The sequence below is a fragment of the Pelodiscus sinensis genome, chromosome 21 (genome assembly GCF_049634645.1).
Source record: "Pelodiscus sinensis isolate JC-2024 chromosome 21, ASM4963464v1, whole genome shotgun sequence".
Lineage (NCBI taxonomy): Eukaryota > Metazoa > Chordata > Testudines > Trionychidae > Pelodiscus > Pelodiscus sinensis.
This window is the reverse complement of record NC_134731.1, coordinates 15,109,742-15,250,274: the sequence shown is the minus strand read 5'-3', so window position 1 is coordinate 15,250,274 and position 140,533 is coordinate 15,109,742. Positions and strand designations below refer to the sequence as shown.

Genomic DNA, 140,533 nt, shown 5'->3' with positions numbered 1-140,533 from the left:
ATCTCTTGACACATGAAGCCCCAAGCATCCCTGTGAGTGAAGTTAAGCATTAATAAGTCCATTTTACAGGTAGGGAAAATGAGGCATGGGAGGGCAGACACGACTCCCCCACGTTCACACAGCAAGGCCACCACAGACCCAGGAATAACACCCCAGAACTCTGGCCTGCCAGACCCTGCCCTTTGCTGTCTCCCATGCAGGGGGAGGGAGCCTCGTCGTTGTCTGCCAGTGACAAAAGCTGCATGAGGATGCTACGGTGCATGTTTTTAACAGTGAGGATCCCTTCTGGCCTAGGAACCCATGAAACGGCCGAAGGACCAGGAGTTTCAAAGTACTGGTACATTCCAAGCAAGTAACTGCTCAGACTGACCGGTCATCATCAGGTGAGCCCAGCCGAGGTCGGGGGCCCGTTGCACTAGGTGCTGTACGTACACTTAGCAAGAGACAGTCCCTGCTGCAGAGTAGTTACAATCTAACTCAACAAGGCAGATAAAGAGTGGGGGGAAGGAAATCATAACCCCTGTTTTACAGCGGAGAAATGAGGCAGAGGTCCCATCAAAGTGGCAAACCAGGGAACTGAACCTACAACCCAGGCACCACCTCTTAACCACAAAGCAGCCCCTCTCTCGCTACATACAGTGGCTTACCTATCTGAGGCTAGCAAAGGGTTAACGTTCTAATGAGCTCAGGAATGTTTACTGTCAGATGTTTGTTTGGCATTATCAGACCTTGTAGACTCCTATCCGAGATGTGTTGCCCCAGAAGTGATAGATTTGTCCTGCAAATAGAGCTTTGCAACTATAAAAAGGAAATACGTCTAATCAAATAGGACTGCTGGAAGCCTGAATCTTGCTCAGCGTGTATTAATAAACTTTAAAATCACGCAGGAGAAACCAGCATGCCTTGCCAGGCGGCATGGTAAATCACAGCCACCGAAATTAAAATTCCTAAATAAACCAATAAATACAAAACATAAAATCTCCAACTACCTGAATAAATCTGGGAGGAAATGGTTTTTATTGGGGCTGGAGGGGGAAGGGGAAAGAACTTCAGCATTCGAGCAGTTGGGAAAGGAAATCACATTGGATTCCTCTGCAAGTCGAATCTCTTGCAAGCAGGGCTTCACTGGGCAAGCCAAGCCGTGCAGCCTGGGAGGTGGGCCAAAGGGTCCGTCTTCGTGCTAGCAGCCAAGTTCTTGCAGCCAGTCAGCAGGCGGGCATTACAGATGGGCCTGGAACTTCTCTGCAACTGGAAACCCCTGGACTGTGCCGGTGTTCAGGTCTAGATCCAAATTGCCCTGTTCTCCTGGGCCAAACCAGACACCCGGGCCCAGCCTCCCCCTTCATCCCCTCACACTGAACACTGGGGGAGTTCAAAACCAGACCCCCACAGCTCAGTCGTAGCAGACTGGCCCAGAACCCTGGGACTGCACTCGCCTTCCCTTCCCCTCCTCATCCCCACCGGACTTTGACGAAGTTGGGAACCAGATCCACCCAAGCGCAGCTCTAGCAGGTTGAGCCAAGAGCCCAGATCTCCCACACCCAGCGCAAGCTTTCGGCCAGAACCCGCTTTGCAACAAAACTTTTTTCCCATGCCACTTTGCATGCGCTGCAGAGGACTGCCTAGCCGGACTGAACTCTACCATAGACACCCCTACATGGGGCTCAGTTCCAGGGCTTGCTGCCACTCCCCATTCGTACTAAGCTGGCAGTGAGGTAACAGGGCAATGGCTACGTTATAAAACCCACGATTCGTAGAGAGAAAGCAACAGAGAACCAAGCGAGAGGATGAATGATTGATAGAATTTGTTCTTCCCACACAAGAGAAACAATCATCCCTCGCTCTTAGCAGCAGCAGAGCTCAAAGCACTTTACAAAGGAAATCAGCATCATTATTCCCATTGTGCAGGTGGGGACACTGAGGCAAGAACAGACTTGTCCAATGTCACCGCCCAGCTAAGTTAGGAACTGAACCCAGGTCTCTAGCCACGGCGCTACCCACTAGGCTACACTGGCTACAATAAGCTGCCTTGGTTCCCTAACCCCTGCCAATCGCTCCTCCATTGATAGCTCCCATGGTGCCACTCTGCAGTTGGCCAGGCAGTGAAGCCCTGTGAAACAGGAGCACAGAAGAGGGTTAAGATTGTCCCAGATCAGCTGCTCTGTGTCCTCAGCACTAGGGATCCATCCACAGGCCAAGAACAATCACCCTGCGCCAGTGGTTACCAGCATTTCCGGGCCATGACCACACATTTCAAGGCTCTCCCCGCACAACCATGGAGAGCAGGGGGGGAGTTGTAGGTCCCAGGCTGAGAACTGAAGTTCTGTATTATCATGTGAGGCATGGAAAATGGCACTGGCCTCTGCGTGCGACAATTTCCCCCCGCACTCTGGGAGGAGCAGATTTAGCGCTGCTGTTGAATAAGCCCAGGATGGTGGTTCAAAGAGCAGGAAGGCACATACCTCCCCCCCAGGGATGCATACCACACCTGTCTCCATCACCTCCATGGGCCGAGAGAACCTCTGCCACAACAGCGCTTGTAGCCACAACTAGGGATGTAATAGTACAGTCGATTAACCGATAAGCAAAAGCTTGTAGGTTAATGCTACAGACTACAGGCATTTCTCTCCCCTCCACCAGTACATTTTTTAGCAGGTTGGCCAGCAACCCAGCTCAGTCCTGGCTTGCAACAGGTCCAGGACCTACCCCTGCTGTGGTTCTGCATTTAAAGTGTACTAGGAGCCGGGTAGGCAGACAGCTCAGTTCAGTTTCCCCCTTAGACAAGGGCTGCTGTTACCTCGCGCTGCTGCCTCTTTATCAGAGGCAACAGCACAGGGTGACCAGCACCTGGTCCACAAGGGGAGCTGCTTTTTAAACTGGCTCCCCTCACAGACCAGCTCCTGCCTGGGACTCCACGCTGCTGCCTCTGATACAGAGGCAGCAGCATGGAGTGGCAGGGGCTCCTTGGGAGTGAGGTGCACTGCCTGCCAGCCCCACACATAGCGACTCTAGAATAGTCGACTAACCGATAAAAATGCATGAGGTTACTCGACTATTCAATTAACCGATATTTAACATCCATAGCCACAACCTTGCAAGCCACAGTCACACGCTTTATTGGTTCACTCAGGCAGGCAGCTTCCATCCTCAAGCATCCACAGTGCAGGGTGTAACCCAGGTGGCCTGCTAGAAGTCACCTTGAACTTGGGAAACTCTATGGTTGTGACTGATCTTCAGGGACCAGGAGTGAAGGGCATGTTATGAGGTCCACGCTAAGCCCAAATATCCCATGTAGCATCAGCTGCTGGCTGCCCTTGTACCACTCCCATTCGGCTGTTGATCTGGATGACTACTATGGCCTACAAGTAGTAGGCCAAGCAACATCTGTTAGCAGTATTATAATATCTGCGAAGGACATTTTCACCAGCTAGTATCCACCTCAGGAAGTGACTAATGATAGAAGAAAGCAAACCATGTGATCCCAGTGCCCCACATTGATGTGCTATACACAACAGGAAACATTCCTTCCTGACCCCTGCAAATGATCAGTTTTAAACCCTGAAGCCTGAGACTGAATTGTCCTAGCATGAATAAAAATACACAGGTCCAAATTCAGAACGGGGCAGAGCACCAGCCACTCTCAAGGGAACACGCATTCAGCAGCTCTTAGAAACTGACCTTTGATTAAACTAGCCGCAGGATTTGACTCAACAACCTTCCATAGATGCGAGTTCCGCAGGTGGATTGTAATCCAGGCAAGGCATGCCAGCTGGGCTCTGCCAGGGCCTCTCTCTCTCTGGGGCAGCACATCCTGGAGGAGTTGCAGGGCCGGGAACCTGTCTGAACACTCAGGTGGATCCCGCTGCTCAGTAGACCTGTTGGCCTCTCAGTGGGTCTTTGGAGCCTCCAGCAGCAATTCTTGCCCCAGCAGATGCAGTTGCTTTGCTGCTATTTAGCTTGAGAGCTGATGCACTGCCTTCTATCCCTTCATAAGAGCAGAGGAAAGGCCATACTGGGTCAGACCAAAGGCCCATCTAGCCCAGTACCACATCTACTGACAGCGGCCAATGCCAGGTGCCCCAGAAGGAATGAAAACAATCAAGTGATCCCTCCCCTGTGGCCCATTCCCAGCCCCTGACAAACAGAGGCTAGGGACACCATTCCTACCCATCCTGGCTAATAGCCATTGATGGACCCATCCTCTATGGATTTATCTAGCTCTTTTTTGAATCCTGTTAAAGTTCTGGTCTTCACAACATCCTCTGGCAAGGAGTTCCACAGGCTGACTGTGTGCTAAGTGAAGAAAAACTTCTTTTGGTTTGTTTTAAACCTGCTGCCTATTAATTTCATGTGGTGACCCCTAGTTATTGTGTTATGGGAATAAGTACACAACTTCCTTATTCACTTTCTCCATAACTGTCATTATTTTCTATACCACTAGCATGTCCCCCCTTCTCCTTAGTCTCCTCTTTTCCAAGGTGAAGAGTCCCAGTCTTATTAATCTCTCTTCATATGGGACCCGTTCCAAACCCCTCATCATTTTTGTTGCCTTTTTCCAGGGCTCGTTTTGTGGCCTGCTCCATCTCCTGGATGGCCCTGGTCATCCACAGCGCTGGCTCTGGGGGTGATGAATGCAGCATGCCATGCTCCTGCAGGTATGATTGCACCATGGAGGTGCAGACCGTTGCATTGGGCTCTGCTCAGATCTGCACCTGCTATGGAACGAAGCCTTCTATGACCTCGCCCACTGGCATAAACAACCAGCACCTCTTCGATTCCAAGAGCAGAGAGCAGCGTTTCCATATGGAACCGGCATCAGTGAAACACTTAGGGACCCTTGTGGGCAAACATCACCCACCCTCTCCCGACAAAGCCCACCCATCCTCCATCCTTGAGCCTGTCTGGAGAAAGGGGAGACAAGTTAGCCCAGTAGAGGGACAATCTGGAGCTGTGGCAGGCAGGGATAGGAGCTGAGCAACAGGAGAGAATGGAGAAGAAAACTACAATCCCCAAACCCTTTGTCAAGGTGAACATCGCTTAGTGTGGTCACCTCACTCCCGTGTCATGGCAGCTTGTTCACACCTTTTCACTGCATTCCCTGAATTCAAGCAGTATACCAAGCTTGTGGGTTCCTCGGCACGCACAGAGTCAGTAAAGAGAGCTGGGATATGGGGAGGTGACGTGTCTACCGTCGGGGCCTCCAGCAATCAGAGACCTCTAAAAAGCTAGCCCCAGGTGTGCTGCATTTTGGGGGCGTTCCCTTTCTGCAGAACAAGGATTTCCCTAAACCCCCCCGCATGGGGGTGTATACCCCCCTGAATTCCCCCCCTCCCAGTTTTGTGAACTATGGTGTCATACAGCCCACCTTCACCCTCACGGTCTCACCCCTCATTGGCCCTGTCACCCCCCCCCTGTAAATTCGAACACTCCCCCAATTTCAAGTCCTGGGGAGGCTACTGCTGCAGAATGCCAGTCGTTCATGGCCAGTGAGGTCTGCCAGATTGGCTGGGGATTCAAAGCTGCCCATTCCCAGGTGAACTCCAGGGACAAGAAATACATCCAAGAATGAAACTTAAGGGGAAAGGCTCCAGCTTAGCAGCCAATATAGAAGTGGTCCTTTCACACACGCCCCATCCTGGAAATTTTTGACTGAGGGGCGCACCCAAGACATCTGAGCCAATATACCAAGCAACATTGCTCAGCATGGATGAGGCCCATTGCCAATAGCTCATGTGTGGGCCAGTATATTTTAAAAGTGACTTTTCATGATGAAACCAGAGGTCTGTTGTCACGCCCCCAGCTGAAAGTGGTTCCAATATTTCCAGTTCCCAGTTTAATTCAATGGCTTTCAACCCTCCTCCCCCGGTACAAATAGTTCCTGCAGCGCCCCAGTAGAAGGCGGCTAGAAGATTTGGAGATGTGTGGTAGAGACAATGCACAAAAGCGGCAATCTAGGCCATCTTCACTGATTCCCTCTGTAACTAAAAATACTTTTGAATAAATCAGCTGAAGCTGTTTATTGACAGCTGCCCGTGTTGTATGTGATTAATGTACATGCATAAATACTTTTGCGAACAGCAGCGATCTTATTTCAGTTAGCCTTTTGCTTAAGTCTGCCTGCCAACAGCTTTGCCAGCTCCTTCTCCGGATTCCCAGGAGCTTTGCTTCAAAGGAACGAGAGAAAACTCGGCTTCTGGGGATGGAAGCCAGTTGATTTCATATCTTAGATTGACGAGGATTCTGATGTTCTCTGAGGACGGAGCAGACGCATTTTGTTTTCCTCACAAGGGCATCAATTCTGTGCGCTCGCGATTTCTTTTTAAAGGTGGCAGAAGAACTGATATGGTCTCCCAAAGAGGCTTTCCAAAGCATGACAGTTGACAAAGCGGGGGGGAAGGGGGCATTTGTTTTAAGAAAACAATTCTAATTCCTGCTGGAGAGGATTAACAAATAATGTAGCAAACAGCAGAGTGGTTTTTCACCTCCACATTTTAGTGGGGCTTGAATTATGTGGGGGGCCTAAAAGATATGTGTATTGGACCATACTCCAATATCACAATAGTGTCTATGCCACAATCAGTGACTGAACTGATCAAGTCTTGTGACTCTAAGAAACAGTCCAAACTTGAATCCATTCAGTGAGTTGCAGAATGAAAAGTCTGTCATCTCCGGCTGCGTGACAATCCAATTCCCACACAACTGTGACCCTAAATCAGCCATGTATGCATGAAGTACCACGTATGTAAGAAGCAGTTTTATGCGGCGATGGAGAAGATTTATCAAGGCCTGAGGCTAGAGATTTGTCAAAGCTATAACAGGATGATGGTCCATCTCATTTATACTCATCAAAAGTTTGGGAGAAAACATTTGGGATCATCCTGGGCAGCCAGATGGCAGCGGTCGGGCAGGGGAGAGTGGACATGCAGCAGAAGGATGGGCTAAGGGGCAGAACAGTTGGCAAAGGTGTTTGTAGAATTTCCGTTTTCAGCCATGAGGACAGTAAATCTGCCCTCACTGACAGACCTTGTGCTCAGAACATTAACGTCACCTCTTTATGTCTCCGTATGGCACGTGCAGCACAATTAAAGCAGCTAGTAATGAGGAGGCTTATCCAAGCTCTGGTCAGTTTACAAGCTTCACATTCTGTCTGTCGTGTTTTCTGGAGCATGGTAACATCAATATGCTCTTCTTAAAGCCCCAAGTGTATTTTTTCTCTTTTAATAGGGTTATTAAAACCCTTTATGTTCCAGAAGACACATTTGCCTGTGGGAGCCAGCACTGTTAAAATATACCAGAGTGCCTGTAAAGTCGCTTTGTGAATTAAAGAGAAATTGCAAATTGTCCTGAGCAACACAGCTCTTGCAGAGCAAAGCAGTGAAATGTATATACTCAGGCCATAGGCTGTAGCTTCCCCGTACATAATCTACAGGAGTAGGAAGGAAAAGTCCAGCTTGGGAGGCTAACAGGACATGGGCTGAAAGAGCAATTAAATGAGTGAAAAAACAAAGCAGAAAAGATAGTGGAGTGAGAGCTGCAGATTAGTGCCAATCAAACAGAAATAGACCTGTGAAGCAGAGAGGATGTCTACACTGGAATAAAGACTCATGGCTGGACCAGGGGAAACTTGGAGATCCTCAGTCACTACAGCCCCAAAATTACCTACTGCCACTAGCACTTTTACCCAGGAGTCCATAAGGGAGCGCCATATAACTAAGTGGTGACGATATATCATTACTAATCAAATCATAGAACTGGAAGGGACCTCGAGAGGTCACTGAGTCCAGTCTCCTGCCCTTACAGCAGGACAAAGCACCATCTAGACCCGTGGTCCCCAACACGGTGCCTGCGGGCGCCATGGCACCCGCGGGGGCATTTGCATGCGCCCGCCAGGTGCTCGGGGCTGGCCTGGCCCCGGGCACATGGCGCGGCGCTTGCGGGGAGGAGCGCCGGCCCCAGGAGTGTGGCGCTTGCGAGGGGAGCGCCAGCCCCGGGCACGCGGCACTTGCGGGGGGAGTGGAGGAGCGCCGGCCCCGGGCGTGCGGCACTTGCAGGGGGAGCGCCGGCCCCGGGCGCGCAGCCCTTGGAGGGGGCCCCCGGCCCCGGGGCTATGGGGGGCCCCAGCCCCGGGCACGTGGCTATGGAGGGGCCCCGGCCCCGGGCACGTGGCTATGGGGGGGCCCCGGCCCCGGGCATGCGGCTATGGGGGGGCCGCCCCTGGGCGCGCCGCCCCCGGGCGCGCAAGTGTCCCCGCCCCCTGGCGCCCGGCAGGCGAACGGCCATGCCCCCTGGCGCCCGACAACCTCAAAAGGTTGGGGACCACTGATCTAGACCATCCCTGATAGACGTCTGTCTAACCTGCTGTGACGGACCGGGCCGTATCTGGGCACAGCTTAGGGCGTCCGCTCAGGGCGAATTGCTCAAATCCGGGGCTCCTTTCAGTCCCCCTGACTGGCGACCTCTCCAAACAGGCCACAAACCAGTCTCACAGAGCGCTTCAGCAGCCTGCCTGAAGCCTCCCGAGCAAAACCCCTCCGACACCCCAGCAATATCCGTGCCCCAGATGGCCCCGGGACTCATACACAGGTGGGGGGTCCTAGCACCCAATCCCACCTACCCCGAACAAGTTCTGTCCGGTTCCAAGAAACCAGCCACAGATCCCTGGTCAATTTACCCTCTGGACCTTACCCACAAATCACGCTGGGCCAATCCTTTAGAATCTATATCTAAAGGTTTATTATTACAGGAAAGAAAAGCATGAGAGTAAGGTTATTAAAGTACAGTACGTTACATGCACCGAATCTCCCAGTTCTCGATGCAGGCTCTAGCAGAGATGTTGCAGCTGCTGGTTAAAAGTTCTTATTGCACATCCTACGATCAGGATGGGTTCACAGGTCTTCCGGGCTCTTCAATCCCTGCAATGCTGCCTCTGGGATGAAGTGCTGAGCTGAGAACAAAATGGCATCGACCACATGGCCTCTTTATACTCCTTCCTGGCCTCTTCTAGTCTGCAGCAAGTCACCTGGTCAGAGGCCAATCTCTGTATTTCCTGCTGGCTGCCCTCAGGTGACAAATCCCATTCTTTGGGTGTGTCCATAGCCTATTGAGAGTCATTGTTCCACAGGGCTTTGCTACTCAGCCTGTCCATAGCCATGCTTAACCACATTCACAGAAATATTCAGCTTCCACACAGATTACAGATTCCTACCTACACACACAGACATTATACACTCACATAAATAGTGTACATAAGATTAACAATAAGCTCCCATTCAATACCCCACATGGCTCCCCCCACACCAATTTCTGGGGCCAACACCCCCACCTAGGGGTGCAGCAGCGATCTGGCTGCTTCCCTCCAATTCAGCAACGTGACACCTGCTCTTAAATATCTCCAGCGATGGAGATTCCTCAACCTCTCCAGGCAATTTATTCCAGTGTTTAGCCACCCCGACAGGTAGGAAATTTTTCCTAATGTCCAATCTCAACCTCCCTTGCCACCATTTACTGCTTCTTGTCCTATCCTCAGAGGCTGTTTTTCTCCTTCCTCCTTTTAGGATACTTGAAAACTGCCAACATAATGATGGATTTTACACGAATGCTCCTTTCATAGATTTCATAGAATCACAGAGCTGGAAGAGACCTCAGGAGGCCATCAAGTCTGAGGCAGAACCAATCCCAACTAAACACCCATGAGTTAAGGCAATGGGAAACAAGCTGATGGTCACCCATTAACCCTCCAATTGCAATGAGAGACACAAAAGAAGTCTCACACTCCAGCTACCACCATCAACTTGTCTGGCGCAGCCCTGTCAGAGCTCAGGGCGCAAGGCCTAAATGCCATACCGCCTGATCAGTCCCTGGCTGTCTCCTTTGGTGCACTAGAGAGGGGTTTGCAGAGTTTCACAATATCTTCTGCCTTTTGGGAGGAACTGCATGAGACTGGCTACCTGTCATTCCAAATGCAGAGTGTTGCCAGGTGTTTAATAAAATACTTCTAGTTTATGTCCCTGGCCAGTGGCTTTGCTTGGTTGCTTGTGATGCAGTGGCAAGCTTGAAAAAGTAGGATTTTAAGTGCTCGGTCTCCCATACCAGCACCTCTTTATTCTCTGGATTTCTCCTCCTTATTGGTGAGCTTCGGGAACTCCACAATCAGGGCTGCAGGCCAAGCTCCTAGAGCGGGCTCGGGGGTCTGGGTCCGGTGTGCCCATCCATCAGCAGATCCAACAGCTTATGTTAGCAGTTTAGGGACAAATTATGGGGGTTAACTTTTCTCTAGTCCCTCAGGGACACCCACCTCCTAGCTCCATTGGCTAGTTCTTAATAAACTTGGTTATCATTAAAGTTCTTCAGAACTTTGTAACTGTTCTTGAAATCCTCCCTCCACATTCTGCCTCTAGCACCCTGCAGGGAGGTCTAAATGCAGCTGGGTACGAGTGCCCCAGCCCTCTGTAGCGGATTTCTGCTCGCAGGGCTCAAGCAGGGATGTAGCAGGGAGACTTGGACCAGCTACGCTGCATGAGACACTCCTGCCCCCACCGCTGCCCAAGCGGCAACACCCCGGGGCTGCTGCTGGCATGTCAGCAGGAGCACTGCAGGCTCCGTCCCAGCAGCAGCGTAGACGTGCATGATGGGGCCCGAGCTGTGGAAGGGAGCAGCTGAAATGGCGTTACACGCTGCCAGCTGGCCAAGAAGAGCCACAGGCAGGACCAGCCTTCCTGCCCCCTCCAGGATAGAGACACATTTGATGCTCTAGCCTCGGTTTGTAAGAGCTGGGCCCCAGCTGCCTCCCCCCCAGCCTCGCTGGGCCCCAGCTGCCTCCCCCCCCCCCAGCTTTGCTGGGCCCTAGCTCCCTGCAGCATCTTCTCTGGGATTTGCCAAGTGGCCTTTCCCCAGGCTGAAAACGAGAGGCCTGTTCAGCTCCAAGGGAATCCCCTGAGGCAGAGACTCTCAGAAGCCCTGGTCCCCACAGTACCAGGCAGGTTCTGTCAAAGCAGGCCCCCTTCGTGCTGCTTTGGCAACATCAAGGGGCCTGAAATAAAACAGAAATAGCTCCAGTGGGGCAGAAGTGGCAGCGGGGCTCTAGGCCAGTCTTGGTCTCACGGCCAGAGCCACGGGCCGGGGCTGGAATTCAATTCTCCCCAAAGCCCAGCCACAGCAACAAGGCAGATGCCTGCAGGCCGCTCAAACTCCCTCTGGCACCAGGCAGACCCTGCCTGGCCCCTGGGGTCATGAGGCCCCTGCCTCCAGTCCTGCCCTGCACACAGGGGGGTCCAAATCTATTTTGCAGCAGGCGCGTGGCAAGGACCAAGCAGGCCTGGTAGGTGGGGCTGAGAAAGGCTCACTGAGCTGGGCCTGGCCCAGGTTCCCCCCTCCCCGTGCAGGCTCTCTGCCTCGCCTGGGAGCTTTGAAGTTGGTGTCTCTGTGCCCTGTCTCACCCAGCCTCACCCAGCCCCATCCGATCCTGAGCAGCTTGTGGCAGTGCCGGCCACAAATGCCTTGTGGCAAAGGTAATGAGGCAGAGCTAACGAGCGCGGCGCGCTGTCATTAATTCTCATTTCCTCGAGGGCTGGGGACGCTGACGGCAGTGGCACTTTTCTTCCCCCTCCAATGCTAACCTGCGGGTGATGCGTGTGTGGGAACAGCTACAGCTGCAAAATACCAAGAGCAGACAAATGAGGGCGAGATGCTGGCTGATCTGTCATAGCAGGGCCCCTTTGTGCTGCTCTGGCAATGTCAAGCAGCCTGAAATAAAGCAGAAATGGCCCCAGCCAGGGTAGACTTAGGTATATAGGTAGCAGGTTTAAAACAAACAAAGGGAAGATTTCCCCTTCTCCCACACAACATACAGTTAACCTGTGGAACTCCTTGCCAGATGATGTTGTGAAGACCAGGACTTTCACAAAGTTAAAAAAAGAGCTAGATAAGCATTGGTGGATCTGTCCTCCATGAATTTATTAGCCAGAACGGGTAGGAATGGTGTCCCTAGCCTGTTTGCCAGAGGCTGGAAGTGGATGACGGGAGGGATCACTTGACATTTACCTGCTGTCCCAGCCTGGGGCAGAGAGATGGGCAAGTGGGGCTGCTTTACTCCAGTCACTAGGAGAAATTCTATGGCCTGTAGAAGGGGGAGGAGGTCAGGCTGGATGGTCCTGGTAGTCCCTTCTGGCCTTGGAATCTGTGTCCCCTTAGGCATTCCCATCCTCCAGCTGCACCGCATTGCCCTAAGCATGCTCACCGCACTTGCTGCCCTGCGTTAAGAATCTCATGCTTCAACTCTCATGCTTCACAGCTTCCACACGATGCCTGCAGAGGTCAGGCAGGATGCACAACTGGCCAGATGCAGTCTGGGATTTCTCTCCCGTGTCTTGAGGTGATGCAGTGCTCTGAGGTGATGCAGAAAATCCTCTAGCTAAGTGCCCACTTGTGGGTCTTGCTCACCTGCTGGGTTAAATTAAATTTGAGGTCAGGAAATAATTTTCTCGAAGACCAGAATAGAAGGGTCTTTGGCGGGGCGGGGGGGTTCCATCCATCTCAGCTAAGTAATACCCTGCCATTGCAGGGGCCTTGGCCATCAGCAGCAGTGTCTTGGTCTCCCTGCGCTTGTCTGTAGCACCTGGCAGCTCAGACTTCCGGGGGCTGAAATGCTTTAGCTCATGCTCAAGTCACTGGGCACAATATCAGGGTGAGTGAGTGGAAGTGAGCAGCCCAGGCCGGCAGGAGATCAGCCCCGTGGACTCACAGACCCTGCAGGTCTTGGCCTCGGCTTTCCTCATACCACAGGGCTCCTAAGGGCCAGGGGGAATGTGGTGCCATGGGCAGTGGCAGGGCTAGTTCCTGCCCGTGCACCTGGCAGGGCCAAAGGCAGAGAGGGCAGAGGTGAGGAGAGGAGAAGACAGCTGAAGAGCCTGCTCTTTAGAGCTGCCCTACATGGACCTGTGTAATATGACAGGCCTGCAGGGTCGGTCAGCGCCATGATCCTTTATTCCCAAACAGGCGCCCGACCCCACCCAGGGAGGGACCCGGCGCCGCCCCGACCCCGCCCAGGGAGGGCCTCCAGATGCTAAATTCTACTCTGGGATCTGGCTCTGACTGGCAACAGCATGGCCCTTCTCAGCCTCAGTTTCCCCATCTGCGCAATGAGACTAATTAGGGCTCTGGCGCTTCCTTAGCAGGGTCGTGAGGAGGGACTGCAAAGCAGGGGGTTCGAGCCCAGCCCCACTCCCAGGAGTGATTCCACTGAAACTGGCACATAAATCCTCACTTGGAGACCAAGTCCTGGCTCCGGGCTGCCTGGTGCGCCTAGGATATGGCCGCACTTCATGAGAGACCCTTGGCAGGGCTAAGGCTGGCCCATCTCAGCTCAGTTGGTGGGGGAATGGTCCCCACAGAGTTACTTACACCAGGGCTGGATTTGGCCCATTAAGCCTAGATCTGCTTTTTCCTGGAGAACAAGAGAGCGCCGATCTAATTCACTAACCAAACAAATCATCTCTCAATGGCTCCATGCAGTGTTGGGGGGCAGGGAGGTTGATTTTGCTGGGGAACCCACATGGGAGCAGCTCTTCCATTGGTCTGTGTCCGGACCACATATGCACTGCAGCCTCGTTAGTGAGCCAGGCCTTGGGTGTGTGCGCGTGAGCCGCACTCTGCATCCGCTCCCTGTTGCTTGCGAGGGGGATGCAGATGTGGGACAATAGTGCGAGACTGGCACTGACATCACGTGGGCAGCCGAGGGCTTCCCCACCACAGCAGGAGGGGACTTTGGCTCACGCCCATTAAGCTGTCAGCTAGCACATGTGGGGTCTGAGGCACGTCCGGGCCCCTGAATAAGGGCCATGAGGCCGTTCCCAAGCCAAGAGTATTCCGAGCTCTTGAGGTTGGGCTGCGTTCTCCCTCCATGAAGGTGGCAGGGGAGCTCAGAGCCCCAGGCCTGGGTTTGACGTGAGAACGGGCAGTCCCCTCATGGTCTTCAGTTGAGTTCCAGCCGCATGAAGCCAGCTAGCGATCAGAGTCCGGCCCGCTGACTTGGTATTCGTGTGACAGTAAAATTAGCCCCAGGCTGTTCCTGTAAGTGGCTCCATCCTCACCTAAAGTTAATCAGGCCTGGGTGGATCCGGGTGGGCCACATTGGAACCATTTGCAGCTCTCTATCCAGAGGCTTGTGCTACACCAACCCCGCCCCAGAATATTTTGGAGCAGCCTCGAGGCAGCTTTAAGCGATGAAGGCCCAGGTTTGCTGGGGGCATCGCCCCCCATAACCTGTCCCCTGGTCCTGGGATGAGCAGCTTTGATCTAACCCCATCTCCCCCCATGCTGCATAACCAGAGGATTCCCTTGTGCTGGGGGAAGCCCCCATGGATCAGCTGCCCTGGCTTTCCAGCCCTTTGTGGCACTGGAGCAGGACTGTGGATGTGCTTGAGGTGTCTGTAGCTCCTACCAAGATCTGCATTCTCTGAGTATGCAAAATGTCCTTCAGAGGAGACTTAATATTATAAATCATGTTGTTTTGCTTCTCCAACCTGCTTAGCTATTGCCATGAAAGGAAGAGCATTTGCGAAGGATAAAAGATCATTAAGCACTGAGGCTGCAGCAGTTCATTCAGCAGGGAGAGAATAAAAGAAAGAAGAGGCCAAGCCCGTTCCTGATTACCCTGCGAGTTTGTGTCTCTTCTGTCTACTGAGTGGGCTGGGGTTGTAGTAATTGCTTGTAGATTCCAGTCCCCTGTAACTGTCTGCAGAGAGCCCATAAAATGTTAATGTGGGAAAACAGGAGATGGGGACTGGATGGCTCAGGCAACCTGATACGGCCCTTTGTGCTGAGGTCTCCGATTTGGCTCCAGCCTGGACCAGCAAAGAAGTGGAAGTTGTTCCCGTCTGATGGCTCTTTGCCCCTACAGAAAAAAGCTCTGGTGGATTGTTTGGAGGAAAGGGAGGGGGGGGGGAACCAAGGGGCTTTTGTAGGGATTTAATAGGGGGCCTTGAGAAGAGATTTCTCCAGTGTACAGAACAGAATCAGGAATGAGATCGTCTGGCAGGTTTTGGGACTGGCTTACAGGATCCTGTTGCATGGCTAGAATTCACTGTTCAATTCTACATGGGCCAGGTCAAAAGCCCTGGGCGTTCGTTTGCTGTTCAGTTCCATGGCATCTTCCCAGAGCTGGGCTAGAGAGGGTGGAAGGGGCTGAGCGGAGGGGGGAGCAGCTATGTCCATTTGGCCTCTGTCAGCAGCCTCGGAAGAGACCATGAGGAGCAAGGGGCAGTAAGTCAGCTTCCTACAAAAGCAGATTTTGCAAGTCAGGTGCTGAGCGAGGGCTCAGGAAATCCAAGCTCAGTTCCCTGCTCTGCCACAGATTCCCTAAGTGACCTTGGGCAAATCCCTTATCCTGTAGGCACCTCTGTAAGGCGAGGGTGAGAACTCTTCCTTCGTCCAGCTTGTCTATGTAGGGGGTTGGATTTTCAAGGCAGGCCCAATGTCTTGTGCACAGCACAACAGGGTCCTGAACTCTGCTGGACCTTTGAGGGGCTACTGGAATCCAAGCAGAGGTCCCGGCCGCTCAGGTGAGAGGCAGACTGGCATGGAGATGGGGACATCACCCGTACAACTGCTGTGGCCGCCGGCCCAGCGACAGCACCCCAGGGAATGCAGTCCCTCCAGCAGCAGCCAAATGTTGGGCTTGCCTTTCTGGGCTGATGTCTCACACCTGGGATTTGAGTCTGTCACTCAACTCTATGTGGGTGAGTCCATGTGACAGAGGAAAAACAAAGAAAAAAATTCAAGGCCTGGATTCAAAAGAAAAAAACCAAAAGTGAGAGAGAGTGGAAAACTTCCCAATCCAGGGACAAGCACTGCATAGCTTGGAGACCCCTGGCAGTTGGGCAGAGACCCCTCCAGGGGGCAGTGTCTCTCTGGGCCAGTCGCAGCAGGTGCTAGGATGGAGAGGCCAGAACATAAGAACGGCCGTACTGGGTCAGACCAAAGGTCCATCTAGCCCAGTGTCCCGTCTGCTCACAGTGGCCAGTACAAGATGCCCCAGAGGGGGTGGACCAAAGACAATGATCAAGCAATTTGACTCCTACCATCCATCTCCAGCCTTTGACAAACAGAGGCCAGGGGCACCATTCCTTACCCCCGGCTAATAGCCTTTTCTGAAGCTGGGTGGCATCTCCCAACAAAGCTCTGACGGCTACGAACTCAGCCTAAGCCAAGATCCCAGCTGTGAAAGCCTTGTGCAAATAGTTCCTGCAGACGCTGTGTATGTGAGCAGGAATCAAAGTAGGGATGTTAAATATCAGTTAATCGAATAGTTGAGTCACCTCATGAATTCCTATTGGTTAGCCAACTGTTCTATAGTCCCTAGGGTGGCAGCCAGTGCGCCCCACTCCCATGGAGCCCCTGCCACTCCGTGCTGCTGCCTCTGTATCAGAGGCAGTGGCATCGAGTGCCAGGCAAGAGCTGGTCTGTGAGGGGAGCCAGTTTAAAAAGCAGCTTCCCTCACGGACTGGCTGCCTGTCACTCTGTGCTGTTGCCTCTGATAAAGAGGCAGCAGCACGGGGTGGCAGCAGCCTCTGTCTGCGGGTGGGATCTGAACTCCTAGACCTGGCGTGAGCTGGAACTAAGCTGGGCTGTCTGCCTGCCTGGCTCCTAATGCAGAGCCACAGCAGGGATAGGTCCCAGAGCTGTCGCAAGCCAGGATGGAGCCAAGCTGCTGGCCAGCCTGCTAAAAAATTTACTGGCCGGGGACGGTGGGGGGGGGGGGGGGCGGAGAAAAATGTATGTAGTCTATAGCATTAACCGATAAGCAAAAGCTTATAGGTTAATCCACTACATGATTACATCCCTAAATCAGGCAGACAAAGCAGCGATATGTAATTACCGAGACCAGCCACTAGGCGGAGACTAGGTCCCCTACAACTGAGTTATAATTCCGCCAAGGGGCCACAAACAAGAGGGGGGGTGATCCCCCTTTCTTCATAGCTAGGTGGTCTGGAGGGGCCTGGGATTTATTTTCTGAGGGCACGTCTTCACTGGCTGCGCCGGAGATCGACATTTGGGAGCGTTTGCTGCCATCAGCCTCCCGCTGTGGGGACGCTGCCACGCTCAGCTTAAGGTACGCCAACTCCAGCCACGTATTCTACGTCTTCTGCGTAGCTGGAGGTGTGCCCCTTAAGCCGGGTCTAGTGTAGACCTGGTCTCAGACGCACTGGTCGGGGCCACTGTATGAGACCACATGTGACTTAGGATCCTGCAGAAGTGACACAGAACCTTTCACCCCTTTCGCCTGGATAGCTGTAGGGACAGCAAGTTAGCTCAGTATCATTTGCTGAGTACCCAGCAAAAGCAGGAGATGGTGACCCATTGCCGCAAAGAGCTTTCCATCACAGCTATGGCAGGTGACTGGCTGCGCGGTTGGCTCCACTCTGGAAAGGGCCTTCAGGCGGGATGTGAAGGAGAAGCAGGTAATGGTTTGACAAACCAAGTTGGAGAGAGCCTTCCATTCAAGATGCCTTAGCAGAGGTGGTTGAAGGGTCTACAGAGAGGGTTCATGGTCTTGCTCCAGCCCCTAGAAGAGCTGCAGGCCCTCGTGAAGCCCCTCCTAGCCAGTGCCAGGCTTGCCCATGCCGTCACAAGGGGCAATATCGTGGTTTTGGATTGACTGAAAATGGCTTCCCATGGGCCGCACTAAATGGCTACATGGCGTTAAAGGGGAAGAAGAATGTTTCGGGAGATAGAGCGGGGCTGCTGGCGTGGCTGCGTGAGGATGCCCTTCCTTTCCAGCCATGTTAATATCACTGCTGTATCTCTGCAGTACCCACTAAGGATGATCATGAAGGAGCATGCACGACTCCATCCACGTACACAGAGACATCCCCTGCCTCAGCGTTCATCCTCCCACATAGAGGTGGCAAAGCCCAACCCCTGGGTCATCATCTCAGCAGGTTCTGGTCCTGGTCCTCAAGCTGAGGCCATCAGCAACACCCCTCAGTTATTGGCCAGAGGGTTTGCGAATGGGCAGTGAGACAATTTGGTTCCAACTCTGCCCCCCCCCCGCCCCCCCACACACACACTAGCACTAGCCTTGCAGAGCTAAACCCCCAAGGAACCCAGACGGTGCACTGAAGCTTTGTCTCCAAGTAAAGACTTTGGGATTCCGGCCATGTAGAGTTACAAATTAAATCTCTAGGAAGATGATTCAGTCATCAGCTACTTTTCCAGCAGCATCTATCTCCCAGACACTGTACAATTAACAGCTCCATTCTCTAGAGGAACCGAGAGCTGGAACAGAAGGTCAGTGCTGCCCGAGAACTCCCTCCTCTGGATGCTTTTTAATCTCAGCAATCGCAGGGAAACAATAAAACGCTTTAAATCAAATTTGTCCTTAGAGGAAGGCTGAGAGAGTGACATGCACACACCAACAACTAGATGCTGCTTATGCAAACAAAAAGCAGGGGGTGGGGAGAGAAGTCACCATAGACCCACAGAGCTGGAAGAGACCTTAAAAGGTCATCAAGTCCAGCCCCCTGCCCAAGGCAGGACCAATCCCAATTAAATCAACCCAGCCAGGGCTTTGTCAAGCCGAGACTTAAACACTTCCAGGGACCATGTGGCTGAAAGAGCCATAGGTGACACATCCATTGAAATGATATCACACCAAACACCTGCAGGCCTTTTTATTCGATGTAAGCTTTTACCCTTTGTTCCCTACCCTCGTACCTATGCGCCTTCCAATCGTGCATTCTGCAATGTGACTGCATGTCTGTCACATTACCGAATTGGAGGGAAGCAGCCAGATCGCTGCTGCACCCCTAGGTGGGGGTGTTGGCCCCAGAAATCGGTATGAAAGGGAGCCATGTGGGGTATTGAATGGGAGCTTGTTGTTTTCTGATCCTGTGTACACTGTTTATGTGAGTATATAATGTCTGTGTGTGTAGATCTGTAATCTGTGTGGAAACTGAAGATTTCCCTGCATGTGGTTAAGCATTGGGCAGGGCCGAGCCTGTGGAGCCTGTGGACATGCTAATTACCTGTGGAACAATGGTTCTCAATGGGCCAAAGACACACCCAAAGAATGGGGGCTGTCCTGAGAGCAGCCAGCAGGGAACACAGAGAGGCTGAGGACCAGGTGACCTGCTGCATACCAGAAGAGGCCAGGAAGGAGGTATAAAGAGGCCATGTGGTCGATGCCATTTTGTTCTCAGCTCAGCACTTCATCCCAGAGGCAGCAATGCAGGGATCGAAAAGCCCGGAAGACCTGTGAACCCATCCTGACCTTAGGATGTGCAATAAGAACTTTTAAACCAGCAGCTGTAACATCTCTGCTAGAGCCTGCATCGAGAACTGGGAGATTCGGTGCATGTAACGTACTGTACTTTAATAACCTTACTCTCATGCTTTTCTTTCCTGTAATAATAAACCTTTAGATATAGATTCTAAAGGATTGGCCCAGCGTGATTTGTGGGTAAGGTCCAGAGGGTAAATTGACCAGGGATCTGTGGCTGGTTTCTTGGAACCGGACAGAACTTGTTCGGGGTAGGTGGGATTGGGTGCTAGGACCCCCCACCTGTGTATGAGGCCCGGGGCCATCTGGGGCACAGATATTGCTGGGGTGCCAGAGGGGTTTTGCTCAGGAGGCTTCAGGCAGGTTGCTGAAGCGCTCTGTGGGACTGGTTTGTGGCCTGCGTGGAGAGGTCACCAGTCAAGGGGGCTGTAAGAAGCCCCGGACTTGAGCAATTCGCCCTGAGCGGACGCCCTCAGCTGTTCCCAGACACGGCCCGGTCCGTCACAATGTCCGACCCGGCTTGTTTCTTCTCTCATCCTCTCTCCAAAGGGAGCTGCATGTGGGGTACAGTGTCTTGTTTTGGGAGGGTTGTTACATGAATGGAGCCGGTGCTCCGTGTTTAAGTTAGAAGAGGCAAGATCAGAGAAATCCCCTCGTGCTTGGAGCAGAAATTGTTGAAGTTTGCAATGGCCCTTCCTTCCTGGCAAGTTCATGCCACAATCTTGGACCTCCCAGAGAAGGCTCCATCTCCCGTATGGACACTCTTATAGAGAGTTCCATTGTGCCACAAGAGCACGTGGTCTCCAGCCCGGAGTTTCAGATGATCTTTTAAGTATCCTGGCCCCAGGCCACTGAGCACTTAGAAGAAGAGGACCAAGACTTTGCTGATGTACTCACAGTAGCCTGTGTCATGGAGGAGATGTGCTGCAGCATTTTGTGCTAGTTGGAATGTCCTAAGAGCTGCAGGTTTCTTGCCCAGGTATATTGCACTGATGGAGTCCAGCAGAGAGGGGACGTAGGCATAACTAACTCAGGCCAGGCCTTTGTCCACCCGGATGGGATGGAATCTTCTAGCCAGCTGGAGATGGTAGAAAGCCTTGCGTGCAGCCACTGAGATGTGAAAACAGCCAGGAATCCAAGACGGTCCCTAGGCTAGGGACCCTCAAGAAATATACTTCCAAACAAAAGGAGGCTGCAAACTCCCCAAAATGCTTTCCGCCTCCCACCAGCATCACCTTGATCTTGCTCAGGCACTGCTTCACCCAGCTGTTCTTCATCTATATCTCGGTGGGACTGGGTGAAGGATAGGTACAGCTAGGTGTCATCTGCCTTCTACTGACACTTGAGTTCATGTCATCTGACCAACTCCCCTAGCGGTTGCCCATAGATGCATGAATCCAAACATCTTGGCAGGGTCTGAGACTTAACAGAGTGGTATCTGCAATACCTGCCTACACTACAGGCATATGGCCGGAGTTTGTTGGGTCCTTGAGTCTCAAGAATGGAGGCTGTCACAGTGGCTACGTCTAGATTTTCGTAAAAGGGATGCAAATTAGACATATCGCAGTTGCTAATGAAGCGGGGATTTAAATCTCCCCTGTTTCATTAGCATAAAAATAGCTGCCACTTTTTTTCGGCACAGAGCTTTGCTGGAAAAAAGCGCCAGTCTAGACGCAGATCTTTCGGAAAATAAAGCCTTTTCCAAAAGATCCCTTATCCCTCTTAAAATAAAAAAGGGATAATCCCAGAAAAACTCTGCCACGTCCAGGAAATGCGTCTGCTCTTCCGCTTTTTGTTGTTGTTGTTGTTGCAGAAGAACAGACACGCTCTTTCAGAAGCCCTGTCTTCCTCCTCCCACGAGGAAGAAGGGCTCTTCCGAAAGAGGAGGCTTTTCCGAAATTTGGCCCAGTGTGGATGGGCCAAATTTCAGAAAATCCTTTTCCGATAAATCGGTGTAGTCTAGACATAGCCCTAGACTACCAGCTCCCACTGGAGCGGCTCCTCAGTTGGGGTCAGCTACCTTAGCTCCGCCAACTTCAGCACAGCTATGCCAGTTTCAGGCAGCTGAGGATCTGCCCTGTTGGACAATAAGTACTAGCTGCTAAGCATCCCTTCTGTGTGGAGGCTGGAACAATAGCGGGGTGCTTTTCTGCTGAGCCGTAGAGTTCCTCCAGGCCTCAACAGGAGTCGTGTGTCCGGTTCTGGGCACCACATTTCAAGAAACATGTGGAGAAATTGGAGAAGGCCCAGAGAAGAGCAACAAGAATAATTAAAGGTCTAGAGAACATGAGCGATGAGGGAAGGCTGAAGGAACTGGGCTTGTTTAGTTTGGAAAGAAGAAGACTGAGAGGGGACACGATAGCAGTTTTCACGTATCTAAAAGGGTGTCACAGGGAAGAGGGAGAGAAATTATTTTCCTTGGCCTCTGAGGACAGGACAAGAAGCAAGGGGCTTAAATTGTAGCCAGAGGGGTTTAGGTTGGACATTAGGGAAAACTTCCTACCTGTCAGGGTGGTTAAACACTGGAATAACTTGCCTGGGGGGTTGTGGAATCTCCAGCACTGGAGATATTTAAGAGCAGGTTGGCTAGACATCTATCAGGGATGATCTAGACAGTGCTTGGTCCTGCCGTGGGGAGGGGGACTAGACTCAATGGCATCAAGGTCCTTTCCCGTTCTAGGATTCACAGCAGTATAGCTGAGAGGAGAATCTGGCCCACGGGGCCTGTCCAAATGAAGAAAAAGTAAGGACGTCAGATTGGGGATCTGTTGCTCCGGACCATGGAGCAGCCGCCACTCCAACTGGATCTCCTGGGACCCGCAGGTGCTCAGCTCCCTACGTCCAGGTCCCACTCATTTCTCTGAGGAAGGGGGCAGTGCTATGGTGTCTCTCCAGCGTTGAGAGACGAGGACCAGCAGCTCTGCTATTGTGGTATCTAGGAGATGCAGGTCTAGTCGTGGTGATGCAATAGGGCTTCCAAGACGACCGCTGTCTTGGAGACACAACCGGGGTCTCTGGGAGTGAAGCTACTGCTCACAAACAGCTCTCCACCTTGGGCTGTAAGCGACTCATGCGGCACACGCCCCAGCGGGTTACATCTGGCTGCAGCACAACTAGGCAGGGATGCTACTCTGTGGTAACACTCTGAAACGGCTGTCCTCTCATCCTCCCAGAATACACTAATTAAAACAGCCCTGCCTTGGCCGTGGGGCTTGAGTCAAGCACCCCCACTGTTACCCAGTGACCCATTCAGCATTTATGTCTGCGGCAGGCTCCGCCGGCAGAAGGTAGGAGCAGCATCTCAATAGACCAACCCTTGCAGACAGGAATCCAGACGAGCCTTTGGAATCGTTCATCAAAATGCTAGCAGCCGTTCCGATTTCCAGGCAGGTGCGAGAACAATAAATATTGAGCAAAGAAAGATCTCCCAGAGCCAGAGCAGTTCAATAAATAAAAAAAGTTTCCTTTAAAAAAAAAAAAAAAAAAAAAAAAAAAAAAGAAGTGTGCTGCTCTTTAGAATCAAAATCAAATCGGGCTGGCTGGTCAGCTTCCAGCTGGCTGCCTGAGGAGTGGATCTGGCCATGCCAGATGCCAGCCAAAAGCTCACAAGCCTCTGGACTCGGGGATGATTTGGAAGTCAGTCAAACTGTCATAATTCAAGCCGATGCCAGTGTGGTCTGGGCCAACCAGGAGACTGGTTTTGAGTCCCAGCTCTGCCACTGACCTGCGGGTGCCCCCGAGCATGTCACTGCCCTTCCCTGGGCCTCAGTTTTCACCTCTTTGAAATGGAGCCAATGTTGCTGGCCTCTTTGGATAGTGCCTTGAGCTCTGTGTCTAGCCCATGAAGGCAGCAGGCACCCTTCCTGCACCCCAAATGTGCCCCTCAGCACCCTACCCCAGTGCCCCCGCCCCAATTCCACTCCAGCCCTGTCACCTCAGTCCAGCCCCCTGCTCCCTTCCGATTCTGATACTCCACCCGTCTGCAACCCAGCCCTCGGCTCCCCAGACCCTTTAGCCCCCCCCTCCCAGCCGCATTTCAAACCCCACACAAACCCTCCGCCACCACCTCCCCCAGTCTGTTCCAGCCCCACTTCTCCCCTCTGCCCCAGGAGCCCTGCTCTAACCCCTCCTTCCTCCACCCTTGGCAGCCCCGATTCAGCCCCCCCAGTTCCACCCAGTTGTGCTCCAACTCCCTTCCTCCCCCTCACTCTGATTAGCCTCCCCGCTCCTCAGTTCCCCCCCCCATGCTCCCCCCCCATGGAAAGCAGCCATTGCTTTGACCTTGCGTTCCATTTTGGGAGGAGCCATACCTGCCCTATATGTCCCCCACACCTTCTCCCTGCACCTTTGCTAGCTGCTCACACCCAGGACCTGACGTCAGCCCAGCCTAAGACACACCCCCTCCAGCCACTGCCCTGCCCCAATGGCCCTCCCAGCCCTGGTCTGGCTAGGGCTGTTCAATTGTGTTTAATCAGTTAATTGAGTAGTTGAAGAATTTCCATGGACTAGTTGATTAGTCAATAAGGGGGAGAACTGAAGAGCTGCAGGCGGAGTTAGCTCCCAGCCCTGGCAGCTAACTCTGCTGCAGCTCTGCCCTTTAAATGAATAAGAGCTGCCAGGCTCTTAATACATTTAAAAAGCAGAGGCATAGCGGGGTGGGGGTGGGGGAGACCCGACAAAGCCAGGAATCAGCTGAGTCCTGGCTCACGCTCGGTCCCCTCTGCTATGCCTCTGCCTCCCCGGGATGATGCTGGGGGAAACTGGCTTTTAAGACTGCTCCCCCCAGAACTGGCTCCTGCTCCCCCCCCTTGCTGCCTCTCTCTGATAAAGGCAGCAAGGGGGGTGGGGAGACTAGGCGAGTCATTACTCATCTACCCAACAAGCATTTGCATATCGGGTAGTCGCCAAATCCCTCGGGCTGACTGCTCCATTCGCCCTATTACAGTTATGCAGTGAACGGCAGGAAGCTTCCTGCAGCTTGGCCCTTAGCAAAGCCCTGGATGGGAAGAAATGAGTGGAGTTACCAAGCAAGGGCCCCTGGGTAGGCCAATAAAACCCTTCCCCCCACTTTGTTCCCAGACAGGGACATTCTTATACCACGCCAGTCCACCCAGCTCTTCGCCGGGCACACGAGAAGCCCATATCCCCACAGTCGGGGAGCGGAAAGGCACTGTGGCGTGCACAGACTATCTCAGGGTCAACAGCCGACCTGGCACCAGGAGCGAGGCCTGGTTTATTGAGCCCAAAGTGGCTCTCAGCCAGCGCAGGAGTGAACAGTGGTGAAGCGCTGCGCCTCAGGGGTGCTGGAACAAGTTTTATTACAGAGGGGAGGGGTGCTCCCGATGGGAACCGTGGAAACCATGTAGTTCGTGTTTGTTCTTAGTGCTTCCAGCCAAGGGGCAGCACTCTCAGCCCCCCGTTCCAGCACCACTGCTACTCTATAGACCCTTGGCACGCCAGCAGGGACATTGGGCTGGGGGCTCAGTGCTCGCTGCCCGGAGCCAAGGAATTGGCCAGGTCTAGCAATGACGGAATCTGCCCATTGACAGGTAACCCTGGGGGGTGGAAATGGAAGTGGGCTAGCCAGGGTAGAGCCCATCGAGAATGAAGGAAAAGGGAAAATGGACCAAGCTGCTGTACTCTCCAGCTTTTCCATCCCTCCTTCCAAGGAGAGGCCAGGGAGCCGGAGGCAGGTAAAACACACACCAGGCTTGGTGCAGAACAACAGGCAGGTTTAAAACACTCGACTGGGGGGTCCTCAAACCTCACTGCACCATGACCCGACTTCTGACGAGAAAAATTCAATGCCATTCCCTTAGTTTGTTGCCTCACTCTGAAGGAGAGTGGTGTCTCTAGGGCTTCCCCTCCTGGAGATGTCCTTTGCCCTTTCCTCAGGGCTTTACCTGCAAGTCCATGAGTCTCTCAACAGCTCTCCACTGGGAGGTGTCCCTGTTTCTGCGAGCGAGCCAGCCAGCCACCCCGACCTTCTCCCTTCCAGGTCTGAGCTGTCACTGGTCCTGTAGCTCCTTTTGTAGTCCCTCCTGGCTCCTAATTGGCTGGTTCCTCCACAGTCACTCTAGCTTGCCGGGAGGACTTCTCTATGGCTCTTCTCTGGCCTTAGGGTCCCAGCCCCACTACAATCCCCCACTTCAACCCTCTCCTGCCCTCGCCCTTCAGTGGCCCAGTTAAGTCTTTCAGGCTCTAGGTGGCGTCTAGTTTGGGACAGAACAGATCTCTCACGTTCACTGTCTCTTACTGAGCAGCTCCTTTGATCTGCCTCGGGACAGACCATTCACAAAGTTCCCTTCATCTGCAAGCCGCTTTGGAGCTTTGCCCTGGGTAATTTGCTCACGCTCCAGTCGCTCAGCCACACCAATCCCTGCGACTCATCAAAAGGGCTGGAGTTCAAAAGCAGCGGCTCAAAGAGACCCACATTCCTTTAGCAAACCGCTTACATTCCATTTAAATGATTAGGAGGCAGTTTTGCTTGCTCACTTCAGCCATTCACTAGCAGGAAAGCAAGCGGGGATGGGGGCTTGTCACAGAGAGACAAGAGACCAGTGTGGGGCAGTCTCATGGGTGTACGTGCAGCACTGGCATAGAAAGCATGGGCATAAATACTGTGGCTCCCTTGGCTCAAGCTGTTGGCCAATATTCCAATCTTTGCAGAGTTGATTTTGCTGAGGGAAATCAGAGACAGGACAGGGGTCTTCCTTGGTACAGTCTTGTTTGTTTACACAAAATCCCATTTCCTTGAATCCAGCAGACAACCAGCAGCAGTGGTTTCTTTGCTCAGAAATCCCCAAGTCTGCTACTCCAGAGAGCTCTGTGTCCAAGAAGCCAGATCTCTGGGTCTCCATTCGGGGTCATGCCCACAGACCCTTGTCCAGGCTCTCTTTCTCCAAACACGCACAAGCCGCAACACCAATATCCTTTGTTCGCAAGCATTAAGCTCACTCCACACAGCTCAGCTCGAAGCTACCATGTATCTTGGGCAGTCTCTCCAGTGTTCTGCTACACAGTGAAAATTAAATATTTGTTTTGTTGAGAGAACTGGTTTCCACCAGTATCCCACAATGCATGCCCTGGTGGCTGTGCTCAGTGTTCTGTGATCTTTGCTGCCCTGCAGGCATGCACACCTCTCCTTTCAAAGCTCCAGGAAGTATCTGACAGCTGAGTGAGTTGCTCCCTTTGGGGAACAAAGAACAAATCATTGGAGTGCTTCTGTTCTGCCCGGTTAGGAACACAGAGGCAGGCAGGCTGCTGCTGCAGAGGGAGGGCTGATGAGGCTGCTGTGCTGCTTGGACATTCTTCAGCACAGAGAGCTCACAGAGCTATGAGGGAATCCCAAGAATTGCAGGGATCAGCTCTGACTTCTCACCACACTGCCCTGTGGGATGCTTGGAGCAATGCATTGCTCTGTCTGTCCACAGGGTGCTAGCAGCGTGGCCAGGAAACAGTTGACTATGGGAGGCAGAAAAACTTGTTTGGCCATTTTTCACTTTAGCCAACTTCTGCATGTCGACAGCACTTCTGTCACCAACCTTCCCGGTGCAGACACAGCCTAGGTCTGTGTAGCAGGGCGGTCATCCCGCTCCAGACATAAAAAGGGGTCAAAGAGCCTTGGGAGAGGGCTGTAGCTATGAGCCAATCATGAGATGCCTTGTTGCAGCCACTTAAGAGCTCATGAGGGCCGTATAAAAGAGATGGCTGGCCAGGCTGAGCGCACTCTCACTCCAGCCCTGGAGGGAGAAGGACCTAGATGCCTGCTCACCAGGGTACTATAGATAGAGCAGTGCTGGGGAAAGACAGGGTAAGCCAGGGGAGTTCCAACCTGAGTAGTCCCAGGCTGAGGCCCAGTAACAGGGGCCTGAAGGATACTAGGGCTGTCAGAAGGCAGCCAGGGCAGGCAAAAGACCACACCCTCTTGCCTATGAAAGGTGGCCATGTCAGATGGCAGTTTTCCCGAGGCAGGGGCTAGATGATGACTAGAAGTGGGTCACTGAAGCATGGTAGATGTAGGAGAATCGGGGGGGGGGGGGGGAGGTTCCCTGGGAGGAAGGACCCAGAGTGTGGGGGCTAAAGGGTCCTAACACTAGGTGGTGAAGAACAACAGGTAACAGCAGATAAGACACGGCCAGAAGGGGGTGCTCCAGCGCTGAATTGAGCTAATTCCCAAGCGACTAACAGGAGGTGCCATGGCAATGAGCCGCACCATGTTACACTCTGTGATTGTCTTTGGATCCAAGACTCACCTGGTGGTCGCCATTAGCACCTTTCACTAGAACAATACAATGGGCCAGATTCTCAGAAGCGCTCAGGACCAGCTCTCTCAGTGTTCAGCACCCAGAGATAGGGCCAAGTATGCACGGGCTCAGCGCTCACTCAGGCATCAAAATAAGGGCCAGGTTTCCAGAAGAGCTCAGTTTCTGGTGCCCTGAGTTGCTTTGAAAATCTGGGTCCCCTTGTGTCACTCACCCACAAATTGGGTCCTACATAACAAACCGTGTGAGAGAGACATGAATTCCTCCATCCCATGCAGGATCTGACACCTCCTGTGGCCGTGGCTGGGTCACTTGGAGAAGGTGACAAGAGAAGAGGTGAAAAGGGAAGTTTCCGTGAGTATGAGGAGCAAGTGACCTGCACTGAAAGCCTCTCCCGTTAGTGACCCAGATAACGAGGGCAGAAGCCAGATGGCGACGTTACACTCCTGCCCCTTTCCAAGTATGAGGTGGCAAGTCAGCCATTGCCAGGCTCGATCGAACACGTCCTTGTTACTGATCTACCTATGTAACCATGTTCCCCCCTTGGCCAGGGATGGTGTAGCACCCCTTGCTTCTCTAGCGCCCCCTGCTGACAGAGGTGGGTGAATTGCAGCGGCTTCTCTTTCAGGACTCGGTGCATCCACACTGCAGGGCTTAGCTCAATTTGCATTGCTTATTTCGAGTTATGTCAATTGCGTAGCTTATTTCAAAGTACAGCACCCTTCCTCCCACTTCCCTTATTCCTCGTACAATGACAGTTACAGGAGTCAGAGTAAGAAGTCCTCCAGCTTGACAGTATTTTGACACTATTTTGAAATAGCTGCCTGCTGTGTAGATGTGGACTAAGTTATTTCGGAACAGCGCTAGTTATTCTGAAATAGTGTTGCAGTGTAGATGAACCCTCAGTGCTCTTCCATCTTAGGTCCATCCCATCCAGGGTGGCCGTTGTCCCTGTTAAGACTCCGAAAGCATCCGGGCTTGTTGGCCTCTTTCCCTGGAGCCGGTAGGAGAACCCAGCCCCAGGCTTTGAAGCTCCTGGGGCAAGCCCTGCTGTTCTGTACCCCCACTGGGGCAGCAGGGCTCCTGAGGTGACGCTAGCCGACGAATTAGCATTTTCTCCCACCTTCGTGACTGTTCTCCGTCCAGTCACCGACCTTGGAGGGGCCAGATTCCTGGCAGGTGTCAATCAGCCACAACAGGATTGAAATCAATGAGCCACATCCCCAGAGGCTGCAAAGCATCATGACTCCACTGACACCGAGGCAGCCATATCACCCGACATCCCTCAGTCTCTGGCCTGGGGCTTTTCGCTCCCTTTGTAACAGCCTGCTGTTCTTGTGCTTGGAATGGGAAGCTGCTGCCAGCAACCTTTGCTCTCACCCTCGTGAAGTGATTTGCACCCAGCGTTCTCGGAATGATTTTGAGCTATGGCCACAATTAGTGTTTTGGCACTTGCCTGGGTCTTAAATTACTATGACAGGCTTTAATTACATGGTTAATGCAGGAATAGATCCACGCTCCCTGCAAGCGCAGGCAGTAATTCCCCGGGAGCCGAGCGCCCAGGGCGTAATGAGATGGAACCGAATGGGCAGCAGGAAGGGGTAGAAGACTCTAGGACCTGCGAGCAATGGTCCGGGGGCTTGGGTTCCATTAGTGCAGCGGAAGGGCAGGCCCTTAGGGTCCATGCACGGCTTTGGCTGCGAATGGGGCTGGCACTGGGAGGAGCGCCAGCAGAGCAACACTGGCAAGTGTTCCCCACAGGGCCACGTTCTGCAGCCGGATGGAGGCAGACTGGCACTAAGGGGCTCTACCACAATGCACCCCGAAGTATCAAGTGCAGGACTGAGGTCAGGCTGGCCCCAGGTCAAACACAGCAATGGCAGAAGGGCAGAGGGCATGGGCAGTTCCAGGTGCCATGCTCAGCCATCCAGGGGCCTGGCTTAGTCCAGTGAAGGAGTGATGAGCCAAGCCGGGGGGGGGAGGCAGCACTCCACTACCGAGGGCATTATGGTCTAATGGGCTGAGCACATGGCTAAGAACTCCCAAGTTCTGTGTCTAGCCCTGCCTCCCATTGGCAGGATGGGGCATGTCACCACACCCCTCTGTGACTCAGTTTCCCCTCCATAACAGGAGTTCCGTAGTCGTCACCGTGCAAGGTGAGGTGATGCTAGGTGAGTAGAGAGGGGTCTGAAATCACCATAACCCTGCAGTTCTGAACACCCAGGGTGAGACTCGCGTCCCATCACTCATAATAAGTTAACAGCAGTAGAGCCCTTTGAAGATGGAGGGCCAGGAACTCAGCGGATGTGTCTATGTAGCTCCTCAGAGGCCGTGACACCGTCACTGGCCCGTAAAGCCCCAAGGCTTTTCCTAAAGAGCAGTTGCTCTGTAGCCACTCCAGCCCTTCCGATAGGGTGGCCACGCCTCCAGGGATTAAAGCTTCATCTTTGAGAGAAGATTATGTCCTGGGACGACACCTCCAGGAATATGTCCAGCCATAGCCCCCAGCCTAACCTCCAGAGCAGGGGGCTGGCTGCTCGTTCTCCTTTTAAAGAGGGTTCCAGAGCCCGGATCTGCTGCATGCGCCACATCTGCCCAGACTCCCCCAATGCCCTTGTCACAGTGACTGCCCAGCCTGCCTTGCGAGGCAGAGCCCGGAGAGAGAAGCCGAAAGGGAAAATGAAGATGCCTGCGCACTGCCCTGCCGAGGAAAGCAGAAAGACACCTGAGCAGCTGAGGTTTTCCCCGACATTATCACTGCCGCTGCATCACACCCGGATTCCTGCCGCCACTCCTGCCTTCCTTGGGTTCCTTCGTTCCAAGTGGCAAATTGATGGAGGTGCCTGGATTCCTCTCACTCTTGCGGAGCTGGGGAGTTATTGCTCTTCCAAATGGTTCCTGACAGGCCCTGTCAGCCCCAGCCTTGGGATGGCACCTGGGCTCTCTGCCCCAGCCCCCGGGAGGCTGTCCATCCTCCCTCCTCGGACGCTAGTGAGCAGGACCTAAAAATAAAGGACGACAGAAGCAGCTGACGTCTCATAAGTGCCATTCAGTGCGCAGCCCAGCGTGCTGTGTTCACTCAGCAGAAACGCATCCCTTCGCCATGGCTCAGCAGCTCACTTGAAGGGAGGATGGGAGTGACGGTTCCACTCTGAAGCGGGGTCAAGTCCCCAACATCCGCCTTGGGGCTCTAGCAAGCCGGACCAAGTGCATGCTGGGAAAGGACAGAAAAGGGTAACAGTCGGCCACCGTTCACCCAACTACATCCCCAAAAGTGCTACTCAAACGCACCTTCCCCCACAGCAAGGAAATGCAGCTGCCTCAGGGGTGGGGCCCAGCAATGCTTCCCAGCAGCGTGAGATGGGAAGGGAGGGAGAGATGCTGCAGGCTGGAGACAGAACATGGAGCCCAGAGCTAACCTGGCAGCTGCTCCAAAAAGGTGAGGGGACTGACACAGAGAAGATGCTGATGTCTCACTCAAAATAGACCCTTGCTGGGCTGGACGACCAGAGCAAAGCCGCGCGTCCTATGGCGAGAAGGCCGCCCCACACCCGCAGGCAGTGCTGCAGCCCGTGGAGAGCTCGGAGATGCTGGGAAGGGGCTGTTGTACCGCTCCACTGCAGCTGGGGCCCACCAGCCTGGCCTTTAAGAGGCTCCTAAGTCATAGCCAGGAGGAACCTCAGCCCTGTTAGCTGTGCTGGTGCAACAGGGGCTGGTAGCACTGCATCCCTCCCTGCCCCCTTCTCATAGGCCAGAAGGAAGGGAGAGTGTGTTGGTTGCTACAACCCAGGGCACCGTTACCTCCCTCGGCCGCATACACCAGCCGCCCAGCTCCAGAGCATCAACACCAGGGCACAGGGAGGTGGGGCCCCTTCATGCCAGTTCTCCCAGCCTGGTCCGAGGAACAGGGAGGTGGGGCCCCTTCATGCCAGTTCTCCCAGCCTGGTCCGAGGAACAGGGAGGTGGGGCCCCTTCACGCCAGTTCTCCCAGCCTGGTCCGAACTCATCTCCTTACAAGCGTGGGTGGCAGGGGGAGACGGACTTGCTCTCAAGACAGTGCACTGACCAGGATGCTGTCACAAAGCAGGCCAGGGAGGCAATGGCTGAAGGCAGAGCCACCTCCAGCCAAATCGCCGCTCTTACGCCAAGCCTGGTGCGAGCGACCACCTTCTCACGCTGGCCAGAAGGAGGGCTCACGCCAGCTCCTTTGGGGTGAGAAGAGAGCAGGGAGTGACCAGGACACTGCAACTAGCTATGGTACTGCCAGAGTCCATCATCTTGTAATCGTCAATATATTTACTGTTGCACCTCCGCTGGGAGGTAGGGCGACACTATTCTCCCCACTGTACAGACAGCCAACTGAGGCACACAGAGATTTACCCAGGGTTACACAAGAAGTCTGTGGCAGAGGGGACATGAACCCAAGTAACCACCTGAGCCAAGTGCCCTTGAGCTAGACTTCCTCTTGGTGGGGCCTCTCCCCTTTAAGGCAGTCCTGCCTGTGTAGGGCTGAATCCCATGGGCGCCACAGGGAAGACGCGCTGCGCTGTGCCAGTCTGTGGCTGAATAAAGGGACGGCGAGCCAGTTCTTTTCATGAGCCTCAAATCCCTGGTTAGTTTGGTTTTGAGAGACGGCTCTGTAAAGCCACCATCCCAGTGGTACTTGTTTATGAGTCATCAGCAGCCTCCCTGCTTACGTTTGCTTGCTTTAGGAGCCCAAATTAGATTTCTCTGGCGGCCTCGGTGCTCTTAAGGTGGAATTTCCAACTGCAGCCCTGCACTCTCCCACTGACAGCAAACTCTGCCGGCAAGCTTTGGTGCTGCATGAGGCACTCTGGACTAGCACAGCACACGGCAGATGGCTCTGTCGGCTCCACAGCACCGATAGTTGGAAAACTTGCCTTTTACACGTTAACTAAGAAAACTCTAGTCTGGACAATACTAGAGGTGGCTGCCTTCCATCTCTGGAAGCCACCCAAAGTCACAGCCTTGAATCACAGTAGAGCAAATTCTGCTCTCTCCTACACCATGGAAACCCTGGTCGAGGTGACTGGTAGGATCAGCTATGCCAGACGTCCTGGACTGCCCATGTAGTTTATCAATGTGTGTGCCTCACAACAGGGGAAAGGAAGGTATTGTGGGTAAGCACAAATATGAGACTCAGTAGATCCGGGTTCAGCTCCTGACTGGGCCACAGACACCTCCTATGAGCCCGGGCAAGTCCTTCATTTTCTGTGCCTCAGTTTCCCCTTTTGTAAAATATCCACCTGCTTCCCCATATTTCCCCTGTTCAGAATGTAAATTCTCCAGAGCAGAGCCCATCCCTTATGTACCTCTCAGCCTGCCATGGCCCAGACATGGGCCACAAAGTTGGCTCAAGACCCAAATCAAAGAGAAATAAAATCATCCATGCCAGGAAACAAAGTGCAGTGTGATTCTTCTTGTGCAAACGACCCTTCTAGGAGCCCAGCTCCACGGTTCACTCTTTCTGCTGTTAATCCTACTCAGCAATTCAGGGGGGAAACTCCATGTGTGTGTCAGGAATGCAGGGAAGGAGGGAGCAATTCTTCCCGTTCCCTTCCACATCCCTCCTTCAATCTCTCCTTCGCTGCGATGCCAAAAACCACACTTGACAATATTGCACTCATGACCCATCCTGCTGCCTCAGTGTTTCCTTGTACTGGCTCCTCTGTGTCTGTATCTACCTGGTGGTTCTTGTCTTAGAGCCACAATACTCAGACTGAGGCGAGGGGACTGCAAGTGGCTCTTTAATGCCTCTCCAGAGGCTCTATGCAGCACATGATAGTAAAACCCCACGTGATTTAGTTATTAACCAATCAGGATGCTTTTATGATGTTATTAACCAATTGTTGAATACTTAGTCCTTTTGCTGTGAGATTAATCTTACCTTGTATTTTAGAAATGTGCATCTCTGTCCATCTGTCTGCTTGTTCAAGAACTCCTCCTAAACGTTAAGAGCTAGGACCACCAAATTTGGTGGGCAGCTTCCTCTCATCATAACGCAAGATCAGGGTTTGGTTCTGCCAAGACAATGGGATGTGCCTGGAATGGGATTGTTTCCCATAAAATGGAAAGGGAAGGGTCTAAAAGGAGGGAGTTATACAATAGAATGACCACAGGGGGCAGTAAGGGGCTAGAGATGGGGACCAGAACAGCTATAACCCCATTGGGCCAGCAGGGGGCAGGAATGGAGCAAAGGGCAGCTATTGACTATATATTTCAGAGAGTTTGTGTTTGTTGGTCTATGTGTCTGTCTGTCCCGCAGCCAGGGAATATGCACCCCTCCACCAGCTCTGCCTGCTGGAGCTGCAGCAGCCATGGAGAGGCGCTTCTCACCTAGCCCCAAGCTGCTGCGGTGAGAGGGGGCTAGGGTTGTCCTCTCTCCCCAGAGTAGTTGCATAGAAAGAAACTGTATCTGCAAAGGAAACAGCAGAGCAAGCTGTCCTCATGACTTATTGCTAATAATCAGGAAAGCAAAACCAGCAGCCATCTGGAATCCTTTATCGACCCTCCCGTGCCTTAAACATTACATCACTATCAATAAAAAGCATGATGAGACACTGCAACAGTCCAAAATCAGGGAGTGTTCACCTAAATTAGACCAAGAAACTGCAATGCTCAGCACTCGGTAATGGCTCAGTCCTCGCTGCATTTCATTCACACTGCACACTAACCAGGGAAACCACCACCGGGGGCAAATGGCACACGATGTGACTGATGCAGCAGAATGCAGCTGGATGGTGCCAACTGTCATCCTTTTGGGGCATCCTTCCCAATCCTTTCTGGGAGGTTTGTTTTGTATCGCAGCGTGAATGTCAGCACGGCCCCTGGCTTCCTCAGTGCTAGGCGGAGCCACTGAGCCAGCACATGGGAACTGGTTTCATTGTAAGGTCCCTATCGTGCATAGGACTTGAGGAGTAGCCCTTTAAAAGGTTTGTCTGTCAACAGATCCGGTGTACAGTTAGCAAACATGGTTATTTGGAAGCCAGCTGTGTCCTGTGAGTTTATGTTCTTAATGAGGCAGGACAACTCCTTGTCTTTAAAACTTTCTTTCAGGGACACGTTTTCATCTTGCAATTTACATAATGCCGCTGCATTGGTCTGAAAAATCATCTGAGGATATTATGGGACAGACCGACCAGCCTCTGAAATGTACCCCATGGTGCTTCATTGTGCTGTGTGACTCACAAGTGATAATACAGCACTACCCGTGGGCACTTGGCTGTGTTTACGGCACAATGGGAATCAACAGCTGGCACCCGTTTGTAGTAGGGATGTGAAGGACTAGTTGATTATCTGATAAGTAAATGCTTAACAGATAGTCCAGTGTTTCTCAACCTTTTTTATAAAGTATCCCCTTATATATTTTTAAAGTACCCCCCAGTACGTACAGTTTTCAGACACACACCATTTTTTTTTACCATTGCAGAACATTTGTTTAAACAACTTAATCGTAGCCGGGCAGGCGATGAAATTTTTGGGTGTAAAAAGTACAAAAATAATAAAGTGCTGTAAAACTTAAAACAAAAATTCAGTTTTCTCCAAATTTCAATTGTATTAACGTACCCCCTAGACTTCTCTCAAGCACATTTCCCAACCAGTGGTATGAATACTCTTAGGCTATGTCTACACTATAGGGTTTTTGCACAAAACCAGCTGTTTTTGCGCAAAAACCTGTAGAGCATCCAAACCTCAAGTGCATTTTTACACAAGGAAATAGAGAGTAAAACGGCAAAACAGAGGGCTTTTTCCGGTGTAGGTATACATTCTTCTATGAGGCATAATTCCTTTTTGTGCTACAGCTCTTGCGCAAAAAGCAGGGGTGGATGAGAGTGCCGCGGGGCCCCGGGCAGCAAAATTTTGCGGGTCCCCCCCTTTGACACTGCGCATGCGCTGTGGTGCTAAGGCACATGCGCGGGGCTCAGGAAGCGTGGGGCCCAGGGCAGCCGCCCCGCTCGCCCTGCCCTAAATCCGCTGCTGGCAAAAAGGCATGTGTGGACACTCCACAGGGTTTCTTGCGCAAAAAGAGCCTATCTGAAAAAGCACAGGTGCTCTAATGGCCATTCTGTGAATGGCCATCAGAGCTTTCTTGCGCAAGAGTGTCCATGCAGTGTGGACGCTCTCTTGCGCAAAAGCAATGCACTTTAAGGTGTGAACGCGCTTTTGCACAAGAAGTTTTTGCTCAAGAACTCTTCTGCAAAAGACTTCTTGCACAAAAACCCTGCAGTGTAGACATAGTCTAAGGCTACGTCTACACTGGCCCCTTTTCCGGAAGGGGCATGTAAATTTCACTAGTCGTCGTAGGGAAATCCGCGGGGGATTTAAATATCCCCCGCGGCATTTAAATAAAAATGTCCGCCGCTTTTTTCCGGCTTTTAAAAAAGCCGGAAAAGAGCGTCTAGACTGGCCCCGATCCTCCGGAAAAAGTGCCCTTTTCCGGAGGCTCTTATTCTTACTTCAAAGTAAGAATAAGAGCCTCCGGAAAAGGGCACTTTTTCCGGAGGATCGAGGCCAGTCTAGACGCTCTTTTCCGGCTTTTTTAAAAGCCGGAAAAAAGCGGCGGACATTTTGCACTTTTTCCGGAGGATCGAGGCCAGTCTAGACGCTCTTTTCCGGCTTTTTTAAAAGCCGGAAAAAAGCGGCGGACATTTTTATTTAAATGCCGCGGGGGATATTTAAATCCCCCGCGGATTTCCCTACGACGACTAGTGAAATTTACATGCCCCTTCCGGAAGAGGGACCAGTGTAGACGTAGCCTAAGAGTATTCATACCACTGGTTGGGAAACACTTCCCCTCTTGCTGCCTCTTCCCCTCTTGCTGCCTCTATTAGATAGAGGCAGCAACGGGGGGGAGAGGGGGAGGGAGGAGGAAGAGAAGAGGGAGTGTACTTAAAAGCGGCAGTGCTGTGTGCGGTACTGCTGCTTTGAATGCTGTGGGGAGCCCGGTGTCAGGCTCCTCACAGCATTTCAAAGCAGCCACGCCGCATGGAGCCCGGGATCTCCTGGGGACACAGCTTACTCTGGGCTCTGTGCGGTGCTGCCGTTTAGAAATGCTGCCACAGTGTTTCAAAGAGGCAGCACCACAGGGAGCCCAGGGTCAGCAGGGGAGTCCCCAGCTGATCCCAGACTTTGTTGCTTTTGAAGTGAAAAGGGGGAGGCACCCTACACTTAAAAAAATGCATCGACTATTCGATTAGTCAGTTAACTGATACTTAACATCCTTAGTTTGTAGCCAGTCATGGAAGTCGCATGGGCAAAACATGACCCATCATTAAACTGAATACAGATGGATCATTCCTGATTCCCAGAGGTGTCCGAGAACTTTGCAGACTGTGAGTGGACAAGACTACCATCTCTCCATTCCTGAAATGCAGCCAGTTCTTGGTCTGAACACAGCAGCTGTTCAACATCCTACAGCAATACTATGGTGCTCAGCTGCGTAGGAAAGGAAGGAAAGAACCCCAGGGTACAAACAAAGGAGCAGAGGGGATTGTAAAAATAGGAATCTGACCAGGTGTCACCAGGGGCGGTACTCACTGCTGTGGTGCCTCCTGCTGATAGCTCCAGGGAATTATTCCTTTTGTCAGCAGGGCATCTCCTTCAGGCTGGTGTCTCCCTTGTACATGCTCTACGCCTTTAGTCTGGACCCACGTTGCTCCCCAACCACAGCATCCTCTTCAGGACACTGCCCTCTGGCAGCGCCCCCTACAGTGGTCTCACCTCCCCCTTCCAGGGGTTATTAGCAGTCCTTCATCCAGCACCTGCCAGCGTGGCCAGCTGCAGCCTGAGGCTAGCCCCTCACCTCAGGGGCCAACCACTGCCCTTCCAGGCTGCACAGCAATGGTGGCTAGACACAGTGCAAGGGGATGGAGGTGGGAGGGACCCATGCCCGCCCACTACTCTAGATCCCAACCCAGGGACACTAGCAGCTGCCTTGTCCTGCCCTAGTTCCCTGGGCCACTTCCCCTGGGACTCTTTGCACCCTCCTGGCCCTTGTAGCAAGGCTGAAGCCTGGCAGGTATCAGGCTGAAGCCTCCCTCTCCACCCCCCCTGAGCCTACCCAGCCCTGCTCTTCCGAAGGTGCTGCTTTGGGACCCAAGTCCCACATGTTCCCTGGTCAGGAGTTAACTGATTCTCTCTGCTGGGCAGCTCCTTATATACAGGCCTGCCCCAGCAAGCCACACCCTGATTGGCTCCTTAAAAGCCTCTCCCTGATTGGACAGGGCTCTGCACTGACTCCCTCCAGCCTGCTTTAACCCTTTCTGGCCAGTGTGGGGCAGTTGCCCCACATCAGTCCTGTTCCTGGACACCCACACTTCATGGTCCTGCATTCCTGTTTGCAGCCCATCATGGGACTCAGCTCCCTATCTTCTCTCCCTAGCGGTTGGGCATACGCCACTGCACTGCCTGCTGCCCTCTCTCGCCTGCCACAGCTGTAGGGGGGACAGCCTTCTGAGGGGACGCCACAGCCACAATGCAGCTTGTGGGTCTGGCCCACATTTCTCACATGTGAAGGCATAACACAGGCCCAAACACACAGAAAGCTACACACAGAGCGCACTTACGCACACTCATGTATGTACACAGAGCTACACCAAACACGCACCCCGCCCACTCCCCATGCCATACACATGCACACACCCACGGAGGTACACAAACAATCGTACTGACCCCCAATTACACACCACCCTAAAACACAGGGTGCACATCTGCCCAGCTGTATCAGGCCCACCCAGCGTTGGCACCTGCCAAGGAGGCATGTCTGCCATCACCCCCTCCCTGTGACTTCAGATTGCCGGGCTGCTGGGATGGAGGCAGGCGCCAGGCAGTGACTGCCGTGTGCTCTTTGCTCACCGGGATTAGACGAGGGGCGGTGGGGCCAGTGGTAGGCGGGCCGGTCCAGCCAAGCGAGATTAAAATGTGGTGTGATGGCGCAGCCTGGAAAGCTGATCCCAACCCCCGCTTCACGGGATAATTGAAACGTCTGCTGCTGTCTCTTCTTGGCCTGTGCTAGCGGTTCCGGAGGCCGGAGTCAGATCAATTACCGCCGAGCGAGACCCTGCGGAGCCCTGCTCCAGGGAGGAGAGATACAGTGGCAGAGAAACATCTCTCTCTGATTTACAGCCCTGGAACTGCCTTCCAGCAGAAAGCGGAAGCTGAGCTCCCAGGCACTGACTAGCAACCCCTGGCTAACCCCAGCGTGAGCCATTCTGTCCTGATTTTTTGAACCCCCTCCTGCTACAGCTGGGTGGGAGAATCTGCTACGCATCCTCCTAACGGGGAAGGCACCAGCATCTAACAGCCTGGGCATGAGCCTGGGAATCGGGAAACCTGGGTTCCATAGACCTATTATAGGACCATAGATACAGCCAGCACTCTGTGCCTCAGTTCCCCCCCCCCTCGCCATACCTACTTAGAGGACAAGCACTTTGGCGCATGGACTGTGGATGGAAAGTGGGGTCCTGATCTCATGTGGCACCTTCTAAGTAGTCCAGCAGCACAAATAATAGCAGCTGCGGTGCCATGTTAAGCAGTGTTTTCACTCCACCCAGAGACAGCAGCATTTCAGCAGCCAATAAAGGGCTGGCTTTCCCGAGTGCACAGTAGGACCCTCTGGGTGCCAACTCGCTATTTTCATGGACATTAAGTCAGCATTATTCAGCAGCAAAGTCAGCTATTCAGTGCCACGTATGTTTGATGCTGAGCGACCAGGGTAGTGGGCTGGGCGGCTGGAGCTAGTTACTACAACAGGCCTTGTTGGCTCCAAGTGGAGCCATCATGGGTGTCTTGCTGATGCCATTCAACCATAGGCATATCTCCCCTTCCCTGCGTGTGAGCCATTGGCAAAGTATGCACCATAGCCCACCAGTGCACAGAGCTAATAGCTTACTACTGCTTGCAGTAAAGGAGCTACTCCTTTAGATCAAGTGGGAGCAAGCCTGGCGCCGATGCTAAAGGTCCTAGATTCAAACCCCAGATCAGACAGAGCTTGTGACCTGGACTGACTGTTTCACACCTAAAACAGGGCTGTGCTGTTTCCAGCTAAAGCAGTGACATGCCTGTCAGCTGCAATGGCCCAGCTGGTAGGCCAGGAGGGACTTGGCTTGACCAGCCCAGGGTGATAAGCACCCATCCCTCCCACCCCATCTCCTGAGGACAGGCAGAGGCGATCCCCGGAGACCAGGGGCAGCGCAGAATCTTTCCAAGTGAGCAGCCAAAGCAATGGCCTTGAAGCAAAGGCCCCTCCACCAGTAGGGGAAGAGATGCTGCAGCAAGAAGCGCTGGGGTGAGGCAAACGGCTACAGCTCGCCCGGGCAGACTGAACTTGGCCTCGGTCGCAGCATTTGCCTGCTAGCACCATCAGCGCTGCCCTGTGCCTGCTCCTCCCTCTCACGTGCCATGGCCACAGGGGCAGAGCCATCTGCAGGAGAGGGGGCATGCCCCAGCCGTGATGTATCTTGTCAGGTTCCCACTTTAGAGCCTGTATTTTAGCCTGAGTAAAGGGGCTGAATTCACAAGGCCATCGTGGCTGGTCCTTGTGCACATCTAGCCGGATGTCCCTCTCTGCCAGACCTCCTCCATCGTGGGAGCATGACAGGGGCACTTAGGGTATGTCTACACTAGCTCATTAGTTCAAGCTAGGTAGGGTAATTAGGGCAACCAGAGTTACAAATGAAGCCCGGGATTTAAATATCCCAGGCTTCATTTGCATGTTCCTGGGCGCCGGCATTTTTAAATTCCCCTTAATCCAAACTCCACGCCCGCGGCTACACGCAGCACAGAGTAGTAGTTCGAATTAGGATCTTCATTAGCAACTCCGGTTGCCCTAATTACCCTACCTAGCTTGAACTAACGAGCTAATGTAGACATACCCTTAGTGTGTGGCAAACTGGGCTGCAAATCTACAGCCCTCTAGCCTGCCGGGCAGCGGCGGTCTGCATGGCCCCAGCCACCGTGCCCTAGAGCTCCCCTTGCGTGTATTAGCCTGTGCCCGGTTCCACACCGAGCAGATCAAAGTGTACTTGTAGCGGGGTCCCAGTGGCCACTTTGCGCACAGGAGATACACCGCCCCAGTGTGCTGCAGATTAACAGGGCAGGTCCCGGCATGCGAGGCAAGCCCCATGCTGTGCTTGGCACCCTAAAGACACCCAGCCAGAGGCAAGGCCTGCCCCAGAGTGCTCAGAAGCTGTATTGGTAAAAGAGAAACTTCAGCACAGCTGCCTACCACCCCGTTCTGCTGAGCTTCTGCTCCGTGCTCCAGCCAATGGGCCACGCTGTCTCCCGGAAGCCTTTTGCTCAACAAAGCATCACGTGTTAAGACAGTGCATGACACAGCAGAGCCAGTTCTACACTAGAAGCTGTCAATTACCTCTTTGGGTTTGAGACCCACCCCCACTCCGACACACCTGGCATGAGTGCTGCTGAGAGACAACAAGGCAGCGGGAGGCTCCAGCCGTTCTCTGAATGGCTTTAACTCCCAAGGGCCAGTATTAAAAATCCTTCTGTGTCTGCTTGGCCAGGGCTCCCAAGCCATCTGCCAGCTCGCTGTTAGAGTGTGAGATTAAATCAGTCCTTTCCAAGACAGGCACTGACATTTACAGCATTAAACCTCTCTCCCCACAGCTGGGGACTTGTGCTGTCAATTGCAGCCCAGGTATTCATACCGCGTGTGCAAATACGGATCTCCCCGGGGTCTTTCTCGGGCAAGCCATTTCCAGCTACAGCATTTACAAACTAGGGTGTCCAAATCCCCCTGCATGTTGGTAGATGGGAGGAGGGTGCTGGGCAAATCCTGGCTAGAACGGAGGGCAATATGAGAGAGAGGAGGATCAGGTTTGGAAGATTTGGAAATCTGGTTTTAAGGAATATTCGTGACCTAGACAGGGTCCAAAATGAACACTGAAAGCTAGAGGGAGGCAAGAAGCAGATTTTCTCTTCCATGGGAAACAAAAAACAAGCCCCTCCCCCCAAAAATAAAGCGTCAACATTTTCCACCACATTGAGTTTTCAAAAGACCTGTTTGGTGTTATGTCAGTTTCACTGAACTGATCGTGTTGTTCTTATTTTGACCTTTATCCTATCCACAGTGACAGCCGTTGCAAAAAAGAACAACCCCCCCAAAAAACGCTGAAATGAAAATTCAAAAATGGGACATTGGTGTTATCAAAACGCAGCATTTCAGGGGGGTGTTATGGCAAAATGACATTGAAACTGAGACTTTAAAAAAAACACTTAGATTTCGACTCCCAGCATTTTCCAACCAGCCTCGAAAGCACCCTCTTCTCTTAGCAGACACATATGAATAACTTTGGAGTGTCAGCCTTATAACAGGGTGCTATGGGGAGACAGTGGAAAACAGTATACGCATGTTGAATGCATTTAGGTGGCCTAGTGGACAAAAGGGTCCTTGATGAAGCTTCCAGTCCTGGAGCTGCATACTGGATCCTTCTCTACATTTTTGTGGCAGGATGGTCATCCTATGGAACGAGGCATCTAATTAGCTGTTGCATCATATCATCAGGATGTATCATGTTTATTTACATCTGGGTAACTAAAGAAATAAAATCAATCAACTTGAGATTGCCTCTGTACGTTTAAGGGCACAAGCGCCGGTGATGGAAATACCTACAACTGCACTGAGAACAGCAGGCTCCCCATTTAACAATGTCAGTTTCTTATACCCGATGGAGTAAAATCAGAACAAAATTCTATGGTGATGCCCCTAAGTGCAGCTGCGCAGCCTTTTTCCACCAGCTTAACTAAATGGGTCTGACATCGCATCTGTAGCTAGACACACTCAGCCCGGTATCAAAGGGAGCCCCGAGTTCTAGCCAGAGCTTTGTGGAGATCAATTCATTTCACTGTATTTTAATTGTCATGGCATGTTATATGGCCTATTTCTTCACCAAGGTTTTTGGACAGAGGGAGGTGTGCAGTGAGGCTGGTGTTTGTGTGTATAATTGGCTCTGGTTTGAACTGATAATTGCTAGTGCATACTTGCAGGGAATATGCTGGTTTTATGCCATTCTTTCTTTAAAATTAAATCAAGGCAGCTTTGAGCCCTGATAACAGCTCTCTTCCCCTCCCCCTCCCGCCCCTGTTAGAACTGTATTTAGAGTTCGATGACGCCTTTCATCCCAAAGGATCCTAAAGCGATTCACCACCCATAGGCAAATCATGCACCACTGCTGTGCAGCCACTTCTGGGCAGGGTCAGGTCAGCTATACCCCAGCACAAGCGCACTCTGGACACAAAGTGAAACACAAGCTCACATCCAGCGGAAGCATGGGGTAGAATGTAGGCCAAGGCAATGTTATTAACCAGCTGGCACGCAGCCATGCTAGCAGTCCCTTTCCAACAACTCAGCGGGCCCTTTAATGGCTACTAGAGGCTGGAACCCTTGGGGACCGAAAGAGATTTCCAGGAGAAAGCTACTTCCTTCAAAATGCCGGCTGCAGCAATGATCTGAAGTGGGCACTGGAGTTTGGACGGGTCTGTATTTCTCTGCAGGGTGCTGGGCTCTCACCCTTACGCATTCGGAGAGCCTGGGAACTCGGCCCAGCCGGGTTATGCCAGGCTTTGCCACTCCTGAATCAAAGCATGCCGCTCACTGACCTCCCCCATGTCACGCCAGTGCAGGTGTGGGGGAGGGGTGGTTTCTGAAATGGACGCACCATGTCATATGACGAGAGCTGGTGAAGACAGCGGTTTCTCTTCATTCCGGTGTGCCTGGGGAGGGGACATTATAATTCAGTCTGTAAATCAAACAGCCAGCAAACCAACACCTCTCTTTCCTCCATTCCCTGCTTACAATGTATCTATCTGTCTGGCCAGAGGGCCAAGGAGTCCCCGTTACAGACTAGGCATGTTAAATATCGGTTAATTGAATAGTCAATTAACCTTGTGAATTTTTATTGGTTAGTCGACTATTCTATAGTCCTGGGGGGGGGGGGAGGGAATGGCGGCAGCACGGGGAGCTGGTCTGTGAGGGGAGCCCCTCGCAGACTGGCTGCCTGCCACCCTGCACTGCTGCCTCTGATACAGAGGCATCAGCGCAAGGTGGCAGCAGCCCCTGTCCAGGGTGGGGGGAGGTGTCGGAGCTCCCGGACCCAGCACAAGCCAGAACTGAGCCAAACTGCCTGCCCGCCTGGCTCCTAATACATTTTAAATGCAGAGCCACAGTGGGGGTAGGTCCCGGACCCAGTGTGAGCCAGAATTGAGCTGTGCTGCTGGCCAGCCTACTAAAAAATTTACTGGCAAGGGGCGGGGGTGAGGGGAAATGTATGTAGTCTATAGCATTAACCTATACACTTTTGCTTATCAGTTAATCGACTATACCAGTGGTTCCCAAACTTTTCAGCATCATGCCCCCTTTTTTATTTTTGAGAAACCCTCACGCCGCCCCCCCCCCCCGCCAGCAGCAAAACTTGTTGAGAAAAAAAAAAAAAAAAAAAAAAAAGGAACTGACCAGGGATGAAAAACAAAAATAGCAGCAAAACCTGGGGGCGGAGGGGAGGGGGGGCCTGGGTCACCTTGTGCCCCCCCCTGGAATTTCTTCATGCCCCCCCCAGGAGGGCACACTCCCCAATTTGGGAACCCATGGACTATACTATTACATCCCTATTACAAAGCAGGGCTCCATTGTGCTAGGCACTGTACAAACACAAAGAAAAAGACGTTTCACATTGGAGCACAGAGCTGCTATTCTATCAAGAGCCAGACCCCTGGAGGATCACCAGCTCTGTTCCTAGATCTCTACCAAATAAAGGTGCTTTTTGTGTTGGTCTGGGATGTGTTTGGTTTGACTTTGTGTCTGGAAACCCCTGGTAGCAATGAAAAGCTGGCACAGGGCTAAAAAGCAGCAGGGATCACAGAGTCTGTGTCCTTGATGCTCCAATATATTGGAGATGAAAGTGACAGGGACAAAGAGAGGCACCATTTCTAGCAGCTGAAACTAGAGAACAATACAATCCAGCAGCTGAAAAAAGGAGAGCTGCCCAGCCCAAAGAGAGGAGAAAGCAAGCGATGGCAAACGGCAAATGAAAAGTCCTGTCTCTTTCCGCCCATGGAGCAGGGCTTTGGCTGCCCACACATGAAATTTCTTTTACAAAGTGCTGCTAACAAGCCATGTCCTGTATCCACCAGCCAGGCACAGCAGAGCCGGTACCCCCAAAGGTCTCCATGCCAGCTATGCCTCTGCCCAGCCCTGCAGGGATGCAGGGAGGATCCTGCCATGTAAGAACCAGCCCAAAGATCCAAGGGCTGGATGTTGAAATCAGCCAGGTTCCAACTGGAAATAAAGGGCATATTGATAATGATGCGGGTAAGTCAACTGTTGGAGCAGGTCAGCCACAGATGAGGTGGATCAGCTAAAACTCTTTACATTCCTATTGCAAGTCTCTCAAGAAACACGGTCTAACTCACCCATAAGATATGGGCTTGATGAAGGAATCACTGGGCCAGAGAGAACTACACTGGTGGGATTCGGCCCAGTTTCCAAAGGGGAACAGCACCCCTGGCTCCTTGGCAGGTTCTTTGTGGAAACCACCCAGTGCTGAGCAGACCCAGGGTCTCTGTGCTGGAAGCTGCCATTACCCAGGCTGCGGATGGGCTGTGCCTGAAATTGTTCCTGGAGCTGACAGTCGCACCCTCATTCTTGCCCACAGTCTAGCCCGCATGTCAGTCTGTGAACACTTACAGGCATCAAATATCCCCAATTTACAACAGGGAAACAGAGGCCAGACCCTTCACACTTGTCAAATGAGCTCAGCTTTCTGCCTGGCTCCTGGGTATCCTTAAACATCTGGCCCTTATGTAGGGGCCTAACAGGGAGGGGAACTTTGCCAAACCTGGTCTAGACATGGGAAGTGATTTACCCAAGTCATACTGCTGGGAGGAGAATCTAGTCTGCCAACTGCTAGTCCACCACCCTAACCACTCCGCCCCACTGTCTCCCCTTGTAACAACTGACTTATGTTGGCTCTAAGAACAAAGTTGCTTTCTGCAAACTATTTTAGATCCTCCCCCCTCCCGCTTGCTTTGCATGCTGGCAGTTTATAAAATTACAAACATCTTGGAGACAAATCTAGTCAATAGTCTTAAAGCTCTTGTGAAATTCAATCCCAGCCCTAGATTAGATGCAGTAAAGAACTGACAGTGATTGAATGGCCTCCCCAGGCAATCAGATGTCTTTAGCTCTCTGCCCATTCATTTCTCCACCCCTTATTTCCCTCTATTTAAGGAAAGTCTTTGTCAGCAGAGCTGCAAAGGGAAGGCTCTCTTGCTCCAACACACTGCTGCCCGGGGATTGTCTCAGAAGTACAGCTGTGCCGCCATTCATGGGATCACCGCACACTTTCCTGGAGCTGGCAATGAACTACCAGGATGGACGAAGCTGGACGATCACCTAAACGTCCCAAACTTCAAGGGCTCAGCCTCTGGCCTAAAATCCAGGCCAGATTTTAAACAGCTCCCCTTGTGACACTGGGGTAGGATTTCCCCTGGGCTCAGCACCAGGGCTGGAAGAAAATTTTCTGTCCCAACTGTTTCTCCATTTCCAAAGGGGTTTTCAATTACATGCTTTTCCCAACACAGCCTGCTTGCTTTGGAAAAGGCCGATCTCTCATTGAAACGCCGCAGTGCCTGATGGGAGTCATTTGGGGCACTGCCTCATGGTCCCCTTCTCCGTGAAGGCTGGGCTCCCTGGCTGAATTTAAGGGAAAGGCTCCAATGGGCCCTGAATCAGGCTCTTCCAAACACACAGCCAGGCCCTGTCTGCTTTTCTCAGGCTGGGGCTTGGTAGCTATGGGGAAGCTCAGATCTGTGGTCCCTCCAAAGAACAGGAACGTGGGCTAACTCCAGTTCTCCAAGGGGCATATGCAAATAATCTAGCCGCTGTGGGTGGAAAAGAGAATCGGTTAAAACCAGCTTTTCATGAAGGTTGCTTCACCCCTTTCCAGGCTAAGGGAAATTTCAGGTTTGGGTTTATGTTCCTGGTCTGCATGTCAGCCTCTGGCCAGCTGGCAGACTGTTCTCCCCACCTCCTTAGAGGCTGTTCCATAGCACATAACAGAAGAAGTCACTTGCTGTGGAAGTAGCTAACAGCTGGGCTGCCGGACATGTTGTGCAGGGCCAATCTAGCCTCTGGGCAGGAGTACAGAGCACCGTCCAGGCAGCTGGGGGGACTGACCATGCTGCTGTGATGATGCCAGCATCTCCATCCATGCCCGGCTGGATGCAAACAGGGTCTGGTACCTGCTCTGAGTATTTGCATGTGGCCATGAGGTGCAAGGGGGACCACAGGATGGGTACAAGGGCCCATTTCCCTTGTGCACAGAGAGGCCTAGAGCAGTGCCTCTCTACTCATTCCTCTCTGGGGCCTCCTCCCACCCAGCCAGGATCTAGTGGAGGCCTTCTAGCATTCATGACTAGCATGACACCGGGTCATGACCCCTCTGGAAGGTCACAGCCCCCCTGGTGAGACCTCCTGCCTTAGGTGGGCATATGCAGAGAGCAAATCCAGTCCCTGCACTTCTGCATTCTGCAGGAGCTTGGCCATTACACACGATGGAAACAGGCCAGAGCCTTCCACGCCAAGGCAAGGCAGTCCTGGTCACCCCCCTGCAAATGCTACATGCACTGTCCCCAGACAAGCCCATTTTCTATTCTCTCCGCCCATGGCCAACTAGAGAACAATTTGGGGAATTCACTAAACCTCAGGTGCTCTGCCCATGACAGATCTGAATTTGCAGAACTATTCCGAGTCTGGGACCAAACAAAAACCAGGCCCCCTGCTGGCTCCCTGCCAAACGGTTCAAACTTAATGGGCATCCTAATACCAGAGGCTGGATCTGCATGGACGATGACACAAGTTTTATCCTGAGTCCCTCAGTTGGGCACAATGGGCTGCTTTGGAGGAGGAGGCAATAACAATTAGCTGTCAATCTACACATTGATTTGGCCTCTGACCCTTCCCACTGCTGTTTGGGGAGGGGTGATCTTGACTCATCTTCCTGTTATGAGAATGAGGAAGGGGAAGATTCTAAAGCAAGGGAATTGTCCCTGGTGAATCCAGCCTGGTTGCTAAAAGGGGCTGAATTGTTACATGCTAAGGAGATGACCGGGGCAGGGTGGGGCAGAAAACTGGAAAGGGTTGAGTGCCGGCTTAGCAGTCAGGTGGGAGAGGGGCTTCTCTGGCTGTATGTGAGAGCAGGATTTGCCGGGTGCAGAGCAAATCCTGCAGCTTTGCTCAGGGAGAACTCCTATTCACTTCAGTGGGAGCAGGCTGTGACCAATGGTCCCTCTAATGCAGGGGTGTCCAAACTTTTTTCAAAGAGGGCCAGATTTGATGAAGTGAACATGCGTGAGGGCCGACCATTTTGCCTGACATTCTTTGAACCATTAAAATTAAATGCAAATTAACTATTTTATACAAAGTTTATTGCAAATGGCATACTTTTCATTTCGTCACATGGATGACAAATCTAAACAGGTGTAAAATTACTCTGCCTTTCATATCTGAAGGCTAGATGAAAAAAAAATCCAGGAAGCTGAAATATATGTCAGGAACATTGTAAAGTACATTACATATTATTGGTAATAAAGGTTGTCTGTCAACTTTTAAGTTCAAAAAATATGAACAGGAACATAACACCAAGTATACATGTTGTGTCCAAATATATTTATAACTGATTTAGACCAACTGACATTAACTGAGATTTTACAATGTATTCATCTCAATACATATGGATTCGTTGGGGGCCATAAAAGATAGATATTGCCAAATTACCTGGGGGGCCGTATTAAACCGGAACAAGGGCCGCAATTGGCCCGCGGGCCGGACTTTGGACATGCCTGCTCTAATGTTTTCCATCCATGTGTGGAATACATTTTTATGTGCTCTGAGACATGTGCAACTGTGCACCACCAATGGAAACACAGAACCTAGCAATGGGCACCCTGCTCATCAGCTGGGCAGCATGTGAATGTCTCCTGAGCGACCACACAAGCACTCAGCTTACAGGAAACTCTGGCTGTGACTGGGGGCCTCAGCTCGCTGGTCTTGCTGCGTGGGAGACACAGAGCTCAATTCCCCTCTCAGACCAGTCCCTGCCAATGGCCGTAGGTCACTGAGAGCTGCTTGGACAGATTTAACGGGCCTTGGACTGGCACTTTTATATAGTAGCCAATCCAGCTTTGCTCTCCAGCTGGCGACTGGGCAAACACTTTGCACATCTGGATTCCAGAGTGGTGTGATATTTAGGTACTGGCTCTAGGAACCCGGCAGTCCAGCCCTGGGCTAGCCACTCCCTCTGTTCTCTGCCCAAGCCTCACCCTACTTGCAGCACCCCTACATCTCCCCACACGGCCTCTGCCTGGCAAAGACTCCTGCAGGGTCTGTAGGAGTCAAGGGATTAGAGACACACACATACAGCATCCCTGTATCTGCTCCAGCTTCCGTCTGCAAACACCGCAGGGGCCTGGAAAGCGACAGACAGCGGTACTCTGCTCGTTTCCATGTGTGGCAGGGATCTGATCCCGGCCTCCCTCTTGCTCAATTCCCTGCACACATCTACTTGGTAAGAGCTACTTAGTTCCCGGACAAAAACCCCAGGCTGCGCTCCCTCAGCACCCTGGGTGTCCTTATCCGGCCTCATACATCAGCTGAGCTGCCAGCTGTTCTCAGGCCCCAGGGCTTTGTGGGGGGCAGTGGCTGGCGCGGCGGCGATGGCACGCAGCTCAGAACTGTTCCTCCTGCCTCCCACAGGGTCTAGCGGCTCATCCAAGAGAAAGGATCTTGCTGCAGCTCGCAGAGGCAGCAGATGTCACAGGAAAGTCACGGGGGAGAACACAGCCAGGGTGGCTCAGTTACCAGGGAGCCTGCTGCCCCACACCGGAGCGTCAAGTTTGCCGTGGCAGTTGGTGGGAGCCAACAGAGGGGAGTTAGAGCCCTGTGGGCTTGGGTTAGCCACAGGAATGGCCGTGGGGCAGGTGGTGGCAGGCAGAGTAGTAGGCGATAGCTCTTGATTGGGCTCGCTGAGGCCACGGAGTTTATGAGAGCTGTCTGGACCCCATTTGCATCTGGAGACCCTGCTGACACAGAGAATGAGTCCAGGGTCTTTGGCCCAGGGCAGGGGCAGGACTGCTTACTTCAGACTGGACGAGAGGTGCTCTTTATACTCTTGTAAGTGGCCATGGTACCCCTAGAGGGGACAGTGCACCACACCCAGCAGATATGTGGGTTACATGTAGTCACACGCAAAGCCTGTGTGAGCCTGAAAACTAAGTGGGTAAGACAGGCCATGTATGGGAGGGGAAACAGAGGCACAGAGGTGGGAAGTCACTTGCCTCAGACCACCTGAAAGATCAGTGGCAGAGCTCAGGCCAGGGCCTAGCTCTCCTGAGTCCCAGCCCCGTGCCCCAGCCACTAGCCTCCCACATACGGACTGTATTGGTCCCCTTCTTGTTCTACTCATTCATTATGGAAGGGGGCCAATAAGGTCTGGAAAACCCCACCAGGGAGGAGGATGGTAGCTCCTTGGCACTCCAGTTAGATGGGAGCCCCACTGTGCTAGTAGGAGACAGTCCCCTCTCTCCAACAGAGGAGGGAATGTTATACTCCCCCCCAATTTTATAGATGGGGAAACTGAGACCCAAAAAAACTAAGTGACTCATCCAAGGTCATGCAGGGATTCTGTGGCAGAAGCAGGAACTGAGCCTAGATGTTCTGAGCCCTGTGTGTGCATTGCCTTTCCTAGAAACCCATCTCCTAAGCTGCAGATGGCATCCAAAGAATGGGAAAGACTCCAGAGCTAATGGCTGCACCCTGCACTTTCCAGGTTGGCAGATGCACTTTCCTCAGCAGCAGAATGACTGGCTGCTTTCAACGCTACAATTCCGTGTATGGTTACAACAATCCCCCCGACTGAATCCTGGACCTGCAGCCCCACAAGCACCAGCCCCCTCCAGCCAAAGGAACTACACCATGAGCGTAGTGAGTGGAACTAGCCACTAGAGGGTACGACCCTCACAGCCTACCCAAAGGATACTGGCGTGACTCCATCTCCCCCTTCCTTTCACTGGAAATACATCTAGGATCAGCCCCCTCCCCTCCATGCTGGGACAGAAGATGGCCTGGTGCTCATACAATGAATCCTGCCCATACATTACAGAGTCCCTCTGCGTAGCCCATGTGGCAGGTCGCTGCCCAGGGACAAGTTCTTTATGTAAGCCATAGGCTCCAGCAATAAAGCCCAGACACTTGATCTGAGCTCTCCGTCACCTCTCTTCTCCCAGCCTTCAGCCACTCGCTGGCTTCCCGAGCGGGTTGGCAGGCTGCACGCGTCGCTAGAAATACCTTTGTCTGGGCTTTGGGAGATATTTTGCTGCAGGAAATAGGCCCAAAAAATTTGGAATCAGGTTCTGACTGGCACAGGGGTGAGAGGGGATGGACCAATGGCTCTGTCTCTGTTCCAGTAGAACAGGTGCACAGCAGGGCCGGCCAGCCAGCCCTCTGATTCCCCAATGACAAGCTTCCACACTGATCCGCTGGACTGTAAGGCTCCAGAGGTTACCCAGGGAGGATGGAAGAGTTTAACCGGTACATGGGTTAACCAAAAAGCTTCAGCTTATCAGCTCTGGTTGCTGTTAAATTGTTCAGCTGGCGCCGGCTCCCGGCCCAGCTCCTGGGAGCTGGCTGCTGCCCCACACTGCTGGCTCTGCAGTATAAAGCTTATAAAGTTTATAAAGCTCCCTCCCAGGCTGCTGGCTCTGCCGTATAAAGCTCCCTCCCAGGCTGAATCTTCAGCTTACTATAAAGAGAGGTGCTGGGATGACAGGATGCAGGAAGGGCAGGTTGGTAAAACCGTAGAAGGTGCTAGCCAGGGCTTTCCCTAGCTGTGCATCAAAAATCCACTTGCAATTCCTTCCCACTCCAACCCAAAGCATTCATGGCACATTCAGAGTCACAGAACCAGGTGGGGCACCAGCCAAAGATAGACCCAAGCGCTTATTCAATCAAATTGGGAGCCACTGCCTCGAGGCCTGCGTTTCCTAACAATTCCTGAGCCTCCCAAGAGTGTCCTGTTGCCTGCTCCATCTGGCCTGCAGAATCTCTGCCACCCGGCTAGCTGAGGGTACTGGACCTGGGGGGAAATGCCCTGCTCCCACTGCAGCAAGAGGGTCTGCTGACTCAGGCGAGTCAGGAGCGAATCCATGGAGTGACGCCAGCGTGAACCCGTATGTGAGAGAGCAGAGCATCAGGCCGACAGCCTTCAGCACACAGTTTAGTGGCTAATCCTGAATGGGGCTGTGGTACCTCTAACGCCCACTGACGTTAAGGGCTCAACACCCCTCAGGATCACATAGGGAGGATAATACATGCAGTAGCTGGCCCAGCAATGCACATAACCCAGAATGCACTGGGGCAGATCCCCAGCCAGCATCCATCAGCCCAGCTTTGCTGACACCAATATCATCGGCCCAGTGAAACCAGGGGAGCGAAGCTGATTTGCCCCACTGGAGACTCTAGTAGAGCGGCTCTTGGCCTTTCCAGACTACCGCACCCCATTCCGGAGTCTGGGTTGTCTGGCCTACCCCCAAGTGTCACTTCCCTTAAAAACAACTTGCTTACACAGACACAACAATACAGATGTATCCCAACACATCAGTACTGACACCTTGCTGACTCGCTCATTTTTACCATGCAATTATACGATACATTAATTGGGGTATAAATATTGTCCTTACACCTCAGCATACAGTAGACAGAGCAGTACAAACGAGTCATTGTATGACCCTGGAGATGGTGCTGACTCTGCTAGTGCTTTTTACAGAGCCGGTTTTAAAACGAGGCAAATATCTAGATGAGTGGCTGTACTCCTGGAAGATCTTGGTGCACCCTCAGGGGCATAGTACTCCTGGCTGAGAGCAGTGATCTAGCCTGAAGTCCATAAGCAAAGGAGACAGTGACTCACCGGCTGGCATATGCCCTCAGGTGGGCATGGTGGAGCAGGCTCTCCTCACCACTCCAGTCTAGGCTGTTTCTTCCCAGGAGTTGGCCCATGTCACATTCATTCCCACCCCTTCCCGGGTGAATCACGCAGGCCTCCAGCCCATCTCCCCTGCACTGGGGGCTCTCACCTTCCTCAGAGGCCAGCAGGGCACCCGAGGGAGCTGCCTGCCACAGATATCCTGGGCTGGAATCCGGACTCTTCATCCCACCCTATTATCTGCGGGCCGGGTCCTTCCTAGTCTCTCTCCCAGCCCTTTCCAAAGCTCCCCTCTCAAGGGAGGACCCCAGCATGACTCTCCTGCCCTTCTTAATCACCTTCCACTACTCTCAGTTGGTCTCAGCCTTGATTTAGCCAGCTCCTCCCCCTCAGCTGAGCCCGGGGAGTGTGCTAATTGCCCTCTGGCTCCTATTAACTCTTTCTCTGGCAGTGGGGCATATGCAAAGCATCCCCCCCAGGAAAAGACGATTGAACATCTGCATTCGGCCCCCACCTCCTCAAAGGTGCCCAAAGCACCCGTGGGCACTAATGAGCCTGGAGAACCCACAAGGCTGGTTGCAGAAGCAAGGCACCAGCCCCACAGCACCCACACAAACCACACCGTGGGCCAAACGCAACCTACACTGAATGGCATCAGCGCCATGCGGTCACACCCTGGAGAGCACTGGCTCAGGGTTATTAACTGGGTCTCTGTAACAAGTCATCGTTAGCACAGCAGCCGGCCTCCCCCCTTTCTTCTCTCTAATTGGTCCTTTAAGGACAGGAGAATTCCGATTTCACACGGCGGTGTATATGACAGCCAAACAGAGCACAGAAACCTGCACAGGGCGACCGGCGTCAGGCAGTGGACAGGGTGTGTCTGCAGGCTCACCGCCTCAGTGGCCCATGTCCTCAGCCTCACTGGTGCTGAGCAACTCTCTGTGCCCTCTCCTTACTCCAGGGGACTGTAGCCCAGTATTGGCCCAAGCCAGCAGCAAATTACTGTTGTGCCCGGGCCAAACTGGCACAAACACACAGGCTGGCGCACTGTGGGAGAACACAGCCAGGGCCAGTGTTCCTAATAAAGGGTTTCCAGTGGTGCTGCACATCTGTGCATGCCTGGTGCATGTAACAAAATGTATCCCACACAGCAGTGAAGGCTGGAGGGATTCGATACTTGGCAGAAGTTGGCAATGTGAGTACAGGGAAGGGGATGGTGAGAGCAGCCAGTGACCGAAAGGGGACGTGTGTGAGAGCTGTTACAGTGGCCTATGGGAGGCGACCATGTTGGAGTTTCCAGCTGGGCCTAGGGTTGCCATGTGTCCGGTATTCACCCAAACAGTCCGGTATTTCACCTCCTGTCCGGTAAAAAAATTCAGAATACCGAACACCTAAAATGTCCAGTATTTTCTGATTTTTTCCCCAGGCCAGGAGGTGAAAATGCCGGGCACCTGGCAACCCTACAAACACTCAGCACCTGGCCTTCCCCCAACTCCTCCAGCCCCCTCCCTCCCCAGCCCCCATGCTTACCTGGTTCCGCAAGGCTGCCCTCACAAAATGGCTGTTGACCAAAGGGAAGCTCCCCCTAGGTCTTAGTGCTCAACCGCTCCCCTATTCCTATCCCTGCACTCACTCTTAAAGGGGACATGCTGTTTTAATGGGTTTTTTTTCTTTTTTTGCTTAAGTCTTGTAGGTTTTTTTTTTTTTTTTTAATATATAAAGGCAACCCTAGCTGGGCCTGAAGGAGGCAGCTCTAGCTGGGCCTGAAGGAGCATTCATCCCAATAGAGAAGCAAGGCCAGGGGTAGAATGAGTTTGGGTTAGGGTTTCAGACACCCTAATGTGATGTAGTGGGGGTACAGTCCACTCGCTGGGCACAATGCTTGGGCTGTGGATGACCCCTACTGGAGTCTGTCTGTAAGCACTGCCCAGCAGGGGAGTCACCCTGAAGGCCCTGATGTGTAGACCATGGCCCAACTGGTACTCACCAGAGAGGGAAGGAGTTTGAACAAAGGAAGGGTGTGGTTTGGGGAAGAGTCAGTCTTGTCTGGAAAAACATGAAGGGAAGAGACTAAGCTGAGTACTGAGGGGTCGGGGCCCATGGACCCCCTACCCAAGGAGAGTTAGGCTGCCTGGCCCTGACTCCTTATACCCACATCACGTCTATGTTGTGCTGTATCCTGGAGAAGTAATAAACTCTCTCTATTTTACTGGCTGGCAGAGACTCATCTTGCTGCTACCGGGTGCAGGATCGGGGGGCATCCCTGACACACTGCCACACCCAAGGTGACCAAATGTCCTGATTTTATAGGGAAAGTCCTGATATTTGGGCTACATATTTTATGTAGGCACTTTTTACGTCCCACCCCAATGTCTCCCGCGGGCTCTCTAGTTGCCCTGATGCAGTGTTTGGATCCAGACGGGTTGGTTCAAATCTCTACTTTGTAGGTGCCCTGCACAGAGCGCCTGCTGTTCTCCATGGACAGGATGGGGTGGTTCCCCACCCACACCCACATGACACACTTCTGTCGCCCTAGCTACATCACGTGGGGGTGAAGAGTAGCAGCCTCGCTTTGCTGGGATCACTGCATCCACCCAGAAGAGCAGGATACTGAGATCCCGAAACCACTGACACTGCCCTAGTGTAGACAGGGCCTGGGGGACAAAAAACAACCTTCCCACTCCCAGACAGGCCACTCTGCAACACCCGTGCTCAGTGAATGCTAGCTGCCCTCTGAGCAGGTGTTTCTACAAACGAGAAATCCAGGGGGCATGGACTGTTTCTTGCACTTGCAGCAGCTGGGAGTCAGCCCAGCACCACCACGAGGAGGTAAAACGTCACAAGCGCTTTCTCTGCGTTGCTGTTGGAATGGCAGAGGAAGAGCAGGGGAGCGAACACACACCACTTTGCTGGCTTTCGTTCTGCAAAATAAGGATGACGAGACGTGCAGGAGAGCCCGCCCGTGTTGGACTGGCTCTCACTCGCCTCTCTGCAAACGCCTCTCGCTCGCTGTTCCCTGGGCTGTTGTCACTAACATCTATGTCCTCTATTGAGCGAGAGCAAATGTCCTCTCGGGGGAATAACCTGTCCCTGGATTGTTCCTTTCCTGTGTGAATTCCAGTAGCAGAGCAAACCTAGCCGAGATAGTGAGCCAGCTTCCCCAGGGTGGGCACCTTGCCCTGTGCCTGCAGTCATCTTTTTATAACCACCTGGCATGGCTGCAGCACTGAATAATTGATCAGGCGGCTTTCCAAGGCAAACGGAATCAGAGAGTAACTCATTCTCCAGCTCTTCCACTCAGGTGCACCTGGAATATTACAGTGCCTGGGCCTCTTGCAGCATTTTCACTGCAGCAGCTCCCTGCGCGGCGTCTCAGGGGAAATACCCAACTTCAGCAGAAAGTGTTGTTAGGCTGCAGTGCTGGATCAGCCCGTGCTGGGCAGTGCTTTACGCTGATGTGCTCAGACACATGTTTCTGATACATTCAAGGGGACACCTAGTATATTTACATACGTGATGGGAAGGCAGCATAGTCCAATGGTTAGCGCAGGATTTAAGACCTGGGCTACACGCAGTTTTGTACCAGCATAATTAGGGTCAGTTTGGGGTGTGATTTTTACCGATCTACCCATCCAGCTGTAATTCTGGATGCAGTTAAACTAGGCTACAGAGCTGATACCCTGCCCGTAAGTGAATAGGCATTCTGGGGTAACAACAAGCTTGAAAGGTTGACCCTTTTTCTATCAACAAAAGATATTTCCCTACCCACCTTGTATCTTGTACTGAGGTAAACACCGCTGTACTAGTCTGAGACCATTCACACTAGGGGTCATACCACCTTCACAACACCAGTATAATTAAAGCAGTACTACCTGTGTGTATAGACAAGGCCTGGCTCAGAGAGATTGGGTTCTAGCCCAGACTATGGCTCAATTTGCAGCCTTGGGGAAGTCACATAACCCTTCCTTGCCTCAGTTTCCCTGTCTGTACAAAAGGGAAAACAGCAAGTCCCTGAGTCCCAGGGGCATTGTGAAGATAAATACATGAGGAATTGTGAGGCACTCAAATATCTAGGCCCTGTGATCATGGTAAGTATCCAGTAAGTAGAATGAGGAGTATCTTGGGCCGGATCTACACTAGTTTTCTGCCTGCATAGATATGGCAACTGGGATGCAAGAAAGCGTGAACCCCAACTGACACAACTGCACCAATAAAAGCCCCTCATGTATTTATTATTTGTCTTGTGGTAGGGCCTAGGTCATGGACAACGACCCCAATTGTGCTAGGTGCTGTACAAAAGTGGAGATGTCCCTATACTGGCAAAATTGTGCTTTTACCAGTGTAAACTGTTTTGCTTGACAGGATGCCACACTCACGCCAGGACGCTATGTCTACATTGGGAAGGTTTGGTGACAAAAGTGCTGTCAACAGGCAAAAGTCACCAAAAGTGAAAATTGGTCAAACCAGTTTTTCTGCCTCCTACTGTGGAAATTTTCTGGCCACATTGCTAGCACCCTGTGGACAGATAGAGCAAAGCAATGTGGGTAAGCATCTCACAGTGCAGTGCTATGGGAAGGCAGAGCTGATCCCTGTGCTTCTTGGGATTCCCTCATAGCTCTGTGAGCTCTCTGTGCTGAGGAAAATCAAAGCAGCACAGCAGTCTCTTCAGCCCGTCCTCTGCAGCAGCAGTCTGTGTGCTGCTATCTTTCTAGTGCAGGGCGGAACAAAACCACTCGAATGATTTGTTCTTTGTTCCCCAAAGGGAGCGGCTCACTCAGCTGTCAGATACTTCCTGGAGCTTTGACAGGAGAGGAGCACATATCTGCAGGGCAGCAGAGATCGCATAAAACACTGAGCACAGCCACCAGGGCAGGCATTGTGGGATACTGGAGGAAGCCAGTTCTCTCAACAAAACAAACAGCAGAGTCCACGACAATAAAGGGAAGGGAAAAGACAAACATCTCTCTCAGGGCTGGAAGTTTTTTGTTGCCAAAACTGGATATTTTTCCCAACAAAAGTCACACTGCAGTGTAAACTCTCTCACTGTTTTGTCACCAAAGGGCAGGTTTTGGTAACAAAACGTGCAAATGTAGACAAGCCCTAAACAATCCCAGCAAAAGTGTGGGACTGCCGGTAAATCTGTGACTGCATTAAAAGTGCTTTGCCAGTATACGATACACAGACATTTATAGAGTCACTGACTTTATGGCCAGAAGAGACCATTAGATCATCCAGTCTGACCTCCTGGATAGCACCGGTCATGAAATTTCAGCTAGTCACCAGTGTGGAGCCCAAAAGCTTGGATTTAATTAGAGCAGCTCTCCTAGCAAGACCTCCAATCTCAATTTGCGGAAGAATCCCCCACTTTCCTTGGGAGTCTGCTCTAGGGATATAAACAGGTAACCCGTTAACCAGTCACCCAGTAAGTATCACCCTTACCAGGTGATGCTTACCTGTAACCAGTTAACCAATGCCTGGTGTGGCTGGAACAGCCCTCCACCTGCAGTGCAGTGCTATGGGCCCAGCCCAGTCTGGCTGCAGCAGCCCCCCACTTGCAGCATGACGCAGCAGCCCAGCTGACAGTTTAACCAGCTAACATTCTAAACAGGATTTTACTTCCCTTCTCTGCTCCATTGGTCAATCCCCCACACTGTGAACAGTGGTGCCCAATTTCTGAGTGGAATTTGTTTGACTTCAGCTTCCAGCCACTGGGTCTGGTTCTGCCTTTTTTCACTGGATTAAAGAGCCCTGCCATGTCCAGCATTGCCTCCTTGGCAGCCGTTTACACACTGTACGGAAGTGACTGAGCAATCACCTTTGGGATAAGCTATATGGAGTGGAGCACCCCTGGTGCAGAGCTGGCCTCTCTCCGCGGCAGGCCCTGCCGAACTCCCTCGGTGCAACGCAGTCTTCCCCTTCAGTCCCACTTGTAAAGCTTAGTCAGAGGACTTAAGTGGCACACAGGCCTCTGTACGGGCGTGAATTTTACCCCCTAGGAATGAGGACAGGTGCCCCTCAGTGTTTGGAGCAATTACCCTAGAGCTCTCCAGAACCTAGGTGACCACAGACAAGAGCCCATGGCATTGTGACTCAAACATATCTCTGAGGCAGAGCTCTGTGCCCAGGCTTGCCAGGGCTGAGACCCAGGACCAATGTAAAGAAATTGCTTGCGCCCCAGCTAGGGGTGATGGAGTCTTCTTAATGGGGGGGAGGGGAGACCATGAGGCTCTGCCCCTTTGTGGGCCCCCCTTCACTCCCCTCTGAGGCTCTGCCCTGGCCAAGTGGAGGACAGGGCTGAAGAGCCACAGCCGGGCCATGGTAAGAGCTGCCAGGGCAGCTGTGGGGAACTGTAGACTGGGCAGGGGGAATCCCCTGAGCCCAGTCCATAGCTACTCTTACCTGGGCTGGACTCCAGTTTTAGCCCCCGTGTTCCAATGCCCCTGGTCCTGGCACCTCTTTCATTACAAATGAAGCCCTAGTGTGAGGTTACATGGACACCCACTAGGTGAACTAGCAGAGCTACATCTCTCTTAACAACCAAAGGCCAGAATTTTTCACCGAGAACAGTTTCACTTTGGTTTACATTTTCCAGGAGGAAACCGCCGTTTTGTGACCATCTATAATAGGAACACACCCTGACTGAGAATGCCTGGAAAGGGAGCCAGGATGTTTGTCTGACTTCACAGGGCCCTGAGTAACTGTGCTGTTTTGCTGAGGATGAATCTATTGCAGTTGCTAGTCTCACAGACATCCAAGGACAAGAAGGGACCATTGTGATCACCTGCTCTAGCCTGACCCTTGGCACGATGCAGATCAAAGATCAGCCCCAAAAAGAATTCCTTTTGAACGAGAGAATGTCTTTTAAAAAAAGCCAAGCTTGATTTAAGAGTTGCCAGTGATGGGGGATCTGTTGTACATTAGCAATCCTAGGTAGGTACAGGAGAAAAGTTACTTGACTTAGAGTCAGTTTCCTGGGTGTGGAAGCATTCAGAAAAGAAAGGCCAGGTGAAGAGCAAATATTGATCTGTGAGTAGTACAAGGAATAGAATAGAATAGAATAGAATAGAATAGAATAGAATAGAATAGAAGCTCTGTCAATGCTGTGAAGATGAGGGAAAAAAGCCATGAAGAAACCCTAAGAGACCAAGAAGAAAAGCTGGCTGGGGTGGGGAAAAAAAGAAGATTCCCGAGAAAAAACTACGGTGAGGCAGGCCAGAGAAGCTAAGTGAAAAGTCCAGCTATGCAAGCTGCATGAACAGAGAGATCTTGCAGAGAGCAAAAGGCAGAGTGAGATAAAAACAAGCGGGAGAAAGAACATTAATTGCAGGGAAGCAGGGAGAGCCACAGCTGAAGGGAAACGAAAGAAAATAATCACTTGAAAGAAGCTGAAGATACAGAGGGGAAGAAAAAATGCAATAAATAATTAAAGACAACCCAAGTGGGGAAGGCATCAGAATAAGGTCTAATTGAGAAGATTCAGACTGGGAATCAGAAGCCCCAGGAGGCTCTGGGGACACAAGAAAGGATGGCTTGAAATAGTAGCTCTTGGAACTTGAGGTGCGCAGCAGGACTAGGGAGGCAAAGGAGTCATTCTGTTAAATATCTCCAGAGATGGAGATTCCACAACTTCCCTAGGCAATTCGTTCCAGTGTTTAACCACCCTGACAGATAGGAAGTTTTTCCTGATGTCCAACCTAAGCCTCCCTTGCTGCAGTTTAAGCCCATTGCTTCTTGTCCTGTCCTCAGAGGCTAAGGAGAACAATTTTTATACACACACACACACACACACACTCTCTCTCTCTCTCTCTCTCTCTCTCTCCTCCTCCTCCCCTCCCCCCAGCCCTCAGCTGGCATCCCCTCTCCATTGCATCCCCTCTCCATCACAGTGGAGATACACTTGAGGTGTAGCTATAGGAGCAGCAGCAAACCAGGCTGTCTTGCTCTCTGGCAGCAGAAGGGGGAAAAGGTGCAGCCAGAGAGGAAGCAGAAAATGGCTAGCAGCATGACCTAATGGCTAGGACACAGGATGGGGAACAAGGACACTCTCTGGGCCTGTTCAACCTTCCTCCCTGCATCTGCCTAGTAGACTGTAAGTTTGCTGTTTATGCAACACCCAGCTGGGGCCTCTTGGTGGAATAAATAACTCCTAGAACTGGGGGATTTATGTGTCCTCTGGGGTGGCAGGAGACTCAGGGATGATGCCCCTGGGGTAGGGACTGTCTTTCTGTCCTGTGTTGGTACAGCGTCTGGCGCCGGGTTCAGGGCTCAGACTCCTAGGCATTAGGATAGTATAAATAACAGGATTACATTCAGCTCACCTTGTTCAGGTGAGGAGTCACAAGGATGGTCACCAAGGGGTTAATTACAAGGCACAGTGGCAGAGAAGGGACTGGCTGGCTCCCTCTGAAGGCTCCCTGTCATTACAGAGGCAGACACTGAGCTGATAAAGTATTGGGTTGCAGCTCTATGCAGGGAGCCAGTAGGCAGCTCACTGGCTTCCCTGCTCTGCACAGACACCAGGCGGCTTTGAGTGAAGCCAACTGCTGCCATCGTCTCCTTGGCAGGCCTAGCTCTGGCTGCTTGGGTTCACTCCCAGAGGCAGACTGTGTCTGATGCCTTCAGCGGATCCCCTACCCCAAGCCAGCTGTCTCGGACCCCAGGACCTGCCTTTCCTGCCCTGCCGCTTTACGCTTGCTCCCCCAGAGTTTCCCTTGCCTGCAGGCCCTCTGCCCTTCTCTATTAACCCCTCCAAGGACCGGGCAGCTGGCAAGCAGGGAACACAGGGTAGCCAAGGGATTTCTGATCTACCATCACTTTACTGTTGAAAGCCCCAGCGAGTCCCGGGCTGTGGAATATAACAACCAGCCCAGTCTGCTCTCAGCCCCCTTCTGAGTCTGAGGGCTGGCCAGTGTCCTTACACCAGTGGTTTTCAAACGAGGGGTCACGGCCCAAGACTGTCGGGCCCTGGGTCTTGATGCTGCAAAGGGATCAGGTGAGCAGTGGGGAGGCTAAGGCAGCTACCTGCCTGTCTCGGCACCACAGGCTGTGCTGGGCCCCAGAAGAAGCCAGCAACAGGCCTTGCTTGTACGTGGGGGTGGGGGGGAAAGAGGGCGGTGCACAGGGTTCCATTCACTACCCCTGCCCCGAGCTTTATCTCTGCACTCAGGAGCGGCCCAAGATGAGCTGCTGGCAACTAGCACCCTAAGCGAAACACACGATCAGTGCGCAATCGGCACCTCCGCCTCCAAAAACAGTTTATCTTGGTGCCCTAGGCGACCGCCTAAATCGCCTGTTTTGACGGGCTGCCACTGTCCGCACTCCCATTTGCTGGGAACCTGCTGCGGACTGCTTCTGGGGGCAGCATGGTCCGTGGTGCCAGAAGAGGCAGGAAGCTGCCTTGATCCCCCTGCTGTACCGCTGACTGGGAGCGTTTCACGGTAGCCCTCCTGCCGCTGCTCTGACCCCCCCAAAGCCAAAGCCCCCTCTTACAGCCCAAAGCTCCTCCTCAGCCCCATCCCGGAGCCTACAAATATGGGTCACCGTTACATTTCAAAATGGTTGCCAGGTGACTCTTAAGGAGCCATTCACACATTTTTTGAATCACCTTGGGTCACCAAGTCTTCCTGCATTGTCAAAATGGGTCACGCTCTGGAAAAGGTTGGGAACCGCTGCTCTAGTCACATTACGTCGGGTTGTGGCATCAACAATTTTCTTCAACTGCATCATGAGAAAAAAGTTTGAAAATCCCCTGCCTTAGCCCAGGCCGCCCATCTTGTCTTCTTGGCTTGGCCAGCCTAGAAGTGGTGGCGGTCAGCCTCCTTCTCAGAGCGCGCTCTGTGTTCGTGCGGCCACTGGCCCTCAGCAGAGGAACTGCGACTCCTTCCCCCCTTCGGGCTCCTTCCTGTGGATGGGCTGGCAGCTGAGAAATGGGTCTTGGGAGTTCTCCCACCGCCAGCCTCCTCAGGGCGCCCCACCTGCGACAGGCCAGTGTCTAGAGTAACTAGCCTTGCCCAGGTTAGCCAGGCTCTCCGCTCCACCGGGTGCCTTCCTCAGCTGGGAGGTTCCAAGACAGACTGACGGTGACAACCAACATGGTGTGTGCAGAATGAAATGGAGCTCACCGTGTGACACCCTCCTCCCCTCAGTCTGGCCACCGGGGGCCCTGCTTCAGGGAGAAAGGGTCTCAGGCTTTTGGGAGGCTGCTGAAGATGGGACACGGCCTTGAATACAACTGGATTTAGGGGCCCGAGCCAACAGGGAAAGAGGCCAAGTCAGACTTGTATTCAGATCTTGTTCCAGCCCACGTTTTCTGCTCCTACAGAACTAGGGTTTGGGGTGAAGTTCTTAGGGATGGTTTGGGATTCAGGCACTGACCTGGCCTGCATTTAACCCCCTTTCCAGTGTGAAATCACATGATAGTGGGTGCGGTGCTCTCTGGAACAGCTGGCCAGTGGGGCCTTCTTTAGAAAGTGCCGGGGATGCACAACTGCAGCTGAAATCAGGGCTTCCTCAGCATGTGTTGGTCCGGTCACTTGTGCTTCCAGCCCTTTTGGAGAGAGAGGCCTGTCTCATCCATGAGCTCCACGACTCCCTTGGGAGCAGTAGCAAGTTAGCCAATGTGCACACACACCCGGGCCCTTTCCCAGCCACGAAATCAGGATGCCAACACCCTTATTGTAGGAGAGGTTCTCCACCGGCAAGGCAAGTAAATGTGTGTGCAAACAGCATGGGCATGGGGGAAGCAGGGCAAAAAGACAGCTCCAGGAAAGGGCCCTGCTGCCTTGTCCTCAATGCTGCTCAGCTGTCACTTCATTTGTCCAGAAGAACTTGCAGGGGTGACTCTCCTGCATGCAAAATGTGTGGCAGGAGTTGGGTTCTCCCGGACAGGTGCCTCTGTGTTCTCAGCTCACAGGTGAACGCAACACACTTCCTTTTGGTTCTGCTGCTGCTCTGGAATTTGTGCGATTGGACAGGGAAGAGGTGGTGTGAAGGGCCAAGACCCCATGCATTCAAGGGCAACAAAAATGCTCAGGACGCTGGAACAGCTACCACATGGGGAGAGATTCATAACCTTGGCACTGTTCAGCTTGGAAAGGAGACGGCCGGGGAGGGAGGGTAATAGAGGTCTCTAACACCAGGAATGGTGGGCAGAAAAGGAAAACGTAGGTGTTTTATCTCTTCCCATCACACGAGAGCCAGGGTTCGCCGGGTTTCAAACAGAAGGGAGCATTTCCTCACCCCACACACAGTCGGCCTGTGGAACTCACTTCCAGAGGTGTTGAGAAGGCCAAGACTGTAACAGATGCAAACAGCAGCTAGATACACTCATGGAGGATGTGTCCATCAATGGGTATTAGGCAAGATGTTCAGGACACAACCTCATGCCTGAGCATGCCTCAGACTGCCAGACACAACGATGCCTGGTCTGTCCACTCCCTCTTTAGCACTGCCCCCTGCCAGAAGTCAGGCTACTGGGCTAAGCAGGCCAGTTGTCTGACACTGTGGCTGGTCCTATTAGGGTCTCAAGCAAATCCACCCAAGGGCTGAGTGGCTCAGGGAGCTGCTCATAGCCTGTAGCCCTCTCCTGGGACTGCTTTGCCCCAGCTATGCCGTGGGTGCTGCTGGTTCACATCCAGCTTGGCTTCTGGGAGGAATTCTTGCACCTCATCGCTGCATGGCCACCTGATCCTATGGACAGCAGCTCCTGCTCCCCTGCCCTGGGGGACAGTTGGTAAAGGAGACCGCGTAACCAGAGCTGTCCCATCCATAGGATGATTTGGGACCGGCACCCTGGCCTGATGAGACGGACCCCCAGACTGAGGTTAGCTCCTACCTCATCAGGGCTGCTTGGGAGATTACAGGGGTCGGGCCCCCCCCCACACACACCGTGGCAGGGGAACTGTGGCAAGTAGTGACCCACCTGCTGCGTAGCTCTCCCTCGGGAATGGAGTGGGCTGGGTCACTCCACTTCTGCTCTGCTTCCCATGGCTCCTGCCACCATGGTGAGTTCAGGGGCCCGACCCCAGTTGCCACCCCACGCCAGCCCCAATAATTCCCTGGACTGCAGTGCTTGGGGAAAGGGCTGCAATGGGGGCAGGAGAGGGTGGAGGCTCGAGGGAAGGGTACAAGTGAGGATGGGAAGAGTGAGACAAATTGCGGCAGGGCCTGGGTTGGAGCATGGGGGTGGGGAGGGGCATCCCGGGACCCACACACCCCTAAAGATGGCCCTGAGTGTGACTGTCATTCCCTCTCCCCCTAAGGAGGGGAGGTTTCAAAGTGAAGCCTGCTCCGCAGCTGCCTAACTGTGCCCAATGCATGAGGAAGGGGCGTGCGGCATTCATGCTGGGACTGAGCCCTGGGAGGGCTGCAGAATAACATCAGCATGGTTAGGAAGCTCTGGGTTTGCCCCGGGTTATTTGGCAAGGAGACAGGCACTTTGCAGAGGCCACTTCCCCTAGGCATCGTCGTCTCACCTAAGCAAGCACCGTGAATAACTTTGAGCGAACTCAGCAATGAGGGGTTTTTGAGAACCTCTAAATGGGCTAATGGGCTAATTGAAAAGGCCCTCCTGAGACCACAGTAATTGGGAAGCGGGAACCGTAGATTCAGATCTGTGAAAGGAAGAACCATAGAAGGAGCTAGTGGGACAAAAATTGACAGCCTGTCAGTTACGGCCCAGCTCCTAAGCCCCTAGGAGTTAGTGGCCGGTTGAGCAGCTTCATTAACAAGGATTGTGAAATCACTGAGCAGCTCCCTGGCTCTCTCTCCACCCCCCTCCCCCCGGCACTGGCAGATGATGTTCCAGGGACAGTAGAGATTCAGCCGCCCTCACAGGGTTGTTCTATTGAACAGCGACACATGCCCCAGGCCCATTCCCACTGGGGAAGCAGAACTCCTGGATTCTCTTCCTAGGGCTGCTTCACTGTTAGGCCAGCTGGGTGGGGAATGGTTTCCCCGTCCCTCAATCATATTGGAGGTTTCACACATTTCCCAGCCTGCAGCAAGATGAACCTCTAGCCACTTAGCTATTTTCACCCCTCCATGCACACAGTGCTGCGCTATCCTCGTGCACATGTGCACGCAGACGCCTGCCCGGCAAAAGTTCTGTCAAATCCAGCCCTCTCCTGCCAAAAGTTGAGTTTCGACAAATCTGCACTTTTCACCAACTTTGCACTGGGAGTTTGCACTGCACTGCTCCACCACTGGGAGTTTGCAGTGTCTCTGCCTCTGGCTGAGCCAAGCCAGCATAAAACCCCCAAACACAAACTTAGAACATGAGAAACCTAGGCAGAATCCCCTGGAAAGCTACAATCCAATTCTTGCCTTAACTCTCCTCTGTCCAGACAGTATACACCAGCAGCTCCCAGACTGTGTCGTGGTCCCTATGCTCTGGGAGAGTCTGCTAGCCCCACTTCCGGGACCAGTTCCATTTGCCCCATTTGGAACTTGTGGAAGAATCTCTCCTAACTAGTGAGGCAGCGACTCCCTCTGAGCAAGCTCTTTTTTGATATGGCTTCCTACATTCCCTACTGTGCCTACTCCCAGCACTGCCACAAACTCCTTGTGTGACTTTGATCAACCCCCAGCGCCTCAACTGTGAGATGTGGCTAAAATGCTTCCCTATCTCATAGGGGATGGTGGTATCTTCAGAGCGCTGGGAGATCCTGGGATGTGGGTATTAGGAATAAGCACAGGGACACTTGTGCTTAGTCACCTCCTAGCTGCAGTAACCTCTCCTATCAGGCAGTAAATTCTCAGCCCCTGCAGGCGTGGCTGTATTAATTGCACCGCATTATGCAGCCATCTGTTATAGCACCCAGGTAAAGAGCAGTCCCTTGGGTGTTCTTTAGGGACAGATTTCACTGGAAATGCAAACAGGCCTGGCTCGTCGCTGCACTCCAAATCTGCTTTGAAAGAGGTCAGCAGAGAAGCAGGCACTCCCAGCGATTTAGTAAATCATGAAGGGTGAATGGAAGGTAGTGAGTGAAGCTGCCTAAGAAAAACTGACAAACAATGTCCCCGCACTACTGAAACGACAGATTGGAGGGCTCCTCTCCCCCTCTGCACCCGTGACGCTCCCCCTGACGCAGCAGCCTCTCTCCACCATCTTCCCCTGCATCCCTGGAAGGTGACTTGGAGAGCAAGGACACCAGCCACTTGAAGTAAGAATTCACCGCTTCTTGAGATCTCAGTACCACGCAGCGCTCACGTGCTTCCTTTGTAATCATGTAAGGTGCCATAGTTCAGCACCGGCACAGCTCTGCAGCCCCGTGCTTGTTGCATGAATTTGTCACTCCAGCCCCTTTTGTTCCATACTACTTTGCAGAGCTCATTGTCTATGCAGTACTAAGCTATGACTGCAAAGCTCAGCATTAAGAGCCGGCACAAGCTGTTAGCTTAAAATAAAGGGCAATGGTGCTAAGAAAACAACAGCCCAAGAAAGAACATAAGTAAGGTTGCTATGAAAGATAGCACAGTGTATGTGACTCATCTGCAGCTGGTGGTATCAGAATACAGGCATGGCAGGTGCCCCTGCAGCCAGAAAGCTGGGCTTTTTCCCCAATAGAGGAGCAGTAGAAAGTCATAACAGATACCAGCTACATAGGCCACAAGAACTACTATAGCTACATTAGCAATTACAAGTCAGCATTTCCCCCAAGTTTTGAGTGGCTGTGCCCCACCACCTTTGCTCCCTACTGCAATGTGCATGAAGTCGTAAGATAAACTAGGTCTCACAGAGGAAGGACAGTCACACAGTTAAGGTAGTGGATTGGGGCTCAGGAGATCTAGATTTTACACTTGGCTCTGCCACTGACTCCATGTGTAACATTGGGTGAGTCACTTAGTCTTTATGTAGTGCAGTCCCGGTCTATAAAATGGAGACATGATCCTTCTTTCTCCCACCTTTGTCTTGTCTATGTGGACTGTGAGGTGTTAAGTGCAGGGACCATCTCTCACGATGTGTTTGTACAGAATGAAGCACCCTGGAACCCAGTTCAGTTGTAGCCTCTTGACTGTCCAGTATTACAAATCACATTGGGGGCAAATTCTCTCTTTGATTTACACCCTGTGAAACCCAGTGGATAGAATCTGGCCCATTGGAAATGGACCCTTATGTACCAAATTCTCTTCTTGGTTGCACTGGACATGGTTTGGATGGATGTGACTGAGAAGGTAGCGTCGTCTAGGGGGTAGTGCACTACATGAAGCTAGGAGTTTTAGTCCTGGCTCTATTATTATGGTGATTTATTGTTTGTATTATTGTAGCACCTGGGAGCTACCGTCATGAACCAGGTGCTACAATGCTGTACAAACATAGAACAAAAAGCTCCTGCCCGAAAAGCTCAGAGATAGGAAATCCCAGAGAGGTACATACAGCCTGGGGAGCACATGGAAACAATGAGAAAATATTGGCCAACATGTCAGGCTGTGCCTTTAGCCCACCAGCTGCCTAAGTGCTGTTGAGTGAACATAGACCAAGTCGCATCACTGCTCTGTGTCTCAGTTTCCCCATCTGTAAAATGGGGATGATGATACTGAATTCCTTTATAATGTACTTTGGGATTGACTGAGGAAGAGAGCCATATAAGAACTAAGAGTGTCTTACCAGGAACCTGGCAAACATACTGGATAACACATGGAACACAATCAGCACCTGCAAGCCCCACTAAACCAAGGGGTGTATAGCTAAGTGGGAATGCCATTGCAGGAACATCAGCTTTTCTGTGTGAATGGGGGGCATGCCAATTCCACTCATCCTGCAGTGACATTTTACAACCTTTGTAAAGTCCTTGCCACCAAAAGCCTGGGAGTTTTATTCCTTCTTTGGGAGCTGGGAATCCAGCCAGCTTTTCCAGTGAGCATGCTGCAGTCAAATGCCAGCCTGTCCCCCCTCACCACCACCTACCCGTTCCATCAAACAACATTTAAATGACATTGATTGTTCCTGGGCTCTAATGCTCCTGCTGGTTGCAGAAGAACAATACCAAAGAAGCATGCCATGGCTGCCACCTCCTGGTTACTCCAGCACTTGCTCCCCTTTGGATGTAATAAAAAGGTTTGCTGCAGTGAAGAAAAGGAGCCTGTGAAAAGAAAAGGGAGGGATTTTCTGAAGCATTTCAGAAAGTTTGGCCCCAGACTTTCAATTACTTTCATTACAAATACGAGGCTTTTCCAGGATAGTTATGCTCAAAATGCCTTTGACAAGGTCCAGCATGAAAGGCTCTTAAGTAAAGTTAGTTGTCATGGAATAAGAAGGAAGATCCTCTCATGGTTTGGTAACTGTTTAAAAGACAGGAAACAAAGGATAGGAATAAATGGTCAGTTTTCAGAATGGAGAGAGGTGTCCCTGAAAGGATTGGTACCTGTACGGAATCTATTTAAACTATTTATAAATGATCTGGAGAAAAGGGTAAACAGTAAGATGGCAAAAATTGCAATTGATACTAAACTGCTCAAGGTGGTTAAGACCAAAGAACAAAGCAGACTGTGAAGAGCTTCAAAAGAGTCTCACAAAACTAGGTGATTGGGCAACAAAATGGCAAATTAATTTTAATATTGATAAATACAAAGGAATGTACATTGGAAAAAATAATCCCAACTACACATACAAAATGATGGGGAGTAATTTAGCTATAACCACCTGAGAGATCTTAAGAGTCATTATGGGTAGTTCTCTGAAAACATTCATGCAATGTGCAGCAGCAGTCAAACAAAGAAACAGAATGTTAGGAAACATTTAAAATGGGATAGAGAATAAGACGGAAAGTAACTTATTACTTCTATATAAATCCATAGTATGCCCACAGCTTGAATACTGAGTAAAGATGTGGTCACCTCATCTTAAGGGGGGGAAAAAAAGACACCTTAGTACTGGAAAAGGTTCTGAAAAGGGCAATAAAAATGATGAGGGGTTTAGAACGAGTCCCATATGAAGAGAGATTAAAAAGACTGAAAAGACAAGACTAAGGGGGGATATGATAGAGGTCTATAAAATCATGACTGGTGTGGAAAAAGTGAATAAGGAAATGTTATTTACTTATTACCACAATATAAGAACTAGGGGTCACCAAATGAAATTAATAGGGAGCAGGTTTGAAACAAACAAAAGGAAGTTTTTCTTCGTGCAGAGCACAGTCATCCTGTTGAACTCCTTGCCAGAGCTTGCTGTGAAGTCCAGGACTTTAACAGGGTTCAAAAAAAGAACTGAATACATTCATGGAGGTTAGGTCCATCAATACTTATTGGCCAGAATGGGTAGGAATGGTGTCCCTGGCGTATTGTTTGTTAGGGGCTGGAAACAGATGACAGGAGTGGGTCACTTGATGATTATTACTGTTCACTCCCTCTGGGGCACTGATAGAAGACAAGACACTGGGCTAGATGGACCATTGATCTGACCCAGTATGGCCCCTCTTATGTTCTTATATAAAGTAGCCATGGCAGCACTTTAACATTGGCCATGTACGGGCTGGTACCAGTAGCCAGTTTTTACTGGTACACCATACTGGCCTTCTTTCCTCTCTGCTAAAGGTAAATGTGTACATTTAGATACAATGGATATGGGCAAGGGAATGGCCGATAAGAGGGACAGTTATACTGCAGAGGGACCATGAGGGCAGCGAGCACAGGGGACAATTATACTGCAGAGTGACCACAGGGAGGCAGCCGCACAAGAAGAGAATAGCAGCTGGGGCCAGGGCTCTCCATGTAGCCAGCCACCAGCCCAGGTAAGTGACCCCTCCCCCCTGTCCGAAACCCCTTCCCCCAGTTCTTGGCCACAGCACAGATTGGGGGCAGGAGCACCAGCCAGCAGTCCCACCACTCCAGAGCAGCACCACTGGAGACTAGGGCTGGGCAGCCCCAGCGCCCTCTGCCCCCACCCCAGAGGAGCTCTGCTGGTGGCCAGGGTGCAGTCCCAGAGCCACCCTTCACGGAGGAGCCCATCAGCAGCCATGATTGGGTCACACAGCCCTCCCCCACTGAAAAGCCAGCAACCAGAGCCAGGCACCACAGACATGGACCAGCAGCCTGCTCAGCCAGTAGCTGTGACCAGGGTTAGCAGCTCAGCCTCCACGAACTGGAGCTGGACAAACAGCAGCTGAAGTCCCATCCTCACTACCGTGGGTGCCACCAGTGAGCTCCCCCAGACCTCCCAGTTTTTCAGCAAAATTCAACATTTTCAGTGGGAGCGGGGGGAAGAAAATCCAACCAGCTCTACTAACCAACTTGTAGCAAGATGAAGGACTGAAACATAAGCCCATGTAGCACAGGCCTGGTTTGAGGCCTGAGGCCTAGCTAACAATGGACAAAACCTGGCTAACAAAGCAAAGCAAAGCTGTGAGCCAGCAGCAGGCCCCTGCTCACAGAACTTGGCACGAACAGGGCTGAGAGTGCAAAACACTAATTGGTAATAGGCCCAGGTGTAGAACAGTAATTGGTATTGGACATAACTTGAAAGCACATGGTACCACCAGCTTATTAAAAAAGTCCTTGGTACACACTCTCCATAGACACCGACCCAGGCTCAGGAAAAGGTCTAAAAATCACAGCATGATGGATGGAGGCTATCTAATCAGATCATTAAGTACAGTTCAGGGTGATATCTAACTAGTGTCAGAGGGCAGTAACCTGACACGTCAGAAGTGATGTGTAAATTGTTTGTACCTGTATATAAAGTGGTATCTTGGGAGGAATAGTCTTTGGATGACCTAGGATGCAGTGGAACCACCCACAGATTGAGTGATTCCATTGTTATGGGGGTACATATACATAGTGGTTCAGTGGAGTCTGACTAATACTACTGTACTCAGCTTAACAATAAACCCGGCCAGGCACCTTCAATCCTTATCTGATTTGTGGTCTTCGGGGGCTCTCTTGGAATCTTCTGTGTTAATGAATGTATAAATCAACATGGCATACATCATTGAGCACACCCACAAGCAGCGTTTGGTTATCATCATCCATGGAGCTAGAGACCTGTTAGGAACTCATCGGGAAGACCCCAGCTGACAACACAACTTACTTAAAGGTGCAGAAAGTTTGGGACAGAGCCCCAAACTAAACCTAGCCTCTGTCCAGTCCATTATCTTAACCACAAGCCCCGAGAAACATGGTGGAACAAACAGACTTCTTTCTGCACATTGGTGGAAGGGCCTGTGACATGAGAAGAGTGGTTGCTATAATTCTGTATGGAAGAGCTATTGCTGATACATCCTTCAGTAGCATGTGACTGGAAGAAACTCTCCATGTTTTGCTCAATGCTGTCTCCAAAGAGGACGTTTTTATCACTATAAATGCTACGCTGTGCTGTAACTTCCCTGGAAGGATATGATCCTGGGGGTAACACACAGGACTGCCTCTAGCACAAGGACAGAATGGATCTCACAAGGGGCAAGCCACTGAAGGTAACTCTTACAAGACAGAGCACTGAAGGCAAATGGGCTGGCTTAGCCATGAGGGAAACTGCCAGCTACTTTCTATTTCTTTTGACTACTTTCCTGTACAATCAGGGTCTGCTGACTCTCTGCTTCCCAGGAATGCAGATTGGGTACAAACCACAAGGTGTGTGAGATATAGCACTGGCTTGCTGTCTGTGGGTATGGACTACACGGAATAGTTTCCAAGCACCTCCAAAGGTTAGCAAGCAAGGCAAGTGAGGGATGGGTGGGGTTTGGAGGGGTCCAGCTGCAAGTGGAATAAGGGTGGGAAGCAGATTATATCTGCCACATGTCTGTCTATTGCAGGATTTTTCACCTTTCTTTGGTACTGGCCAAAGACAGGATACTTGGCTAATGGCCCTTAGGGCTGATCCAGCCTGACAATTTCTATGTCTGTGATGTTTTCTCTTTCGTACAGCTTCCTCTTGCAGTCCTCACCCCTTTCTGACCCCAGTTCCAGGAGGCCAGTCCTGCCTGCCATCACAGCTCTCTGGCCAAGGAAGGTCTGGCTCCAGCAGTGGGATGTGTAAAGCCAGTTCAGAGTAAGGAGCAAGCTCCCTATGGTCAAGCATGCAGGGTTTGCAGGGCTGGGAGAAAGCCTGGATATGGATCCATCACTCACCCCCAAAGTACAAGAGCCATGACGTGCTGGGTGGAGGGAAGAGTCCATTTCTTCCCTGCCAACAGCTAGTTTACCTGGACTGAGGAAGAGGATTTTGCTCTTGGAAATGAAGAGCAGTAGCCACCCCAGAACCAAGCAGCAGCAGAGCCTTCACTAGAGAGGCCCACTGGAAGGGAGTAAGGAAAAGTTATTTACTTATTTCCACAATATAAGAACTAGGGATCACCAAATGAAGTTAATAGGCAGCAGGTTTAAAACAAACAGAAGCTCATCAGTCTGTGGAACTCCTTGCACAGTGTAGGGTTGGACTTTACAGGGTTAAAAAAAGAGCTAGATAGATAGATTCATGGAGGTTAGGTCCATCAATGGCTATTAGCCAGGATGGGTAGGAATGGTGTCCCTAGACTCTGTTTCTCTGGAGGTGGGTGACAGGAGAGGGTCACATGAGGATTACCTGTTGTGTTCCTTCCCTCTGAGGCATCTGGTATTGGCCACTGTCGGCAAACAGGATACTGGGCTGGATGGACTGTTGGTCTGACCCTGTATAGCCGTTCTTATGCATCTGTGAGGATTTCCACTCACAATTGCTGTCAGGTCAGATAGGAGGAGGTTTGAGAGGCAGCCTCCTTTTCAGCAAACCACCTTTGTTAACTGTTTCCACCTGAAGTTAGGGAGCAAAATCCATATTCAAATAGTAACCCAATATTACCAGCTTCATTACAGCAGGAACTCCCAGGGAAAGTCCAGCCACCTGCCTCAGCCACTCGGCGCTAGGTTTTCCATATATTTCTCTAACCAGCTTGTCTGAGCTGTAATTATTGCACTCAGCAAACCACTCCACTCCCCAATTATCCTTTTGTCAAGCCATTTTTCTTGCTATACAAGTTCAATTTATCACTCTCAAGCTTTAATACACCCCCTTGATTTATTAATAGTGCCCAATGCCTGCTTCTTTTACCTTCCAACTCATTAGTGCCAGCACTTTGCCCAAAGCCAATTTCTGCAGGTGAAAGGTTTTGATTCATTTATTCTTGGTTGGTATTCTCTGATCTCTTGGTACCCCTTTAAAGGGAACCCAGCATTGCACTCTAGGTGCAGCCATATCAATGCAGTGGGATTGGAAATGCCGTTAGGTCAGTTCAGCATTCCTTCATGGAACATTGCCTAGCAAAAGATGTAGAAGCAAATACAACGTAAGGCTGCACTCATTTTTCTATGCAACAGTATCACTCTTCAATAGTAGTAGAAATGTAGCCGTGTTAGTCTGGTGCAGCTGAAACAAAAAACAGGACTGTGTAGCACTTTAAAGACTAACAAGATGGTTTAATAGGTGATGAGCTTTCGTGGGCCAGACCCACTTCCTCAGATCATAGTGGAAGAAAATCATCACAACCATATATATCAAAGGATACAATTAAAAAATGAACACGTGTTCATTTTTTAATTGTATCCTTTGGTATATATGGTTGTGACAATTTTCTTCCACTATTTGATCTGAGGAAGTGGGTCTGGCCCACGAAAGCTCATCACCTATTAAACCATCTTGTTAGTCTTTAAAGTGTTATCATTCTTCAGTGTTTATTCCATTACCCATAAATCCCTTTTGTGGAATTGTTTCTCCTCTCTCAGATTGGCACCGTTTGTTATTAAGGCCTATGTGTTAGCTTATGCATTACTTTATACTAAACATCAGCTCAGCTTGTGGGATCGCTTAACGAATGTACTCTATGTATTAAGAGGGTGAAGCAATCCACCAGCCAGTCTGACAGCCCATGAGGGACGATTCACTGAAGGATTAACCCTGAAGTATCTCCTCATGATATTAAAACTTCCCCCAAGGGAAAAAAGAAGTTACTCACCTTGTGCAGTAACGATTGTTCTTCGAGATGCGTGTCCCGTGGGTGCTCCACTGTAGGTGTCGGGCTTGTCCCGGCGCCGCAGATCGGAGATCTTTTCTAGCCGTAGTCTGCCGGACCGCGCATGCGCGAAGTACGGCTCGTGGCTTTTCGCGCCGTTTGAGCGTTGGTGGTCCGGCTCCCACCAGTTCCTCCTGCCTCTTGTTCTGAAAGACACAAAGTAGAGAAAACTCTGAAGAGGGGAGGAGGGCGGGTCGTGGAGCACCCACGGGACATGCATCTCGAAGAACAATCATTACTGCACAAGGTGAGTAACTTCTTTTTCTTCTTCGAGCAGTGTCCCATGGTTGCTCCACTGTAGGTGAATGTACAGCAGTAGCTCGTGAATGGAGGTGGGTTCGGAGCTAGCATGCCATAGCTGAGGATAACACTGCTGTCGCCACCGCCGAATCAGGTATTAAGAGATTGGGGATGGCATAATGTGTAGCGAAGGTTAGGTTGGAAGACCACGTAGCAGCTCTACAGATATCTATCAAGGGAACTCCCTTGAGGAATGCAGTGGACGTTGCGACAGCCCGAGTCGAATGGGCTCTCAAAGTCGAAGGCAGTGGTTTCTTTCGCAGATTATAACAAGCCCTTATGCACTGCACAATAGCGGAGGAGATGCATTGAGCGGACAATGAGCAACCTTTAGTACGGTCCGCCATTGATATTAGTAGCGAGTCTGCCACTCGAAAAGGTCTGGTTCTCTCAATATAGAAGGCGAGAGCACGTCTGACGTCCAAAGTGTGCAGGCGCGCATGTTCTGGTGAAGCGTGTGGTTTGGGATGGAATTTAGGAAGAATTATAGGTTTGTTGATGTGAAAACGAGAGATCACTTTGGGACGAAAACGTGGTTGCGTTCGCAATATCACCGCTTGGTGTGTAAAAACCGTATAGGGAGGAGAGACTGATAGTGCAGCTAGCTCACTCACTCTCCTCGCGGAAGTAATTGCCAACAAGAAAATGACCTTCATGGACAGGTCATGTAGACTGCATGTTGCTAGCGGTTCGAAGGGTTTGCCCGTCAGAGTATTCAGGACCATTTCAAGGTCCCAAGGATCCGCCGGTTGAGTATAATGTGGATACAAGTTGGACATTCCCTTCAAGAACCTTTTCATTGTCGGATGGGAAAATACGGAACATCCGTCGACAGGCTGATGAAAGGCTGCTATTGCAGCGACATGAACTCTAATGGAAGCACAGGTAAGGCCCGAATTTTTGAGGTGTACAAGGTAGTCCAGGATACACTGCAGAGGTGTAGAGACTGGATTCAGATCCTTTTGGAAACACCATGATGAGAAGTGTGACCAGTTTGAGAAGTAAGTAGTTCGCGTAGATAATTTTCTACTGTTTAGTAAAATGTGCTTGACAGATTGTGAGCATAATGCTTCTGATTGTTGGAACCAACTAGGTACCACGCCGTGAGTGCGAGATAGTCCACCTGCGGATGGAGCAGGGAGCGATGATTTTGCGAGAGCAGATCGTGTTGAATTGGTAGAGGACACGGAGGATGTATCGACATGCGATGGAGGTATGGATACCACGTTTGCCTGGGCCAGGAGGGGGCTATTAGGATTACTGTGGCCCTCTCCCGAATAATTTTCTCCACTACCCTGGGAATCAAGGGTGTGGGTGGAAATGCATAAAGTAGGTGACATCCCCAGTTGTATAGGAAAGCGTCACCTTTTGAATTTCGCCCAATTCCCGCTCTCGAGCAATACTGAGGACATTTCGCATTGTGACAAGTGGCAAAGAGATCTACTAGCGGAAATCCCCATCGTTGAAATATCGCAGAGAGCACTGTGGGATGTAACTCCCACTCGTGGTTGAGAGAAAAATGCCTGCTGAGGGCATCGGCCGTTACATTGTGGTGGCCCGGGAGATACTCTGCGATTAAGAAGACGTTGTGGCGATTGCACATGTTCCATAGACATACCGCTTCTGCGCACAAGGAGTGGGATCTGGCCCCACCCTGCTTGTTTACATAATAAACGGTTGTCATATTGTCTGTAAGGACTCGTATGACATGTCCCCGAATGATGGGAAGGAAGTGTTGACATGCTTTGTACACTGCCGAGCTCCAGGAAGTTGATGTGCATCAACGATTCGTCTGGCGACCATAGGCCTTGTACTTGTTCGGGGCCAAGGTGTGCGCCCCATCCGATGACTGACACATCTGTTGTCAACTGCGCCGACGGCTGAGGGCGATGAAAGGGTACGCCCGACAATAGATTGTCTGGACCTGTCCACCAAGCTAGTGACTTCTTGACATGGGTGGGAACTGTTATTGTCATGTGGACGTCGCGTACATTGGGGGGACAGATCTGTGCCATCCAATGTTGAAGGCACTGAAAACGTAACCTTGCGTATTGGACCACATATGTTGTGGAGGCCACGTGCCCCATAAGCTGTAGGCACCGTAGTATGGGAACCGTTGGGCTGATGAGCAAGATCTGGATCAAATCCTGCATTGTCTGGAACCTTTCCATCGGTAATGCGGTAATGACGCACGCTCGCGCCTAGAGTCTAGACAAGCGCCTATGAACTGTATTGATTGGTGCGGTTCCAATGATGACTTCGGGACATTGAGAATGAGACCCAGCTCCTGGAAGACCGTGCGTGTTGTTTCTGTAGCATCGCGTGCTTCCTGCAATGATTGGGCTCTGATTAAGCAATTGTTGAGGTATGGAAAGATCATTATGTGTAGCCGACGAAGATATGCGGTCACCACAGCCAGGGTCTTGGAGAAAACCCGTGGAGCCGACGAGAGACCGAATGGCAGGACCTTGTATTGGAAATGGTCTGTACCGATTTGGAAGCGTAGGAATCGTCTGTGTGCCGGATGAATCGCAATGTGAAAGTATGCATCCTGAAGATCGAGGGATGTGAACCAATCCCCGTTCTGAAGTGCTGGGATGATTGTAGCTAAGGTAACCATTCAAAACCGTTGTTTTCGTAAGAAACAGTTGAGGTCGCGAAGATCTAGTATCGGTCTCCATCCCCCTGATTTCTTTTCCGTTATAAAGTACCGGGAATAAAAACCTCTGCCCTTGAACTCGTCCGGAACAGGCTCTATTGCTCCGACAGCGAGTAGACGGGTAACTTCTTGCCTGAGCAAGGGCTCGTGAGATGGGTCCCTGAAAAGGGACAGGACAGGGGGGGAAAAAGGGAGGTAGTGACGTGAATGGGATGGTGTAACCGAGGCAAATTGTCTGAAGGACCCATTTGTCGGTGGTGATGTAAGCCCATCGATGGAGGTACGGCCTCAGACGGTGGTGAAAAATCGCCTTTGTAGCACTCAGAATGGTGATGGTAGGAATGGTTCTTAACCCCTCGAGTGACGCGTCAAACTTGCTGTCTGGTACCCTGTTGGGAAGTCGTTTTGGGCGGCGGATGTCTCCGCTGTTGATGCTGTCTACCTCTTTGTTGGTCTTGAGGCCTATACTGAGGAGGTTGTCGTAGGAGGGGCCTCTGCCTTTGGTAGGGGGTATATCGTTTTCTACGGTAGGGAGGAGTGTACATGCCCAACATTTTTAAAGTGGTTCTGGAGTCCTTCCCCGAGTGCAGAAGTTGGTCAGTCTTATCAGAAAAGAGATTCTGCCTGTCAAAGGGTAGGTCCTCGACCTTCGAGAAGAGGTCTTTGGGAGCAGAGGACTGCTGCAGCCAGGATGCTCTGTGCATAACGACCGATGTAGCAGTCATGCGCGCTGCAGCATCAGCTGTATCCAGGGCAATATGTAAGGCCATTTCAGAGGCTGCGTAGCCCTCTTGTATTACAGCCTTTAAAATGTCCCGTTTTGCCTCTGGAAGATGTTGAAGCAGTGGCACAAGCTTGGCATAGTTGTCGAAGTTGTGATTCGCCAACAGTGCGGAATAATTGGCCATTCGCAGAGTGAGTGTTGCCGAGGAGTAAACTTTACGTCCGAATAAATCAAGACACTTACTGTCTCTGTCTGCGGCAGTAGGTTTGTGTTGCAGCATCTTTGCCTTTTGTTGTACTGCATCCACAACCAAGGAATTAGGCTGTGGATGGGTAAAGAGGAATTCCATCCCCTTAGCGGGGACGAAATACTTTTTATCCGCCTTCTTATTCGTAGGCGGGGCGGATGCCGGCAGCTGCCAAATATCGTCTGCAATTTCAAGAATGGCCACGTCCAGTGGCAACGAGATCTTGGGCTGGTGAGATTGTTTGATGTTACGGAGGAGGTGGTGTTGTTTTTGTTGCACCTCCCCCAGCTGCACGTTTTGACTCTCTGCCACTCTCTTAAACAGCTCCTGAAACTGGCGTAGGTCGTCCGATGGTGAGGTGTCTCCCTGAAAAACTGCATCGTCTGGTGACGATGAAGATTGATCCATGGGTGATCTTCCTGTTCGGGATCCCGAACCTGATCGAGGTTGTCCGGTGCGAGAAGGAGACCCGGAGGGAGTTGGTGGCCTTGAAGGAGCAGAGGGAGCAGAGTGCTTTTGGACGAGAGAGGCTTGAGGGGACCCGTGATGATGAGACGATGACCTTTGGTGATAGTAGGGTGACATGGAACGACGGGACCTCCTGGAATATTCCGAATGGGTTGAAAACGCGGGCGATCTTGGTGATCGTGACCTTTCTCTGTAATAGGTGCTGTGACTGGGTGAACAACGATCATGGTGGTAGAAATGACCGGATTGTGGGGAGAATTGACCAGTACGAGAGTACTCAGAGTACGCCGGGGATGGTGAATGTATTTCAGGAGAGAACTCAGGACTTGGTGAGAGAGAAGATAATCTCCTAGATCTATGGGCAGGTGGTGCCAGCAACTGTTCCGATGGAGAGGAAGTTGGAGTGGAGAGCACAGAGTGAGGGATTATCTCCACTGGTATTGAAGGAGTCCGTGACGAGGTGATCCGCGTCGTCGCAGTCGATTGTGTCGGCACCAACGATTGTCTCGGTTCCGGGGACTGTCTCAAAGGGGAAGGCTGCCTCAGTGCCGGTGGACATCCTTCTAAGGGAAACCTGTGATGTGACGATCCTTCCGGTGCCGAAGGATGGCTCGGTGCCGGTAAGCGCGTCAATGACGAGGAACGCTCCGGTGCCGGTGAATGTGTAACTTCTTTTTGTTGCTTCCTGGGTGGTGATGATCGATTCGGTGCCGACCGTGTAGGAGAAGAAGGGTGCCCAGGAGTTACCGAGGGTCCCCGTGTCGAGGGTTTTGGCGCCGTTTGTTTTGGCCGTGCCGCATGCGCCCGGGACGAGGAGCGACTCAATGCTGGTGATCGTGCTCTAGAATGAGCCGGTGCCGAAGAACGCTCCTGCACTGAGGAATGGCTCGGCTCCGCAGGCAGCTTGGATGTGCATCTCGGTGCTGGGGAGCGGCTGCGTGCCGGGGAGCATTCCGCACCGGCAGAGGTTCTCGAAGCCGTGGAGGTCCCTGGAAGCGGTTTGGAAACCGAGGGAACGGCTGAGACCGCGGAGCCCGATATAGAAGGGCTCGGAGCCGACATACTCCGGCTGTCTTTAGGCACCACCGCAACGCATGCGGGCGGTGCCGTTGATGTCCCTGGTTTGTCACCAGCACCCGATCGTGAGGGTGGAAGGGATCGCGCTGGAGATGGTTTCCTCTTCGTTTTTTTTGTTTGCTCTGCGTGCCCCTTAGATTGTTGGGTTTGGGGTTTCAGAGCTTTGTCGAATAAGAGGATCTTTAGGAGCATGTCCCTGTCCCGCCTTGCTCTGGCCGTCAGCTTGGAGCAATGGGGACATTTTTGGGTATGTGGCCTTCCCCGAGGCACCTGATGCACAGGGAATGGCCATCAGAGGCAGGCATTGCCTCGCGGCATTCGCCGCACTTCTTGAACCCCGGCATTAAGAACAATAAACTAACTACTAAAGAAAAAAAAAATTTTTTTTTAAACGACTAGAACTATTAACTATAGAAAGAACTATAACCATAACTTTAACTTTTTAAAACTATGTATATAACAACTATTGGTAATCTCTCTCTGTCTTTGTGAACAGGGTTCACGAGAGAGACGTTGATCCGTCTGCAGCCGAGAACGGTCAGGAGGAACTGGCGGGAGCCGGACCACCAACGCTCAAACGGCACGAAAAGCCACGAGCCGTACTTCGCGCATGCGCGGTCCGGCAGACTACGGCTCGAAAAGATCTCCGATCTGTGGCGCCGGGACAAGCCCGACACCTACAGTGGAGCACCCATGGGACACTGCTCGAAGAAGAATCTAGAGAAACCAATTGCAAAGCATGTTTTCACCTTGTACCTGCCTCTACTGCTGAAAGAGAGAGCCATGCATTCTTACCATTACCATTCTGGGGTTCCTGTGGAGACAAGATCTCAGGACAAGCTCAGTGCCCAGCTGCCAGATAGCCACTATACAAGAACCTGTAGTAAAAGCAACAGGCACCAGCTGATGCCATCTTAGAATCATGAGAGCAGACCTGGCACTGTTACTAAATTGTAACTCCATTTAACACTGCATCATGGCCAATAAATAGGACTGCAGCTTCCCCAACAGCTGAATGAGAGAAACTGCAAAATAGTCACTTTTCTCCTCTCTCCCACTCCCTGCTGAGCAGAAAAGGCTAATATGGTAGATAGTCACTAAAACAAAAGCCTGAGCCACATACAATGATGAGTGGAGCCTAGCAAGAGAAATTATGTACAATATAAACACAAACAATAGAAAGTGCTGGCTGATCTCAGAGGGTGATGGAGTTAATATACACCTGGAGCTGATCTCTGGAAAACAGGCCTAAGGATTAGGCATTGATACAACTAGACCCCTAGAAGAGGTAATTGTAGTTAGATATAGACTAAGTTCTTTAGGGACAGGGCCCATCAGTTAGACCTGGTCTATACTCCTATGAGCTGTCAATCTAATTTACACAACCTCAGCTAGCTGAACAACATACCTGAAGTAGACATATCTAGATCTATTTATCACGGTCACTGCTGTAAGTAGACAGCTGATGCTCTCCTATCAACTCCAGTACTGCACCAGAACCAGAAGTGCAGGCAGAGTTGACAGGAGAGCACCCAACCGTCAATCAACGGTCTAATCAACCTCCATTAGATCAATTACTGCCTGTCAATCTGGCAACAGTGTAGACGTGCCATATGTTCAGTGTTTGTGTAGCATCTAGCACAATGAGGTGTTGGTCTGTGACTGAAGACCCTAGGTGCTACCATAATACAAACAGGAATAGTTACCTGGGCATTCAAGCTATCTTTTTAAGTGACATCAAAATCAGGCCCATTTAAGCCTCCTTCCCTTCTGAGGAATCTATAACCCACAGCTACTACAGCTTTCTCTACTACAGCTATGACCCACATGGGTAATTACTATGCCTCACCCACATGGCTTGGCTGCAAGTTTATCAGGGTTAAGTTCACTCTCCCTTCCAGCTCATCACCAAATATGGAACAAAGTAGGAACAGCAGCTGTCACGTGTATCCGTTGGGGATTGCTAAACAAGAGAAGAGTAACTATGGGCCCTGAATACATTTTAAAAATAAAGATTGAAGCCCTGAGATCTGATACAAAACATCAGAGCTAAGTATTATTAACTTAAATGTGACACACTATGGAACTCCTGAACAGCTTTCTACATAAAGTTAGCTGGGTAATTACCCTCTGCCACAGAACTCAAGAAATGAACAAACTGCTTAAATTCAGAAAATCATAGAACACTAGAACCTTGAGGCTACGTCTACACCAGCAGCTTCTTTTGCGGAAGAGTTCTTGTGCAAAAACTCTTCCAGAAGAGAGGGTCTACACTGGCATGTGCTTTTGCACAAGAGATGTGCTCTTGCACATGAGCATCCATGCCAGTGTAGACGTCCTCTTGCACAAGAAAGCTCTGGTGGCCATTTTAACCATAGGGCTTTCTTGCACAAGAAATTCATGTTGCCTATCTACACTGGCCTCTTGCGCAAGAACAGTTGCGCAAAAGGGCTTATTCCTAAGCAGGAGCATCATAGTTCTTGCACAAGAAGCCCTGATTTCATACAGTAGAACGTCAGTTTACTTGTGCAAGAACACGTGGCCAGTGTAGACAGGCAGCAAGTTTTTGTGCAAGAGCGGAAACTTTGGCGCAAGATCGCACCAGTGTAGACACAGCCTGAGAGATCATTGAGTCTAGTCTCCTGCCCTCATGGCAGGACCAAGTACCATCTAGATCATCTCCGACAGATTTCTATCAAACCTGCTCTTCAATATCTCCAGAGATGGAGATCCACAACCCCCCTAGGCAACTTAGTCCAGTGTTTCACCACCCTGACAGGAAGTTTTACCTAATGTCCAACCTAAACCTCCCTTGCTGCAGTTTAAGCCCATAGCTTCTTGTCCTATCCTCAGAGGCCAGGAAGAACAATTTTTCTCCCTCCACCTTGAGACACCCTTTTAAATACCTGAAAATCACTATCATGTCCCCCTCTCAATCTTTACCTTTCCAAATTAAACAAGCCCAATTATTTCAGTCTTCCTTCATAGATCATATTCTCTAGACCTTTTATCATTCTTGTTGCTCTTCTCTGGACCATCTCCAATTTCTCTATATCTTTCTTGAAATGTGGCGCCCATAACTGGACACAATACTCCATTTGAAGCCTAATCAGCACAGAGTAGAGTGGAAGAATGCATCCCAGAATCATGTTTGCTTTTTTTCCCCCCCCAACAGCATCACACTTTTGACTCATATTTAGCTTGTGGTCCACTATGACCCCTAAATACCTTTCTGCAGTACTCCTTCCTAGACAAGTCGCTTCCCATTCTGTACATGTGAAACTGTTCCTTCCTAAATATAGTACTTTGCATTTGCCCTTCTTAAACTTCATCCTATTTACCTCAGACCATTTCTCCAGTTTGTCCAGATCATTTTGAATTATGACCCTATCCTCCAAGGCAGTTGCAACCCCTCCCAGCTTTGTATCATCTACAAACTTAAGTGTACTCTCTATGCCAATATCTAAAATAATAAAACAAACATTCATGGCTTTGTATTTTAATCACTAATTTCTCAATGCAAAACATAAAAATGAGCTGTTCTGAAGCCTCAGGATAAGCTGAACAGCTGATGTGTACCAATTTTTTTGGGGGGGAGCGGGGGTTCTTGTTTTTAAGGACTCAACTGCACGTTAACTAATGATCACCTCTTCAGCCTAAACATCAAAATAGCTATCAGGTAATTGTGACCGTATGTCTCTCACACTGAAGATACTCAAACTAGAAGCTAAGTCATAGGAAAAAACTAAGTGCAGGCTCTACCTGTGCTGAAATAGATGTGTCTCCCTTTTCTTTTGGATATGAGAAGATCATCTGGAAAGGTGACACCTGCTTTATACCTCACCAAAGAATGCTGAGGAAGCAGGCAATGAGGAAAACTCATGAGCCCTGGAAACAAAAATTAAGATCCTTACATAATGCTTTAAATATGGCTAGTTGCTGTTTATCCCATTTAGGTCAAGTTTGCCTTCTGTGAAGATACCCATATTATCACTGGGGCATTCCAAAGGTCTTACAAGGCCATAGCAACCTGTTCTGGTGCTAAGAAAAGCTTGTTTCAGCACTAGGCACCAGACAGAAGGGAAGGTACATTCAACTCAGTGCCATATGATATTTGCTGTGACTTAGGGCTTGCTTATCCAGAGAAAATTTCTAGCATTATTATACCAGTATATGCACCAGCACAGATTTTTTTGTCAACAAGATCTCTATGTGATTTGATTCAACTGTCAGACAGCACCTTAATTTTGGATATAAAAGGCAGCAGTTTACCAATGTATAGCTTGTTATATAGCAGCTAACATAGGGTCCTAGTCTGTGAGACCAAGGCATGATGGTAATAGAAGTCAGTAACAGTAGGAGTGGAGACAAAAGCAGGAGTCCAGTCAGTTTTCCCACTGAGTCAGTGCCTCTTCAGTTAAATTGTGTAAAATGAGTGTGGCATTGATGAGTCACTTGGAGTCTCCTACAAGAGCCAAAATGCAAAGCATTAAGGTCTAATCTTCCCCCTCGGCTGTATTCTTTATTTTTCTATACCTTTAGAGTGAAGATGATTAGTAGCAGAAGCCAGTTTCTAGATCTAGGGGTAATTCTACTTCCCCCAAAACACTTTTAAAAATAAAGCAATTGCTTTGGCAACCTGACTAGAGAAGGTCTTTTCTATGAGTTTTCCAACACTAGTGCTATCTTTGTTAGAGCATGCTTTCTCGTTGAGCTCTGGAGAACAATATAGTGAACAGACCACTGCTAGAACACTGGAAGAACAGCACCACTTTGAGTTAAAGCTGTCTAGAGTGAAGATTTTAATAAAATGAGGAAAAGAAACTGAATAGAAGTAATTTGTTGCATTATATGTCTGAGTTTAGAACTGGGTGGGTCCACATGTCTGCCACTAATTGTGGGTTAATGTTATGATAGGGTGTGCCGGTCATTTTCAGTAGCCTGGACTTTGCTAATTTTATAAAGAGGCTTTTTGAATACTTTGAGAAACAAAGCTGGAGGTTATGTTCTGCCTATTTGTGCTGGGGAATCCTAATGCAGCTACAGAATTAACTATTACAAAGCAATAGGAAAAATTCTCTTTAGTTTAATGAGATCATAACTTGTTGCAACAGTTGGCCAACTCCATTTGCCTCTCTTCTTGAGGATGGTGTATGTTTTACTCAAACTCCCAAAAATGTCTCCAGAAGTAGCCCTCAGGATCTCCCAGAGATTAAATATGACTAAGAACTCAAGAAGTTATGGAATACGTATCAGCTTCTGCATGTTACTGTATTCCTAGGAAGGAAAGAATTGATCTTGTGTCTGATGAATACAGAAGCAGGCAAATGGCAGCATAACTGAGTGTTGCAGCATTAGTGAGACCTGGAAGTGTAATCTTTGAAATACACCTGCCCCTCTCTCACATTTGAGCATTTTCAGCTTTAGAAAGCACATTGTGCAACTGTCCAATGAGTACCCTTAAAAAAATAGGAGGCTGTTTTATTGAGTAGAATTCCAATTGACCAATTGAGAGCAGATAATACACTAATACAGAATGACTTCGATCAAAGCTCGTACTTTGCATCTGAAGTCTTTTAAAGTGACATGATGCCTTAATAAATTAAGGAAACGGTGATTCTTCTTCCCCATCCGCTCTTCAATTCATGCTCTTCACAAACTCCTCTCCTTTCTTGATAGAAGCTTTCAGCTCAGACATGGCCTCAGTTACCATCTTTTCCTCATAAGGAGAGATCTTGCCAATACCTAGATTCTTCTCAATTCCATTTTTCTGAGGGGGGGGAAGAAGAGTTTTAGGGTTACACAATTTCTGCATTCTTTAGCAAGGAATAGCTTTAAAATCTATGCTAGAGGATTAACTTTCGTTAAAAACCCTCCCTCCTCCTCAGGTCTCCAACTGGTGCATCTGCAGGAGAGAGTCTCGAAACATTTCAAACAGCTACTTTATTTCCCACCCACTAGTCAGGATGGGGGAAGATGGTGTCTTGTCCAATTTTAGGACCATCTCCTTCCTAGAAGAGGAGCTGAGATACCAACTTCTCCTTCTCCCTTCCCTCAACTGTTCTGTTGCTTTCCTAAAGCCACATGCTAATTTAAGGAACTGATTTACGCTGCAGAAAGACTATCACATACATTTGCACCACTGGCTTCCACTGATTTTTCAAATCTACTCTGCAGTTACCCTTCTAGAACCCAGACTTTAAAGCAGGAGTTCCCAAACTGGGGGGTGGGAAGAAATTCCAGGGGGCACGAGGTGACCCAACCCCTCACACACACCGTCAATCCCACCCCAAGTTTTGCTGCTTTTTTGGGAGGGGGGGCGTGGTGCCGAAAAGTTTGGGAACCACTGCTTTAGAGACTAAAGAGAACCTACAGAAGAAGGTTATACAATGGAAGTTACAGCTGTTCGGACATATCTGCAGAATGAACGATAAGAAGTTAAGACCCTGATATTCAGCATAATTTACGGTCCAAATAGGAGAGGCAGACCCCACAAAGAATGGATAGATGATATAATAAAAACTAAGTCATTCTACACTGGACAGGGAAAGATGAAAGGAAATAGTGAGGGAGGCATCGGACACCAACGGGCATTCAGCCCATGGTTGCTGCTGCTGCTGCTGATCCTGTCTGACGTCTTGGCCCAATCTATTTCACTCCAGTCTTTACTTCAGTCCACTCTCAGTGAGTAGGATACCTTTTCACTGTCTACTTCCCCTCAAGGACTGCAACTCCCTTTTCTTTTTGAATTCTTGTCTCAAAAGCTTCTCTTTACATTAGGGATGAGAGAGGCTAACTGGTTAACCAGTAAGGTCCCAGTTAACTGATGGGGGCTCGAGCAGCCCCCAGCCCAGAGCAGGGGGCTGCTCCAGCCCTTCGGGGCACACCATGGATGGGTCATTCCAGCCTGGCCAGAGCAGCCCCTGTCCATGGTGGGCCCTGATACACCATAAGCAGGAGCTGCTCTCTGTGGGCTGGAGAGGGTGGGGGTGGGAGAAGAGGGCTCCAACCCTGCTTCCCCTCCACATTAGTCACTTTAATCAGTTAAATGTAGTGTTTAACCGATTAACCAATTAATCAGGATTTTTCATCCCTACTTTACATAGTCCACATAAAATAAACTAGGCTACATTTCTCAAATATATAGTAGATTGAGTTTGTGCATCCGAGCCCATCTGTTCAAGAACTTCTCCTAAACAGTAAGAGTAGGACCACCAATTTTAGTATGCAGCTTCCTCTTAGCCTAATTTAAAGCAAGGTCAGGATTTGGTCATGCCAGAACAATGGGATGTGCCTGGAATTCGACTGTTTATTTTATGAGAAACAGTTATACTGCAGAATGACTGCAAGGGGGCAGCAATGGGGACTGGGAGAGCTAGAACGAAGGATGTTAGATAATGTAATTGAATAATCGTGTAATAGCATAAAATATGATCAGTTACACAACTATTTGATAGACTCCAAGTGAAGGTCTGGGGGCAGATGCTGTGCCGGCATCCATGGAGCAGCCTCTGTCTATGGTGAGCCCAACCCTGTAATGGACAGAGGCTGCTCTGTGGCAGCCTCCCCTGCCCTCACCCCCACCCCCTGCTGCCTCTGTGGGAGGCAGGTAGCTCCATGAAGCCAGCAGGTGTGGAGGGATTAGAACTGAATGTAGTCAACAGGATTAACTGATTAGCAGAGGCTTACTGGTTAATCGTGTAGTTGACTAGACATTGACATCCCTAGCTATAACCCCATTGGGCCAGCAGGAGTGAAGAAAAGGACAGCTATCTACTATATATTTCAGAGAGTTTGCGTGTCTGTCCCAGCTGGGGGACATGCACCTTTCCCCACAGCTGTGCCTGGAGCTGCAGCAGCTATGGAGGGGAGCTTCTCATCTGGCCTCAAGCTGCTAGAGTGAGATGTGGTTGGGGTAGCCCTCTCTTCCTGGGGCAGCTTGCATACCAAACCCCTCATCTCCTGCCCTCCCCAGAATAAGTATTTAAAAATTAAGAAAACACGAAACTATTGAGTTAAGGACCTGAGCAATGCTAAGTTAAGTCTTCTATAAAACATTCTTCCATTGTTCCCAAACGCCACAGCATTCTTAACTCATTATTTATATTGGCCACCAAACTGCAATTCCTGGACACCAGTAGGGCTTTGGAAGTCACACTGAGGCTTTCACACCCCAGTCTACTGGTAGATCTTGGAGCCTTTGATAAGTGATCTTGACTGGTTTGGCCAAGAAGCTACCAAGTGCTGGTACTTCAGTTGCCCCTCCCCACACTGCTACCCATAGCCTTGGAGCTGCCCCTCCCTGGGAGCCTCCTGCTTGCAGTGCAGAGCAGGGAAGGGAGAAGAGGGGGCGCTGATGTCAGGGTACCCCCTCTCTCATCCTGTATTCTATCTCCACAAAACGGAGGGCGAAGGCACAACAGAGCTTGGAATGTAGGGAGTTTGCTGGCTGCTTTGGAGTGTGGTGCACGGCCAGGGCAGGGGTAAGCCTGCCTTGGTCTCACTGCCCCACCACTCAGGAGCCACCTGAGATAAGCAGTGTCCAGCTGGAGCCAGCTCCAATTCCCTGCCCCAGTCATGAATCCCCTCCTGCACCCCAAGCCCCTGTCCTAGCCCTGAGCCCTCTGGATGCAAACTCCTTTACAGAGCCTGCACCCTGAACCCCTGCCCCAGGCTCAGTTCAGAGCCCCCTCACATTTCCAGGCTCAAGACCAGAGCCTGTGCCCCAACCCTCTGCCCCAGCCTGGTGAAATGGAGGGAGGATGACGGAGGGAGGACAGAGTGAGCAGGGACGGGGCCTCAGAGAAGGTGCAGGATGGAGGCAGGGCAAGGGTATTTGGGTTTGAGGTAGATCCTGGATTGCACTTAAATTCAAAAAGCGATCTTGTGCTTAAAAAAGTTTGAGACCATTGAGTTAAGGTGACCAGACACTTGAGTTCTACTGAAGTTCTGACAGTTCTTCATAAAAATACACATTACAACCTCCTAGTCAGAGTGACTGAGAATAAAGAGTTCAGACTGAGATACTGATTTAAATTAGAGGACCTGGTTATCCAGTCAATTCAAAAGCAGAAGTAAGGACAGGGAGCAACTGAAACGCAAAACTTGGATTTGCCTGAGTAAATCAGTTACTAAAATAGCCAAGTCCTTTTCTTATTTAGCTCTGTTGAAACATCAGGAGCTCAAAACCTACTGCAAATGTTTAAAGTACTTCATACTCCAGTTTTTCATTAAGAATGTCAAGGAATAGCTTTGAGTTAGGCTACTGCCCCTTCTAAAAATCATTTGAATAGGATTATTACATGCCTGACTCAAATATCTAAAGTTATAAAATGCTATCTGAAGTGTTGCATTAGCCAAACAAGCTACTTCTGCAACACCCTTCCAACTTAAGGTACAATTTATTACACTAAACATGTCAGTTAAAAACACCATCCAAGAGACATACCCCAAGTAGCAAAGGTGTGGAAAAATATGGACACTCTGTTTCTTCCGATCTCACAAAAGAACATTCAATAACACCTTCCTTTCCATTCATTGCATCCAGCACAGAAAAGACAAACCTGGCCCCAGCATACGCCATAGATAAGGTAGCAGATCCTGTACAAACAGGAGTCAGAACAAAGATATTAGTTCAGACTGGTAGGATCACTAATATCACTATTTATTTAAACTTTAACCCTAACTGAAAAGTTTAAAACTAGTGTAGGATGGAAGCTTGTTTACAATCTGACATTTGAATCAGTGTCACATTTTTGGAGAGGTGGCTAACACAAATTCAGCAGGTACTGGAATTACATATTTTCAATACTCACAAGCATCAATTTGTCCCCCACCACACTGAAAGCATCTTTTCTTTTAAAGAAGATGCACAAAGGGGAAAAAAGTAGTTTTGCCTATTACTGAGCTATATATTAAAAGAGCAGAATATTTCTTCTTTGTTGAAGTTCCTCTGCTTGTTTTCACATCTAGTACTTACTCCCCTCTATGCTGAAATGAGATGTTAGTTTAAAAAAAAAAAAAAAAAAAAAAAAAAACTAAGGAAGAGATTGTATATCAGAAGGAAGCAGTAAAGAACAAGAGCTCTGTTTAACCCAGGGGTGGGGAACCTTTTTTGAATCAGGGGCCAATGATCCACAGAAAAATCAGTCAGGGGCTGCACACAAGTGAGAAACAAAAAAGCCACCCCTCACTAACTAGCATGAGCTCCCCAATGCTAGGGGGACCCCAAACCTCAGGAGCCAGATCCAGGCTTAAGCTCCCCACACCTAGGTTTAACTGTTCATATTTAACAGTGCATTAGTCAAGTCCAACAGCTGAGATAGCACAAGATCAAAAACCTTGAACCCATCACTGAACAGTAACTTTGGACCACTAGCATGCCATTTTATTGGCATGTGTTTGACCAGTTTAATTTGCAGGTGAAGAAGGTTGTACAGTAGATTCCATACAGTAGGGTTAAATAGTAATCTACCTAATGAACTGAAGAGCTTGAGTGCTGCCAATAGCAGCACTAATCCATTTGTAATAAATACCAATGTGCTACACTGTCCTGTAGTTTCCAGTCTATTCTGGAACACAAAAGTACTGCTTGCACCCTGAACTGGTTAAACAATTTAAGATTCAGAAGTGTTTCCAAGAACCAACCTGCTCCTGCTTTTGCTTTCACAACTTCAGTACCAGCCTCCTGAATTCTGCCCGCAAGTGTTTCCAATTGATCCTGAGGGAATTCCACTTTTGGTGTACACTAAAATGGAAAAATCTCATTTATCAGTTCATCACAACACCCCTTTAAACACATGATACTTTAGAGCAGGGGTTGGCAACCTATGGCTCTGTAGGGAGCCAAATATGGCTCTCCTGCAGCTTGAGCTCAGCCCTCTCTTGCTCCCACCATGGCAGCGAGCCTGCACTGATGTTCCAACCTCACAGTGCCCCCTGCAATATTGGAGCACCAGCTTCCTGCAGGGGAGAGTGAGTTCCAACCATCCCCACCAGATCCAGCTTGCAGAGAAGAAGTAGTGCCAGAAACAGCTACTGCGTACTACTGTGACTGCGCGTTGGGGTTTCCCTATCTCCTGCACCCCCGTAGTGGCACGAACAGACTCCGCCAGCCAGTAGAATAGAGGGAGTTTATTGCTTCTTCAGGATACAGCACAGCACAGATGTAATCTGATTACAGAACTGGGGCTAGGAGGCCTCACTACCCCCCCTTGAGATTGGAGATGGCTGGGCCCTACAATCCCAGCCCCCCTCCCTAGCTCCTCCTCCCCTGCTTCTCAGACCGAAACTACCACTCTCTTCCAGCCCTGCCTCCCAGCCAGGGCTCCACTCCGCCTTCTTCCCATTGTTCCACTCCCTGGGAGATAACTGGTCAGACAGATTCGGAGCCCCCTTGCATAACGACTCATCCCCTGCCCTGCTGGGCCATGCTACAGCCAGCAGAGGTCACCCACAGCCCACTGCCCAGCATAGCAACCAGCAAGGTATCCCCCCCACTACGTCACAACTACCACTTCGCCTTCTCTCCTGCCGGCTAAGGGGACAGCAAGGCATGGATGCATTCCCTGGAGGTTTTCCCTGCCTAGCCCTCATCTGGCTGCAGCTTCCTGTCCCCAGCTCTGATCTAGGGCAGGCTCCATGGTTCAGCCTCCATCTGACCGCAGGAAGGGCTGGTTGTGGCCCCCCTTCCTGCTGCAGCATGGGTAGGAGGGGAGGTCATGATCTGGCTGCGGCAATTCTGTACCAGCTCCTCATCCAGCCACTGCTGCCCAGGTGCAGCAACCCAGCCTGGTAAGGTAATCCAGTCCCAGGCCCCCCTCCCCCCACTCTCTCCCACCTCCAGCACCCTGCCCTGTTCCTCGACTAGTCCGCAGATCAGCTGTTCGGCGGCTGTCTCTTTAAACGACACATCCGTGCAATTCAAAGGGACAGCTGCCTGGAGTCAGCTGGGGACTCCCCAGCTGATCATGGGCTCCCTGTGGCATTTCCCCAGAACCTGGGGTCAGCTGGGTAGTCCCCCACTGATCCCGGGGTCCATGGCTTTGAAATGCACAAGAGTCCCCACTGGGGACTCTTGTGCATTTCAAAGAAAGCACCTGCATGCAGCCCGGACTCAGCAGGGGCTCTTGTACATTTCAAAGGAGGAATGTGGGAGTGCCTATTAACAAGTCGATTAGTTAAATGCTTACAGAATAGTCAACTAGTCTTTAACATCCTTAGCATCTACCAAGCATCTCCTATCCCTGCAATAGCCAACTTCTCAGATTCCTTCCTCCCCTCTTCTCAAAAGTTTCAGACACAGGACTACGAGTCAGATTTGGGTGTTCATCTCATTTCTGCCCCAGGACTCCCAATAAAGCCCAAGGTCACTCATTCCATCTCTTCTTCAGTTACTTACATTTCTCATACGTCAGAGGGTAACCTGTAGCCCACAGCCACAAGCAGCCCACTTGGGTTCCATCTGTGGCCCGTACAACCTCCTGTCTACCCCTCTCCAACACTGGGGCCCCACTCTTCCTACTTCTCCCCATCCCTCCCAGCACTTTCTGGGCGCTGTGCATCAGCTGATGTGTGACATTCAAGCTCTGGGAGAAGAGGAAGAAGTGGGAATGGAGCACAACTCAGCAGATTTATGGCACTCTAAAAGTGATGGAAAGGAGGGGAAAGAGTAGGAAGTGTGGGGCTCCTGTGCCACAGTAAGGCATGGGGAAGGAGGCAGAGAGGTGGTGTGCAGGCACAGGCAGAACCCAGTGGGCTGCAGATTACCCACCACTGATCATGCAGCCCACTGAGACAAAGAAGGGCCACTCAATCGGCCCACTCACTAGTCTTGAATCCACCCATGATGGCAACAGGCAACCAACTTTATTTATGGATATCAAATGTACACATTGTACAATAAATGTCTCAGTACCTGCATTTCTAATGCTCTCTCCTAGCTCACTTCCCTAAGCAGTTGTGCCATCTCTTGTCTATCAGACTAAAAGCTCCTTGGGGAAGAAGGCTCTTACTCTGAGATGCCACATAAGTTTATGGAGCCTGTAATAGTCCCAGAGGACCTTAGACTTAGGTCATTGGAAGTGTGCAGAATGAATTTCCAATTGTACAACACATTCTCTTGTGAATGAACACGTACAAACAGCTGGACAGAGACATCTTCTCTTGTCTTGGCACTGTAAGATCTCAGTAACCACATTTCAAATTGACACTAATGCAATACTGAAGGAGAGCAGGGTGATAAGACCATTTCCATGCATTGAATATTCACTGTAACATACCTGAGAGATCAGAGGGATGATGGTCTTCCCTGCATGTCCGCCAATAACAGGAACATTTACTCGAGCAGGATCTAAACCCTGCAGGAAAATTCATGGCTTTAGCAATCATTAAGTGTCTGGGCAAGAAAAGCAGTATGCCTTAAGACATATTTCTCTCCTGAACATTTAATCAGATATCTGCAATGTAACACAACATGGGGTAGAATAACGGAAACAGACTGAAGTGCAGTCATGTCCTGGAGAGTGAATTAAAACCACATCAGAGAAACCTGTTTGTTATCCTGGTGACCTTGCTCTCACTAGCCTTTTCTAAATGAACTGAAATGCCAGCACTGCAAACTCCACCAGGAGTATGAAAGTCAAGCTGTTCTCCCATGAGACAACATCCTGCAACAAGTTTACTGCTCAGAGAGGCATGGTAGAAACCAGCTCACTCTTCCACAGTGAAACTAGACTCCAGCACTAGAAGGAGTGAAAATGTCACTATTGGTAAGGTAAGCATGTGCCTCAGACTCTCAAGGTGTAGTTTGACAAGAATTTCACAGCTGTAACTGCACCCTGAAGGACAGTCTGGAAATAGCTAGTTCTAGGGAATCGGAGACATATCATGAATGAATAGAGCTAAGTTATGACAATGAGCATTGCTAACATCCACAATAAAGGCTCATAGTGGTAAATCTACTGACGCAGGGAGATTACAACATACCTTTAGTTCAGCCACAAAAGTATTTGCTCTGACAATGTCCAGTGTTGTAACACCAAAGATTTTGTTGGGATTATAAACCCCATGCTTCTTAAAAACTTCAGAGGTTATTGGGATGGTAGAATTTACCTAGGGTTGAGAAGCAGGTAGGAATGCATTAACACACTGCTACTTTTTGCTTATTTATTAAGTTAACCGGTTTACATATCCTAGCCATGGGTTAGAAATGAAACAACCACCACAAAACTGAGCTTTTATTTAGAGAACACAATTGGAACGCTCATCAGATCTCTAACAGGATGCAAAGTGAGCATCTTTATAATGCCTATGATGTCATTTCTATGATACCATCACAATTTTAGTTAGTTAAACAAGCAAGCTGACAACAGCGCTCAACTATTCCAGTGGACACCAGTGTGCACTTTTCTTGAATTAATGCAATTAAACACCATTTTATCCAAAATCTTTGTCAGTAACTAAACTGAAGATCAGAACTCAGAATGGCTTCGAGCCTGCATCAATACTTCCACTGGTTCATTCATGTAATGAAGGGCATGTTAAAGAACCAAAGCTTCATCAGATTAATCTACTAGTAAACATACATATCCTGCATAGCTCTCTCTTGTAGGTTTACTGCATGATATTTATTTAAGATTTCTACACTATTTTATATCTATGGAATCGGTCATAGTCACAGGACCAGCATTAACTTGGAAATCTAGCTCTAGCCAATTTGTTTTCAGTAAAGACAAGATTGGAAAGTCTCTCAATTAGGATGGTACTATATTAATTCTTGCCTTTTTAATAGTCAGTTAACTAAGGCTGCTAGTCCTTTGGCTTCTCTACACTGTGTATCAAGATCTACCAGCATTAATGTTTACCGGATTAGCAATAATGCAGATCATGGCTTCTGGACAGTGCTTGGCACAGGCAGTCGTCAAATTCGCAACAATGGTAGCATTGGTATTGAACAGGTCATCACGGGTCATACCTGGGGATCAAAACAAACTGTACATCATTCCAGAGGTTAGCCAAGTAGCATCCACTGCACTGAACCAGATTGAGCTAGCCCTACCCAGTTATAATACCAAGAGGAAACAATGTTTTGTCATAATAGGGATGTAAAATCCTGTTTAATTAATTAATAGGTTAAACATTATGTTTAACTGGTTAACCAATTAAATGGGGGCAAGCAGGCTTGAGTGCCTGCTTCCCTCCCACCCCCGCAGACAGGAACTGCTCCAGCCAGTTAACTGGCTAAACGTTTACATCCCTATGTCAAACTCCAGCAAATTCTTGCCTACTTCTTCCTGGATCACGTCAAAGTTGCCCTTTTGAAACAGCTTCAGCTAGTAAGAGACTGAGGCCTGGTATACACTTAAAAATTAGATCAACATAGCTAGTGTGATGGATGGGAGGAATACTATCTTTTCTAGACATCCCAGCCATTCAGTTAATTAAATTGCCTGTAAAGGGTTAAACCCAGAAACAGAGGGTATCCAGGAAGTATTGGCAAGGAGCCAGGCGAGCCCATGGGAAAAGATTTTTTTTTTTTAAATCAAAAACAAGTTCTGCCTGTTTCAGTCTTGTGTGAGCTCAGAGCAAGAGCTGGGGGGAGAGATGAAGCCAGCCTTGAGAACCAGGCATTGAGTCTTCAGCAATATCCATGTCTAGAAAGGCCTGAACCTTTCAGCAACAAATATGAGTAGAACAGGAAATGTTAAACACAATCAGGATATTTTCTTTATTTTAGGGTTTGTTTAAACCAGGGGTGGGGAACCTTTTGTGGGTCAGGTCAGTTGAAAACAGCCATTCTTTTGGATGTGAGGTAAATAAAGCATCTTGTGGCTCACCAGAGACTAATCCTGGTGAACCGTGTGTGTGGCCCACAGGCCACTTATTGTCCACCCCTACTTAAGAAAGAAGTAACTGTGTATGTAGTAGGGATGTATAGTGTAGACAATTAACAGATAACCAAAAGCTTATAGATTAATGCTATAGACTACACGCATTACCCCCCCCCCCCCCCCACACACACACCAGTAAATTTTTTAGAAGGTTGGCCAGCAGCCTGGCTCAGTTCTGGCTTGAAATGGGTCTGGGACCTACTCCTGCTGTGGCTCTGCATTTAAAGTGTATTAGGAGCTGGCAGCCTGGCTCAGTTCTGGCTCCGGGAGCTCAGACCCACTGTAGACAGAGGCTGCTGCCATCCCACACTGCTGCCTCTTTATCAGAGGCAGCAACATAGGGAGACAGGCAGCCAGTCCACGAGGGGAGCTAGTTTTTAAACTGGCTCTCCTTGCGGACCAGCTCCCGCCTGGCACCCTGCACTGCTGTCTCTGATACCAAGACAGCAGTGCAGAGTGGCAGGGGGATCCTCAGGAGCGAAGCTAGAGTGCACTGGCTGCCAGCCCTGCTCCCGGAGACTACAGATCAACCAACCAACCAAAAAGAATTCTTGAGGTTACTTGACTATTCAATTAACCGATATTTAACTTCCCTAGTATGTAGCATTTCATGTCTCACCCCAAACATTTCAGAGTGCTACATTTAATAAAATTAAGACCTACCTGGTTTTCTAGGGACTCCAGCAGGAATAACTACAACTTCACAGCCCTTTAGGCAGTCTGATAACTGGTCAGATCCAATGAACCCTGTAAAGGAAAATCCAGGTAATTATGCATTTCACAATTCCAGGGAAAGATTAAAACTGTCCAAATCAAAATTAGCATATGAAACTGTACGTTTAAGGATACAGGATACAGTGTTAATTTTTAATGTAGCCTTCCCCAACTCAATTATTAATTTCATCCTTCCAAATGAGAAGGGCTGAATGTTACCAGAGGGACCCAATCTAGTATGCAAGTACATCTGTCCTCAGAAGAAATGCTTGTAATTGTATTACACAAATTAAAACAAATCCCTATATCTATCAAGCAAAGCTTTCTCCTTGGATAACAATAGACCCTATAAACAGAAATGGAAACCAGAAGAGTGAAGTGAAAGCTTAGTAAGATTTTTTCTTTGAAAATTGCCTATACCAAGCCACATGCTTGAGAAATGCATTCTGCAAGCATGAATTTATGCAGGCTATTTCAAAGAGCTACAGCGGTAACTGATATTCTGAACTTTGTAGAAAAAAGCTAAAGAAAGAAAATATAGCTGATAGCTCACACTGGCTACCAGAATAAATTCCGTAAAAAGTGAGAAGTCTGACCACAGACTTTTGCTTTCACATCGATCAGAACTTTAAAAAATATATATGAAAAGATAATCAAATATGTTCTAACCATCTCAGTTGAATCTATTTAACTACATCTTGTTCTGAAGTTATTTGGGTAAATAAGCCATTTCCAGTTTTAATTTCAAGTTGACAACACATTTATTTATAAAGGACAAGTAGTGCCCCACTGCATATAGTAATATGCATGGGTACTCAACACAGAACACGCCTAAGAATCCTTTCAATCTTGGACTTGTGTGCACAGTAACATGCCTCATAATTTATAACTTACAATACCTTTGACATTGGCTCTTGTCTCAATGTGGCTAAGGTCAGCTGCAACACCAAGGGTGTGAGCAATATCATATAGGCTGAGATGGCTCACTAAGGGGCTATTCTTCAGTAGAAGGGAAAGAGGCTGGCCAATCCCTCCAGAAGCACCAAGCACTGCCACTTTAGCATTGCTCTGAAGAGAAAAAGAAAGAGGGACATAGATGTTTGTAATAGTTACTCAGGTGGTTTTCAAGCCTCCATCACACAAGTTTGCATCTCATTTTCAAAGAGTTCTATTTTATCTCAGTTATTGCATTAACAATTGATGAGTTGTACCTTGAACTGCATCACCACTTTCAAGCTGGCTTTCCCCATGCACCAGCTCCTGCCTGCCCCCACATGCTTCTGCGGTATACAACAGGGAAGGGAGGTGGAGCAAGCAGCTCCATGGGAGCTGGCTCCACACAGGCAACAACTCTCATTCCCCCCACTGCCTCTGATACAGAGGGAGGAGGGAGGACAATTGTTAGGATTAACCTAATCCAGGTTTATCACTTAATCATGTAAACAGCTACATGTTAACATCCCTAATCTCAAGCACATTCCCCACTTAGTCATCTTTGCCAAATTGGAAGTCACACTCTTATTAATCTCTGCTCATGGGAAAGCTGTTCCGTACCCCTCATCATTTTTGTTGCCCTTTTCTAAATTTTCCAAATTCTAAAACATTTTTGAGATAGGGCGACTACACCTGCATGCAGCAGTCAAGAGCTGGGTGATGCGTGGATTCATATAAAGGCAATGTAATATTTGTCTTATCTCTTTCTTAATGATGCTTAACATCCTGTTCACTTTGGACTGACCCTGCACACCAAGCAGCTGTTTTCAGAGAACTATCCATAATAATCCCACATTCTCTTTCTTGAGTGGTAAAAGCTAATTTATACCACATCATTTTATACATATAGTTGGGATTATGTTTTCTAATGTGCATTACTTTGCATTTATCAATATTTAAATTTAATTTGCCATTCTGTTACCCAGTCAGCTTGGGACTTAAATATCTTCAATAGGTTTGCACCTGCAAATTTTGCTACCACACTGTTTATCCCTTTTTCCAAATCATTTATGAATATGTTGAAAAGGACTGGTCCCAGAACAGACCCCAGCAGGACATCACTATTTACCTCTCTTCATGCTGAAAACAGGCCATTTATACCTACCCTTTCCGCCTCCTCCCCCCTGCCATGTCAACTGCCATCTGACAGCAATAGATCATCAGTACATGAACACACATAGGTATGCTCGTAATCAGCAATCAAACTGCATGGATTAGCATAAAAACTGATTTCTTGAATGAGCATGCTTAGCACTATTGTTTGAAAGAAAAAATTTGAACTATACAGAAGACATCAATTTTAGTAGTGATGTCCAGGAAAGGACCAAAGTAACTGAAACCAATCTACCATACAGCTCCATTAAATGTCTAGATTCAGTTACCACATCTGTTGATTACTAGTTACACCTGACCAATGAGTGTCAACTTCTGTCCTGATCAGAAGTCAATAGCCAAAGGGATGGAGATACAAAATGGCACATCTATTTTTGCGGCCCAGTGCCACAAGATTAATACCACCAATTTCTACATTAGACACCTAAAGATGCCCAACATGTCCCATCTTTAACTCAAGTATTGCAAGAACGAGAAGTCCTGTGGCACCTTATAGACCAACAGATTTTTACTGGAGCATAAGCTTTTGTGGGCAAAGACCTACTTCATCAGATACATGCATCTGACAAAGTGGGTCTTTGCCCACGAACGCTTATGCGCCAATAAATCTGTTGGTCTATAAGGTGCCACAGGACTTCTCGTTGTTCTTGAAGATTCAGATTAACCCAGCTACCCCTTTGATTAAGTACTGCAATATTTCCGACCCACTTCTAACCAGTTCTGTTGTTTGTAGTAACTATGTAACACTAGTGCCAATTTAAATAAATTAGTACTTAGCTGTAATGTTGTTTTAGCCAGGCTGATTCCAGAACATAAAAGAGTGCTAATGTGAGTGAGGTAGTATCTTTTATTGGAGGAGCTTCTGTGGTGAAGGAGGACAGCTTTCAAGCTCCACAGAGAATTACTAGCCCACGGTTAATCCAATAAAAGGTTTTACGTCATCCACCTTTTCTCTCGCGTTAATACTTATCAAAACGTAATCGTTAAATTTAACAAGCCGAGTGTAACACCCTAAGGCTACGTCTAGACTGCAAGCCTCTTTCAAAAGAGGCTTTTTCGAAAGATACTTTAGAAAAAGAGCATCTAGACTGCAAGCAGTACTTTCGAAAAAGCAAGCTGCTTTTTCGAAAGAGAGCACCCAGGCAGTCTGGATGTTCTCTTTCGAAAAAGCTCTGTTGGCATTCAAGCATGCCTTTTTTCAAAAGAGCACTTTCGAAAAAAAGGCGTTCTTCCTCATGAAATGAGGAGTACCACCGTCGAAAGAAAAGCCGCGTTCTTTTGATTTAATTTCGAAAGAACACGGCTGCAGTCTAGACGCAGGTGAAGTTTTTTAGAAAAAAAGGCTACTTTTTTCAAAAAAACCCTGCAGTCTAGACACAGCCTAACTGTCTACACACGTGAGGCCTCACTCGATTGAGGCGAGGAACTCCATTAGCGCACATCTGAATGACCCCACAGGGGCAGGCTGGGGGGGACACGCACTGGGGGTGCCACAGGCGTGTGATGAGAACGGGAGACCAGCAACAAGCGCAGGAAGCCGGGGAGGAAGGGCAGCCAGGAAGGGGACGCGATGGCAAGGCTGCCAGGAGACAGGGGACAAGCTTGGAGGCCTGAAGGCTGCGGAGGTGGGGCCGGCGGGCAGGGCTGGGAGGCGCCCTGTGACCTTGGCAAGGCCCATCCCTTAGCTGCCCCCCGCAGCAGGGGCGGGGCAGGGGCCTCCAATGCTCCGAAGGGCTGCCTAGCCCGCGGGGGTGCCCCCGGCAAAGGCTGCGTGCCGGAGGGTGGGGGCGCCGCAGGGGGTCTGACCAAGTGGAAACCCCCCCAGATAGCGTGGGGGGCAGGGATGAGCAGCGCGCAACGCAGCCCGCCCGGCTGCCATGGGGGCCGGCGGCGCCAGGCTCCAGCCGCCACCCCCCGCGGGCCGTAGCGCGCAGGCCCCGCTCTCCAGCCCGCGCCGGGGCACACAGCGCGGCGCGGGCCCGGCCGGTACCTGCGCTGAGGTGGCGATGCCCCTGCGGAGCGCGGCGGCGGGGCCGCTGAGGCGGGAAAGCAGCATGACTGGCGCGCGACAGTGACTCCAACGACCTCCAGCCCAGGCACCGCGAGACCGCCGCGGCTCCCGAGCGCTCCTTCAAGCTCCGCGAGAGCTCCGCCCCCAAGCACCGCGAGACTTCAACGCCCCTCCCGCCACGCGGCCCCGCTCAATGCTCAGGCGGCGGATCCCAGCCCGCCAAAGGATCGCGAGAGCTGGGCAAGGGGCGGTCCCAAAGGACGTCAGCCTTGGTTACGGCCGAGCGTCACTGAGTAGCAACCAGGAGGTGAGCGGGGGATGGGAGCGGGCCCGGGATGTTGAAGGACCCTTTCTGAGCTGGGGGTAGCCATAACGTGAACCGCAGGGCACAGCTTCCACGGGGGTCCTAAATGCCATGGCAACTGATGCTTCAGGTGCCATGGTAACAGCTCTGTGGGTGTCATGGCAACAGATTCTACAGGTATCGTCATAGGTGCCATGGCAATGGATGCTGCAGCTGTCATGGTAACAGGTTTCCATGACACCCACAATTCCACAGGTGTACAGGTGCCATGGTAAAGGACACCTTGGGTACCATGGCTGCAAACTCCATGGAGAGTAGGAGAACCTGTGCAGGCGGCAAAGGTGACATTTAATGTGAGGTTTGGGATCCCCACCCTTGGTCTGGATCACTTGCAGCTGGGGTCCTATTGATTTATTTTGTATTAATTGACATTTGGGGTCTCTCTGTTTTGGGGGTGTTTGTTTTTGGTTTTTTTTACAAAATGTAGAGAGGAACTCTAAGAGGTTCGAGGATGTGGAAGTTTGGATCTGGTCAGAGTTTGGATCTCAGGCATTTCAGTTTCCCATTGCTGATAGATGGGGTACCTATCCGGGTTCCTAATAACACAGATACTTGGGAAACACATGTTTCTAGGTTATTATGAAATAAATTGTTAATAACCATGTCCCCAGTCCTCTGGAATGCCAAGCTTGTGTTTCTTCCAGTGAATTTAGCCTCAACTCCACTCAACCCAATCCCTAAATTTAGAAATACTGAACATGAATTTCACACCCCCACCTCAAGAAAACAATGTTTAGAAATGTAAGTCCTGATTTTAGGGAATAGGATCTCTCCTTGTTCATTTCAGATCTGAATGATGTGCACAGGTCTAGAATTCTGACCGGTGTATTTTTTAAACACCTGATCTTATAGTTCTCATGGAGCAAATATTCGACATGAAGGTAAGGATTTAAGGACTCAAGCTTGGGCTCAAAGCAGTTGTTTTCATTCACAGAGGAGTGGCTACCTAGGTTACTTTGCAATAACTCAATTTTTAAGAATGTACTGACTCTTTAATTATTTTTTCCATACAGTAAAATGGCAGGGTTGGTTCTGTGTGAGCCTACTGAACTTTACAACATATTGAATCAGTCCACCAAGCTCTCCAGGTTAACTGAACCTAACTATCTCTGTTTACTGGGTAAGCTAACAAGAGTGTTGATATGTATTTTTAATGTGCACTTTGGCACAAATGTGATTTATTGTTTAATTATTGGGGTTAGACTGTCATGAAACTGTAAACATGCTATAGGAGTGACCTAACTGCCATAAATGTCATTGAAAAGATGCCTATTACCTGGGAGTTGAATTACACTCCCTTTGCACTTGTGTAAATGATTGTACAAGGTTTAGGGGACAACAGAGTCCTCAGTGCTGCTTGAAGTATTAGCATGCATGTGATTGTATAATGCTTAGAACCGTGCTTGGGGGAGAGAGCACTGGCCCCGGGCGCTCAGCGCTTGGGGGAGGGGGGGGAGAGAGCGCCAGCGCCGGCCCCAGGCGCACGGCGCTTGGGGGAGGGGCGGGAGAGCGCCGGCCCCGGGCGCGCGGCGCTTGAGGGGAGAGCGCCGGCCCCGGAATGCGGCTATGGGGGGGCCCCGCCCCCGCAGGCGCCCGGCGGGCGAACAGCCACGCCCCCTGGCACCCGGCAACCCCAAACGGTTGGGGACCACTGGCTTAGAAGAATTTGTGGGTCAGTGTGATTTTATGTATAGTAGTTAGTACTCTACTTTGAAGCTGTATCTTCTTTTATTGGAATTTGGGAGACCTATTTCTCAAAGGCTGTGATGTAGTTGAAGGACTGTCTACTCTAGTGGCCCTAGGAAGGCCCACTGTGGTTGGGCGTTCACTGGCTGTGGGCTGTGGATGACCCCTACTGGCCTCTGTCTGTAAGCACTGCCCAGCGGCAGGTTGCCCCTGAGGGCCTTCATGTCACGTAGACAACGGCCCAACCGGTTTTCATCTGACCAGGGAAGGGTTTGAACAAAGGAAGGGTGTGGCTTGGGGAGGGGGCAGTGAGAGTGTGGGGAAGCATGGAGGAAGCAGTCTAACCAGTGTAGGGGGTGGGGGTTCAGGGACCTGTAAACCCTTCCCCTAAGGGAACTAGGACTGTTGGCCTATCCTCTTATGCCTGCATCGGTCCTATGCTGTGCTGTATCTCGGAACAGCAATAAACCCTCTCTATTCTACTGGCTGGCAGAGTCACATCTTGCTGCGGACGGGGGTGCAGGGTCAGGGGGCTCCCCGATGCGCCATCACACAGGCCATGTTTTCACTGCAAATAAAGATGTGCTTTGCACCTTAGTGTAAAAACCTGGTGGACACAAGGCACAGGAGTTGACCTGTTTCTGCTAGGATTTCACATTGAGGTGGCTTTCTCACAATAGGTATCTTAATGTAATAAGTGCACCTATATTTACATTGCAGGCTTAGCCTTAGAAGAGGCAACATGGTCTTGAGAACTGAGCATGTGACTGGAATCCAGGAATCCATTGTGTCCTCTGCTGCTGTCCTAATTTAGAAATGGTGTAAATTAAAGTGTTCAGTGCATGCTTATAACTAGATGTAATTTATTTCATGTGGGAGTAGAAGAGAGGGATATAGCAGAAAAAACAACTAACAGGAAAATCTAGGAAAAACTTAAAAAACAAATAATCTAGTAGCACCTTAAAGACTAACAAAACATGTAGTTGGTATCATGAGCTTTTGTGGGCATACTACATCTGAAGAAGTTTTTTTTCAGTTACAGAAGTTTTTTTTCAGTTACAGACTAACTCAGCTACCTCTGAAAGTTTAGGAAAATATATGAAAAGATAAAGCAGACATCTTCTTTCTGTTACCAGTTTGTATTATTTGCCTTATCTGACATACCACTCTCCAGTCCCACCCCATCAACATGTACATTACAGTGTCTTAAGTCACTTTATCAGTGTGTAACTTGCGCACGGTTTATATTAACTCTGAATTGGCCGCCAGTACTTGTTTCACCAACAGGCAAATGCAGATAATGGGCCAAGTTCATCCCTGATGTAAGAGCACTCAATTACACCTGAGATGAATTTCACCTGCTAATGCTGCGTTCCTCACAGGGTTGCTGGGAGGGATAATTAGTTAATGTTTGTATAATGCTTTGAACATATGAAACACTAAATAAATGGTAACAAGAATTATATTATTTCATGATAAGAACTCCTAATTCAGCTAAGAATTTTTCATAGGCTGATTTAATGATGCCATAATTTAAAAGTGGTGATGTAAATATGGCGCCTGGGTGCAGTCAGTCATATCTATTTCATGTAATAACAAAATGCATTGTAACTATTATCTGTGTTAGTGCAACAGAGGAATGGAATTATGGGAGAAAGAGCTGGTTGAAAAAAATACTGTTTTTCTTGCAAAGTGAGATATTTAATCTGAAAGTCAATAGGCACAATAAACATGGAATCCCATGGAGAAATGTATACAATCTGTATTTTGGTGGTGGGTATCTAGTTGTAAGATTTGTAAAGCTCTTTGCAGGGAAAGGGCCTTGTCCAGTGGACCTTGCTCACCCATTTGCTTCATTCAGAGCAGGATTCTGCCTTGAAGTACTAAGCCATTCACACTACCTTCATTGTTATTTCCAGATGCCCGTACAAAGCGTGAGTACAATGAAAGCCATGTGATTACAGCAAGAAGGGTTAAGCTGGTAAGTTGTGGTTTCAAGGCTTATCATTCATGTGTGCTGTCTTTCATGACCTTCTGTTCTGGCTGGTGGAGAGGGGTTCACTAATAAGCATGTCACCAGGTCAGTGTCACCAACAAGACCTCCAGGGAACTGACAGGAAGCTAAAGCTGCCCCTTCTCCAGAAAATAGAAAAGCTAACACCACCCATGCTTCTGCTGTCATGGGAACAGAACACTTTGTATCCCCGTGTTCCAGGAGAGTAAATGCTCTGGATCATGAATGAGTAGCAAATATTGATGATTCTAGGATTTAGCATGTAGCAGTGAGATAGACTTGGCTTAAAAAGATGCGGAACAGCTCCAGTCTCTCTCCTGCCTGATTCTGGAATGTTTCATTCGTTCCACAAGAGATGATGCAGTTTGGGGTAGAAAAGAGGGGAAGTGAGATGATAGTAGGCTAAAGAGGAGAGACATTTAGGTTGAATAGCAAAGAAGAATATTGTAGCAAGAAGAGCTAGTACAGTGCAAAGTTGTCTCACAAAGGGTGATGGTGAAACCCCCATTGCTTGAGATGTTTAACATTAGACAGGGCAGAGCATTGAGAAAATCTACTGGATAGTCAGGTAGGCCAACAAAATGACCTCCTAGGTCTTTTCCATTCCTGACTTCTGGGTCTCACCAAAGGGAGTTAGGTCCACAAGTCCCATCAAAGGAAACTGTGTGTGTAACCCCCTTGTAAATCTCAACCTAAGTTCCTTCACCAGTAAACATCACTACATTTGATAAGAATTACAGGTGAAGGTTTCAAGAAAACAGGAACAAAAATAGTTGTGAGGTGACCAATACAATGATAAATAAACACTGCAGGGCTACAGGCTGAGAGCTTAAGGAAAAAACCATTAAGAGATCTAGGGGGGAAAGCTGATGCTCAAAAGATAGGATGAAACAAAAGGATGACCCTGAGGAGGCCGTACTCCCCACTGCATTGCATTTACACCTGTGCAGTCTGGATGTAAATCACTACCATTCTGAAGTGCTTATTCTCACTTTACACTGGTGTAAATGACTACTCAAGGAGAAGGACAACAGTAAACCAGGACTAAGTTGGGATAACATATACCTTCTGGCAGTTTCTTAGCGTATATGGTACATACCATCCTAGCTGAGCCATAGACCCAGATGCACTTGCTGACATGTAATTTACATCACTTCAGAATTTCCCCTAGTTTCTTTAACATACGGTACAGTGGTGAACTAGGAGAAATTGTAGGGATAGTTCCATGAGGAAAAAATGCAGTTCCCCCTTAATAAGATTCTTTTGTGGCTCTGCTAGAATCCTATGGGGGAATACCTGGTACCTCAATCAGTTGAGCTGGAGTGTGTCAAATATTGTGTCGTGTATGATGGCAAAACCAGCTCTTTGGATGATCCCTATTATGATGGTTCTGTGGAGGATGTAAAAGGTATGTTTTCTAGCAGCGAGAAAGATTCTTGCTACAACTCAAAGTTCAGCTGTATTCTGTTCTCTTCTGTCAAGCCCATCATCTTGGTATGTGAATGCCTCTCATTTCTCACTTACCTTTATCAACTTTTCTATTTCAAATAACTTGACACACTCCAGCTATCCACACTATGCTATCAATAAGCCTCTGTTTGTCATATTTCACATGTTTTATTCTGGGGTTCATAAATCCAGCTTTTTCTGGTCCCTCATCTCGGCTGTCTTATTTTCCAATCTGTGAACCATTCACTTTTAAAGCCATTTAAGAGGAAAATATGCTATTTTCCCCAGTGCAGCTGGGGTTGAGTGTGTTTATTTACTGCATTTTAGGGACAAAACCTGTCTCAGTGATCTCAGGATCTGAATCCAGTTCTTCATGTTCACAAAGTGAGTTCTTTCATTTTATTAGTAAGCTCAGGATTTTGAAAAGGCTTTGCATTATTACAGTAATAAAAGTAGGACTTTAATGAGAGTAATAATTAGAAGAAGTTCTATGGAAAACCCATAGAATAAAATGCAGATCATGCCACTGATATCTTTGTGAATCTGTTGAGTTAATTTAAAGATACCGGAAAACATTAAAGTAGTATTTTCCCAAACTTCAGATTGCCTTTTAGACTGTGAACTTGCAGTGACCTTGGAGCTTACTGCAGAATCACAGGCTTTGTTTCTAGATCTGCCACTTCTCCATTAACCAGTGTTGCAAAGTGAAAATAACTGGTCTAGTTAGCACAGCAGTATTTTGCAAACTATAGATTTTTTTAAGTATATTTGATCCACTTTCAGCATATTTCAGCTTGTTTCAGGCATTAGTTTGAAACTGATGAAGGTAAGAACGTTGAAATGTTTACTGCTAGCTTGTTAAAAATGCTTTGTAAACTCTTAAAATCCAGCTATTGGTAGATAAGACCTAACAAAGGGCTTGTCTACGCATAAACCAACATGGGCACAGCTGCAGTAACACCTCTCTCATGCTTCAGTGAAGATGCTACCCACGCAATAGGACAGATTCTCCTGTTGCTGCAGTTTATCCACCATGGGGTATGTAGACTGTGTTGCGTCTTTAAAAGCGCCCACTATTTCCTGAAGTAGTGGGTGTGCTATTCCAGTGTCCCTGTAGCCCTTGTTCCATGAGGGTTAAGGGATTTGTCAGAATAGTGCCTTATTTTGAAATCTGGCACTGTATAGATAGTGCCAAATTTCAAAATAAGCTCTTCTTATTTAAACTCGGAATAAGCTACACAATTTGCATTGCGCAAATTGTATAGCTTATTTCAACAGAAGGGTGCTATCTAGATGCACCCTTTTAGAGGTGCAGTAGCTAGGTTGATGGGAGAATTCTGCTATTGACTGAGGTCTGTGCATACTTGGGTTAAGGTTGGTTTAACTGTATTGCTGAGTGACATACTTATATCAGCCTAATATCCTAATGTAGACCTGACCTAAGAAGTGAAGAAACATGTACCTTGTCTGTGATATATGATCCAGTCAGAGCTTTGGGTCTCGATTTTGCAATGGCCTGTCTGCTCAAAGCTCACTATGCAATCAGAGACTTAGATTCCCATTTTGTACAGGAAAATCCTTTGGCCTAGGTTTTCAAAAGTGACTAACAATTTAGAGTGCTTCAACTTGAGTTTCCTTAGAGACACCTGATTTTTGAGAGACTGGGTGCCTGGTGCATTCTGAAATTCAGATCTCTTTATGGTGTCTCAACTTGGGCACCCAAAATTTGACACACTAAATTGTTAGGCAGTTGGAAATGTAAAGTCTTGATCTTTACATCTGACTTTTCTTCTGTATCTGTGGTACATTGTTCCAAACATATAACTTGAATTCAAATGGTCTTACTGGAGACTCCTGTGACAAATCTAGGAGCTAACCCTACAAACAATTATGTACATGCATAACTGGCTCACAGGAACAGTCTCGTTAGGTACAAGCTAAAATGGGGCCTTATTTCAGAGTTTTATTGAAGAGAAAAATCCTCTTCGGTGCGACATGAAAATGGAATGTACTGGAGGACCAGAATCAGATTTCCATTGTGCTAATTTAGCTGCTTCTAAAGTAGGTAAAGCTGAAGCTAATCAGAGATGAGTCTGGGAGAAAAACATTATTAACCCCATTTGGGGTCATGTTAGATCAACAATGTGAAAATTTCCCAAGGCACCTTCCTGTGTCTCCTTTGCCTTCTCTTTAGTGGCTTAATGAACCAAAGAAAAGGCCACCCCTATAATCAGGGCTGGTTAAAATAGCAGTTCTTCCCTGTAGTTTACCTCACTGCTGGGAATCCAGAGAGAATAACAGGAGTTATTGTGGAGCTATTAGTGACTGTAGCTTTTGACCCTGTCTCTGAAGGTCCTTCAGATACCAGGAGTGGAATCCTATCTCCACTGAAGCCAAAGGGAGTTTTGCCACTGATGTCGGTAGGATCAGGGTTTTACCCCAACAACTCAGGGCCTGTTGGAAATAATCCATATCCCATGCAGTTCCCTATAACAGCCATGTGTTGTAGCTTTTCTGTGTTTTTAGATGCTGAGGAAGGGGCTGCCACCCAGTGCGCCAGAGTCTTAGAGCAGTTTACCCGCCACCCAGTCCTCATCCTGAAAGGAGGCTACGAGCGTTTCACTGCATGCTACCATTTCTTGAGGACTCAGAAGATATTCTGGATGCCTCAGGTGAGATTGTTGGCAAAAAGTGCCAGGCTTTTATGCTATGAATAGCATTTTCAACTAATGCTAGTGAATTCTGTAGTGATAATTAAAGGGACACAGTCAATTTGATTTTAAAACATTTTTTAAAAGGAATCAAAAGCCATTTCAAGTATTACCCTTGTCCCTGGGTACCCCTCCTAATTTTGGAGGGGATTTTCAACCACAAGAAACTGTTTTTCTCTCCCTGATGTTATATGGAAAATGTCACACAAACAACATGGGAAACAGACTAACAAGAAAGTGCTCTTAGAGTAAACACGTCTCTTCGGGTTCTAGTAGTCTGAGGTATTCTAACAATGGCATGTTTGGGCAGAAGTTGTGGCTTTGTTTGTTTGACTGACTATGAGGATATGTCTTCAATAACTTCTTCTGTGCAATGGCTTTCATCCCAAAGGATCACAAAGCAAACGCCGATACATTTTTTCAATATTGACTCAAAGAGAAAAGTGCTACCTATTCAGTCACTTACATTGTTTCCAGCAGTATCCTGTTCTCTTACCAAACATTAGCCAGGCTGGAACCTGTTCAGACTGAGAGAGATAAGCATCCAAATTTAACATCTAGAACAAGGCTTTAAAAAAAAGGTAGTGACTTGTCACTGATACAAGTCTTTTCTTTCTGTTACTCCTTCTGTTTTACATTAAGTATGTAAATAACTTAGCTGGAGTCAACATACCTTAAGCCAGGGATAGGGAACCTGCGGCTCCCAGCTTGCCTAGATCCAGCCCCTGAGACTCGGTGCTCCCCCCACCAGCATTGGGGAGCCTGCGCTGGTGCTCCAGCCCCCTGCTATCCCGCCGTGGGGCTGGAGCACATAAAATCTACTGGCCTGGGGGTTGGCAGACCCTGATCCAAGAAAGGTTGTCCACCCCTGCCTTAAGCTGAGGTTGGTGCCATCTTCACTGTGGGAAGCCAATGGAAACAAGCGCTCCCATCTGCTTCCTTTACTCCTTGAGACTGCAACGAGTATCTAGATGTGCTCTCAGCATTTGATTTAGTGGGTCTTTTCTAGACCTGCTAAATTAAATGCCAAAGGATTGATCTCTGGTATGGCAAGTGGAGACATGGCCTGAAGTACCCTCTGTACAATAAAAGACATAGTCTGACTCTTAATCTTAAAATTCAGCAGGATCACATTGGCAGTAACTATGTTAATTTCACTGACTGAGTCTAGTGATAACTTCTGATCTACAGAATATCTGTCTGATTAAATGAATGTACCTCCTTTCTGTTTGAATGTAGCTGTGGGACACTGACTTTGCACTGGTTCATTTCTTCTCAGGATCCAGGTATAAGAACTTTCCAAGGTAAGATTAAGACAAATAGAAATAAGTTCATTTATCTGTATTAACCCTTTTGTGCCTCTTCTGCAGGAACTGGATGCCTTTCAGCCATACCCTGTAGAGATACTGCCTGCTAAGTTATATATGGGAGATTACAGACAGGCCTGTGACCCACAGATTCAGAAGGATCTGAAAATCAAAGCACAAGTCAACATCTCAGAGGAGATTGCAACACTGTAAGTCAGATGGTCCAGTTGGATTTGCATTGATCTTTGTGTGTATGAAAAGCTGCCAAGTGATGCAATATATCATTAGAACATAGGGAAATAAGAACAGCCAGACTGGGTCAGACCAAGGGTTCATCCAGCCCCATATCCTGTCTGCTGACAGTGGCCAATGCCAGATGGCCAGAGGGAATGAACAGAACAGGGAATCATCAAGTGATCCCTCTCCTGTCACCCATTTCCAGCCTCTGACAAATAGAGGCTAGGGACACCATCCCTACCCATTCTGGCTGATAGCCATTGCTGGACCAAACCTCCATTAATTTATCTAGTTCTTTTTTGGACTCTGTTAAAGTCTGGTCTTCACAACATCCTCAGGCAAGGAGCTCTATAGGTTGATTGTATGCTGTGTGAAGAAATACTTCCTTTTGTTTCTTTTAAACTTGCTACCCACTTGAGCCCAGTAGCAGAAGCTGCATGTTTGTAAACCTTCCAGGACCCTTGTGAGAGAGTCAGTCAGAGTAGGATGGTGATTAGAAGTAATGGGATACATTTAAATTTATTCAACACTTGTTCGTCTGACTTCTCTAGTATAGAGGTTTCAAAGCAAAGACTCATTGCTGCATCAGTCTACCATAACTCAGAAGAAATTATACTATGTAGAGCAAGAATGGAAACTTTAGCACTAGGGCCTAGATCCTCAGTGGTACAGTGTGTACTTCCCATTGAATTAATGGAACTTAGGTAGCTACATACTTGTGAAGGTGTGGGCCTAGGATTCCAGGACTCAGCATGAATCTGTGGTGAACCTCATGCTAAATTTTGAAACAACATTTAAGAGGAAAACTTACACGCTCATATACTTCAGATGTAAGTCATATACCTTTACTCTGATTTCTCTTACTTCTTTTTCTGTATTCATCAATGACTGAAGCCACTTGACTAGCCACTCAAGTCAGTGGGCAAGTTATATTAGAAATACAGCCGAAAACCCAGTGACATTTTGCAAATATGTGACTGAGCAGCATGTAGCAAGTGAGGGAGAATACAGCTTTTCACCTGGTCACTTCTGCACAGTCAGTTTTACTAATAACCAAGCCTTTCTTATGTGTCCGGCTCCAAAGAGAACCCTTAAAAATCTCAAAGAACTGGGATTCCTCTCAGCTCCAAGTTACTGCTCCTTGCATGAAATGCAGCTGTACAGCTTAAAATTCTTCTTCATTGTTTCTCGGTCCTTTCTCAGTGAAATGAGATTCTTTGTGAGGTATACACCATTTGGGGAACTCCAAAAACAAGTATGACATGAAAAAAACACTTGCTTTCAGCTATCTGCCTTCATCAGGCTCCTAGGTAGAACATACAGTAGAGTCATGTTAATACATAAATATAAACATAGTTTATAGTTGTTGACCTATTGGTTATCCAGCTAATGCAGCCTCAGTGTTTTACTCACTCTTCTTTACCATGATGATGACTATGAAAAGCTATTCCTTGTGTAACTGCAAATTAAAATATTGCTGATTTGCCCCATCAAGTAGTTTGCCAGAATGACTTTATGGGTCTGTTTAACATCTCTCTGTTCTCTCTTTCCAGTTTCACAGATGAAAGCAAAAAACTTCTTCATGTTTCTGTAACAGATTCCCCCCATGAGGATCTTTTGTCATCTTTCCCTACCATTTGTCATTTCATAGGTGAGTGGATCCTGATCTGTAGCTACCAAGTGTGCACGCTGGTCCATTGAGTGTAGATGTTTGTACTCTTCTGACACCTCAGAGCATGGTTCTGAGAGCCTCAACTAACTGGAGGTGTTCAGTCATTTACGGGTCGCTTTCCTGCTGAAGAGAGCACTTGCATTAGAAATTGACTTAAAATAACAAGCAGGGCAGGGTTACCTGGTGTTGATTTTCGAGATACTCACTTGTAATGCCCTTTTCTTTATTTAGATGCTCAGCTGGCTCTTGGAGCGGTTCTGGTTTTCTCTACCCTGGGTTTAAGTCGGAGCAGCACGGCAGTAATGGCCTTCCTCATGCATTCGTTCCATTATCCCTTAAAGGTACATCCACTCTGCTTGCTGCAGAGAGTGACTTGATCTGTTGTACATTGCTGTTTCTGGAGACTTTAGAGGTGCTATCATAAGGAGGAGCAAGTATCCTGTGCCTTAATGCAGATCACCTGGTTAATGAAATCATACATTAAGAACATAAGAATGGCCAAAGGTCCATCCAGCCCAATACCCTGTCTGCTGACAGTGGCCAATGCCAGGTGTCCCAGAGGGAGTGAATCATACAGGTAATGATCAAGCGATCTCTTGCCTAGATCCATTTCCACCCTCTGAAAAACAGAGGCTAGGGACACCATTCCTTACCCATACTGGTTAATAGCCATTTATGGACTTACCCTCCATGAATGTATCTAGTTCTCTTTTCAACCCTGTTATAGTCCTAGCCTTCACAAATTCCTCAGGTAAGGTGTTCCACAGATTGACTATGCACTGTGTGAAGAAGAACTTCTTTTATTTGTTTTAAACCTGCTGCCCATTAGTTTCATTTGGTGGCCCCTAGTTCTGTTATGGGAACATGTAAATAACTTTTCCTTATTCACTTTCTCCACACTACTCATGATTTTATAGACCTCTATCATATCTCCCCTTAGTTTCCTCTTTTCCAAGCTGAAAAGTCCCAGTCTCTTTAATCTCTCCTCATATGGGACTTGTACCAAACCCCTAATCATTTTAGTTGCCCTTCTCTGAACCTTTTCTAATGCCAGTATATATTTTTTTAAATGAGGAGACCACATCTGTACGCAGTATTCAAGATGTGGGCGTACCATGGATTTATATAAGGGCAATAAGATATTCTCCGTCTTATTCTCTATCCCTTTTTTAATTATTCCTAACATCCTCTTTGCTTTTTTGACTGCCGCTGCACACTATGTGGATGTCTTCGGAGAACTATCCACGATGACTCCAAGATCTCTTTCCTGATTAGCTGTAGATAAATTAGCCCCCATCATATTATATGTATAGCTGGGGTTATTTTTTCCAACATTCATTACTTTACATTTATCCACATTAAATTTCATTTACCATTTTGTTGCCCAGTCACTCAGTTTGGTGAGATCTTTTTTAAGCTCTTCACAGTCTGCTTTGATCTTAACTACCTTGAGCAGTTTAGTATCATCTGCAAACTTTGCCATCTCACTGTTTACCCCTTTCTTCAGATCATTTATGAATAAGTTGAATAGGTTTGGTCCTAGGGGAACACCACTAGTTACCCCTCTCCATTCTGAAAATTTACCATTTATTCCTACCCTTTGTTTCCTGTCTTTTAACCAGTTCTCAGTCCATGAAAGGATCTTCCCTCTTATCCCATGACAACTTAATTTACATAAGAGCCTTTGGTGAGGGACCTTGTCAAAGGCTTTCTGGAAATCTAAGTACACTATATCTACTGGATCCCCCTGGTCCACATGTTTGTTGATCCCTTCAAATAACTCTAATAGATTAGTAAGACATGATTTCCCTTTACAGAAACCATGTTGACTTTTGCCCAACAAATTATGTTCTTCTATGTGTCTGACAATTTTATTCTTTACTATTGTTTCAACTAATTTGCCCAGTACTAATGTTAGACTTACCGGTCTGTGATTGCCGGGATCGCCTCTAGTGCCCTTTTTAAATATTGGCGTTACATTAGCTAACTTCCAGTCCTTGGGTACAGAAGCTGATTTAAAGGCTAGGTTACAAACCATAGTTAATAGTTCCGCAATTTCACATTTGAGTTCTTTCAGAACTCTTGGGTGAATGCCATCTGGTCCTGGTGACTTGTTGCTGTTAAGTTTATCGATTACTTCCAAAACCTCCTCTAATGACAATCTGTGACAAGTCCTCAGATTTGTCACCTACAAAGGACAGGTCAGGTTTGGGAATCTCCCTAACATCCTCAGCTGTGAAGACTGAAGCAAAGAAGTCATTTAGTTTCTCCGCAATGACTTTATCATCTTTAAGTGCTCCTTTTGTATCTCGATCGTCCAGGGGCCCCACTGGTTGTTTAGCAGGCTTCCTGCTTCTGATGTACTTAAACATTTTGTTATTTCCTTTTGAGTTTTTGGCTGGCTGTTCTTCAAACTCCTTTTTGTCTTTTCTTATTACATTTTTACACTTAATTTGGCAGTGTTTATGCTCCTTTCTATTTACCTCACTAGGATTTGACTTCTGCTTTTTAAAAGATGTCTTTTTATCTCTCACTGCTTCTTTTACATGGTTGTTAAGCCATAGTGGCTCTTTTTTAGATCTTCTACTATGTTTTTTAATTTGGGGTATACATTTAAGTTGGGCCTCTATTATGGTGTCTTTAAAAAGAGCCCATGCAGCTTGCAGGGATTTTACTTTAGTCACTGTACCTTTTAATTTTTGTTTAAATAACCTCCTCATTTTTGCATAGTTCCCCTTTTTGAAATTAAATGCCACAGTGTTGGGCTGCTAAGGTGTTCTTCCCACCACAGGAATGTTAAATGTTATTATATTATGGGCACTATTTCCAAGCAGTTCTATTATAGTTACTTCTTGGACCAGATCCTGCATGCCACTCAGAACTAAATTGAGAATTGCCTCTCCCCTTGTGGGTTCCTGTACCAGCTGCTCCAAGAAACAGTCATTTAAGGTATCAAGAAATTTTGTCTCTGAATCTCGTCCTGAGGTGACATCGGCCCAGTCAATATGGGGATAGTTGAAATCCCCCACTATTATTGAGTTCTTTATTTTGACAGCCTCTCTAATCTCCCTTAGCATTTCATAGTCACTATTACTGTCCTGGTCAGGTGGTCAATAATAGATTCCCTACTGTTATACTCTTATTAGAGCAGGGAATTACTATCCATAGCGATTCTATGGAACATGTTGATTCATTTAAGATTTTTACTTCATTTGAGTCTAAATTTTCTTTCACATATAGTGCCACTCCCCCACCCGCATGACCTGTTCTGTCCTTCTGATATATTTTGTACCCCGAAATGATTGTGTCCCATTGATTGTCCTACTCCACCAGGTTTCTGTGATGCCTATTATATCAGTATCCTCCTTTAACACGAGGCACTCTAGTTCACCCATCTTATTTTCTAGACTTCTAGCATTTGTGTACAAGCACTTTAAAAACTTGTCACTGTTTATTTGTCTGCCCTCTTCCGATATGTCAGATTCTTTTTTATGTGAATGTTTTTCGTCTGATCTGGTCCATACTTTATCCTCTTCCATCCTCTTCTCCTGACTAAAAGCTAGAGAATCTCTATCAATAGACTCTCCTGTAAGAGATGTCTCTGTCCGATCCATGTGCTCCTCTGCACCAATCAGCTTTCCCCCATCTCTTAGTTTAAAAACTGCTCTGCAACCTTTAATGTTAAGTGCATTGTGTGACTTCTCTGTAACATAAGGAAGGAGACTTGGGTTTGATTCGTGGGCCTGTGATAATGCAGCCAGAAGCTAGGATCCCAAATGTGGCTGACTGGAAGGGTTACTAAGCAGGAGGTACAGGAGTCAGGGCTGGGGGGTGGGCTATGGGAGCAGGCAGGAGGCTGGGTGTGTTGGGGGAGGGCATGCTAAGATTCCTGTTGTATGCAGCTTTCCCATGGGATCAATGGGTCTCAAACTTTTTTTCCCATGGACTTCTTGAAAATTGCCAAGGGTATTGGCATTCCACTTAATGATCTTCCCGACTGTTGTTTGTGCCAATAGGCTAGCTGACCATTGTAAACCACTCTGGATAAAAACGTGCTCTATATAAAACTCTTAAGAATAATTAGCTCTTTTTGTTCTATAAATAAAAGCACACAAGCCATTTTAATATCTGGAGGGGTATCTCCCTTGCCACAGCAGCCACAGACCCGGAGCTCGGAAGAGTTGCCTCTTTCTCTGGCTGCTACAACCCTGCACATCTCTAATTCCTCCCACTCTCTCTTCTCACCCCACTACCCTCCCTCTCCCCCCTACCTCCTGTTCCCCTTCAGGCTACCACCTCACCTTACATGTGCATCTTTCTCCAGGGTCCAGACACCTAATTAGTGGAGCCACCCCTGTGGGCTACTAATTAGATTGGCAGCCCTTCATTTTCTTGTGTGTGGCCTCCCGGGTGTGCATCTTAGAGGGTATTATCCATGGACCACCTGAATGGAGCTTGTGGACCCCTGGTGGTCATCAGACCACAATTTGAGAACCTCAGATGTGGACAGTCTTGATCTCCTGTGGACTGCAGCAGTGAAACCTACTGACACGGCTCTTTTGACTAGGCCTTTGACCCAGTTTGGATGCAAGTTCTGAAATGCTTTAGTGCAGTGGTCACCAACCAGTAGATCTGGATCTACTGGCAGATCTTGGTGCCTCCAACAGGTGATCCTGACTGGTATAGCCAGGAAGCTATCAAGTGCTGGCCCTTCAGTTGCCCCTCCATCCACTGTCATGCTACTCCTGCCCTCTGTCTTGGAGCTGCCCCCCTAGGAGCCTGCTGCTTGCTGTGCAGGGTGTGAGAGAGAAAAGAGGGGGGGCACTGATGCCAGGGTGTCACTCCTCTCCTCTTCTGTACCCTGTCTCCACACACAGAAGGGAAGGGAGGGAGCTTAGCAATGCAAATCTCTGCCACTCTCACACACTGTGTGTGTCTCTGTCATTCTCACAAACACACACTGTCCTTCCCTCTCATCTCCTAACCCAACACATACATGGGGGATTGTTGTTACTAGTTTTAAACTGCTTGCAAAGTGGGTTGTTTTTGGTGTTTGACTGGTCTGTGCATTTCATAATTTTCATTTTCTCTTACACTTAAATGTAATTCTTTGAGTAGTGAGTTTTAAAATGCCTAACCTGTCAAGGCCAGAGTAATTATCCACATGGCAATTGCTGCTCCTAGAAGTGGCTGGCATATCTCTGCAGGCCCTCAGAGACGCAGAGCAGGGGGTTTCCACATGCTGTCCTTGCCTGCAGATACCACTCTTGCAGCTCCCAATGATCAATAAATGGGAACTGTGGCCCGTAGAAACCGTGGGCTCAGTGCCTGTAGAAGAGGGGCAGCACATGGTGCCATGGAGCCATTGCTGTACATGCCAGCTGCTTTCAGGAGTGATGCAGGGCCAGGACGGGAGTAAGCCTGCCTTAACCCCACTGCTCCACCACCCGGAAGTTATCTCAGTTAAACCGGGCCCAGCCAAAGCCTGCCTCCTGAACCCGTCCCAGCTCTGAACCTCGTCCTTCACACAACGTCCTGCCCCAGATGGGAGTCCCCCTGCATCCAAACTCCTTCCCAGAGCTCGCACCCTGAAAACCCTTCTGAACCCCAATCTCCCACCCTGAACTAAGCCCGGAGCCCCTTCCACACTCCAAACCCCTTGGCTCAAGACCAGAGCTGGCACCCCAACCCCCTACCACAGCCTGATGAAAATGAGTGAGGATGGGGGAGGAAGGGGATGGAGTAAGCAGGGTGAGGCCTCAAAGAAGGGATAGGAAGGAAGTGAGGCAAGGGTATTTGGGTTTGAGGTAGATCTTACACTGCACTTAATAGAAAAAGAGATTTTGTGGTTAAAGAGGTTAGAGACTACTGCTTTAGTGAGCCTTCAGGGGGCTGAAACGTGAGGATGTTAAGAGAAACAGCACTGTTAGAACATGCTCCTGCAAAACCCTGACTCATGTGTAACTAGCATGTGCATAGACTCACTGGACTACTTGTGTGAGTAGAATTACTCACAGAGGTAAAGGCTGGAGGGTTAGGCTGCTGATTTCCAGTATCAGAGATCTGAAAGAAACCACGCAATAGCATTTCACGTTTTAGCTCATTGAGCTTGAGCAATCCTAATTAGGCCCCTGATTGATATGGGAAATTCTGATTTTATCTGGTGAGAGAGACCTTACTCATCAACTTCAGTAGCATAGCCTGAGAAGGGAGCAGTGCATTTGGGTAACACGTTCAGGGCTAATTACCTGAAGCTAACTACCAATCGAGAAGGCTGAAATTAGCAGTTGGGATAGCTGGATGAAAGCTTTGCTACTACAGATCAGCACTGTGCAATACCACATAGTGCTCATCCCAGGACAGGAGTATCTCTGCTGTCCCGCTTAGCCATGTAAAGGAGTAACCAGATACCAGGTAAGCATCACCCTTAGTGGGTGATGCTTACTGGTAACCAGTTAACTGGCCAGGCTGGAGCAGCTCCCTGCCTGTAGTGTGTTTGGCCTGGCCAGGTTCAAGCTGCCCCTGCCCGCAGCACGGCGGCACCAGCCAGGCCAGGTCCACTGCTCTGTGGGTGGGGACAGCTCTGGCTTGGCTGAGACTACCGTGTTGCACCATGAGCAGCGGACTGTTCCACGGTTCAGTAGTTAAACTTAGTGTTTAACTGGTTAACTTTTAAAATGAGAGTTTACATCCCTAGTGCCGTTGTAGGTAGGTGCTGCTTCTCTCTGCTTTTTGCATTGAGAAAGCTTGCTAGCATTTTACACTACAATCACTCCCAGTAGTGCAAGGGAGACCTGTGTCTTCCTGCAGAGTGATGGAAGGCACATCAGAGATGACAAAAGAGACCTGAGCTGCACAGTGCAGGAAGATTCATAACTGGGATATTGGCTTGGCTCATTACAGAGGGGAGGGGCTATTCTGAAGTTCAGCTCTACCTCCAGGCTTGTTGTGCTGCTGCCACCGCAGCTCTTGGTCCCCACGTGGGGCTGCCACAGCTGCCCCTACCAGCTCCCAAATGGGGGCTGCCCGGTGGGGCTGCAGCAGCCCTCTGCCCACAGCTGGGCCATGGGTGGCGGGGCTGTTTCCAGATACCTGTTTGACCAGTTACCCGTTAACATCCCTAATGAACACTGGGCTGTTATGCTGTTTTACGGGTAGGGAAGCAGACACAAGATCCTCCCTCTGCTTGGGAGACAGAGGGCCAAATCCTGGCTCTTCAGTGTCAATGAGAGTTTTGCCATTGACTTCAATGAGATCAGGATTTGGCCTCTACTGTATTTATAAAACACCCATCACATGGGTGTCAAAGGACTTGTTGCTTAAATTGTAACGTGTGTTTTCCATGGAGAAAGGGCCTATAAGGAGATGCAAAATTACCTTTCTGTTCGGCCACAGAGCCCCACTGAAGTTGAGTCCTGAGACGGGGAAGGCTAAGAGAACAAAGATATCATGAGGCTGCGTTAAGCCAAGAGCTCCCAAATGTGCAACATTTGAAGGGTGAGACAATCATGTCTCTATTGCAGATAGAGCCCAGGGTGCCTTTCATGGGCCAAGCTCCTTAGTGCTAGGTGCTGTACAAACAGAACCAAAAGATAGTCTCTGCTCTGAGGAGTTTAAACTCTGAACCCTCCAAAGCCCAGTAACATCATCTGAATTCCAAATCCCTGGTAGTACAGCAGGGGAAAACCTTCTGCTCATTGTGTAAAGTTATCCATTGTCTCCTGCCTTCAAAGAGCCAAAGAGCACCACCGGGGGAGAAGTATGGCAGGGTCCATCAGCCCTTCATCTTATTGCTTTCTGAAATTGACACCTATTAATGGAAACCAGACTGAGACTTCCAGCTCCTTTCCCAGAGGCAACTGGACAGCCATCACTTGATTGTGAATGTTGATAGTTACTGACCAGATCCTGGACTCAAGCCAATGATCGTTATGGACTGGAAAAAGGTGCCATCTGTTAATACTGCTCCCTTCAGACAGTTGCCTTTGTGCTTCTTATTTCACTGCATATTCCTAAAAATGGAAGGTTAAATAAAACTTGTATTTGACAGTGTCCTTTTATTTCTCTCCTGGTCCAGATACCATATGGGTTCATTTTTTGGTCTGTGTCCATATTGCCCCAGCACAGTTGGGCCCACCAAGACTAAAACTCTTAGGTGCTTTGGAAATACAAATAATAATTCTAAGACTTACAGGTAACCTGGACAATCCAGTAAAAAGTTCCTGATTCTTCTCCCTGTTTTTACTTGTATTTATAGAGGGCTTGGAAATACGTCCAGAAATGCAAAACAAACATGAGACCGAACCGTGGCTTTGTGCAACAGCTGTCAGACTGGGAAAGACAAATCTATGGGTCAGTGATCACAGATGTCTCCGAACCAAATTACTGACAGGCAGCAAGGAAAACAGCCAACTGTCCAGTTTAATTTGGGCTGTGCTGCTTAGGTAAGGTTTGACTAGAATTGGTCGCTGTACCATCAAAATACGATTATCTGAACCTTTCAAGGATTGGTTTTCATCTTCATATTTACATCCTTTGGAGTCCCATCCCTTCTTCAGGCAGACTTGGAGCTGTGCATGAGTAAAGATGTCAGCATTTGGCTCATTTTGTTTTGACTCACTTTTGTTCAATTGCCAGCTAATTATCAAACTGCCAAGCACCTTCAGCTTCCATTGAAACCAGTGGGGACTCCAGGTGAGCAGCACCATTGAAAACCTATCCATCAAGTTCTGTCCTTGGATGAGGATTGGGTACTTAACCATACAAACAATTCCAGTTTCAACAGAGAAATACGTGATATAGAATTTCAGCAGCTCAGGAATTCATCTCTTACAAATGCAGTCTCTCAGACATCCAGTCACTACTAAGACCAAGTTAAGCCTTTGCACACATGCATGTGTCTCCTGTTAATTTCTTTATTTGGGCTCAGGCTCTCCAGCCTGGCCTCCACCTATTACACTAGTCAGATTTCTTTGCCTTGAAGGTCTATTTGAAGCTCCAGTCCTATTATACTAAGCCAAATTAAAGTCCTGCCCAAGCTCAGTACCGTCTATCTGCTTTTGAACATTGTAAATTCTGTACATTAGCAGCACAGAATAGCTTGTAGAGAATGTTATTTAGGCCTTCCACAGCACTGTGAGCTCCCTACCCTTGTTGTTCGTGGAGGTCCTTCAGTTTGAGTCTTCCATATTTTTGAGAGGTTGTTCCAGAACATTATTACAGCCTCAGTGTCTCTGGCGTGGGACAGAATTACTCAACCTTGACATTCTTGCTAATAAATGTAGACAACTACTTCTGAGTGCTGAGATCTATATGCTTTGTGGGCACTGGGTAACAGAACTAAGCACTAGTGGTGTAAATCACAATTCAATGTCTATTTTCTGTACTGATGTCTTGCAGTGAGATCTATAAATGGGTGTCTCCAATTTGTACTTTGTTTCAGAACCATTGCTTTTTTTAAAAAACACTGCACTTAGCACAGTACAGTCCAGATTGTCTGCTGATCCTGTGCAGCAGAACTCCATTAATTATGAGGGAATTATGCCAGTTTACACCAGCAGAGGTTCTGCCCCTATTTCCCAGGATTTTTGAGCATTTTATGAAGGCTGCTCTCCTTCTACTCGTTTGCACACGTTTGGGAAAACAGAGTCTGTGACTTGAATGAGGGTATGTCTACACTGCGTTAAACACTGCTGCTGGCCCAGGTCAGCTGACTCAGGCTCACGGTACTTAGTTGCAGGGCTGTATAATTGCAGTGTAGATGTTCACATTTGGACTGGAGATCAGGCTCTAGGACCCTCCCCCTACCAGAGCTCCAGCTTTAGCCAAGCCCATACATCTAGGGTATGTCTAGACTACATGCCTCTGCTGACAGAGGCATGTAAATTAGACTACCCAACATAAGTCAATGAAGCAGGGATTTAAATATCCCCCGCTTCATTAAAATAAAAATGGCTGCCGCACTGTGCAGACTCAGCTGATCGTCAGCACAACGCGGCAGTCAAGATGCGGATCGGTCGACAGGGGAAGACTTTGTCGACCGCTCCTGTAAACCTCGTTTCACGAGGCATAAGGGAGCGGTCAACAAAGGCTTCCCTTGTCAACCTATCCGCGTCTTGACTGCTGCACTGTGCCAATAATCAGTTGATCCGGCACAGCGCAGCGGCCATTTTTATTTTAATGAAGCGGGGGATATTTAAATCCCTGCTTCATTGACTTATGTCGGGTAGTCTAATTTACATGCCTCTGTCAGCAGAGGCATGTAGTCTAGACATACCCCTGCAGAGCGGTTTTACAGAACCATCATCAGATCAAGCCCTAGTCAGCTGACCTGTTCAGCTGCAGAGATTCAGTTGCTGACTAGACAGGCCTTAGGTGTGTTCATGTAAATACAGTTTGTTCCTGAAGTCTCTCCCACTCCCAGCTAGCTGTTGGGGAGAAGTCACTCAGACCCTGCTTGCACCAGAGTGACAGAGATGGAACTAGAACTCCCTTCCTAACATCCAGTTCCAAGTGCTAACCACTTGGTGGCACTTCTCAATAAAGAACTTACAATTATTTTCTTTCCTTAAAGGACCACAAGGCTTGCCAGCTTCCAGCTGGCACTATAGCAAATGGACAGACTGGATCAAAGGGGCCAGAGGGAGTTAGGCACTCAGCTCTCATATTGCAATCATGACTGGATACCTAACTCCCTTAGACTCTTCATGGATAGCCGAATTAGTCTGTTACAGAAAAAAATCAATAAATAGTCTGGTAACACTTTATAGACTAACAAAACATGTAGATAGTATCATTAGCTTTCGTGGACACAGCCTACTTCTTCAGATGAGTGGAGTTATGAGTTTAGGATGTGTACATCCAAAATAAATAGGAGAGGAGAAGGGCAGGGAAGAAAAAGGAGGAGGATGGGAGACAGAGGGAATAAGTAAGTATCTGAAGATTGGGAAGTTAAACCGAAGCAGATAAGAATCAAAGTCAATAGACAGACTCCAGTGTCAGGAAGGATACTACACAAAGAGCTGTATGCACCTTCAATAGCTGTTACATTGGTAGTGTCCCAACCAACTTTCATCATGATTGAGTCCATTAGTATGTAAATTGAATTTGAGGATGAACTCTAATTCCAATGCTTCCCTGTGGATATAGCTTGTAGAACTGGTTTGTGACAAGACAGCTATTCAGAGATCTTTTAAAGTGTGATGTGAAAGACTGAAGTGCTCCCCAATAAGTTTCTGTATGTTTCCTTTACGTATATCTGATTTGTGTCCATTGATTCTTTCCCGCAGAGCCTGTCCAGTTTGTCCAATATATATAGCAGTGGGGCACATAGATCAAATTACTGGATGTGCAGTCAAATGTCCTTTTGAGTTGTTAGCTCTAGTGATGAATTCACCAGTATAGATATGTGGGCAGAGTTGGCATTGTTTTTAGTTTCAGGGCTGGGTTCCTGGAGGCTTACGATGTGGTTGTGTGGCATGGTTACCAGAAAGAATTAGTTTCAGGTTAGGGGGCTGTCTGTAAGCAAGAATAGGCTTTTCTCCCAAGGCCTCTGAAAGTGAAGGATCATTTTCCACGATGGGTTGCAGATTGTGAATAATGCGTTGGAGGGGTCTGAGTTGTGGACTGTAGGTAATAACAAAAGGAGTTTTGTTATTTTCTCTTTTGGGTCTATCTTGAAGTAGTTCATGTCTTGGTACTTTTTTGGCTCTGTCAAATTGTTTCTTCACTTCTCCAGGTGGGTATTTCAGTTTTAGGAATGCTCTGTAAAGATCCTGTAAGTGATTCTGTCTGTCTGTCTGTCGGGTCGGAGGAAATCCGGTTGTATCTTAGGGCTTGGCTGTATACAATAGACTGAGAAATGTGTCTGGGATGGAAGCTGGAGGCATGAAGGTAAGTGTAGCAGTCGGTGGGTTTCCAATATAGGGTAGTAGAAATTTGTCCATTATTTAACTGTACTGTAGTGTCCAGGAAGTGGATTTCTCATGTGGACTGGTCCAGGCTGAGGTTGATGGTGGGGAGGAAGTTGAAATCCTTGTGGAATTCTTCAAGAGTCTCTTTTCTGTGGGTCCATATGATGATGTCATCGATGTAGAGTAAGTAAAGTAGGGCTGTTAGGGGGTGGGAGCTGAGGAAACGTTGTTCAAGGTCAGCCATAAAGATGTTGGCATATTGTGGATACTTACTGATTCCCTCTGCCCTCTGTTTCCCACCCCCTTCCGTTTTTTTCCTCCCCTTCCCCTCTCCTATTTATTTTGGGTGTACACATCCTAAATTCATAACTCCGGTCATCTGAAGAAGTGGGCTGTGCCCACGAAAGCTCACGATACCATCTACATGTTTTGTTAGTCTTTAGAGTGCTACGAGACCATTTGTTGTTTTTTTTCCCCCTTTAGACTCATTAGTTTCCTATTTGCATTAGTATCCCAAATGTACTGATTCCAACATGAAGGACTTTCAGAAGTGAGCTCTGGAGGCAATGCAGAAGGCATGGGCTGACTCACAATGAAAAGGCAAACAATTGATGAAGTTAGCACCCTAAGAGGAAAATAAGCAAGGCATAAACAATTCCTCGCAAACACTGCAGTGAGGTCTGATTAACTTCCTCACGTTACAAATATCACTCAAATCTAACAAGAGCATCAGAATGACACCTTTTGGGAGTGGGAACTGAAGATGGTCTTGAAGGTATGGTGGATATAGCCACAGCCACAAGGACCACAACAGCAAAGGGAAAGAAGACAGACAATGCAGGAGAAATCCAAATATCCCCAGCAGCTCAGAGGAAGGGGTAGGAGTCTAGACCAGGGGTGACCTTTAGTCGGTTGGATTCATGGGGAGGCTATTTGTCGTTGTATTGTATTTTTGTGTTAAGGAGAGTATTGAAGGGCAGCCAGAGCTCTTCTGGCCCTGCTCTGCGGGGCCCCCAAGGCTAGTATGTCACAGGGAGCGAGTGTAAGGAAAAGCCGAGATGGGAAGAGGTCGCGCCTGCGGTGCACCACGCCAGACCCAGCAGCAGCAGCTCTCACTTGGGCGGATTAGAATGAGGCTTCCCGGGGCACGGCCACCGGCCCTACGGGAAGGGAAAGAAACTTCCCCGCGGAAACCCGCAGCCAGGCCGCTGCCCCGAGCGAGCCAGCCAGCCAGCCAGCCCCCCACCCCCACCCCCACCCCCACCCCCAGTCCCAGCGGCGCTTCCCCCAGCACCTCGCAGCATGCTGCAGCCACGACCGTCCCCCGCCGCCGCCAGCACTTGACGCTCGAAAGCCCCGCCCCCGGGCGCCGATTGGTTGTGACGTCAGGCGCCGCCGTCCCCGCCCCCGAGGCGATTGGCCGCGGCGGGGCCCGGAAGCGCCACCGGCCGGAGGCCGCTGCGAGCGGAGCGGGGCTGCCGGTTCGAGCCGTCGCCGCCATGAGCCTCCGCGCCTCGGCCAGCGAGTGTCTGCGGGACTGGCAGGAGCTGCAGGACGGCTTCCAGCACGTGCAGGTATCCCCTGAGGGGCGCTCGGGGGGGGGGGGGGGGTAGGTATCCCCGGGGGGCGTCTGAGGGGTGGCGCTCGGGGGGGGGTAGGTATCCCCGGGGGGTGTCTGAGGGGTGGCGCTCGGGGGGGGGTAGGTATCCCCGGGGGGCGTCTGAGGGGTGGCGCTCGGGGGGGGGGTAGGTATCCCCGGGGGGCGTCTGAGGGGTGGCGCTCGGGGGGGGGTAGGTATCCCCGGGGGGTGTCTGAGGGGTGGCGCTCGGGGGGGGGTAGGTATCCCCGGGGGGCGTCTGAGGGGTGGCGCTCGGGGGGGGGTAGGTATCCCCGGGGGGTGTCTGAGGGGTGGCGCTCGGGGGGGGGTAGGTATCCCCGGGGGGCGTCTGAGGGGTGGCGCTCGGGGGGGGGTAGGTATCCCCGGGGGGCGTCTGAGGGGTGGCGCTCGGGGGGGGGTAGGTATCCCCGGGGGGTGTCTGAGGGGTGGCGCTCGGGGGGGGTAGGTATCCCCGGGGGGTGTCTGAGGGGTGGCGCTCGGGGGGGGGTAGGTATCCCCGGGGGGTGTCTGAGGGGTGGCGCTCGGGGGGGGGTAGGTATCCCCGGGGGGCGTCTGGGGGGGGTGGCGCTCGGGGGGGGTAGGTATCCCCGGGGGGTGCCTGGGGGGTGGCGCTCGGGGGGTGGTAGGTATCCCCGGGGGGTGTCTGAGGGGTGGCGCTCGGGGGGGGTAGGTATCCCCGGGGGGTGTCTGAGGGGTGGCGCTCGGGGGGGGTAGGTATCACCGGGGGGTGCCTGGGGGGGTGGCGCTCGGGGGGGGGTAGGTATCCCCGGGGGGTACCTGGGGGGGTGGCGCTCGGGGGGGGTAGGTATCCCCGGGGAGTGCCTGGGGGGTGGCGCTCGGGGGGGGGTAGGTATCCCCGGGGGGCGTCTGGGGGGGGTGGCGCTCGGGGGGGTAGGTATCCCCGGGGAGTGCCTGGGGGGTGGCGCTCGGGGGGGGGGTAGGTATCCCCGGGGGGTGCCTGGGGGGGGGTGGCGCTCAGGGGGGTAGATATTCCCCAGGGGGTGTCTGGGGGGATGGAGGGAGGTACCCCCCAGGGGGTATTGAGGGGGCCGGTACTGGCCATGGTGGGGGCAGGTATCAGTGGGGCTGCAGTTACGATTAAGGCTGTCTGGCTGCATGGGCAGAGGTGGCATCATGTCTCTGCTCCCTCAGTCTGAGACCTGGTTTTTTAGCTGTCTCCTCCCCCCCCCCCCCCCCCTCAATCTGGGAGCTCTGTCCCTGTCGTGCACCTTGCACCGTGCCCAGAAGCATGGACCTCCATGGCTCTGGTGGGGGCATGTGTCTGGGAGTTGAGGACCCTGCACTAAAACACCTTCTTCCCCCCATTTGATTCCCAGCTACACACCCCTTGCGCCACGTGGGGGCAGAGGCATTAAGGCAAACAGACCAGAAATGCTGAGCAACTTTATAAGGCAGTAGCCAGCACCTCACAGTCCCCCAGTGGGCACTCAGTACAGGCCCAGGGAGGCCTAGCCTCCGCCTTCGGAGAGGCATTCTTCCCATTCCATACTGTTCAGGGTGGGTGTGATAGGTGAGTAACTGTGGGGTTTAGAATAACTAATTTCCAATAGGTTGCCAAAGGTTCTTGCCTCAACAGATGTAAACATTTGCAAAAGAATTCTCTTAAAACAACAATCTGTAATCTCTCACCCTGGGCAGGTAGTTAAACCAGGCAAGCGTAGCCATTTAGGGCATCTGTTTCCATTCATTTTCAAACCAGATATGGGTCCAGGCTCCACTTGTGCTGGGGGATGAATAAACGCATAGTGAGCGATGGGCCTGTGTGGCCAGCCAAGTGCTTAGTTGGGAGGGAATTATCTTTTCTTTAGGATTACCACGGTAGGGGGGATGTTGGCCTTAATGGAAGCACAGCGGTGCTGCTACCATGATGTCCTTAGTCAGCTTCTGCTGGCTGTGAACACAACACATTCACTTCAGGTGTGATCTCCAGCAAGGGCAGGCGGGAGAAGTAATACAGGTTCACTCCCTTATTGTACCCTGATCTGGGGGAGGCAAGGGAACTCCAGAGCTGCAAAACTCATCGTTCAGTAACCGAGTCTGCCATGTCTGGCTGTCGGTTTTCCAGGTGTACATTTTGTCATTCCGCACCAGTGGAGTGTGCGTGACCTTCTCATCCCGGTTCACATTTCCTTTGCAGTGTGTCTCCTGCTTTGTTACATGCTGGTTATCTGGTGTCCATGACAACCAGGATTAAACAGTCTCATTGGCTGAGGAAGCCCTCCCGTCTTTTTGGGCTCCCGTGGATGCAGCTGGAAAGGAGACAGAATCTTTTTAAGGTTTTTTTTCGGTAGGCTGCTATGGTTGAGTCTGTCCGCTGATATGTCTGTTTGTACTGGTAGGCTCCTGCCTTCTGATTGTTGTCCTTTTGGTAAATGACTGACTGCATTAACACTTTCAGTATGCAGTGATTACATGGCAGTGGATTTGTCCCATTGCCCGGTGTGACTTACACATCTTATGATGTCTTGCAGTCTGCATTATATGAATACCTGTCACCTTCACTTCCCTCCCTTCCACTTGGTTCTTGTCCATAGTGTCATGCCCTCCTTGCTTTATGAAAATTGGCTTATGAATATGTATAACTCAAAGATGCTTTATGCAAAACAGCTCTTGTAGCATCAATTTTACAGTTATAGTCTGCTGAATCTGCATATCCTATTTTTGTGCATGTATCATTCTTGTATGTGAAGTTAGAAGTATTAAATTTGGGTTTGTTTATAGTTCGAAGTGTACTAATGAGGGCAATTAGTGACACTTCAGGTATTTAATGACTCAGTTCTCAAATCAATGACCTGCAAATGGTCATGTTTTTCCTATGAGCCCAAACTGTGGTTGGTCTTAGAAAGACATGTGACCATGCCTCCTGCTACAGGGATCCATCTTGAACCTGGTATTTTTCCAAGGAGATGGAGGATGCGGAACAAAGGGTTCCCACCCTCCGCCCTAGGGGAAAGTCTGTTTAAGCAATGGGGAGCCTTCCGTTTTTTGTCTTCAGCTGGTCTTTGAAACTGCCTGGCTCACCGTAAGAGGATGCTTGACAACAAAGAACTCTGAAAAGCTGTAGACCCAGGCCAGAGTGAAAATGATCTCTTTCTTGAAGCTCTTTCCCTGAGATAAGAACAGCTCTTTAGGGGTAAGAATTGCATGTGAAACACGTTGCTTAGTGGATTAGAACTCGCTAAGCATGTTTTGTTCATTTTAATTTAGTAACTTACTTTGATTTGACTCTTTTCACTTGCAACCTCTTTATATTTACTAAAAATACTTGTTTATTATCAAGATCAGTGTAAATAATTGTTACCTGGCAGGAGGGAAGCAACCACTGTGCATCTCTCTTTGATTAAGACAGCTGACCTTTGTCAGCTTTCTCTGTGGAAAACTTTGACAAAGGGCAAGACAGATTTATCTGGGGTTTTAGTCCCTTTTGGGGGTTGGTTTCCTGGGTGCCGAGTCCTCCCGGAACTGAAGTTGTTCCGTGTCTGTGTTGCTTTGCTGGGGGTGGTAACCCCAACTTTGCACCTTGTCAAGGGAAGACAGAAAAGGGTGGTGGGGAGCCGCATAGAGCAGGAAGGAGGGTGTCAGTAGCATGATCAGCACGCTGCGGGACAACCCTGTGGGGATTTCTGTGATTCACTCTGTCACACACAGTACTTGGGCAGCTCCTGGGTCAATTAGATAGGAAAAGATTCTTCTGTCCATATTCTTTTGATCAAGGCCATGAGTGGTTCTCAAACTTCAGTGCCCTTTGACCTTCTTGACAATAAACATTAGTAGGTGACCCCTGGAGGGTTTGAGCAAAGAACAACTGCTTTTAGTCCCTCGTGTGCAGCTTGTTTTGTTTCTCTGAGATGTCCCATCTAGAGCACCTAGGTCTGCAATACTTCCCAGGTTTTTCTAGCTGATGCTTTGTTGGTCCTTGCTATAAGGATATTTGAGGTCGTTGGCGTGTTGGGAATGCTGCATTCGGGCAACGGAACAGTCCACCATGCCTACCATCGGGTGTTAGGTGGGTGCGGGACTAGTTTTGTTAGCATAACTTCTTTGTTTCAGCTCATGTCCATTCTGCTTAGCTCTGGAGGGATTTCCCAATTTCTGTGCTCAGGACCTAGCATTTCAAAAGTGACTTTGATCCTTCCAGCACTTCAGTCAGTTTAGAACCTGCTTGGGGTTAAACTCCATGTGCCTTTAATGTGGCCTTGTGTGCCTCTTTATATAGCTGCCTCCTACCAGGGCGCTAGTTTGTATCTAATGGAAACGAGCATTCGGTACAGCACCTCAATCGTTAATCGTCCGCACCGCTGTGAGGAGGGGAAGTACCACGTCCCAGATGGGGAAACTGAGGCACGTTGAGACTAAGTGACTCGCCCAAGGGCGCACACAAGTCTGTAGCATAATGGGCAATTGAACCTCCCAAGTCTTAGTTAGAGTCCTAACCCAGGGGGCCATGCTGTCCCTTTAAGACTCAAAATAAGTGACAGTAAAACGTCACTTTTGCTGCGATTCCACAGGTGAGTTAGACATTGGGCCCTGAATCCCCAGTCCAAAGTGCAGTGACCTTTCCCACAGATTGCCCAACATGCCTGTTCCCTGGCAAGGTGCATGGGGCGAAAATCAGAGCTGGCATCCGTGGAGCTGGACTTTGTTACACAAGGACTCCGCTCGTCTTGAAGCTGCAACCACAGATGACTAACCACTGCCAGAGCCGTGATTACAGACGTGGCATCGGGTGCTGAGGACTAGAGAAGGGGAGATGCTCTAGGGAGACACTCCACCAAGGGGAAGGGGTCGCTTGGGGCCACCTGCCTTATGAGTCCCCCTGTATAACGTCCTGCCCTGCAGCGGGGAGTCAAGAAGGCGGTGGGTGTCCTGGTTCAGAAACTGCTGCCTGTGGCACTGTTTCTATTGGTTCTGCCAGTGGTTCCTAGAGGTCTGACAACTGATGCGTCTGCTTGAATAACTGCAGCTCTTGCCAGGGGCTGCGTTCGCTTGTATTGGCTCCTCACTTCAGAGCATCGTGCCCTGTGATTTATAGGCAGCCAAGTCCTGTGGTAGCGCTTGTAGAGCACATGGGACTTCCCCAGGGGTTAATCATACAATGGAGATTCCAGCCTCACGGACTGTGATTTAACGTACCACACCTATTCTGTGCGTCTCACTGCCGGGATGCCTGTAGCGCTGGGATTATTTTGAGAGAACTTGGAGGTGCACTGCTTGGCATGGCTTACAGCCAGGAAGGGCATGTTCTAAACTTCCCCCTGCAGTTACAGCAATTTCCCTTTACCCCATGTCGAGCCTAGGACAGGATGGGGGAATGGCAGGTGACCTTCTGTCTCGGAACTCTTTCAAACTCTGCTTTGTTTAACCCCCAGCAAGTAATTTGTGTGCAGGAGAAGGCTCAGTGAAGCAGGGTTCAATTAAGACCCAGAGATCACTGTGTGAAAGAGCATTGGGGGGGAGGGTGGGAAACAGGCTCCCTGCCCTCTTACATTAAGTCATCTGCATCTACCCTGCTCCCCTGGCAGTGGGAGCCGAAACAAAGGGTGCTGACCCACAATTAGGTGCACCAGGACGAGTGTTCCCTGGGAGCTGAGCACTTGGGCAACCACCCAGTTCGTCAGCAGTGCACCCACAGCTGGCAGCGTGTGTTTCTACTGGTGGCGCACACCTGCACAACCCTTGGTGCACAGAACAAAATTTTTCCTGCACACGAATGAAACAGATTTACAGGGACCACTGGCCGGGACCTTAAATGAAATGTGCCAGAATTGCACAGTGAAGGGTCGAGGAGGCAGAGCGAGTGATGTAAGCTGCTCTCTTCCCTCACCCTTGTAATAGAAGGGACAGAGCGTCGTTCTTGGGAAAGCGACCTGCTCTTGAGACCTTGCCTTGTCTGGCTTTTGGTTCGGCCAGTTTGTGAGATATGGGCCAACATCTAATGTAACAAAGCAGATTTCAGTTCCTTCCTCTTCTCTGCTGCAAGCAGTGAGGTAAAGAAGCAACCTGTGCCCCAGCATTCCAAGTGATCAGCTTAGACTGCAGCATGCAAATGAAAAGGCAGCACATTTAAGTGGGGAGGTGGGTGTTTTTAGCGATGTTACGCTAACCTGTGGGACTCCCTGCTGCAGGTCCTAGAGATAAGCAATTAAAAAGCCAGTGGTTAGAATACTGCGGTAGGACTCAGGCTTCCACTGACCTACTGGGTGACCTAGGGCAAATGGTTGCCATGCTCTATGCCTCAGTTTCCCCTAATGATGCTGACCTACTTCCTAAAGTGTTTTGTTGCACAAGGACTCGGCTTGTCTCGGAGCTGCAAGCACAGTTGACTAACGGCTCTCAGGGCTAAACGCTGTACAAGGGCTCAGTATTCTAGATCTGCCACTGGAGGAGGAATTGTTCGTGCGGCTTTCTTGCGCTGGTTGAAGATGCTAGTCCGACTTGGTTCTCCCTGTCTACCGGGCAGGAGCACTCAGCAGGCTTTCAGAAGGGCAAGCGCTGACAGGGCATCGCTTTTCTGAACCACAGATGAGGGTGGCCCCTACGAGGCAGGGCAGTATTGCAAAGACAGCCAGTGCCCTGCTGCCGGTTATAACTAGGGATATGAGAGGCTAACCAGTAAGCATCACCCTTAATGGCAGGGGGCTGCTCCAGCCCCATGGTGCTGTCTGCACACTGGGCTTCTCTGGCCGTCGAGAGCAGCCCCTGCCTGCAGCGAGCCTGGGCAGGAGGCCCAGGTGGGCAGGACGCCTCTCCGGTCCAGGCACAGTGTGTGGGGGAGGGTGTCCCCTCCAGCCCTCCTTTCAATGGGTTAACTGCAATTTTACATCCATTTTTATAGCCCATGATCATGTTCTTTCCTCCCCCTTGGTACGTCAGTCAGCAAAAACCTGAAGCAGTCGGCATTCCCGGGACTGCTTCCCTGTACCACTTGCTACTGCAGGAAGCTGGGCTCTTCACACATGCCAGACCCATAGGGTGGCTTTTAATCCAGCAGCTTCCTCTTTGTCACCATCAGTTGTGCCCCAGCTGTGCCAGCTTCCTCTTGGTCTGCATGTGAGGCTGGTTGGACCTGCTGAGGCAACTCGTCCCTCCTTGGTTCCCGGGTTCTAAAAGCTCAGATGGCTGGTTAGGGTTCAGCCAGTGGCTCTTGCATGTCACATGGAAATGGAGCTGTGGGATAGAAGAGGGAGTTGCCCTAGATCACTTAGCAGGTCAGTGGCATGCTGGGAAGGGAAGCCAGGATCTGAGGCCTTGTCTGGACTTCAGCTGGAGTTTGCTGCTTGCCAGCTCTTTTTTCTCCCTTTGGCATGGCGAGGCATGGAGGAGCAATGGAAAACAATGGTCAAGCTTATTCCAGCAGAATAGCGCCCCCTAGGGCTGTGCATGGAAGCTAGTCTCTAAGCCAGTGTTTCTTAAAATGTTCCGTGGTGCACTGGTGTGCTTCGGGGAACAACAGAAATCAAAATGGCCACCTTTAAAGGGGCAGGCAACCTTTTTTTCCTTAACTTCCTCCTGACCCTTTTTCTCCCGACTTTTTTTTTTTTTTTTTGGCTCAACAAAAAATCCTTGGTGTTCCTCCTCATAAAAAAAATTGTTTGGTGTTCCTTCGTCTTAAAAAGTTTAAGCAACACTGCTCTAAGCTAAGCTGAATCCCAGCTGGGTACTGCATAGCATGGGGGACGGGGGGGAAGATGCTTGGCCCTGCGCTCACTTCCCACTGTTTGTAGAAGCTGTGTCAGGCCAGGGAGGCAAAGCCCCATGAAGGTAGGGTGGTTAGAGGACTCCTGCAGTGGCAAAATGGATAAGGTACCTGCCTCTGGAGCCCGGTGATGCCGGCGCAGGAAGCTGGTGGTGGCTGAGGGTTGGAGTCCCACCCATGCTGGGGTCAGCCACCGCCAGCTTCCGGAGGGATTTCTCCCGTTGCCAAGTGTTCCCCCTTCCCTCCCCCCCCCCCTTCGTTTGGTGGAAGTCCCTTCCCCAGCCGGAGGGGCAAATGTGCTTCGCAAGCTGATGTAGCGAGTCCGCAGCTGAGCGGGGAATCCTTCTCAAAGCTCCTGCCTCTGGTCCCTCTGCTCGGGTCCACCGCCCACCTCCCTCCCATGCCGACAGCCTCCTGCAGAATGAACTGGGCTCCAAGGCAAGGCCCCAGGCTCACTGCTGACCTGTCCTTTGCGTTGCCAGGAGACCCACAAGCTGTACAAGCAGAAGCTCGAGGAACTGACCAAGCTGCAGGATGGGATCTCCAGCTCCATTGCACGGCAGAAGAAGCAGCTGAAGGAGCTGTCTCTGGCCTTCAAAAAGTAAGGAGCCCCATGGAGCAGTATAAGGAGAGCCCTGGTCGGAGGCGGGAGCCGAGTGAGCGGCGTTCCTGCGCTCTGGGGTGCGGATGGGCTAAGAACAGCTGGGGTAGGTGAATCGTGAGGGCGTGTAGGATGAAGGCGCTATAGCTGCTCTCAGACCCTCCCTTCGTTCCTCCAGTAGTTGCTTCGCCCCTTACCCACATTAACTGTAAGCGCTTCTGAGGGCTTCCCAACACGGAGCCTTCTCAGAATTTCCCCTCAGCCCTAGGCTCACTGTCATGGCTGCCGGGTTAGACCATGTGGCTGCTCGTTCAGGTTGGCTCCGTGCTGCTTGCTCTCCACCTTGGTCCCATTCTGAACCCGGGGGGGAAGAGCCAGCGCCCAGGCCTTCTCTCCACTGCAGTTCTGAACGGCCCTCGTCTCCAGCTGCGTGGCTGCATTACATGGCAGCAGCTGTGGGTCCTTGGTGTCTGACCACGTCCCGTTCTTTCCCCAGCTGCAAGTCCACGACCACTGCCGAACAGGAGGAGTCCATCCGGGAGATCGAGGGCCTCATCAAGGAGCGGCAGAGCGTCTTCTTTGAGATGGAGGCCTACTTGCCAAAGAAGAATGGGTAAGAAGCTGTTGAGATCGTGATGTGGCTGTGGGGCCTTAGCAAAGGACGGGAGCGTTGGATGTCTCTGCAGGGATTGCTTGGGTTGCTGGTGACAACGCGCCTGCCTCAGGTGTGACGCCAGCAGGGTGTCCGGGAAAGGCCTGGTATGCACTGGCACTACTTCCTGGCTTGCGTTCAGCCTCCTGGCTCGGGGGGCTGCAGCGGAACCACGTGCTACCAGTTCCGAGTCAGAGTAGAGCCCCTGGGACTGGCTTCCTGGCCCAGCAGTGTCTGTGCATCTCTTGAGCACACAGAGTTCACTGGCCTGGCCCAGGGCCTAGTGGCCTGGCCCCTGCTGGCTGGGCGAGGTGGCGGGGGGACACAGCGGGAGCCTGCCTGACCCCTGCCTCCGTGAGTGTGGGACCAAGGCCCGAAGGTGTCAGCCCCAGGCCAGGGGCAGCCCTAGCGACCCCGTTCCGATGGAGTCGTGACCCGCCGCTTCAGAACCGCTGCTCTCGGGCAACGCCCTCCCCTCAGTGCAGTACAGCACGGGGGCAGGGGTGAGCCGTGTACTCAGCCAGACGGCTGTGGGTCCCGGCCAGCGCCCCTGCAGAGGGGCTGACAGATGAAGATCGAATGCCGCGTGAGCACAGGGGAGCCCGGCGCTGGAGCCTGTCCAGTGTGTGTGGGTGTGGGTGGTAGCAACGCCTGAGCTGCTCCGCAGGGCCCGTTTCCAGTTGGGATGCACATGCTGCCCTGGAACCGCCAGGCGGCGGGTCCCCGCCCCAGCAGGCTGCTCCGCGCCTCCCGTGTGGTCTCACTGCTCCTTCCGTTCCCCTCTAGGCTGTACCTGAGTCTGGTGCTTGGAAACGTGAACGTGACTCTGCTCAGCAAGCAGGCTAAGTAATGCACCCCCCTCCCCTCCCTCTGTGCAGCTGCGTGCGGGCTGTGGAAGTCCCTCCCCTCGGGCAGGCGGCGTGTCTTCTGCCAGCGTGGGAGCTTGGCTGCCCACTGAGCTCTCTTCCCAATCCTCCCCGTGTGCCAAGAACCTCTCCCTCCGGCAGGCGGCGCATCCTGCCAACCCAGCCCTCGACTTAACCTCGCCCATGTGACTCTCTTGCCCGACCGAGCCGCTCTGCCGCCGCTGGCAGGGGTCTGTAGGCCCAGGCTCAATGGGAGACCTGCCAGGAAAGCAGGCTTTGCAGCTCGGTAGGCGCCAGGATTGGGGGATGGAGCCCGGGGTTGCTCTTAGGACAGATGGTGCCATGTGGGGACGTGAGCCAAGACTTGCTCAACCCACAGCCCTTCACTGTTCCTTGCAGCATCTTGGGTCTCTCGCCTGCAACCCTGCCAGATGCTCATCCATGCTGGTCGCTCAGCTCTCCCCAGCGGCTCTGTGTAGCTGGGGACGGTGGCCCCTGGTCACCTGGAGACGTGGGGCTCATTCCCCGCCCACCACGACCCTCCGCTGTGCTTCCCTACAGGTTTGCCTACAAAGACGAGTATGAGAAGTTCAAGCTCTACCTCACCATCATCCTGCTCATCATCTCCTCCTCCTGCCGCTTCCTTTTCAACTCCAGGTGAGGCTGTAGCAGGGAGACGCTCTCAGGAACAGCCCAGCCCTGGGTGGCAGCTCTCACGCGGGCCTCTCGCCTCGGGCAGCTGCTGCCTGGGCTGCCCTCTCCAAATGAGGGCACCCAAACTGCAGACGGCTGAGCGGGAACAGGTAACAAGAGCTTGAAGGGCAACGTTCCCCTGGGCCAGGCTTGGATCCAGTTCCCAGGTGCGGGTTGCCCGTAGGTGTCTGGTGTTGGTTGAGGATGGCCAGCCACGGGGCACACTGCCCACCTGGGGGAGCCCTTGCACTGCTGAACAAGGCTCTGCCATTCCCCCCCGGGATGTTCCCCGTGTCTGCTTGGCAAAGCGTTCGGATCTCGCCCAAGACGGGAGGAATGCGGCAGCCGAGGGGCCCGACGGCGTGTGGCCTGGAACGGGCGTGGGGAGCGGGACTCTCGGGCGAACCTGCAGCCCACTCAGACCGGGATGGCTGGGCCTGTCGCAGCCCCTGGCTTCATGTGAGGGGCCGCCACGCCCTCCAGGTGACTGGAGCTGCTCCCACGGAGACCAGCGCTGAGGCGCAAAGCTGCTGCCAGAGGCACAGGCGGCAGCCTTGCTCTGCGCATGGGCCGCAGCTGGGCACCCCTGCACGGGGACATTCAGACCAGCCCTCTTGTCTGGTCCCTGCTTCCCCCCTTCACTGCCTGCTTGGTCTGGGACAGGGTGACGGACGCCGTCTTCAACTTCCTGCTGGTCTGGTACTACTGCACCCTCACCATCCGCGAGAGCATCTTGATCACCAACGGGTCCAGGTGAGCCCGCTGGGCCCAGCCCCGGCCAGGGGCAGCACGCAGGCTGAGCAGACAGCGGCCGGCTGCGTTAGCCTCTGCTCCTAGAGCCGCAGTTGGCTCAGTATTGTGGGGTGCTCGCGGGGGAGTCTCGGGCGAGACCATGGCAGGGAGACTCACCGCAGGGGCGGTGCTTACAGCCTGGGCACAGCAGTCACTGCTTTGTGCCGCACGTGGGTGGGCTCTCCTCGTGCCAGCTAACTCCCTGCCCTGGCCCTCTTTGCGTCCTGCTCCTTGCGAGCTGGGGGGGGCTGATGGCCTGTCTTCCTTAGCCTGCCCTCCCTTGTGCCCCCCGGTTGGGTGATTCATCCTGGCTCCCTCTTCTCTGCTCCCCAGGATCAAAGGCTGGTGGGTTTTCCATCACTACGTCTCCACCTTCCTCTCGGGCGTCATGCTGACTTGGTGAGTCTCCATCTCCGCCCAGCAGGGAGATCTCCTGACTCGCGGAGGGTGGGCTTCCCCGGACCGGTCCTTGCCAGCCACCCTGCCCCCACATGGGGTTACTGCAGCCCCTGGGGCACCAAGGAGCTGCCAGGGGTCTGTGACACACTCTCCCCCCTTTTGTCTGTGTGGCCAAGGCACCGCAGGACCCTGCTGGGTAAGTCCAGTGCCAACTGCACTTCCAGCCCTTCTGCCTGTGGGGCAAGAGGGGTCCAGCTGCAGAGCCTGGCCCTCTGAAGCCCCAGCAAGGTGCCTGGGCTGGCGTTTGCCTCTGGGGACACCGCTGCCCTGCACCGGGGGCTAAAACCCGTAGGGCCCCGCATGCCCTATCTGGGGAGCTTCTCCAGCCCATGTCTCCTCCCACAGGCCGGACGGGCTCATGTACCAGAAGTTCCGGAACCAGTTCCTCTCCTTCTCCATGTACCAGAGTGAGTGTCCGGGCCGGAGGCAAGCTGGGCTCCTTCACTGGGCTGGGGAAGCCCTGGCTGCTTGGAACAGCGTCCCGCTCCTGAGAGCCGGTGTCTCGGCCACCCCGTCTGGTACCACAGCACTTGCCAGGGGCTCTTTGCTGGGCCTGAAAGGGCCCCAAGCCAGACACAGTTTCTCCTCCCGAGCGCTGCTGCAGGCTCAGCTGGACTGGGCAGTCAGGGAGGCAGCAGGTGGGGGGCTGCCTGGCGCAGAGATCGCTGCTGGCAGCTGGCAGCCCCTCCTGCCCGTTGGGCCTCAGACGGCGCCCTGGCACCACAAGCATGGACCGCTCCTGGCTGTCAGCAGGGCTGGTGCTTTTCACCTCCCTCCCTCCCTGCAGAGGCCCAAAGGCCCTTCCCCAGCTCTCGCTCCTGTGCCCATCTGGGCTAAGCCAGGGTGGCTGGGTCCTGCCTGGCAGCTGCGCCCCTTTGCAGGCTGACGCTTCTCTCCCCGCAGGCTTCGTGCAGTTCCTGCAGTACTACTACCAGAGCGGCTGCCTGTACCGGCTGAGGACGCTGGGGGAGAGGCACAACATGGATCTCACTGTGGGTAAGTTGCCACCCCGCCGGGACCCCACTGTTCTCACTGTGGCACTCAGCTGGCTCGGGGCTGGGCGCGCAGGTAGCGCTCCCCGCGCTGGGGGTACAGCCCGAGAGAGAGGCGCGTGGGCTGGGCTGTCCCACATATCCTGGCCTCCCTGGGGCTGCTGCCCGAGTCCTTGTTTAGCCTGTCGCTCTCCTGGCTGCTGCACCGGGGCAGGGGCCCTGGCAATGGTGCATTAAGGGAGATGTTGTCTGGCCACCCTGCAGGGCAGCGGAACTACAACTCCCATGAGGCCCTGGCCCCCATGGGTGTGGACTGACTTGGGTTCCTTGTGAAATAGCAACATTTTCCGCAAACCAGTTTCCTTTGGGCAAGAAGCTGAGAGCAGCCTGTTAACTCCCCCGCGTGCCACACGTACCAAGGTGCTGCTTGCCCAAGAGCGGCTGGCTGTCCTGGCCACGCTGGTGGGCTCCTCAGGAACACCAGGGGGGCTCCACCTGCTTTGGGTCCGTGGCTGCTGGTGCTGGCTGCACGCAAGCCCCCTGCTCAGCGCTGCTGCGTTGTGAGGCACGGAGCCGCCTGGCCAAGTCCCTGGGGCGCTTTCGAAGGACCTGTGCTCTGTCTCCTCGCTGCAGAGGGCTTCCAGTCCTGGATGTGGAGGGGCCTCACGTTCTTGCTGCCGTTCCTCTTCTTTGGCCAGGTGAGCGTGCGCCGGCCGCCTTGGGCAAGGGGCCTGGCCTTGCCAGGAGCCAGCTGGCCCTAGTGGTGCTTGCTGGCTCCTTATCCCGTCAGCCGTGGCGCCTGATGAGAGATGTGGGGGCTGGAGTCATGGCCGGCCTGGTAGCAGCCAGGCGCCAGTAGAGGCGGGAGCCTGGGCCATGTTGGTGAGAGCAGAGCTGGCATCTTGCCACTGTGGGGACCTGGAGCGTGTGCGCTACGGCGCCCGGCTGGCCCCTGCGGGTGGAGATGTGCACGAAGCAAGGCTCCTGGGCTCCTTTACCTGCACTGGCTCGACGACCCCGGCTCTTGCATAGTGAGTTGGGGTTTGCAGAGGCGGAGCCACCCCACCTGGGTAACAGGGTGGGGTCCTGGTGCGCTGAGTGCCCGGGGCTCAGCTGCTGGGACTGGCCTGACCCCCGGCTGTGCTGGGGCGCATCTCACACAAAGGTGACCCTCTTCCCCAATCCCTTCTCTTTCCTGGAGTTCCTGCAGCTTTACAACGCGATCACCCTCTTCCAGCTGGCCAGACACCCGCAGTGCAAGGAGTGGCAGGTGAGCGAGCAGCTCGGCAAAGGGACGGCGGAGGGAGGTTGTGCAGGGTGGCAGAGGATGCTGTGGAAAGCCCCTTCCCCCCAGCAGCCACGTCAGTGCATGGCTGCCCAAGACTCCCCTGGCCAGAGGGAAATCGCAGGATTTGCTGGGGCTGTTGCTGACTTGTCTGGGGCCCTTGTAGCTGGAGTCTGGTTGCCTGGCTTCCTCCTACCACTCTTAGGGGCGTCCGACCGCGCTGAGGGGCAAAGGCAGGGACGAGCTCAGTCCAGCCCCAGGCAGGAAGGGTCTTGGCCCCATGCGGCCTCGCTGGCTCTGCGTTAATTCGTGTCTCCCGTCCCACTCTCAGGTGCTCATGTGTGGACTCCCCTTCTTTGTCCTCTTCGTGGGGAATTTCTTCACCACCCTGCGGGTTGTCCACCAGAAATTCCAGTGCCAGAACCGAGAGGCCAAGGCCAAGTGAGACGAGGCGCCGCTGCTGAGACGAAGGGGCTCTCCCTCTTCCCCGCTGTCCCCTCACCGCACACCAGGCTGTACTGGCCGCCTCTCCTCACCCTGGAGCATGCGCCTGTTGCTCCCCGGCAGGCCCCGCGGGACGGGCCAGCCAGCGCCTCTCAGGGGAATGCATGCGACCCAGTGACTCGCGCAGCTGCAGGCCGAGGCTCACAGCCAGTCCTGACCCCTGGCAACGCTGCCTTCGGGGGGGAGTCACGAGGATCAGACAGTCTCCCCCGAGGGCACTGTGGCCAGGCAGTTACAGTCCTACTCTACCCTCTTCCCCCTTTGCTCCAGAGATGGGCT

General features: G+C 50.3%; 4 protein-coding genes and 1 long non-coding RNA gene across 20 annotated transcripts; 2 read left to right on the top strand and 3 right to left on the bottom strand.

The window, feature by feature from the left end:
• Positions 1–40,283: 40,283 nt before the first annotated feature.
• LOC112544163 (uncharacterized) lies at positions 40,284–85,311 on the bottom strand. 7 transcript variants are annotated; one of them, XM_075904935.1, is made up of 5 exons: positions 74,471–85,311; positions 73,066–73,272; positions 68,458–68,632; positions 43,236–43,290; positions 40,284–42,038 (listed from the first exon to the last, which is right to left on the bottom strand). In XM_075904935.1, the coding sequence occupies exon 1, from the start codon at positions 80,192–80,194 to the stop codon at positions 77,855–77,857; it is 2,340 nt and encodes a 779-aa protein (XP_075761050.1). In that variant the 5' UTR covers positions 80,195–85,311; the 3' UTR covers positions 40,284–42,038; positions 43,236–43,290; positions 68,458–68,632; positions 73,066–73,272; positions 74,471–77,854. The 7 variants fall into 7 exon arrangements, 4 of the variants coding, with proteins under 4 accessions (XP_075761050.1, XP_075761049.1, XP_075761051.1 ...); XM_075904934.1 differs by lacking the exon at positions 40,284–42,038 and having other exon boundaries at positions 42,835–43,290; XM_075904936.1 differs by lacking the exons at positions 40,284–42,038; positions 68,458–68,632 and having other exon boundaries at positions 42,835–43,290; positions 74,471–80,880; positions 83,765–85,311.
• Positions 85,312–85,457: 146 nt separating this feature from the next.
• MDH2 (malate dehydrogenase 2) lies at positions 85,458–100,837 on the bottom strand. Its single transcript, XM_075904943.1, has 9 exons — positions 100,703–100,837; positions 97,506–97,674; positions 96,556–96,639; positions 94,867–94,976; positions 93,989–94,114; positions 93,283–93,360; positions 90,650–90,749; positions 89,451–89,602; positions 85,458–85,772 (listed from the first exon to the last, which is right to left on the bottom strand). The coding sequence occupies exons 1-9, from the start codon at positions 100,766–100,768 to the stop codon at positions 85,641–85,643; spliced, it is 1,017 nt and encodes a 338-aa protein (XP_075761058.1). The 5' UTR covers positions 100,769–100,837; the 3' UTR covers positions 85,458–85,640.
• Positions 100,838–100,891: 54 nt separating this feature from the next.
• Positions 100,892–120,767, top strand: STYXL1 (serine/threonine/tyrosine interacting like 1). 8 transcript variants are annotated; one of them, XM_075904946.1, is made up of 11 exons: positions 101,041–101,204; positions 101,875–101,968; positions 102,101–102,207; positions 104,693–104,754; positions 106,066–106,195; positions 106,564–106,620; positions 108,763–108,908; positions 110,318–110,463; positions 112,045–112,142; positions 112,395–112,504; positions 120,421–120,767. In XM_075904946.1, the coding sequence occupies exons 3-11, from the start codon at positions 102,105–102,107 to the stop codon at positions 120,550–120,552; spliced, it is 984 nt and encodes a 327-aa protein (XP_075761061.1). In that variant the 5' UTR covers positions 101,041–101,204; positions 101,875–101,968; positions 102,101–102,104; the 3' UTR covers positions 120,553–120,767. The 8 variants fall into 8 exon arrangements, with proteins under 8 accessions (XP_075761059.1, XP_075761063.1, XP_075761064.1 ...); XM_075904944.1 differs by lacking the exons at positions 101,041–101,204; positions 101,875–101,968 and adding an exon at positions 100,892–101,030; XM_075904948.1 differs by lacking the exons at positions 101,041–101,204; positions 101,875–101,968; positions 120,421–120,767 and adding exons at positions 100,892–101,030; positions 119,897–120,215.
• LOC142819270 (uncharacterized) lies at positions 112,149–125,449 on the bottom strand. Of its 2 annotated transcripts, none has more exons than XR_012897101.1 (3): positions 125,370–125,449; positions 112,370–112,623; positions 112,149–112,286 (listed from the first exon to the last, which is right to left on the bottom strand). It is a non-coding gene; the product is annotated as an uncharacterized LOC142819270 (long non-coding RNA). The 2 variants fall into 2 exon arrangements; XR_012897100.1 differs by having other exon boundaries at positions 112,149–112,283; positions 125,370–125,448.
• Positions 125,450–125,485: 36 nt separating this feature from the next.
• On the top strand, positions 125,486–140,331 carry TMEM120A (transmembrane protein 120A). Of its 2 annotated transcripts, none has more exons than XM_075904942.1 (12): positions 125,486–125,649; positions 133,893–134,011; positions 134,508–134,624; positions 135,450–135,509; positions 136,091–136,186; positions 136,886–136,975; positions 137,348–137,413; positions 137,819–137,880; positions 138,377–138,469; positions 139,099–139,163; positions 139,676–139,735; positions 140,082–140,331. In XM_075904942.1, exons 1-12 carry the CDS (start codon positions 125,575–125,577, stop codon positions 140,193–140,195), a joined length of 1,017 nt encoding a protein of 338 aa, XP_075761057.1. In that variant the 5' UTR covers positions 125,486–125,574; the 3' UTR covers positions 140,196–140,331. The 2 variants fall into 2 exon arrangements, with proteins under 2 accessions (XP_075761057.1, XP_075761056.1); XM_075904941.1 differs by having other exon boundaries at positions 125,489–125,649; positions 139,667–139,735.
• The last annotated feature ends 202 nt before the right edge of the window (positions 140,332–140,533 follow it).

What these genes read in the sequence shown, in the direction of transcription:
- LOC112544163 (XM_075904935.1), bottom strand. Translation starts at nt 80,194, where the DNA reads ATGCTCCTAAAGATCCTCTTATTCGACAAAGCTCTGAAACCCCAAACC.
- TMEM120A (XM_075904941.1), top strand. Translation starts at nt 125,575, where the DNA reads ATGAGCCTCCGCGCCTCGGCCAGCGAGTGTCTGCGGGACTGGCAGGAG. An exon ending in CTGTCTCTGGCCTTCAAAAA is followed by an intron (nt 134,012 to 134,507) that starts GTAAGGAGCCCC and finishes TTCTTTCCCCAG; the next exon opens with CTGCAAGTCCACGACCACTG. An exon ending in CAACATGGATCTCACTGTGG is followed by an intron (nt 138,470 to 139,098) that starts GTAAGTTGCCAC and finishes TCCTCGCTGCAG; the next exon opens with AGGGCTTCCAGTCCTGGATG.
- STYXL1 (XM_075904944.1), top strand. Translation starts at nt 102,105, where the DNA reads ATGGCAGGGTTGGTTCTGTGTGAGCCTACTGAACTTTACAACATATTG. An exon ending in AGATATTCTGGATGCCTCAG is followed by an intron (nt 108,909 to 110,317) that starts GTGAGATTGTTG and finishes CCTCTTCTGCAG; the next exon opens with GAACTGGATGCCTTTCAGCC. An exon ending in TACCATTTGTCATTTCATAG is followed by an intron (nt 112,143 to 112,394) that starts GTGAGTGGATCC and finishes TTCTTTATTTAG; the next exon opens with ATGCTCAGCTGGCTCTTGGA.
- MDH2 (XM_075904943.1), bottom strand. Translation starts at nt 100,768, where the DNA reads ATGCTGCTTTCCCGCCTCAGCGGCCCCGCCGCCGCGCTCCGCAGGGGC. An exon ending in GACAAGAGCCAATGTCAAAG is followed by an intron (nt 96,640 to 97,505) that starts GTATTGTAAGTT and finishes TTTCCTTTACAG; the next exon opens with GGTTCATTGGATCTGACCAG. An exon ending in CCACACCTTTGCTACTTGGG is followed by an intron (nt 85,773 to 89,450) that starts GTATGTCTCTTG and finishes CCCCCCCCTCAG; the next exon opens with AAAAATGGAATTGAGAAGAA.